Raw genomic sequence first — 140,654 nt, 5'->3', positions numbered from 1 at the left:
AAACGAAGCCATCTTGGTGCGTAGGAGGAGCAATCGGGAAACCATGTCACTTCGTGCCAGAGCCAGGTCGGGAGGTCTGGTCAGACCGGGCCACCATAACCTAGAACATGCAAGCATGAAACTCATAACGACACCACACATCTTATACACGAGACCTCACACGATATGAACAAGCAACCGACCACAATTTCATTCATTAGTTATCACTTCATTTCGGAAAACTTCAAATAAGGGCCCAAAATCCTCTCGTTTTCTCAAATAAGGGCCTCAAGTGAACCTTATTTCAAATAAGAGCTTAAAATAGCATAGTATGTTTCCAATAAGGGCTTGAAGTGGCCATAGTGTTTCAAAAAAGGGTTTGGCCTAAAGGACATTTTCGTCATTTCCCATTTTGATTTTTTGTTGATTTTTTCTCTATTTTTTCTGTTTTTTAAAAGTAAAAAAAAAAAAGCCACACAGGCGGGGGGGTTGCCCCTCCTACCCGTAGCCATCGTCCCATCGCGGGGGTCGAGGGGGTCGCCAACACCTCGGTGAGTGCCGGCAACCCCTTGACCAAATGCGAGGGCCTCTGACCCTCGCGAAAATTGGCACAAAGTCAGATCCTCCCCTGGTTAAGGCGAGGGCTAGCAATCCCGGAGAGGGCCCGACCCTCTCCTGATTTTGGCGAGGCCTTATTGGCCCTCGCCTTTGGTCGGCTGGGTCGCCTATCCTCGCCGAAGCACCGGCGACCCCGCCGGCTTTTGCCGCCCCCCCCTCCCCCTCCCACCCACGGCGGTGGGGCGGCGGCTACGGGGGGGAGGGCCGCCTTTCTGCCTGTGCATGTTGTCTTTTCGTTTTTTTTTTTAAATTTTTTTGTTAATTTTTGAGAAAACCGAAAAAAGAAAAGTCTAATAAAAAAGAAACAAAATAAAAAAGTAAAAGGACAAAAATGCCCTTGAAATCATGCCCTTTTTTGAGATTTTATAGCCATTTTAGGTCCTTATTTGAAATAATATTCACTTCATACCCTTGTTTGAGAAAATGCAAGCTCTTTGGGCCCTTATTTGAAACGGGGTTTACTTGGGACTCTTATTTGAAAAAATGAGAGGACTTTGGGCCCTTTTTTGAAATTTTCCCCTTCATTTCTGAGTTCATGAGGGACACAGGCTCATTTTCGTTTCGAGAGACATAGGCCTCGATTATGAGGGATTAACACCTTAGTTTTTCGTCCATGGGACACCGACCATGGGAATCATGAGGGACACATGCCTCAATTTCTCCCCAATTCCGAGGCTTCTGAGGAACACGGACCTTATGCATTCCATTCCAATAAGACACAGGTCATGGACTTCCCGATTTCCACTTAGGCTCCCATGGGGTAATTATTCAGACATAGGCAGATGTCAAACATCCTCGTCGGGACACAGGCCAACGAGACCCTTGGATTACATTACTTAGATTCAAATGCAACCTAAACCATTCATGACTCATCAAACAAAACAATCATCCCACACCGGCTCAACCACACAATTTTTCACATCAGGATACAACTCATGCCTTGATTCTTAAATGCAATGCAACTTGACACTGCAACAAGACAAGTCGACAACAATCCAACACCATACACTCCACGCACATCCTCATCGAGACACAGGCCGACGAGACCCTTGGATTGCATTACTTAGATTCAAATGCAACCTAAACCATTCATGACTCATCAAACAAAACAATCATCCCACACCGGCTCAACCACACAATTTTTCACATCAGGATACAACTCATGCCTTGATTCTTAAATGCAATGCAACTCGACACTGCAACAAGACAAGTCGACAACAATCCAACACCATACACTCCACGCACAACCAAGAACAAGACTAAAAGCCACCACCCACACTTCTCACGCTCATCCCACAAGCATGGCCAAACACCCACACATGTCAGGCAACTCAATTTCGACTCATTGAACAAAATTCACACGATCAGACCATGCATTCAACGTATCCAAGACTCACAGTTGACAATTCAAGCAATGTATCATCAAATCATACTTGTTTCCTAACTCATGCAAGACTATCTTCAGTTTCAGATACCAATTTCCAAAATACCGTTTCGCAGCCAATTAAGTGATAAACCAACAAGTAAGCAGAAAAGTTAGAAGTTTCACTTGCCTAAGAATTGAACCGAGCAAAGACGATGAAGAAATGAGCTTGAATCAGCTTTCCTCACTTCACGGCATCGCAAGTTTAAGGCGAAATGGAGAGGCTTCGAGCAGCGTTGAGGCGGGGGAAGCTAGAGCTGACATCTAGGAGGTGTTGTTGAGGGATGGAGGGTCGCCGCTGTCGCCGTGGATGGCAAGCTCGAACGAGTAGCCGAGGCGCGGCGTGGGTCTCTTGGCTCGGGCGGAAGTAATGAGGGAGGGGGGCGTCGCACGAAGAGAAGAGAGGGAGAGAATGAGGGAAGAGAGAGAGAGAGAGAGAGAGAGAGGGGAAGGGGTATCCATAGGGTGGTTTTAAGTGGGTTGGACACGTAGGATCCATTTTGCGCTCAATTATCAAAACAAATTCAACTGGATCAAAACATAACCTCGTAATGTCATCCACAACTCATAATATCACATCGCCACCAATTACTCAATGCATTACACCAAGTCTCAAAGCTAAACTTTATTTAGCATCATATAACCTTATAATCACAATATAAATTTCATTACGTAATCCATTTTGTACGTTAAACAAATTGACAAAAATTCGGGCTATCACATAACAACCTTCTCTTGTGGCCGAAAGATAGAAATGTTTAGAATGTATCTTCTCAATTTAACATTCCCGACGTGTGCCATCCTCGTAATTTTTCTGCCGCTGTGGGTTTTCAACGAGCTTGGCAAAACGACAGGCTCAATATAGATGATTAAATTAAGAATTGTCTACTCGAGTTTGTCCGCCGCCAGTCCAATGAAAGTGCAATGCATGATCGACAAAAATTAAATATGGATGATGAATTAATTATTTTTGGTAGGAATTAAAGTTAATCTCTGATTTTTTTATGGAAAAATAAATGACTGAAAAGGCTAATTCAAATTTAGGTGTCAACCATCTTTCAACGCAAAAGTAACAAATACGCTTACAATTTGTCCTCTTGCTCTTTGAAAGCTTCAATTATAAAACTTTTGATAAGTTCACAGGGGGCTGTCTATCAGTAATTCTCATTTCCGCAATTCGTGGATTTGCCCATTTCAGTTTCACTGGTGATACCGATTGCAGCAAAGAGCCAACTTTTCAATCAAGACACCTTACCTAGCTAGTGTTGCTAAATGGTCAAGTTGATCACTTGAATGACAAGCTGTTGCCTTCTTGGATTACCTCCTACCGGTACTTTCGTATCCGCTCAGATTCTATCTTAGTCTGATCGCCTATGTTGACAACAAATGCATCAGGAACTATTGGAACTCTGAACCGTTGATCATCTTTGAAGATCTGAAGTCCTTCCGCTTCTTCGTCTTGCAAAAGAACTGTGATTCCTGAACCATCAGAGCGAGCCTTTGCACCAAGTACTAAATCAGGTCTGGAGCATGGAGGGTTATGGTTAAATCTCGCTGCCATGAATGCTCGGTTTCCATACTTTTTCGTGAAGCAATTCTCTTCCAACTCTAAGGACCTGGCCATGGCCTTCTGGAGAAGATCTATTACTGATTTCACTTCTTTGAAATATTATGGCAAGAACTTCTCTGCAAGATAAAAAGAAGGCAAGCTAATCAAACTATGCATCTAGAAGTCCAAAGTTTGCTGCAAACAATATTTTAAACTTCAATATTCTACAAGAACAACACATTTTGGTTATGAAACTCTTTTTCTTCTTGTCTTAGGTTGGTGAAAGCCCTCATACCTGGAATCAACCCCATTCACTAAGAGCAGACTTCAGTTTTTATAGCTCGTCCTGCTGTTCTTTTTCGGAACACGTCAAGGACAGTGAGCGCAGTAGACTCAGATCGACAACTGGTATTCGGGCTACCGGAAAAGATTCGACCGGACCATGGCCGCCTCCTTTGACCAGATATCTAGGAGATGGTTCCTTGGCATCAATGGACAACTTTTGAACATTTTGGGACAAGCATGACAAACTTGTGGGGTTCTTTGACTCTAGCCATGGTACAAATGGAACGAGTATGCAGATTAGGAGGTGCGAGCGATGCAGATCACATGGTTGGTATTTACAATCAGGAAATGGACTCGAGATGGATTATATTTTCCCTTTCTATGCCTTGGGAAGAAAACTATGAAAGGGAGCTAAGTGAGTAATTTGGACACCTCCGCTTATCTTGATTTATTTTCGACAAATACGTAAATCAACATATGATGCAAAAGCATTGTTATATACTCTCTCTCCCTCTTTCTCTCTCTCTCTCTCTCTGCGTATCTTGTTGTTTATATGAAAACACCAAACACGTTTAAATTTCATCCCTCATTTCTCAATTTTACGAGTAAATGAATACATTTTTCTGCTTCAATGTGTCCGGCTCTATTTCTGGCCAAAAATAAATTTTTCTATTTCTATTCCTTGAACGAATTTATGAGTAGAGACACCTGTTTGACAATGACACAATTTCTATTTCCTGAAAAGAAATTCGTATAATAGCATTTTACGATTGGGTGACCAGAAAACAGCAAATCGGAGATTGGCGGCCCATGATTGTCAGATCGCAATGGGTAGACAGAGATCGGTGGTGGACGAACGACAACCTGGGATCGGAGATCGGCGGTCGGCGAACAACGGCCAACCAATGACAACCGACCGTTGGCTGGCGATGGATGATGGTCGGTGGCGGGCAAATGGCAAATAGTGGCCAACGGCATGGATGCAAGAGAGGTGATTGACGGCCAGCGATTGGGGACCGAAGACCGGTGGCCGATGAATGACAACCGACGATCGGCGAATGGAAATTGGCGGTGGATGGTCAACGATTGGCAATTAGCGATGGGTGGATGGCGAACGGTGGCCGATGGCATGGATCAGAGAGAGACAATTGGGGATGGGAGACTAGCGACCAAAGATCGGCGACTAAGGATCGAAGATCGGCGGTAGAGACGAGAGAGAGAGAGAGAGAGAGAGAGAGAGAGAGAGAGAGAGAGAGAGAGAGAGAGAGAGAGTAATGAGAAGAATTCTTATTCATGTTTTTGTTTCAAAAATAGAAAAGTAGAAAATTTCTGTTTCTCATTTCTATTCCAAACCTGTTTCTAAGCCAAAAATTTGTCCCCGAAATAAAAAAATGAAGTTATGCTGCCAAACGAATTTTTGTTCCAAACTTTCAATTAAGCCATACAAAATTCGAGATCTTAGAATATGAGAATGGAAAACCGATGGGATTTATCTCTAGTTCGCATTTAGAAACTTACTGTCCTCATGAGTTTTCTTGTAGTTGGTACATTCATAGGTCGTTCCTCGATTCATCCTTAGGCAAACATATTGATGTATTATTACTTAGGTTGTAGACAAAACGAGAGATCCTGGGGAGCATCTATCGAGCCTTGTTCTATCCCGCCTGCCTGTTGCGACTTGCACATACCAGATTTCTGATAAAGTTAAATCGTTAAATTAATCAATCAAATTCAATATAAAAAAACGAGAATGTACACATGATTAGCAGCGACTAATCCATTTTATTTTTAAGATTGCATGTAAGTAAATAATAATCGATTATTTTGAAGCTTAGTTACAAATTATTGCACATGTTCTGCAACAAATGAATGATGTAAGAAGATTTAGAAACACAAAAGAAATAATTGAATATTCTGAAGCTTCCGAGTTAATCAGAGCCACAATCTTGATCTTCCGTGGCCACCTCAAACTCCTCTCGAAAGTCCCAGGCAAAAATGCCACGCCCTCTGCTCGTCTCTCCTCCTTCTCCTGCTTTCCTGACCAATTCCCAAGCACAGACGTGAACGGGAAAGAGGAAAGCCCGATACTTTCCGATTCTTCTGCCTTGTGGAGTTCAGTTTGGACTAGCCATTGTTCGCGTTTTTTTCCTTGAAGTAAGGTATACCATCCATGGCAAGATGTTCGCTCAGAGCTGATAACCTCTGCTTCGGCCCGCGGTACGCGAGCACCCGAAGCTCAATCTCGCCCAATTTGTTTAGACCCCGGCGACTGAGTCGCTTCGCGTCGAGAAACAATGCCAAAGGCAGAGTCTTTTCCAGCATCAAAGAGAGGGAGGACGTGAAAGAGAGCGAGAGGTCCAATGGGGTCGTCGCCGGCGGCGGACTTCGGGTCGATGGGTTGGAAAAGACTAAGCTGGTTTCTGGTTTCGATGGCACGTTGGGAGATGAAAGGGCGGAAGGAGAAGTGGGTTTTGATTGGAGATGGCCTCCGTGGAAGAATATGCCGCAGAGATATAAGCTCGTGGGCACTACTTCTCTCGCTTTCGTCATTTGTAACATGGATAAGGTCAGTGTTTGATCATCCGCTCTTACTTGGGTCATGATATTGAAGTTTCCTTTTGAGACAAAAGTTCACTCTTTTTGTTTGAATGCTGTGGCAGGTGAATTTGAGCATTGCTATAATTCCAATGTCGCACCAGTTCGGGTGGAATTCTTCGGTCGCTGGGTTGGTGCAGTCATCATTCTTTTGGGGGTACGCATTGAGCCAGTTGCCAGGAGGTTGGCTTGCGAAGATATTTGGTGGGCGGTTAGTTCTTGATGCCTTGCTTGAATCGCGTTAATTTTGATCAAGTCATGTTCATTTCATCACCGAATCATTGGGCGTGTTTTCATCCGGGAAATAGAAAAAAAGAATAGATTAGCTTACAAATGAATGGTAACTCCCTAAAGACTTGTGCTATTTTAAAATACATCCAATCCAGGGGAGCATTGCAATTCAATTATCGTTGAAGTTGGCTGAGGCAGTTGATTGGGCCTTCCCTGCTCCCCCATCAAGTAATAGACCTGACTAAATCTCCTTATGGAAGAGAAGGATGGATTGCAATGGTGCCGTAAGTGTCAACTAAAGTTTACTTCTGCTAGCTCTGCGTGCTCATACCCTGATCAACTTTACCTTCTAATTGGTGCATTTTGAGTGAACAACTGTTCATTTTTCATTTAACTAGTTTTACCAATAGATTGATTACTAATGAAAGTAAGTGCAGACATGAGCTCATGTCTAACTGAGACATATTTTCGACTTCTTTTCCTTATGGCTGCTGCCTTCCCACCTTTTGTTTTTTAGGCTCTCTTTGGCTGACTTGCTTACTGGGTCGAACTTTGTTCTCATATTTTGAAACATGTTTCCTCAAGCCCTATCAGCATAATTAACTTCATCGGCTTTTGTATGCAAGTGATAGTGAAGCATTTTTTTTTTTTTTTGGGTCGGGAGTGATAGTGAAGCATTGATAGAGGCTATTTTGTAGATCCACAATGAGTGAGATGGCGGAATTCTATTCTTGTCGGTTCCAACTTACGCAACGATGTACCATCCTTACCTGTTAATAGTGTTTAACTTTTTCTTTAATTGTGCAGTAAAGTTCTTGAGATTGGGGTATTGGCTTGGTCATTGTCAACAGCACTTGTTCCTGTTCTTGCAGGATTCATGCCTGGATTAGTCTTATCTAGAATTTTGGTATGTAAGTTATAATGATCTTACTTTCAGTTTTGGCTTCTGGGGTAAGGCTTTCACAAGCTTAGTTATTTACTTGCATTTTAATTGCTGTGCTTAATATGATTCTTTGAAAACTAGTTCTGCTCTCATAGGTGGCATCTTCATTTGATTTTGTATGCAATGACTTTTGTTATGTTTTCAGTATATACTGTTTGTTTGTTGGTATGTTTTCAATTACAATGATGACCATCTTCCACTTTTCACCTGTAGGTCGGAATTGGCGAAGGTGTTTCCCCATCTGCAGCGACTGATCTTATTGCCAGGCATGTATAACCCTGTTTTTTTAGTTGCATGAGGTCAGTTGATCCTTAGAACATGAAAACGGACAGAAAATGTGTGAAAGTAAATATCTCCTCACTTCTAACCAAACACTGCTCAATGGAGACACCTGCATGTAAACCCGAACCTACCTGTCTCCTAATTAGATGGAACAGACTAATTTGATGGGAATATATTGGAAATAAAAAGAGACTATAATTGAAAAGATGCGCTTCTAAGAGATTAGATCCATAGACCTATCTAAAAATATTAGTGAATTCACTTAGTGGAAAGTCATCATACATTTTTTGCATTTTGGTTCTTTGCACTGAAGCTTTTCCGGCTGGATGACCCATTCAGTTTCATTGCTCTGTTTATAAGAATTGATTCATGGTTCTTAATCATTGGCTTTAGTTGGCCAAAAAAAAGTAGTCGCTTTATGTCCAGTTTTTCTTTGGACTGATCCAATTATATTCATCAGGTAGAATGCAGGGTTTGCGGATTTGGTGTTTTGATGAAGCGATTTTTGAGTGTCCTTGTATTTTGATCTAGTTAAAATATCATTTGATAAGGGAGGTACATTTCTCTTAATGAATGCTCTTCTTGTTCTTTAACATCTTTACTTTTTAAATTACTTTGCAGGTCAATACCATTGGAAGAGCGCTCTCGAGCAGTAGCATTTGTTTTCGGTGGTCTAAGTGTAGGCAGTGTTACAGGGTATGTAATTGGAGGGTGATGCTTGGCTGAGTTTCTTATCTTTGCAATGACGTGATTGCTAAGCTAATCAGTTCCTACATCGGACTCATACCGTTGAAGGAGTAGGAGCGCCAAAATACTTTTTTTCCAGCTCTTTCTAGTTATTAAATCAAGGGTTAATTGTTGATTAGATGACGCAAAGTCATGGTGGTGTTTCATTTCCCATCACACTGAAGGAATCATAGATCCTGCTAACTCATCATTTGTAACCTCATGGCAGCATGTCATTGATTTCTCTAATTTGTGTTGATTCTGGCAACGCGCAAATTTTTTTACCTTCATATATCTATGGCTGTCTAATCATCTCGTGGGCCTAAGAGATGAAGAAAAGCAAGAGACAATCTTGCAATGCTTATACAGATGACTTGACCTGGAAGCCCTAATTTATTGAAAGATTAGGGCTTTGGCATCCTATTTTGTTTTTTCATCAATTATTTCAAGTTCAAGCTGGTTTACTCTCTTGAGTTATATGAATGATTTTTGTTGTTCTTGTAGATTACCACTTTGAGCAATAGCATCACTTGCAACCAATAAATGGTCGGTTGTGGAGCCAAAGTCTGTCAATAGCACATATATCTTCAAGTAGTACAATAAATTGAATTGTAAATGAAGTTTTGAACTAAAGCTGCCAATTCGTATTTGTACCATATTAATGTTCAAGATCAATGTTTCAGTCTGCATGTAAGTGTAACAAGAAGTCTAGGTTATATCATTTTGTGTGGATTATGAGAAACTCATTATTGTGGTGAGTTTTGTCTATCCTAAATGAGATACTTTGATTATTGAAACTTATGCTTGAACAATTTTGCAGGCTTCTTTTGGCTCCTCCCCTGATCCAAAACTTTGGTTGGGAATCCGTTTTCTACATTTTTAGTCTTTTGGGGATAGGTTGGTAAGTAGCTATTGAAACTTACTCCAACTCTTCTGCTTTCTACTTTGAGAAATTTATTTTGCCCTTTCTTCCCCAATTTTAACAGGTTTGAACGCTGAAAGAACATTTTGGTAGTTTTGATTGGCCTCCTTATTCATGCTAATTAGGACGTCGTATGCTAGTCTAGAAGTATTTTTATGTTACGTCCTTTCTTCTTGAAGATCTGACAGAGTTGTGCCTTTTTACTTTTGGTTATATGGAATTTGAAGGTTCGTAGTTTTTCGGCTAATTAAAGAAGAGAAAGAAGATTCGACTGCATCCACATCAATATCACGTGAGTTCAGTTTCTTTTCATGTTGCTTGACTACTTTGTGAGAGTAAACTTGTTGTAGGTTCTATAATACTGAAAAAGCTGGAATATGCTTTATGCATTGTTGATAACTACTTTAATTTGTCTGGTCATCTAAATATTTGATGGAATAACAGGCATGGCACGATATATTAAAATCCCTTTGCTTAATCTCTTTCCTCCCCTTTATCTTACTATCACACCTTACCTGCTCCGGTCCTTTTCTTCCTTCTGTTGATAGAGATCAGCAACTCAAAAATTATTTAGATAGCAGCTGACAAAGCAAGACTGCAAATTGTGCAAGATGAATCACAAGTCACATCAATGTGATTTGCAATGCCTCTTCACTTAGGCAAATCGGGCTAGGCACTTTCCATTGTCTTATATGCGCCCTGTGATACACCCTGTCCTTCTTCCTAGTGACACGGCAGGTTTTTGTTAGTCATAAACTTTCCAGAGAATTTCCTCATTTTGCTTGACTTCACAGTGATGGATATTTTGCTATTATTAGCTCCTCGAGGATGATGAGTTAAGATTTCATCATTCTTTGGACTGTCTTGCTGGGAGAATTTTTCATTCTCCACTTATATTTAAAAAAATTGGGGATATGATTCCCTTCCATGTGTCATGGTTGCTATTCTTCTGAGCATTACAATTAGATGATTCGTAGTTTTAAGTCAGTGTGGCTGCTGACTTTGGAGCTTTATATTTGGTTTAGCATGTGAGCATGTTTCTTCTATTTGACAGGGTCAGAGGATATCTCTACAAATAATTCAATGACAACTTCTCTAAGTAATTTGGCTGAGAATTTGAAGGTAATCTTTTTTAAAAACTCAGTTGAATGGCACTGAAGATCCATTTGCTTTTATGAGGACTATAGAAATAAAACAGATGAGGAACTTGAAGAGCGCTCTAAAGGCCACATCAAATAGAAAAAGTCGCATCTATCAAATGCACAGGAAAACCAAAACAATAAAGCCATCCTAGATGCATATAGCCGGCATCATCTGCTCACGATAACATTGATAATGCGAACAATAGCCTCATTTTTATTTCAATCTTCTAATAATGAGCATTAAAGTTTTTTTTACTCTCTCATGTCATATATTTCCATTATGTAATGATCAAAACTATCATATTTTCTATCTTCTTTATCTGACGGAACTGGCTACTTATGATTGTTCTTGTATAGGATGTGCCCTGGAAGGCATTTTTTGAGAATCAAGCTGTTTGGGCAATGATATATGTTCATTTTTGTGGAAGTTGGGGACACTATGCCTGCCTCTCTTGGCTTCCTACGTATTTTAGGTATAGCATTGTCAATCTTGTACTATTGACTTTCATGCAGGCTTCAAGTTCGGGTAGCATGTACCCACATTACTCTTCTCAGCCTGAATCTGCGAATGAATTACCAATGATTTGAAGAGTCTGTAGAAATATGCAATGCGTTCACTGGGTATCATTGAGAATTGTATGCTATCTTCTTAATAGCAGCTAAGTAACTTAGTGATTAGCCAAGGTTAACATGATCTAACTTGGAATAAACCTAGTTGCTTCCTGCAAATTTCTCAGGGTCTGAGAAAAACACCATGTAGACTCTCAATTAAAGTAGGTGTTCCAGCTCTTGCATCAAGTTCTTTCATTTGTTGGATCTGCTGAATTGAGAAAACATACTTGTTAAGTTTCTAATTGCTGTCTGAAAAGTTTTTATCAAATTATTGATCACCTCTAGGATGATGATTATATGCTTTCATGCAACATTCTATTCTGGTTACACTGGTCGAACTAAATGTATATTTACGTTGCAGCGAGGAGCTGAACCTAAATTTAACAGAAGCTGCATGGGTAAGTCAGAATATTCATGTCTCAATACCATTGACTAAGTCTTTCAGGGGAAAGTATCGACCGCCCTGACTATTTCGTTTTGATGTCTTCAACAATTTCTCTTCGGTTGATGTTGCTTTCAGTTGTGAAAATTGGATTATCACCCACTCATATAGTCTGCACAATCTAATTTAGGTCTCAATTCTTCCTCCACTGGCTTCCGTTCTCGTGACTGGCGTTGCATCACAATTTGCAGACAATTTAATTGCCAATGGAATGGAAATAACTAAGGTATTTGTCGTTCTACTATGCCGATACTTATATGAAATAATTGGAAATGGTACAACTTAACAAAATGCACACCGGTTTTCTTGGATGGACATGCTACAGATATAATCTTCGATGTTGATCGCTTTGGGTGTTCAGGTGCGAAAGATTTGCCAAACAATTGCCTTTTTATCTCCAGCAGTTTGTATGACCCTTTCATCAATAGATCTAGGATTGGAACCTTGGGAAGTTGTAGGAATTCTCACTGGAGGATTAGCACTCTCAAGCTTTGCCTTGTCAGGTACCAAATTCTGCACAGTACTTCAGCTATAGTGAATCATTATTTGCCATCAATATGAGAGAGAATCATTATTTCATTCTCTCTGTTGTTTTCAGAATTATGATAAGTTGATTTTGTTTGTCAGGTCTTTATTGTACACATCAAGATATGTCGCCAAAATACGCAAGTATACTCTTGGTAAGCTCCTAGAGAATGCTTTTCATATGAACTTCGAGTCCAAAGCTCCTATTAAGCGTGGGCATCAAATGTTGCTCAGAACAAGCTGTATTTCAGTTAGTGCGGGTTCCATGTGATAAATTTTGGGAGCTTACAAAACTTAGTCAACTTCTTATTGGAGGCCTATCATTTCTTGTTCTGCTTCTAGGCGCCTGAACCTGCTATCTTATTTAGATCCGTTGCTCTAAAATCAAATGACTCGGTATTCAACAGATATACTTCTACAATATCAAAATGGGTTTGAAAATGTCCACTTAAACCATACTGTATTGTCTGACGAATGGTCTGCAAACCTTTGTCAGGGTATAACAAATACTGTAGGGGCCATACCGGGCATCATAGGGGTTGCCCTCACTGGCTACCTCCTTGATTTAACTCACTCTTGGAGCGTAAGTTCACTGTCATTCACCGCAAATATTATAGTTCTACATCTTCTTCTTCTTCTCCTTTTTTTTTTTTTTTTTTGAGTGCAGCTTTCTAATTAGGGATTGCATTACGCAGATCTCATTATTTGCTCCATCAATCTTCTTTTACTTGACTGGCACTGCCGTCTGGTTGGCTTTCGCAAGCAGTACGCCACAGAACTTCTCCAAGAAAGATTGACATTGTATTCGGTAAGTTAACCTGCCAATGCTTCTAGATTCTGCCTGTCGGTTTTTCTTTTCTACAGAATCATCCATGACTTTTGCATTGTATTTTTTCTACAGATAAAGGGTGTTCATTACTTCGTTGCAATTAGCCATGGTTGTTTAACAAGATAATGAGCAAGATCACATTTTTCCTCACCCCCGTTCATTTTGTTGGTGGAGATGAGAGAAAAATGAAAATAGTCTAGCAGTATACGATAGAGTGCTGCCCTCGACTGCTTCCTGACAAAGTTAATTCCAGCCGTGCAAACCCTTCAATGGAAGTGTCGACATACTTAGCGGTGCTACGTATTTCTATGTTAGACCTTGTGTATATTCGAAACACTCTACTATTTGTATGTACTTGCATTCTTTCTGTGTCAATTTCTGTGTAATTGTTGAGAGAGAGAGAGAGAGAGAGAGAGAGAGAGAGAGATTTCCTCCTGAATGCTGGGAATAAAACGCAACTTATTACACAAATCTTAGCAAACCGCAGAACCGCACGAGGAGTTCGAGGTAAGAAAGGATCCAAGGGAAACATTCCAGGCAGCAACTTATTTCTGTGTAATTGGTGGTTGGTTTGACCCTTAGACTAGGTGGTGCAAGAGGGGTTAACCACATATTTACTAGCGTTGGTGGACATTAGGGATGATCGGTTTTGAGGTGAACCCCGGTTCCGATACCAGTTGCGAACCGTCGGTTCATAAATCAACCGGTTTCGGTCTGATTCGATCTGGCCCGCACCAAATTCTAATATAGTGATTGCTTATTTACTTTTCCAGTAACGTCGTCCTTTTGCTTTCTTTTTGGTTATCGTACTTGTTAACAGAATTGGATCGCAATACAATTAACACCAAGTAGCCCATTATCCTTTTTGGCTAGCGCTGATGATTTCTGGATTTTTGTAACTGATTGGAGATGTGTATAATCTGCTTTAGGTCATGCCTAATATCAATTTATCTTTTCCTATAAAGATCTCGCTTATCGGGTTTGCTCTGATTCAATTGATTAATCTTTCCTGAGGTAGGACAGCTATCCGTTCATCTAATATTTCTCAAAATACGCAAAAGCAATCGCGTGCGCTAGATCTAGTTTTCATAATAAAGGAGGGCGCATGCCGTATGGCGGCAGCAGCGGCATTGCTACTCCTGGCTCGACCATGGCCGTTAACCATGTCAAGGCGAGAAGAAGAAGCGATGTAGCTCGAGTTGTCATGGCCACGCTTAGGAGATAAATAATGATGTTGTTTCTCGGTGCAAATGGAGGCTTTCATGGAGGGTACGTGAAGGTTTGTGTTCTTGAACGGTTGCTTAAAGCTCTTCCGGTAGCGACGGTGTGCAACGGAATTTCATTAATTAGATGAAATAATGGAGCTTATGATTGAGTAAACATGAAACTTAGCAAAGTCGCATTGATGAGATGCCTCGTCATTGTGGCTCCCCTGTGGATCCCCCTTCGATCACAACATCTTGTCAAATGATGCCCGATCCAACTAATGTTGCAACTAAAATCTGACGCGTAGACCGGTCAAACGGGTGGATTAAATTGGGTTATAAATTGTCCGACCCAAATAGTCCTATTGATTGCAATGCAAATCTACGGACCTTGTCCAACCCGATCCATACCCAACACATATTCGACCCGATCCATGTTCCTAAAGCATTTGCATATTTAATCCTCAATTTAGAAAAACTCATATAGATTAGTATTGATATTTTAGTGTTTGAAGGTCCGTGATGAAGAGAAACTTTTATACACCATGGAAACTCAGCAAGAAGACACCATGCTCGCTCCCATACAGCATCGGTCTCCACTTTCCCTTGCATCACCTCCCGAGTTACGAAAATCAACTGCTTCCAAAATCGACTATCTCTACGAGGTAGCCTTTTACGAAGACAAGAAGATCTCCCAAACACATCTTCCTCTCATCAACCCATATTCGGCCTTTGCCAAACCCACCTCTTTTTCTCCAATCCGTTCCATCAAACACCTTATCCGACACACTCCCCGCTCTGTCAAAGAGTATGTTCGATCCTCTAAGTTTGACCAGCATCATATTCTAGCTACGCAACAAGAACAGTTTGTCACGCTCCAAATTCCACCTGAATTTCCACTCCAGTGGATCCAACAAGGGTTCACCCATCTTCATTTCGGAGCCATCAGACTTGCTCTCTCATTCCATGGCCGAAAAGGCCTTCCGATTGTAGCCAGAATTGCTCTTTTGGATACACGGTTTTTAGACTACCAGCACGCCCGTATTGGCACAATCCAGACCACTTTAAATGCTGGGGCAGTCTTTGTTACTCTGTTTCCAAATTTCAACATGGCACTTGCGGACCCGGGACTACCGTCGGCCTTGAAAGTACAATTGCGGTTATTCGGAGCTCCTCGGACTCCAAACTCTTTGGCTGCTACACTCCATTACCGGATGGTTTATCGGGTCCCGAATCATGTCATTGATCTTAACCATCCTACCTCGGATGATGCCCTTATCATCTCAATAGACCATGACCAGGCGTCCCGTGTTCATGTTCCCAGGCAAATACCCAGAGACCGGCTTATCAAACTTCTCCCCGATAGCTGGGTCACCAATTATGAAAAACTTCACCAGAACACAAGGCTGGTCCGGTCACCTGAACCTCGGTTTGCAAAAAAGAAAGATGGTAATGTGACCATCAAGTTTGCAAAGGAAAAGGAGGATTCTTCATCCCTTTTCCCTTCTTTCCCTACTATTCTCTGTTTTACCCCATGTCCATCCGAAACAGTGAGTATGGAAGACCCAGATCCGAAAAAGTTTGTCCAATCGTTTGATTCTGATGGACAACCGATTCATGCCTTTAAGGACCCTTCAGGTCATTGCTTTTGGGATCCAGAATGCTCCTGTCCTTCTTGTACTTCTCCTGCTGAAGAAGACGACAGGCCTGCTTCAAAGAAAAAGAAAAAGAAGAAAGATCCCTTGTATCAACGGTACCTTGACGGTGATCCCACCGTAGGTCCTCTTGGCGAAGACGGCGGAAATTGGCAATACCTTGTTCAATATGGTGCCCCTCCCGTATCTCAAATTCCTTCTCCATCCTCTTGTAAACCGGACCCCCCAAAATATCCACCAACACCACCTCAGAAACCTGTTACCGGTCCCTTTTATAAACCCATCCAAAAATGGATCAAGAAAAATCCAACTTGCTCCATTGATCTCCCAAAGCCATACATATGTGCCCCTATCCCCGAACCACTTCCAAGCATTTGCATGTTCCAACCTGGTGATTTTCCTCCCCTTCAGCCCAGAGATGAATCTCACTCATCCACTTTAAATTTTCCACCACTTAGAAAATTTTCTGACCCTCAACAACGATATTACCATGCTCCTAAAATACCCGCACCAACCGAGATCGACCCACATGGGAAAAAGAAAGGTCCAGCTCCATCCGAAACTGTTCTCAATTGGCAAACAGAAAATGCCTTAGCCTAGAATGTCGCTCTTGAGAAAGTTTCCACTCAAGTAGATCGAGTTGATCAAGCTTCCACACACATCTGCAAGATGCTTGCAGATTTTCAAAAGAGAGTCTACATGATGGAAAATCAGCAGCTCCATCATCATTACCTAGAAGACCGGACTCCTCAAATAGAGAAGCTGAAGAGACAGATCCTCATTCTTGAAAATCAGAAAGCTCAACTTGAGTATCGACCACATTTCCCCTCATTCACTCCTCCTGTTCATTCATTTCCATCCTATATACGATCTGCTACTCGTTTGTCACAAGCCTCTAGCCAAACTTCTTCATCCCCTTTCCAAGAAGTTCTTGAGACAAGATTTTCGGACTCGAGTCTAAATGTTCTTGCCCTTCGTGCTCGTCTCAAAGCAATCAAGAAAGCTGAAGCTGATGCCGAAAGAACAAAATTCTCTAACATTTCATCATCGGTTCCTACTTTTCCAATTCCTCCCCCAGCACCACCAGAACCTCCCGACTCACCTCCACATTCCCCTTCACAGAAGCTACCTTCATTCATGGTTTCTAATCCCATTGAAAGTTTTTTGAGGAAACAAATTCCATCCATTTCCACAATCCAAGCCACCGAGCAAGATGATTCCTCTTCGACATCATCTATACCACCATCAGAAACATCTCCTTCTTCAGAATCCGAAAATGATCCTGAACACATTTCAAGCCAAATCCCAGCCATAATGATGGCTGCGGCGATCCCAAAAGAAGAAGATGAAGAAGTGGAATTTGTCAATCTTAAAACCCCTTGAGATCCAAGCCCATCATCTCGTCCGGCCCATTCCTCATCAAGCACATACTTCACCTTTGATGATGTTCCTTACCATCGTTGGCCTATGAAAATCCAGGAGTTCCATACATGGCTTATTGCCAGAAATCTAGCTGAACAAAGCACTTATGAGGTTCTCTTAGAATTCACTAGCAAGTTCATTGGAACCCCGAAAGACCGGTGGACCTCCATCTCGGAACGGGATCAAATTGCTTTTCTCCCGATGAACTTTAATCGGGCTATGCAGGTCATCCACCTGTATTTTGTTGGTCAACCCACCGGTGAAAAAGAACTCAAGCGAAAGGAGTTCTTTGAAAGAAAATGCTGCTCCACTTCTCGAAAGGATCTTGACAGACATTTCAAAGAGATGATTCGACTCTTTTACCATCTCGGAGCGGACATCAATCTTAAACCAATCTTTTTAGCCTCTATCCCTAAAGAGATTGCAGATGAAGTTGATAAACATCTTCAAAGGCCTCTCCTCGAATCTACACTTGGAGAAATATAGCAAGCATTTCATATTGCCATTGAAGAAAAATGCAGAAGAAAAAAGACAGTTCGAACAGTTCTTAAAAGAAAACCGCAAATATGACAAGAACTGTGAAAGGCCGAAATGGAAGATCAAGTGCACCAGAGACCGCAATGATCCGTCTTGTTCGGGTCACAAGAAGAAAGTTCATTTCAAGAAATTTTCATTTGCGAAGCCACGCAGAAGCAAGTGGAAATTCCTCAGAAAGAAATCACGAAGTCATTCCGCAAAGCACCGCAAAAAACCCAAGTCTGACGGATGCTATATTTGCAACAAGAAGGGTCACTTTGCAAAGAAATGCCCCCAAGCAAAAAAAACAGGCGATTACATGATCCGGAAGATCTCTCAAAACACTGGGATTTCTCTCGGTGATGAAGACGTTGAATCCATCTTCTCCATTGAAGAAGAACCGTTTCCAGACACCTTGTGTGCCATTGAAACTTACTCTTCTGATTCAGACTCAGCCCCCGGAGATATTCTCTCCTTTTTTCCTCTTGCTTGATTCTTTCGAATCCACTCCCCAACATTCCATCCCCCACATTTTCCAGTCCAGCTCCACCTTCCGGAAAACACCAAATCCATCCAAGTCATTGCCTTAATTGATACTGGCGCAATTGCATCCCCGCTAGATACCAAAATCCTCCCAGAAGAATACTGGACACCATATACCGGATATTTCCAGGCAGCTTCAGGAGAAACTTTTACTACCAAACTGCGTAGTAAACCTCTCACCATTCATATTTTCCTGGCTGTGAAATCACCACCCAAATCCTTGGATGTCCATCTCATGATAAAGATCTCATCATTGGTTGGGATATTCTCTCTAAACTTCCACAGCTTAAGATTAACCCTAAGGGGTTAAAATTTCAAAAGAAGTTCCAGGAGTTTGTTGAAATCCAGAGACTCTTTCTCATTCAACCGGAAATCCTTGATCCCATTTATCAATCTCTTCTTTCTCATTGTTCAGAATCTCATCAGCGGTTTGCTCAGATTTGCTCCAACCCTCTTTGGCAAAATTCTGACTTTTTTGTCAAAATTCCCTTTAAGAAAAATGGAGAAATCAATCCCACCAAAGCAAGTCATTCGGGCATGAACCCGGACCACCTTGCTTTAGCACAAGTAGAATGCGCTCGGCTTCTTTCTCGGGGACTCATTGAGCCCTCTGATTCCCCCTGGGCATGTGAAGCCTTCTATGTCAACAAAAGAGCAGAACAAAATCGTGGAAAGCTGCGATTAGTCATAAATTACCAGCCTCTCAATCTGTTCATCCAAGATGACAAATTCCCTTTGCCCCATAAGAACTCTTTGTTCTCTAGCCTCGCCCAGGCCAAGATCTATTCCAAATTTGATCTTAAGGCAGGCTTCTGGCAATTAGGAATTCATCCTTCGAATGCATTCAAAACTGGTTTCTGCATTCCTAACCAGCACTTCCAATGGAAAGTCCTTCCCTTTGGACTTAAAACTGCTCCGTCCTTATTCCAAAAAGCCATGTGCAAAATTTTCCAACCCATCCTTGCCAATGCCCGGATCTACATTGATGATATCCTCTTGTTTTCCCATGATGAACATTCTCATGCCAAACTCCTTCAGCAATTTGCTGAAATTGTGCATACTCATGGCATCATGTTGTCACGAAAGAAGATGATCATAGCTCAACGAGAAATTGAATTTCTCGGCATGCGTTTGAAAAATGGAACCTATTGCCCAGGTCCACATATTGCGGAAGATCTCCAGAAATTCCCGGATGAAAACCTCTCAATTCACCAGATTCAATCCAGTGCTTTGTTCACCTAGATTTCTGGCAATAAGCCATGTATGGAACTCCTGGATTTTCATAGGCCAACGATGGTAAGGAACATCATCAAAGGTGAAGTATGTGCTTGATGAGGAATGGGCTGGACGAGATGATGGACTTGGATCCGAAGGGGTTTTAAGATTGACAAATTCCACTTCTTCATCTTCTTCTTTTGGGACTGCCGGAGCCATCATTATGGCTGGGATTTGGCCTGAAATGTGTTCGGGATCATTTTCGGATTCCCAAGAAGGAGATGTTTCTGATGGTGGTATAGATGATGTCGAAGAGGAATCATCTTGCTCGGTGGCTTGGATTGTGGAAATGGATGGAATTTGTTTCCTCAAAAAACTTTCAATGGGATTAGAAACCATGAATGAAGGTAGCTTCTGTGAAGGGGAATGTGGAGGTGAGTCGGGAGGTTCTGGTGGTGCTGGGGGAGGAATTGGAAAAGTAGGAACCGATGATGAAATGTCAGAGAATTTTGTTCTTTCGGCATCGCCTTCAGCTTTCTTGATTGCTTTGAGACGAGCACGAAGGGCAAGAACATTTAGACTCGAGTCCGAAGGTACTGTCTCAAGAACTTCTTGGAAAGGGGATGAAGAAGTTTGGCTAGAGGCTTGTGACAAACGAGTAGCGGATCGTATATAGGATGGAAATGAATGAACAGGAGGAGTGAATGAGGGGAAAGGTGGTCGATACTCAAGTTGAGCTTTCTGATTTTCAAGAATGAGGATCTGTCTCTTCAGCTTCTCTATTTGAGGAGTCCGGTCTTCTAGGTAATGATGATGGAGCTGCTGATTTTCCATCATGTAGACTCTCTTTTGAAAATCCGCAAGCATCTTGCGGATGTGTGTGGAAGCTTGATCAACGCGATCTACTTGAGTGGAAACTTTCTCAAGAGCGACATTCCGGGCTAAGGCATTTTCTGTTTGCCAATTGAGAACAGTTTCGGATGGAGCTGGACCTTTCTTTTTCCCATGTGGGTCGATCTCGGTTAGTGCAGGTATTTTAGGAGCATGGTAATACTGTTGTTGAGGGTCAGAAAATTTTCTAAGTGGTGGAAAATTTAAAGTGGATGAGTGAGATTCATCTCCGGGCTCAAGGGGAGGAAAATCACCAGGTTGGAACATGCAAATGCTTGGAAGTGGTTCGGGGATAGGGGCACATATGTATGGCTTTGGGAGATCAATGGAGCAAGTTGGATTTTTCTTGATCCATTTTTGGATGGGTTTATAAAAGGGACTGGTAATGGGTTTCTAAGGTGGTGTTGGTGGATATTTTGGGGGGTCCGGTTTACAAGAGGATGGAGAAGGAATTTGAGATACGGGAGGGGCACCATATTGAACAAGGTATTGCCAATTTCCGCCGTCTTCGCCAAGAGGACCTACGGTGGGATCACCGTCAAGGTACCGTTGATACAAGGGATCTTTCTTCTTTTTCTTTTTCTTTGAAGCGGGCCTGTCGTCTTCTTCAACAGGAGAAGTACAAGAAGGACAGGAGCATTCTGGATCCCAAAAGCAATGACCTGAAGGGTCCTTAAAGGCACGAATCGGTTGTCCATCAGAATCAAACGATCGGACAAACTTTTTCGGATCCGGGTCCAGAATCATGCCATTGATCTTAACCATCCTACCTCGGATGATGCCCTTATCATCTCAATAGACCATGACCAGGCGTCCCGTGTTCATGTTCCCAGGCAAATACCCGCAGACCAGCTTATCAAACTTCTCCCTGATAGTTGGGTCACCAATTATGAAAATTTCACCAGAACACAAGGCCGGTCCAGTCACCTGAACCTCGGTTTGCAAAAAAGAAAGATGGTACTGTGACCATCAAGTTTGCAAAGGAAAAGGAGGATTCTTCATCCCTTTTCCCTTCTTTCCCTACTATTCTCTGTTTTACCCCATGTCCATCCGAAACAGTGAGTATGGAAGACCACCCGATAAACCATCCGGTAATGGAGTGTAGCGACCAAAGAGTTTGGAGTCCGAGAAGCTCCGATGATCTGCAATTGTACTTTCAAGGCCGACGGTAGTCCCGGGTCTGCAAGTGCCATGTTGAAATTTGGAAACAGAGTAACAAAGATCGTCCCAGCATTTAAAGTGGTCTGGATTATGCCAATACAGTCTTGCTGGTAGTCTAAAAACCGTGTATCCAAAAGAGCAATTCTGGCTACAACCGGAAGGCCTTTTCGGCCATGGAATGAGAGAGCAAGTCTGATGGCTCCGAAATGAAGATGGGTGAACCCTTGTTGGATCCATTGGAGTGGAAATTTAGGTGGAATTTGGAGCGTGACAAACTGTTCTTGTTGTAGCTAGAATATGATGCTGGTCAAACTTAGAGGATCGAACATACTCTTTGACAGAGCGGGGAGTGTGTCGGATAAGGTGTTTGATGGAACGGATTGGAGAAAAAGAGGTGGGTTTGGCAAAGGCCGAATATGGGTTGATGAGAGGAAGATGTGTTTCAGAGATCTTACTGTCTTCGAAAAAGGCTACTTCGTAGAGATAGTCGATTTTGGAAGTAGTTGATTTTCGTAACTCTGGAGGTGATGCAAGGGAAAGTGGAGACCGATGCTGTATGGGAGCGAGCATGGTGTCTTCTTGCTGAGTTTCCATGGTGTATAAAAGTTTCTCTTCATCACGGACCTTCAAACACTAAAATATCAATACTAATCTATCTTCAATGGCATATGGCTCTGATACCAAAAAGGAGCGGAAGCAAGAACTTGATCTAAGACAGGTATGCTATTCCACACGGCCTCTCTGGCCACTCAAGGGACTGCCTGTTAGTCTCTAGATCTTGCTCTTGGAACTAATCCTTTAAGACATCGATTTCTGATCCACAGGATCCACTATCCATTACCACCATAGGTTTATCCCGATCAAACATTGGATAGATCCAACGCTCACTTGCGAAGTTAATCAACAAGTGGAGAGAGGCCCCGCCGGACTCTACGCGCGCTTTAATCCAATATTGGATCTAACAAACTTTCTGGATGATTACAGAATTTGTGGCAAGTGGAGAGCATACTAAACCAACCATCATAATAGAGAAGTAGAGACATTTTAGCACGTAAGTATCTGCTCGAAGAGAAAAGAGGAAGTCTTTAGAAACTCATTATGAAGCAAATTCTTACTTGGATTTCACAAAGGAAGTCCTCCCCTAATACAGAGGTAAACACGCCTTTTATAGGCGAACACACAAAGGAACCTCTATAATTGAGGTTCGATAATCACGCGCAACCAACATTGACTTCGGTGGAAGCCATTATTACAGACAAACACAAACAAACAAACTCTGCTGCCTTGTTTGACCATTTTTACAAAGTGGAGCAGGAGAGTAGGTAAACACACGACGTCTTCTTCTTAGATTTCTGATGGAGCACATGGCCTTGTCTGGAGGAGCAGGTGGTGTCGGATGGAGAAAATGGATGGGCGGTGGCCATGTCCGATGGAGCGGTGGCATTATCGTCTCCGTGCCGGGGTCGGGATGATAATTGGCGTCGTCCGAGTCGGAGGCTGTCAGGTCCATCATAGTCGGAAGGGCCATCTTTCTGACTTCTGTAGGCTCGCAATAATCGCTCTTTTTCATAGTCCGAGATGATCCGGTCCAAGTGCGGATCATGTGGAACGCCCGAGGTGCTTCCGGATGAGGACGGGACGTCCGGCATGACGGGTTGTGGGTAGCTGTATGGATCTTGTGACAGCTGTCCGCCCCATGGGTCAAAAGACTGAGTATCTGTGTCCATGAAGAGCTTGGTTGATTGCTGTTGTACTCTTGAAGGGCTTCGAATACATGAGGATGGGTCCCGGGTGTATCCCAAGAGTAACTTGCTGAGCAGTAAGGCCATATCTCGGGTGGTATAACCTTATTCTCTTGACATAGTATTCGCTGGAGTTCTCTGTATTCATGGGGAATATCAAATACGGTTCCGGAGTACGTCTTGTGGATCTTGAAGACTTGATCTTGGAGGACAGGCTTGAAGGTGGTAGTGCCTGTTTCTGCAGCATTGGATCTTTTATCTCCCGAAGGTCCGATGAATGACCAGGGATGGTGAAAAAGGACAACCGTGTGTCTGCAAGGTTACGGTCGACCAACTTGTCTTTGAAGAATGAACAAGTGTTTCCATGCTTGAAGGGGTTGGAACCAAGTGAGAATATCAAGGAAGAACTTCTGGGGATGGTTCCGATAATTTCCAAAAAGAGAATCAGACAAAACCTTAATGATTTCGTCTAAAGGGAACTCTATGGCAACTTGGTAGAGATGAAACATGAACCAAAACATCCATTTTAAATCAGAAGGGAAAGGGATGGTAGAAGACCATCTTAGTGGATGTATGAACGGATAATCACAATTGAGACCTGGTTTGAGGAACAATCCGCCATAATCTTTAAAGATGACATAGTGATAATTCCAAAATAATCTGTGAAAATTATCAGAGAGGGAATTCTGTTTGAGGAGTAGAGGAATATCGTGTGGATACTGGTGTGATGGCCACTGGTGTTCACGCATATTCTGGGTTTTGAAGGATCCCGAAAACTCTTTTCGGATAAACATGTTTATGGATTCGAACGGTTCTTTTGGCCTAGAAAAGAAATCAGACAAAATATTTTTCTTTCCGTAAATGTGTTTTGAATCGAAAGAGTATTTAGAAAACCATTACGCCCAACGCAAGAGTTGAGGATGAGGAACTTGCTTCTGCTTGAATTTGAGCATCCGAGGAAAAGAGGACATGTCCATTTTGACTAGAAAATGATGACCAATGAGATGAAATTCAAATTTTTTGATTCCATTTTTGACTGCAAGAATTTCTTTGAAAGTGGAGTGATAGTGCATTTCTGCTGCTGAAAACTTTCCACTTTTGTATGCACAAATTCTTCGCTTACCTTGATTTTCTTCAAGGAGGATGGCTGCCCAATGTTTGTCACCGGCATCCGTCTGAAGGATTCCGGTTCCAGTGGAAGGGATTTGGAGAGGGGGCAAATTTTGCAGTATTTCCTTCAAAGTTTTAATGGAAGTGGTTTGTTTTTGTGACCAAGGAGGAGGATTCTTTTTCAACATCTTTTGCAGAGGAGAAGAGAGAATAAAGAGCGAATCATAAGGATGGCTTGGATATAAGTAAGTTATAAACATACTTACGATCCAGTTATGACCCATGTAATGTTCATATTATATTTAACCCCATTTATAACCAATTTTTTCCAAAAAACTAACCCATATAACAACTTCTCAATATAGGTTAAAAAACAGGTTTATGACCTGTTTTGACAAGCCTACTAATGGAGACGATGAAATTTTCACGGAAATTGTTGTATATCTCCTTGACCCCGCATATACGGGTTATCACTTTCTTTCTTTGATTGTACATATGATTGATTGATCTCCTTTGGCTCACATATTAGGATTGTACATTATTTTCCATTGAATATACATATCATTTATTGATCCTAATTGATTGTAATTAATGGTATAATATCAAAGTACTTTAGATACTTATCATGTAAAGCCTATAGGCTTGTGTACTTTTCGTTATCTAATATGCACACATTATGGGAAAAGTGTCAAAAAGTCCTAAACTTATTGCATTTCTGTCAATTCAATTCTAAGTCTTTTATTGGTGCCAATTCAGTCATAAGCCTTTTATTAGTACCAATTTAGTCCTAAACCTTTTACCGGTATCAATTCAGTCTTAAACCTTTTGCATTAGTGTCAATTCAATCCTAAATCTTTTATTGGTGCCGATTCAATCTTCAATTTTTTGCATTTATGCCAATTGAGTCCTAAACCATTTGTATTTATGTCAATTGAGTCAATCAGGCAAATTTTGGTCATAAATCACTAACATGGATATCAATCGTCTTAGGTGGCAAGGCTGGCGCTGACGTGGATATTTTTAATATTATTTTGATTTTTTCTTCTTTTTCTTGCACTTTCATTTTTTTTTTTTTCGATTAGCGGCTAGCAAGGGTCGTTGTCCGACCCCTGTAGGCTCTAGGCGAGGCGTCACGGCCCTCAATGGCACCGGGCGAGAGTTGCCAACCCTCTCATGGGATTGGTCGGCGACCCTCGCTGGCCCCAATCAACAAAAAAGAAATGGAAGAAAAAAGAAGGAAAGAAGGAAAATAAAATCAAAGAATTTAATTATTTTAAAAATACTCATGTCAACCCCAGCCGTGTCACGTAAGACCATCGACGGCCATGTCAGCGATTTTCGAGTAAAATTGGCCGGATTGACTCAATTATCACAAATGCAAAAGGTTTAGGATTGAATTAGCACCAATAAAATGTTTAGGATTGAATTGGCATCGATGCAAATGTTTATGATTGAATTAGCACTAATACAATAGGTGTAGGTATTTTTGTTGACACTTTTGCCCGCACATTAGAATTCTCTCTTCCGCTTTACTAAAATCCTCTTCTTGGTTATCGTACTTCTCAACAGAATTTGTATTAATAATAAAAGAATTATTTAATTTTTGCTAGCTGTAATGATTTCTCGATTTTCTTAATGATTGAAAATGTTCTTAATTCTTTAACTAAAAACATTGGAGATGTGTAGTATCTGCTTTGAGAATTGATACATACCAAAAGTTTTATCCATTTTTCCAATTAAGAGGTCGCTCATCATGTTTCCTCTGATGCCATCGATTAATTAATCTTTCATGTGGTAGGATAACTATCGATTTATCTAATAATTTTCCAAATACACAAAAAGCAAATGCGTGCCCGAGGGATATTTTTTTTCAGCCGACTTTCAAATTTTGGTATCAACCCCAAAATAAATTTACACTATCACATCTAGACTTTAGTATAATTAAGCGAGGTGGTTAAGAGAAAATGACGACATTTGCAATTTTATGATCTCTATGGATCAAAGGGCCATTACGGAATTTGAAAAGCACTGACTCATCCATTTCACACAGTAACCACCCTTATTTATTCGTGCATATTGGCCTTCCTCCGAGCACGGTCGTAACATGTGACTCGCCTCTAGTATAAACACCGACGAGAAAGAAACTTCATTTTCCTATGGTTGATTTATGTCCTAATGTCAAATGTCTAAATTTTTAGACAGCTTGGTGTCATCTGTGGTGAGTTCAGAGATCACGAACTACCCGCACCTGAAAACAGAAAAAGAAAAAAGAGAGAGTGGAAAATCGAATTTTATATTAGGGCGTCAATTACCGACATGAATTGAACCTACTTGGCACGTATATGAAAGTGGATATTGATAGACTTAAAAGTGAACTAACTCTCAGGAATTTCAAATATGTTATTTCTTTACCATACTATATAAAGTTATCGAGTTCTTAATAACACAGCATGACCCAACTATTAAGACCTAAGGTCTTCAATGAAAATAAGTACATTTATGAGAGAGCTGATGGAGGGAGTAAGTCATGCAATCTTCTTTAATTGAATTAATGGCGTCACAACATTTCCAAGCCTCATCGTCAAATTCGTGCATCCAATAGGCCCCAACTATTACTGGACCGCATTCTTCATTAAACTTCTGAGCTGACTTGCATCGGTCCGGCGCCGGCGAGGGTTGGTGGTCATGGTAGGGTGGGCCCGGAGAGGGGTGGCCGCCTGCCAAACTGTGGTGCGAGGGCCGGGCTGTTCCTGGCTCGACCGCGAGGCAAATCAACGTCAGGGGAACAAGGAGGAGTGTTGTGGCTCTTTTCATTGTCATTCTCAGGAGCCAAACGATGACATTGCTTTGGCGCAATTCGAGGCTTTATGGAGGTGAAGGTTGTTGTTCTTGGAACAGTTACTAAAGCTTTTCATTCATTGCTTCCGTTATATCGGATGATTTTTTTTTTTTTCTCTTTTTGGTCGAAAGATATATTGGATGATGGACAGCAATACGATTGCGTCAACTCGAGAAATAGTGCAAGACGTTATTGATCTCGGGAAGATACATTGAAGGGGGACAGTCGTGCTTGGGAAAAATAATCCAAAAAGTGCTAAATTTATTGCACTTTACCAGTTTAATAAAAAAAAAAATAGCTAATTGAGCTAGCTAATTTCACATTTTATCAATTGAGTCTATCAGAATAATTTTGGCCGAAAATCGTGGACATGAACGCTAGCTGTCTGTATGATATGGTGAGAGCTCGCATGAAGAATTTCTAATAGTATGTTAATAATTTTTTTTCAATTGTTTAGTTTCTCATCTCTTCTTTTCTTCTCTTTTTCTTCTTTACTTTTCATTTCCTGTGGCGTAGAGGGTCGTAGGCTTTTCCGCTGACCACCGAGCAAGGGTCATCGGGTCCTCGCCGATCGCGGGCTTGACCCTTGCTCGCAGCCGCGATAGCCTAGCCCAGATTTGAGCGAGGCCACGACCCTCACCTTGGCTGGCGAGGGCTTTGTTGGTGGTCGGCCAGGGTCGCCGCCATAAATATAAAAAAAAGAGAAAGGAAAAGAGAAGAGAAGAAATGAAATAAAGTAAAAACAAAAAGGCAAGTGCCACATAGAACGGCTAACGTCCAAATCAGTAATTTCTAGTTAAAATTGGCCGAATATACTCAATTGGCAAAACGTAAAAATGTTTATGACTTAATTGACGCAATTATAAGGTTTGGAAATGAATTGACAAAAATATAATAAATTTAAAATTTTCTAGACTATTTTCCCATATCGATTTGCCTCGCATGCTAAGTTAGACAGTGATTCACCCCTATGAGATCGGATGGCAGTGCTGTTTGATTCGGGAAAATTCTTCACAAATTTCTTCTTTCAATTTAAATTTGAACATGACAATTAACCAGTTGGAAAAGGCCATTGTCAAAATCTTTGACCTTTCTTCCGAAACGAAAAGATGAGTAGTTGCTCCATTTACATGCCTTGGAAAATATGTTCTTGAAGCACCCATCGGCAAAAAATTCTTTGGGGCTCTAGATGTTAGGATTTGGCAGACAATCATAACGGAGTAAAGCATAACGAGAAAGAGAAAATCAAAACACAAAATTTTATCTTAATTCATCCTTAAACTAGGGCTACGTCTAACAGAGAGTTCCACTATAATTAGCACATCGCACCCTTCGTAACATCCCTCAATCGCAAGAGAAAAAGAATATATATAATAGCAATTATTTATGAGCCCAAAACCAAACCACTAATGAAAAAATATGGGCTTAAATCGTAAAAGCTATCTAGTGTCTAGGAGGCACTGCCTCACATGCTTTCCTGTTATTGGAGAGTATTTATCATATTCCAAACACTGGGTACATGATAGCCAACACGTCACGGCTATTGTCGATGAGTCTCACGTGATGACGGGCCCGGGGCGCATCCGGTGCACCCAAGAAGGTATCCTCAGGGGCCGAGAGAAAATTACTGAGTCATTGAGTAGCACTGCTTTTAGATGGTTGCAACATTTCTTGGGATAAAGACTCAAAGTATAATTTCAAGTTCGAATCATAGTATTTGTGCATTCTCTTGGGGCCTCTCCAGGAGCGCAAGCGGTGTGCTCAGGTGATTACCCGTATGCGCGACATGAGAACTGCCACGTTCTGTCACCATTAGTCTCGGAACTCCGTTAGCATAAAAGAAAACTCATGATTCCAAGTTTTGTCGTTCTACAAATTCCTTAAACTTTTCAAATTGGAGTAGATCTGTTGGATGATGGGAAAAGTATTAAAAAAATGCCTTCAGCCTATTGCATTTATACAAATTCAGTCATAAACTTTTCAATTGGATCGATTTAGTCCTAAATATTTTTGTCTTGGAATCAATCTAGTTTATCCAGCTAATTTTAATAGGAAATCGCTGACGTGGGCGCTGGAGATGCCACGTCGTACGACCAGCGCGGACGTAGACATTATTTAATAACATCTTTTTTAAATTGTTATCATTTTTTAAATTATTTTCCCTTTTTTTCCCTCAAACTTAGGGTTTGGCCGGTGAGGGTGGTCGCTGGCCCTGGGCGACGGCCTTCGCGATCACAAACCACCATTACGGGGAAAAAGAAAAATGAAGAAGGGAGAGAGAGAAATCAGGTTTCGCCTAAGGATGTCAATTGTTGACACGTACATGAGAATGGATATTGTCAAATTCAGAAGTGAACGAATTGCCAGGAATCTCAAATAGGTCTATTTTTTAACCTCGCTCAACGTACGGAAAAGTACGAAGTTTTATAGCAGGCCCCAAATATAAGAACTGTCGTGCGGAACAACGTGATGACATTTGTACGAGAGCTCGTTGAGGTGACTAGTCATGCACTCTTCCTTAATCGATCCAAGTGCCTGACAACAACCAGGAGACCTCTCGTCAAAATCATACTCTTGAGTAGCGTAAGCCACGGATATTGGTCCACTGCATTCTTCGGCGAAGCTTCGAGCTGACTTGCATCGGTCCGTCACCGGTGGGGTTGGCCCCAGGAGGTGGTGGTCGGGGTGGCTGCCCGCCGAAAGGCGGCGGGAGCGCAGGGCTGCTCCTGGCTCGATCGAGATGGTCATCAAAGTGGAGGTAAAAAGAAGAAGCGTTATAGCTCTTTCCATTGCCATTCTCACGAGCCAAATCATGACAATGCTTTGCTGCAATTCGAGGCTTTATGGAGTGAAGGTTGTCATTTGATCAGTTACTAAAGCTTTTCCATTAATGATCGTTAGTAGCATTAAACGCATTATATCGCATGATGGAGTTTTATTATTGGGTCTACTCATGAAATTAATTACTGAAGTCAAGTTAAATATTCCGTTCCCATGATTCTATTATATGTGGTGGTTCCTATAGTCCAACTCTGACTATCCTACGTGGATCGCTCAGTTTGCCAATGATTCTAATTCAAAAAATAAACTCTCATCATAATTAGCTTTTTTTCTGATTCTGTTCCCTAAACAAGTTTTAGAGAATCGAACGCGTTCGAAGAATCGCACAAAATTTATGAGTTTGGTAATTGCATAAAATTTTTGTTCTCAAGAACAATTTCTCTTCCTAATTTTTCTCATTTAAGTCACATGGTTACGTCTTGTCACTACAAAATCAACCTATATAGCATCATTAATGAAATAAATGCAGATCGTGCATAATTTATAATTAGTTTATTTATTTCAAGGAGCATAAAGACATATGCAAGATCCTTAAAGAAGAACATAAGCTCAATAAGCAATTTGCACTTGAATTTTTGCCACGAATTTGCACTTAGACACTTCTATATTTAACTAAACTCATACCCGACCCGACCCATATTACTTAAACACTTTTATATTTAATCAAATCATGGCATATTTTTTTCTTATAATTTGTCAAGAATGTAATACAAATCTACCGAACTTTTTTAATTGTTTTAAAAAAAATAAAAATTATTTGTTTTTTTTTTGTAAAACACATATATTTTTAAAAAATGATTTTAAATTATATTATTTATTATTCTCAGAAACTTATTTTTTTATTACAAAGAAATTATTTTAAAAAAAATTATTTTATTTTTATTTCCTATTTGCTTTTCCTTTTTCCTTGATGGTTGGAGGTGGTTGACGGAGGAGGACGGCAATCGGCGATGAATAACGATAGGAGATGGCGGACGGAATAGAGTGAGAGCCTTTTTTTTTTTTTTTTGTCTTGTTTCTCAAAAGTGAATCTGAAACAAAGAATCAATTTTTTTTCTATTCTTGTTTCTGCTCCAAATGTGTTCCTAGGAACAGAATCAGAAAATTTTAGGATCAGAGTCATTTACGTTACCAAATAGTTTTCTCATACTTTTTTATTTTAAGGAACAGAATCGGAGAATCAGAATCATTGTCAAACATGCCCTTAAGTTGTAAAAAAATCGTCCATTTTTTTTTAACTATGTGTGTCGGTCGCGTGAGCCCATCACTCATACATTTTCGATGACGACATTAAGCTCTGTTAGCTCCTCCGTGTTGGATAATTTTCCGACCATCTTATTGTGAATAGAAGGTTCAATTGATTTGCAAAGATTGGCTATCTTGATTTCGTGAAGGTCAACTCGAGAGTAGTGAAAGATGTTATTGACCTGAGGGAGATACATTGTAGGGAAAAAATTCTGCAAAAAGTCGTAAATTTTTTATACTTTTACCAATTTAATTCTAAACATTTTAATTCTACCAATTGAATACATCACGGCCAATCTCGATCGGAAACCACTGGCATGGATAATTTTTAAAAAAAAATTCAATTTTTTGTGCTATTTATTTGTTTATATTTATTTTCTTCTCTTTTCCTTCTTTTCTTTTCTTTTTACTCCGGCTATTGCGGGACCTCATTTTGGCCGAATGGATGCAATTGGCAACAGGTGAAAATGTTTAGCACTCAATTGGCACAACTAAAAGGTTTAGGACTGAATCGGCACAAATACAATAAATTATAATTTTTTTTTGTATTTGTCCAAAAGAAATAAAGAAAAGCAAGATGCAAAGGCATATTTGAAAATACATGGAATACCCACATTTACTCGTAAATTCTCATTTTTTTTTGTATTTTCCAGTTTGACAATACGGGAGCACATTGAGTGTTTCATCGACTTTAATCTTTTACTCGATAGATAAAAGTGGAAGAATTGTCTTATTTTTCGTATTGATAAATGTTAATAAGCATTGGTCTATGTCCAAAAGCCATTGGTAAAGAAGAAGAAGAGGAGGAGATCCCCTTGAGAAGAAACTGACTATTCGGCCCCGGCGGAAAAAGGCAGCACCACCAGGACCCAGCAGAGATTCGGAGTGGTTTGCACCTCCACTTAGTTTCACCTAAGCTTCATCCATCGTGGATAGATCACCTTCGGGTCCATAAGCAGTGAACGGTTGCTTAAAGCTCTTCCAGTCACGACGATGCGTAACTGAATTTCATTAATTAGATGAAATAATGGAGGTTATGATTGAGTAAACATGAAACTTAGCAAAGTCAGCATTCATGAGGTGCCTCGTCATTTGTGGCTCCCATGTGGATCGCCCTTTGATCACTAAGTCTTGTCAAGTGACGTGCAATCGAGCAAATCTGCAATTAAAATCTAACGTGTTGACCCGTCAAATGGGAATTGGGTCGAGTCATAAATTATACTACCCAAATAGACCAATGTATGATCCAATTATTGGAATACCCAAATCGATTCATACACAACTCATATCTGATCAATATTCCAAAAATATTTTCATATTCTAGTCCAATCTAGTAAAACTCAAACCAAACTGAGGTGAGAGTACGGAGTAAGTGAACGTGAGATCGAGTTAGGGCGAGAGAGAATGAATTGAGAGTCATAGATGCCGGTTGTTCCAAATAAGTTGTAAATCTATTTACGACCTATTTATACTCATATTATGTTTAAACCCATTTACGATCCATTTCTTTAATATAACTAACTAGAGGTGACCATGTTTCTAGATAAACATAGGAACCAAAGCGATTCCCACTAGCCCAATTCTAATTTACAAGATATGCAGGATAAGTTCTAGGTTTCAAATATTGGGGAACATGTACCGACGGGTAGATTTCATGTAAATGAAACTTGGAACCTGAATTTTTTTTTTTTTTTGTGTTTTTTTTAGTATACGTGTTCGCGTGATCCTACAATATTTTTGTTGTTCTATGATGAGTATATAATATGAAACCACTAGTCTAAGCTTCTATTTCTAGTGATATTTATGATCGAAACTTTTACTTTATTAATCCTTCATATTTTTCGAGTATCTAATAAAGAGTTGTGGTCACCAGATTGTAACAGCAAGTAATGGTTATAAATGTAATGATTTATTGCAATCGTTCAGTTAAAAATACAAGTAAAATCTAGGTAGAAATTGAAATCTATGACATGATATTTTCTAAGTTCTATGGTATGTAGAGTAGGTTTCATGTTTCAAAAAGAGTTAATATCACGGAAAACTCCAAACTAGTACACTTGTGACAAATTTACCTCGAAACATTTTTTTACCACTAAAAACCCCGAACCGGTACGTTTGTGATAAATTTATCCCAAACTGGTACATTTATGATAACTTTACCATCTGTTAGCTTTCGTTAAATCTAACCGTCAAATTGCTAATTTGGATGACATGTGGCGCTTTCCGGCCAAAATTGGCTAGATTGACTTAATTGACAAAATTAAAAAGTTTAGGATTGAATTGGCAAAAGTACAATTAATTTAAGACTTTGAATAATTTTGCCCAACTGTTAGTATAGGCCCTAAATAAATAAATATTTTCACATCCAAAATTAAGTATAATATAGCGAAGTGGTTAAGAGAAAATGATGACATTTCCAATTTTAGGATCTCATTCTCTGTGTGCCAAGGGGCCATTACGGAATTCATAGCCACCCGCTCATCCATTTCTTATTGTAAACACCCATTATTTTGAAAAAATTGTAAAAAAAAAGCCATAAACTTATTGCATTTTTATTAATTTAGTTCCAAACCTTTTAATTTTGTCAATTCGGTCATAAATATTACATTTGTGTAAATTCAGCCCATTCGGCCAAGTTTGATTGGCCAACCTGATGTGGATGGCGGCACAACGCTAATGTGGATAATTTTTATTAATATTTACTATTTTTTGAATTATTTTTTTCTTTCTCTTTTATTTTTCTTCCTCTAACCGGTCACTGCCGATGACCTATCTTAGGCGAAGGTCACCCCCGCCTCCTCCGGCTAGGTCAGCCTCTCCCAACCCGTGGTGAGGTGCTCGTTCTCGGGCAAAATAGATCGGTTTGAAGATTGTGCGGCCCTCAACCACTTGAATTCGTCGACCTTGGACCATTTCTCTGTTTCTGCACCGAGTGCGGCGTCCTCGAGATCCTAGTCGATTCCACGATAGTTCGGACGAAACGAAGTGAACCTCACTCCCCGAGCAAATCCTCGATGATGGGAGCTGCTCCTCACGCTCAAGTAGAAGTCTCTCGCCTTAGCGTTGTGGATCCTTTTCTGGTGCGACGCCATCGGGAACACGCAACTCTCCGCCTCCTTGATTAGAACCGATCCGGTGACGGGCCCTGCGGAGACCCCTCGATTCCTCAATTTGTGCACGAATAGCGCTCGCGTTCACCCAATGAACCTTACTTCAGGTGACTCCACTAGCGAGAGCGAACCTCACCGCCGCCGAGTGGGGTTGGCATCGCTCGGCCATGGTGGGGAGACCTCGCCCTCGCCCCGCCAGCCCCGGCCTCTGCAACAACTGGAGGAAGGAGAAAGAAAAATAAAAAGAGAGAAAGAAAAAAATAATTCAAAAAAATATTAAATATTATTAAAAATCATTCACGTCGACGTCGATCGACGTCCATATCACTGTCGCTTAGTCAAAGTTGGCCGAATGTATTGAATTGGCACAAATGCAAAAGATTTAAAATTGAATTGTCATGAAAAAAAAAATTTATAACTAAATTGGCACGCATGCAAAATGTTTAGGACTGAATTGACAAAATTAAAAGGTTTAAGACTGAATTAGAAAAAGTGCAATAAATTTATAATTTTTTTTTCCTTTTAGGGACATGGTTGAATTATGTTCTAATGTCAAGAAATGTCCAAATTTTTACACAACTTAATGCTAGTCTAGAAACCACCGACACTCTCCAAAGGCCGATATGTCATGTTAGACAATCTCTGTTACTCCAACACTCTCCCCACTCTCTGACATATGACCGACACGTGGTCGGCGCTCTAGACACGCCGGTGACACTACATCCCAACACGCCGTTTTGACACGCGTAAGGTAAATTTTAAGTATTTTCAATAAATTATGGGTTAAAATGTAAATCTATCAAAACAATATATACTTAATCATATACCATGTCGCCACAAAATTAATATATCCAGTCAGCAAAAAAAAAACAAAAAACTAATCGTGAATACCTAATAGAAAAAGAAGAAACTCACTACTGATATTTTTATATTTATCGTGTATACATGAAAATGTATATTTAATATACCACGTGTTTCAACGTGTCGGAATTATCTATTTTTTTTACAAGAGACGTGTCGGCGTGTCATGTCGCCCGTCAATATTGGTGTCGGTGTTACTTAGGTGCCAGCAATGATGAGTTCAGAACTCGATAGCATGCATTTCAAAATGGATTTAATTCTTCATTCGACTTGATACAAAAGTGTAAAACTTTTGACATAGTTTGAATATGGATAAATTCAGAAGGTAACGAATTGCCAGGAATATCAGGTTTGCTATTCTAGGAATCAGTGCTTAATGACACAGCATGACCCAAATGTAAGACCTAACGTCTTTCATGATAATGAGTACATTTTTATAAGAGGGCTGACGGAGGAAGTCAGTCATGCAATCTTCTTTAATAGATTTAATTGCGTCACGGCAATTCCAAGGCTCATCGAAATAAGCCCCGAATATCTCCCGACCGCATGCTTCGGCGAACTTCCAAGCTGACTCACACTGCCCCGGCGCCGGTGGGGGGTGGCGGCAGCCGTGGTGGGGTAGGCCCAGAGAGAGGGATGGCCGCTTCCAAAATCGTGGTGGGAGAGCCGGGCTGTTCCTGGCTCGACCGCAGCAGTCATCGGGGCAAATAGGAGGAGCGTTATAGTTCTTTTCGTTGCCATTCTCAGAAGCCAAACGATGATATCGCTTTTGACGCAATTCGAGGCTTTATGGAGGTGAAGGGTTGTTCTTGGAACAGTTATTAAAGCTTTACGTTCAAGATCATGTGTACAGTTTTCAGACAATTTTTCCGGCTCCGTGCTTTCCGAACTATGTTTCGCGAAGATTGCCCATGCTTTCCGAACCATGTGTGTCTGCTTGTGCGAGCCCATTGCTCATGCGTATCCGAAAGACGGCATTAGGCTCGGTTAACTCTTCGACGGTTGTTTCACTCTCCAACCATCCAATCGACGACAGAAAGGCTCAACTCATTTGCAGAGACTAGTTCGCGTGAAACTTTTTAAAAAAGTCTTAAATCAATTATACGAATGTCAACTTAATCCTGAACTTTTTGAATTTATCAATGTAATTCTAAACATTTTGACAATTTATCAATGTAATCCTTCTGGACAATTTTGGCCGGAGATCGCTGATATAAACGCTGATCGTTCTGCAGAGCATGACCCGACCAATTCTAACGTGAATTATTATTACAATTTTTTTAAATCTTTTTTTTTTTTTACATTTTAGCCGATGAGGGTTGCTGATGACCCTTGCTAGTCTCTAGCGAGGGTCGTGCCCCTTTCCCAAGCCCTCACCGATCATGAGCAAGGGTGTGAAGGCGAAGGCCACCTCGCATGCGGGCCACAATAGCAAAAAAAAAAGTAAAACTATTTTTTTACAGAAAATTCATAATTTTTTTTGGAAAAATAAAAAAAGTCCACATTAGTGCTAATTGTGCCACGTGGGACAATCAGCATCCATGTTAATGATTTTCAATCAAAATTAACTGGAAGGACTGCATTGACAAAAGATTTAAGACTAAATTGATATTATTGCAATAGATTTAAGATTTTTTTAATTTTTCTCGGCTCTCATGATCGGTCAAGGTCAACCAAGAGTAGTGTAAGATATTATTGACATCGGGGAGATACGTTGGGGGAGATAGTTGGATGGAGAAGTACGTACTTGTCAATTTTGCCTCACATTTTTTCTTGCGAAAATTTTAAATAAGATTTGAAGTGCTTTCATTTTCTTAAATAAGGGCCTAAAATGCCCTCATTATTTAAAAGAAAGGTCCGACCAATGGTATTTTCGTCAAATGACAAATTTTGATTTTTTCTTTCTCTTTTCATTTTGTCCCCTTTCCTTTATGCCTGTGGCCGGTCTCAGGCGATGGCCAAGAACCAGTGAAAAGTTGCGATTCTTGGCATTGCACGTGAATATGCGGCCTATGGGACTTGCAACTTCGATGGCTAGGATGTCAAACCTGACGAGATGAGCAGGCGGAGGGAGATCGGTAAAGGTTCTCGTTTTGAGCTTTTCCGGACTTCATCCGAACGAGAGCTCGAAGCAACCAGCACAAGGGACTGGTCCTGGCCAGAACAGTCTGTGGCCTCAGCCTTAGCAATTTGTGGTCTCAGCTTCGAAAGAGAACGTAAGAGTATGAGCTTTCCTTGGATTTCCCGTTACGTCGCGATGAACTAAATTTAATTCAGAGTGTGAAATTGCTAGACTTGTGCACTTAGGATGGCAAGAACGAATGCTGAATCCTAATCAAAACGTCGAAAGTTTACTTTCGTATCAGTTGGCGGTCCACATCTTTACTCGCAGCAGGCACGAATTTGGCCGGAGAGGCCGACAGAATATCCGAGAAAGGCAGAGGAGAATAGAAGAATGAGTCGCTTAGGCAAATCGAACGAGGCCATAAGAGCATCTGCAATACAATTACAGTAAGGAATGGAAACTTTAATTTAATTCCCAGCCCACATGAGCAATCTTGCCTTATGTTTTGGCAGAAACAACATGAAGACTTCAATCGCAATGCTTCAAGCCAAAGCAAAAGATTGAAGTACATCTGCAATTATGCATGAGCTTTGGAACGAAGAAATGGATCAACCGCCGAAGGGTTTACAAAGAGCGCTAACCACCTGGAACCCCAGATTTTTCCGTAAAAACGGGTCCAACGCCCAACATTTCTCGCTGATTTCGTTCACGGAGCGGCAGCAAGCGGTCGACACCGACGTGGTTTTGAAAAGGAAGTCCAAAACTTTTTTCAGCACCGAGGCGGCTCTGATGGCGGCGCCGAAGAACAGCTCGTGGGGAGGTCCGAGCATGTCCTCATGGCGGTCGCGGGGATCCGCCTTGGGTGGGGGACGCTTGCCCGAGCGGCCGGGCATGAGCTCGGCGGCGCACTCTGTCAAGGTCGTTACTGCACCGATGCATTCTTCGGGTCCCAATATCTTCTGGTCGCGCAGGGCGCTCGGTGGCAAGAAGTCCAGCCCGTGGCCGAGCCCCGTCCGGACCAACAAGGCCAAGCACAACCCGACGGAGAGGGTGAGCACAAAGGTCCATCTTGATGTTGTAGCTGCCATGGCTTGAATGCTAAATCCAGAGAGATCGTTGCAGAGATGGTGCGGATCTTTATGCTGGTCCATTGAAGGCAATGTCTGAGCGGCTGCAGTAATCAATCCTGTTGAAACGCTTTCTGGCTCTTAATAAATCCGATCTTCGGTTGGATGAACGAACGGTTTAATATGTAAATGAGAGGAGTTTAGCTGCTAATTAACTGCTATTGAATATGCTTCCGACCAGAAACATGTTACCCGACATTTACAAAAGATGCACTCTAAATTTCTGTTGAAATCAAAATAACAACTTTGGATAAAGATGAAAGTGAAAAATCGTCAGGAATAGGATTAAATGCTTTCTAGGGAAAGTTCCAAAACACCCTTTGGAGGGTTGCTTGTGTCTTAAAGGTCACTTCAATTTTTAACTTTATCTCTTTGCCTCCGTTAATTTCCATTAAATTGGATTAATATTACTAAAAATTTCAAATCGATAAACATGTATCAAATGAGTGGGTTGGGTTGAGTTTGAATCGGGTCGAATATGATCTAATTCATATTCACTCATTTTAACCCGTATTCATGCAAGAAAAATTCAAAAAAAAAAAATTGTCAAAAAAGCCCTAAACCTATTGCATTTTTGCTAATTCAATCTTAAACCTTTTAATTTTGTCAATTTAGTTCTAAAAATTTTTGCATTCATGCCAATTCGATCCTAAACTTTTTTTTTGTATCATTTCGATCCTAAACCTTTTGCATTTATACCAATTCGGTCTATCCGACCAACTTTGGCCAATCGACACTAATGTGGATACATGTCGGCGATGACGTGGACGCCGGCGCTGACTAAGATAATTTTTTAATAATATTAAAAAATGTAGAAAAGCAAATTCATGAGTTATCTAAAATAAGGAAAAGACAGGAGGAGCAAATTGAAAGTCGGGAGGCGGCGACCGTGGCGCCGAAGAGCGGTGGCAGCCCATGCGGACAAGCGAGCGGCGGCGGCGGCAGGAGGCTTGGAAAGCTATAACCCATGGGTCAAAAATGGTTTGAAAATGGGTCGAGCTAAAACCCATTAAAACCCATATTTAAATAGACTTTATAAGTTTAGATTCACATTTGATCCATTTTTTAAATTTAGTGAACCTATATATGACTCAAGTATATAAAAGTGAGTTAATGACCCATATTGATATCCCTACTTATGATAAACAAATGGTAAATACCCTTAACGTATACATCCGGCAATTGCCATATGTTATCAAATTTAACAATTTGATTATAAAATTTAACGAAAACTAGCGGATGGTAGATTTGTCATAGTGTATCAATTATATATATATATATATATCAGTTTGAGATTTTTCATAGTGTTAATCCCAAAAGAATAAAAGAGGTTATTGAATATAAAAATTTGATTAAAACTGTTTTGGAATAAAATCAAATCTAGGAATTTCCCGTTTTGGGATTTTCTCGTGCTTTTTTAAGTCTCTTCGCGTCCCTCGGCTCTATTCCGAACGCAGAGTAACAGCGTCGGCGCAACGCAAAATGCTGCGGAGAAAACCCAGCAAGATCGAAGTCAAGATCGAAGACAAAGACGAGCTCGAAGAGGCCCGTAAACGCTCCGCCGCCGCCGCCGCCGCTGCTGCCACCTCCTCCGCCGCCCCCGGCGCCTCCTCTATCCTCCAACAACTCGACCGCTCCTCCAACCTCCCCCCCAAGTCCCACCGCATCGGCCTCTCCCCCTCTCAATCCCGCCCGAATCCCTAGAGATGGAAGTCGAAGTGAAGCTCCGCCTCCCCGACGCCGAAGCTCACCGCCGCGTCACCTCCCTGCTTTTCCCTCACCTGCTCCGCACTGACCGCCAGGAGAACCTCTTCTTCGACGGCGCCGGCGGGGAGCTCTCCTCGCGGCGCGCCGTCCTCCGCCTCCGGTTCTACAACGGCGACTCTCGCTGCATCGCCTCGCTCAAGGCCAGGGCCGTCCTGGTCGACGGCATCAGCCGCGTCGAGGAGGACGAGGAGGAGCTGGACCCGGTGAAATGTCGGGAGTGCGTCGCTGATCCGGGGAAGATGGGATCGATGGACTCTAGGGTTTTGAGGAGATGCAGAGAGGAATTTGGGGTGGGGGAGTTCGTGGGGCTGGGAGGGTTTGGGAATGTGAGGGATGTGCATGAGTGGAAAGGGTTGACGCTGGAGGTCGACGAGACAAAGTACGAGTTTGGGACATGTTATGAGATCGAGTGCGAGAGTAGTGATCCTGAGGCCGTGAAGAAGGTGATTGAAGAGTTCCTGAAGGACAATGGGATTGACTATAAGTATTCGGAAAAGTCCAAGTTTGCGACTTTTCGGTCCGGGAAGTTGCCAGAGTGAGTTTTTGAGTCTTCAGCATTCTATTTTCAGCTTTCAATATACCTGCAAAGAGTGTTTTATCTTTCCTTTGATAAGCAAGCTGAGTTTACATTCTTGATTGGATTGCCTGAGGAATTGTAGATCATGCTAGAGCCATGTATTGGATGTGATTTGAGTGAAAGGAAGTATTGCATTGATGAAATTGTTAAGTGAATCATCGGATTTCTTCATTTACGAGTTAGCTGAATAGGGTCTTGTTTCTATAGTTTGCCATTGGGAAGTGAAGTCATTAGTTTTGTTTTCATGTCAAGCTTTTACCGAGCCATGAAGGAAATGAGAGTTTTCTTCACATTGTTTCTGCAAGATCATTTTCCTTGTGAGTCAGTAGAGTATATGCAACACGGACTTCCATTTGTCTGCTATGTTATTTGATATTCATCTCAATAGCCATCTGCTGCTGATCTTCTCTCTTTTTCTGTGGCTCAAGCAAGGACAGTATCAGCTTCATATAATTGGCCGGGCTTTCTTGACATTATAATGCCAGTTTTGATCATTTTCCTATCTTTGGATTGGCAAAAGACAGTAGCATGTCAAAATGTCTTTTAGCTGGATTGCTCACCAATGATTTTTCCTGGTCATTCCTTTGGATTTGCATCTCTTACCATTTGTCAAGTATGCCGTATCCTTTACATGTGGAAAGATAGTAAATTTATCAGAATGCGTGGAATCGCAAGAGGGAGTAGATTCAGTATGTTGTTTTCCTTGATTACCTCATATACTTCTTTGATGGTTGGATTGCTAGCAATTTGGTTCACTTTTTTTCTGCTGAGTGTGCTCTGCGCTACAAATGGAAAAATTGATCAGAGAATGTTTAACCATCACATTCAAATTTTTGTTACTTGAATCAATAGTATTCATGGATCTCATAGCAAGAATCATCTGCTTTTGCAGGTAGTCGTTATGGACAGGCAGCGGACGACCTTTATCACTGCGAATGTCCCTTTTTTCGTGGCCATCGGCTCAAGTATTCATATCAACGAGTAAATAATTTGAAGTCTGACGAACGTGGTGAACTTGCAATTGGATGAGTTGCATTCTACTCCAACTACTCGCATATTTGTTAAGTGCTTGGAGCACTGTATCTCATCAGTATTTTTCCCCGGGACCAAGTAGTTAGTGAAATCTATGAACTACAATAATACATATGGAGGATTTCATCTATCTGCAAGAACCAAAATTTGTAGTCAGATTGTGTTTTCTAGCTCATCATCCAGAGTGGTTCGGGAACTTTGATGATGTGTTCATTTTCAGCTTTGTTTTTCCCGACATTTGCTCTGACAGCTTCATCTCTCTCCAATGCGTGTATTCCTTTCATGCTACTCCAAGCGGATTGCCGTTAAAAGATCGTCTCTCTCTCTCTCTCTCTCTGCAGTGATCTTTTTGTTAGCTTGAATACTTAGCTTATCCTAATAACGAAAAGGAACTTGAAGCGCCAAAGATCCTTGATTCATAAGGGTTACAAACAAATGTGTGAATACCAATCAGATTGAAATGGCGTCCTAATCTGGTTGGGTTTTATCGTGAGCTATCGAGAATTGCAGTGAATCGATGTGTGAAAACGCGACAACGTTCTTCCTTTTTTTACCCCCAGATGATGACCGATTTTCATGACCGGGGAATTCCGGTTCTTTTTCTTTGCGACATGGAAGAAATACTTCGAATATACAATGAAATCGCCAGAACATGTCGATTTGCAATGACCCTCTCAAGTTCTCTTTTGTCCTTTTTGTCAGAACCCTCTCAAGTTCTTTAACACGAAGAATTCGGAACCCCGTTATATGAATCAGCCAGTACTTTTGGACGTGTAATGGAAAAGTCGGCTGAGATAACTACACTATTAATACCATAATTTTTTTTACGATGTTCATTTGATGTTCATTTGAGTATCATAACTTTCAAAACATTCATTAAAGTATCATAATTTTTAAAAATCGTTCACTTGCATGCCATCGCCGATGTGGCACGTCGGAAAAGGCGACGTGGAACGCCGAAAAAGCTAACATAAACGTCGTAAAAGTTGACGTGCCACTCAAGTGAATAATTTTTTAAAGTTATAACATTCAAATAAACGATTTTTGAAAGTTATAAAGACTCAGTGAAAGTTTTGAAAATTATGATATTCAAGTGAACGCCGTACATAAATTATGATATCCGAAAGTCGGCTAGTATAACATGCCAAACTCCTTACAATTGTATATAGTCGGCCAAAAAGTCAAACTTTCCCCTGAACCTTCCAGTTCCAAATATTCTACGAACAAGAAACCGCTTTGTCTGATTCCTTCCTTCCGTGCGCGAACGAAAAACTGCTTACTCCTCTGGCCTCCCCGAGCGAAAAAACTCTCAACGGCCTTCGGGACATATACGATGTCAACGGAGATCGAGGTCGTCGAGGAATTCCTGCCGGCCGCCGTCGAGTCCTACTGCAGCGGCGGAGCTGGCAAGGACAGGTCGAGGAACGATGTGTATGCTGCGGCCGCGTACGGCGACATGGAGAAGCTCAGGAGGCTCGTGGAGATGGAGGGATGTTCAGTGTGCGAGCCAGATGGGCTTGGTTATCATGCCCTGCAATGGGCTGCTCTGAACAACAGATGTGTCGCTGGTCAATACATCATCCAGGTTCTTCTCTCCCTTTTTTTAATTTTTCCCTTTGACAAGGAACGAGAAGGATTGCTTTTTTGATGGGGTTGTCCAGATGATTTTTACTCTGTCCAGATGATTTATTTGTTTGAAAATTGGGTTTCTCTGTTTTCTTGGTTTTAAGCACTTTTCCTGTATGTTTCCCATGTTTATTCTTATTCCGGGGGCTATGGGTTGGCTTTGTTGTGCTTGGCTTCTCTGAAGTGCGTGCCTTTATGTGTGTTTATGCGGTTGAATACTGTTTAGAGTAAGGGGTTTCCCTAGCAGAGAGTTTAGGATCTTCAATCACTCTCCTTGATTCTGAGAATATATGTGAAAAAGGAAATCTGAGTTTTTCGTTTTTGGTGATAAGAATATTGGTCGAATCATTGAGAGCGGGACGTCACTCACAGGCCTTAACAAGTAACTCATGAGTTTTCAAAAAATTAACTTGATGTGAACCGTGTTAAGCTCAGAAGTTTTTGCAGGAGACTGAATGAGTAGAATTTGATTGTGTACCAAGGATAATTGGTGTCTAATTCTTCTCTGTTCTTTTCCAGCATGGTGGAGATGTAAACGCAGTCGATCACACTGGGCAGACAGCATTGCACTGGAGTGCAGCACGAGGTGCTATCAAGGTAGCAGATCTTTTACTTCAAGAGGGTGCTCGGGTTAATACTGCTGACAAGTGCGGGTATCAGGTTTGTTCAAGTCTGTGTACTGTTTGATATAATACTCTCCTTATCTATCGTGGCACATGGCCTTTCAGTTGTTGGCTCCTCGATCTAAGAGACATAATAACTCAATGTCATATAACTATACATGTGCTCGAGAAACCATACTGAAGGAAGAAGTGAGTTATTTACTGTTAGGAGAAACCTCATAGAAAGTTGGTAGCTAGAGATTTCATTCATCTTAGTAGTTCAGAAACAGCTCTGTATTTACTGCTAAACATCCACATTCACATGATTGCAGGCAACACATGTTGCAGCTCAGCATGGTCATACTGCTTTCCTTTATCATATTATCTCAAAATGGAATGCAGACGCTGATGTTCCTGATAATGATGGAAGAAGTCCTTTGCACTGGTACCTGAGACCTGCAGTATAATGCCTTTTTGACATCGTATATATTTCGACTCTTACAGTTACCTCTATTTGGCTTGTGGTCAAGCTGCATAATTTGACATTCTTGAAGATATTATCCTTTCACAACTCACAAATGCATGATTGTCTTGAGGATGCAAATGTGCCGCCCGCCTAGTATTAAGGAATCGTTGTTAAGATGTATCCCCTAGGATAGCTTTTTGGTCGTGTTACTTGGCCTACATGCTGGCTGTTTCCATGTGACACCATTAATGTGCTCAATTTGATGCTTTAATGGCCTGAAAGGGACACATGGACTCATTTTCATGAAAATGATAGATTGAAATTTGCAATTGTAAGTTCCGAGACATTTGAAAAAGACACGGAGACCAAAAGTTGATTAAGTTGATTTTTTTTTTTTAATTCTTTTGAGATTTTAAAGGATGAACTTCAATAGCCAGATTCTTATAGAAATCGGAGGGTTGCTTCTCTCCAAGTATTTTCTTTTGAACGCACGTATTGGAGTCATTCTATTTGCCTTCTGCATTTATGTGAAGTGATGCTTTCAAAAAACTTCCTTCTATTGTAGCGCTTGATTTCTCCCTGGTTGGACATTATTATTTGTCATTGAATTTCAGGGCTGCTTATAAAGGTTTTGCCGATTGTATACGTCTTCTCCTATTTCTAGATGGTTATGTTGGACGCAAGGACAAAGAGGGTGAGTTTACATGCTCCATTCTTGCAGAGCTGGCCAGATGAATGTAATGAAAAGAAAATCATAGTTGTCTCTAGCTGATCACTTATCATTCTGTTGGTTTAGGGTGCACTCCTTTGCATTGGGCCGCTATTCAGGGGAACTTGGAGGCGTGTGAGGAATTAGTAAGGGTTGGCAAGGAGGAATTGATGGTGACTGATAATACTGGCCTTACACCAGTTCAGCTTGCATCTGATAGGAATTACCAACAAGTTGTGCATTTCCTTGTAGGTGCTTCACTGACTATGTGATTCTAATAGGCCATGATGATGAATTTTTGCACTTCAGATGTCATCGCTGCACATTCTCCTGTCTCACCGTGCATGTGATGACATACTCATTGCATTCCTGGCTTCCTGTGAAAGCGAAGCTGCCTGTAACATCTTTCCATGATAGGAAACTTTGTAGATATAAGATATAGAAGCAACGTTGCGGTATGTTACCCTGTCTATATTCTGGTTACATCTTACGCATAAGAGATAAAGTATGCCTAGTCTAAAGCTATCTTTACCTAAAAAAGGAAATTCTAAAGTTTTGATTAGTGCCAAAAAACATAATCAAACCCATGAGCTTTCCCTCTAACGTGATATGACTATTGCACTACCATAAACACGCAATTTTTAATGCGATTCATCTTTTGGAGGCTGGTTTGGGAAGCTGTTTCCTTTATCTTATGATATGACTATCTTCACCTGGTGGCGTACTGTAATTTCTGTGATGTGCTACTTCTGACCTTAAAGATCAGGCCATGTGTCCATTGTCAATCCCTGTCAAAGGCACTTGACTAATCTACTGCTTAGTTCCCCAACATCATGCAACCTTGAAATACTGAGAAATCTGTTGTGCAGGAAAATGCCCGAAAGCAGCTTGATCAGAAGATTTATAGGAATAGTGGCTTTGGGAAGTTTTTCAATCTTGGGTTCGCGCCCCTTCTGTGGGTCATAATTCTCTTGCTACTGGCAACCTACACAAACTCCATCATAATGGGTATCTTCAGTTCAACCCCTCCCACCCCTTCTCTCTCTCTCTCTCTCTCTCTCTCTCTTATACCCGTGCACGCACATCATTAATTTTCATTAGATTGGTGGTTCAACCAAAAAATCTTTATATAAATTGTATTATGTTGTGCAGGATCAGATCTGCCAAAGTTAAGATCTGGTTTTGGCTTTCTTGCGTGGCTGGGTGCTGTCCTAGCAAGTACTGGACTTGTCACGCTTTACAGGTGCAGCAGGTAAACAGTTGTGAGGTGTATAGACTTTTACATGGCACCAACCTCTCAAGAAGAAAAGAAACATATTTTGTTGTTTCTACAGGTCATTGTATTTACGTCCTGTTATTTTACTTTTTATACTGTCCTTAAGGTTTTGCATGTGTAGTAGATCATGATATTTGACTTTTCTTTTGGTCGAAATGATATTTGACTTCAGCAACGCATATTATCCTGTTATTGTTTCTCAATAAGTTTGTTGTCAACAGTTTTGTTCGTTGTCCTTCTTTACTTGCTAGAATATCTAAGGACTGATTTATTGAGTAGGTGGTCGAGAACATTTTGAATCACGTGTAGGATAATTCCTTATGACTTAGTTATTGTGCTGGAAGCAAAGTTGGTTTTTTGCTCACAGTTACGTATGCTACATCTGCATTTATGATTATATAAGAATACGTTGTACTTTCTATGAGTGGTTTATTGTTCTTACCAGGGTGCCAAAATCATATTTATTTCGCCTATTTTGTGCCTTTCTTCGATTGCAGCAAGGATCCAGGATACATCAGAGTGAGCGCGCATGATCAAAAGATTATGACAGACAATGTGCGCTTTGACCCAAATTGCTACTTCCATCGTAATCTTTAGTATCGTACTCTGTTTCTCCACAGCCAATCAAATTTCTAGCCCAGTGGATTTTACTCTTTTATTAACATCGGCTGACATGATTAAGTGGAGATTTTGCTTGATATAAGCTCTAAGCAGTTTGATAATTCTTCTCTTTTTGATTATATGGGATCATCAGGAACCACTGTTGAAGATTGAGATAAATAATCCTGCTTTGCTTGCTGGCAACTGGTCTCAGCTCTGCACAACATGCAAGGTGGCATCGGTTAACCTTTATATTTAGCTTATACATTGTTCCTTCTTTATTGTTTTCCTGATCTTTCTTTTATAGTGTTAGATTGTGAGGCCTCTCCGTGCAAAACATTGCTCCATTTGTGACCGCTGTGTTGAACAATTCGACCATCATTGCCCTTTGGTATCCAACTGCATTGGCAAGGTACTCTTACATGATGCTGAAAGCCAATACTTGACCTTGCTTTTTGCCTCTACATGTATTAGTTTCTCCATGTAATTTTGAGAAATTGAATACGTTTTAAAAAGAAAACGTACCTGTCGGTCTTAATTGTTTCCCAAAATGTGATTGATAATCAAGTTTTGAGATCAATGCTATCATGAAGTTCATATTAGCTCTACTTTAAAAAACTACTTTTCCTTTTATCTCCCTTCTTGTTAATATATTTTAATTCACAGTTTTCCAATTATGATGCAGAAGAACAAGTGGGATTTCTTTGTATTCCTAGTTTTAGAAGTTTTGGCTATGTCAATTACTGGTGCAGTTGCTCTTACAAGTAGGTTTTTTTTAATCAGTTTTCATAAGTTATCTAATTCTGCTTATCGCATTTTTCCCCCTCATAACATTAGAATCTTTGCATACAGGAGTTCTGGGTGATTCAGCTGCACCATCCTCTTTTGGTGCTTGGTTGAAACATGCTTGTAGCCATCACACCGGTGCTATGTCATTTCTCATCGCCGAGCTTTTCCTCTTTTCAGGTGTTGCAGCATTTACAGCTTTGCAAGCATATCAGGTAACATCCATCGTTCGTTATTTCACATCTTTATGTCGCAATGAAAAACTACAATTTTTTTTTCTTCTTGTTTTATTGTAGTGACACTCCTATTACTTGTCTAGTTGGACTCTTCGCACTTTTTCTTCCATTGACCTTTCATGAAAGTGGAAAAATTCCTTATGTTCTCGCTTTCAATTGTGGCAGATTTCTCGTAATATTACCACGAACGAGAGGGAGAACTCTATGCGCTATAGCTACCTCAGGGACCTTGGTGGCAGATTCCGGAACCCCTATGACCATGGTTTTAGGAAGAATTGTTTGGATTTTTTGCTCAACGGATGCAATGGAGATGCGGAATATATTGCAGACTGGGCTGGTTCTGAGGGCATTGGCATGACGGTTATGGCAAGGAGATCAGATCAAGAATATGATCAGTAGATGTGAATCTGAAAGAAGCAGAAGAAAGAAAAACAATGGTCACTGCGAGACTTCTCGAGACATCTTATGGCAGCTGCACTGGTGAAATCTCAGTTTCGACAGATTGGTCCGCTCTATGGAATCATCATGGTGCTGAGTTCAAAGCTGGAAGAAGCTGAAGCTGCGTCACGGTTGCATCAGAAATACATCTGCTAAGCTCATAGAATTCAATAGCTATTGGCTTACTGAGTGATATCAAAGTTGTGGGTTGCGCATACGTAGGTCCTGTATGATTGTTGTGTTCTGCGGTGGAAGGTGGGTCATACTGTTCATGAAGCTTTCTGTGTGAAGCAGATGAAACTGATGCGGGCCATGAAAATCACAAGATGAATACCCAGAGGTTGCTTAGCGAAAATCTAGGTGTCAACAACAGGACCTGTAAATACCCGCTTAAGAAAAAAGTAGGCTTGTTTCACACCAGCATCCGGAATTCATTACGCACTACTGAGGGGAACTCACAGATGATAAACCTTTCTGGCCATTCTCTTTTATACTAATCGGAAGTGATTCTCTTCCAAATTAATCTGAGAACCCACTTCGCCAGTACCTGTTCATGTGGAGTTGGCCTACCGAAGCTGATAATTTAACGATAAGAAATGTTTGTGGAAACGAGCAGACTAATATTCACAAGAGTATATGACGTATGAGATTATGCACACAAGAAATCTCGCACGCTTACGTCCCATCATCCTGGCAAATTCACTCTGGCGGAAAATTCTGCTCTTAAAAACATCAAAATTCATCCAGCACAGAGATAGAAGCTTCAAGTTAACTAAAGCTCATGTAACTCCACAAGTTGAACAAAGGATGAAGTTGACACTAAATTAGAAATACAATCCAAGATGACCCACTATGATTAACACGGTACATGAATCAACCAAAGAAACCCCTACAATTCAATCAATACCCACAAATGAACCTCTTTGAGAATGACTGAAATTAAATCAAAATACAGTACTAAACACGATACTATTGTTTTTTTTTTTTTCCCTTTTAAACCAGTGTACACATTCTATCCTGAGGAAAAATACAATGCAATGATGGTGACGAAGCCAACATCCTAAATGGAGATCCCTGCTTCTCTTCCCCACTAAATATGCGGGAAGTCATTGCGTTGACTGGTTGAAAACCCGAACTCCAACTCCGGCACAACCAATATAACAACACTTTTATGGACAAAAGGCAATGAATGGACCCCGAGCAAGAATATCCTGCCAACCAAAAATCCAAAGTCAAAAGATAGAAAAGATATTTCCGCCAAGGGAAATAAGCAGCTAACAGGTTAAGTGCAAGAGGGGGTAAAACGTCACTTTCGTATATACAAGACAAACCATTAGCTAATAATTTATCATCATTAACCATGTTGATAAATCACCAGTAGAATAATCTTCACATAAACAAAACACAAAGCTCACTGGAGCTAATCTGGCCCAAGACTGATCGAAAAGGAAACAAACACCACCAAAAGACAACTCACATCGAGGGGACTCGACAAAGAGGAGGTTGAACATGCACATGACACAGTAACACTATCATGCAATATAATTATTTTCGCGATATTTGCATCACATTAACAACTCTCAGCAGAAGAAAAAATTTCAGATACTTGCTCCGTTTCAAAAAAACTATTTTTAGTCATTGACAATTCCGATATCTGCACCAAACAGACCGAGATATTGCTCTAGAGGTCAATGCAATATACTAAATATAATACAGTCAATCCCATCCATCGTCAAAATCCTCAAATGACGACTTTTGCAGGTTCCCAACCAGGTACAACAATGCTATCCATTCCCCCTTATTTTTCCCAAGAAGCATGACCGCATGCTATGGATATCATTATCGGCCGTTAAGGTGAGAACTAAATCCAAGTCCTACTAGCTAAAAATCTCTAACAAGCTCTTAATAAAAGGTTTCTTCGAAGATGTTTTATCTCAAAACTTCACACGAACTAACATTGTTAACTTCCACACAAAGGTTTTTTCTCCCTTACTTGAACAAATCATCAAGTGAAGAAAGCACAAGAAAGGGCAATCAAGGAGATTCCTACAGCAAATTAAAAAGACCACACCCAGAACTGGCTGCTCCTAAATTCTTAAGTGGTATAATAGTACTAGAGAGTTAGAGAGAAAGCAATACAGGGGACAACTAATAACTAGTCAAAAATTTCTAGAGTCTAGGCAGCAATCATTTATTCTGGCCAGAACTGTAGTAGGAACCAGCATTGTTTTGACGTAAAAAGACATCACCACATACCTCGACACACAGCATTACGTAACCCAAAAGGTGGAGAAAAACAAGAGTGACGTCTGTCTTGGAAAGCCTGTCCAAGGGCATGGTACCTAATGTTGTTCAAGAGCATGATGAAGTCTGGATGTTCGCCTCCGGAACAATGGCTCCAACCGGAATGATGGAACATCACTCTGCCACTTTTTAGCTTCATACATCTCATTCCATGCTTGTACTATCTCATCAATCTTAAATCCTAAACCTGTCACATAGGAGAGGATCAGCTTCTTCTCAACATTTAATAAGTTCACCAAACACAACACGACAAAGAGTACATAGCTGTTACCTTCAACTGCACCATCATTTGAACAATGGTTCTTCACCATAACCGCTATATCCGTCGGAGAAGCTCCAGCAAGTTCAAACTTCTCGACCCCAACTTCCAAACATTCATGCCAGACAGGTAATCCTAATTTGAATTCTACAATGGAACGCTCATACAGCATACTACCCCACAAAAGATTTATCTGTGATCTCATGTTTGCAGCCTGATCAGCAGCTTCATTTGCCGTCATTTCATTGAACGATCCATCCAACCCTAATTGTTGCAACTGAACTTTACTATTATTTGGATTTGAGAGATCCTTCAAGCGTTGCTCTTCCCACTCTTCCCACATCTGCATGCCTTTTTCCATGTTGTCCTCAGCGTAGTTATAGAGTTGGAGCATCTCAGAAGAAGGCCATGTTTCCAAGTCAGCTTTGCTCCCTAGTGCATAATACCAAGAAAGTTTAGCCTGCTCAAATTGTTGCTGCCCTAGGGCTAGATATCCTTCATAGAAATCTGGTTTAATCTTCAACGCTTCTTCAAATCTCTTCCCCGCACTTCTATACTCTTTTAATGCCCGATCATATGCAATTTTTATCTGCTCAAGTAAGGAATCCTCTGAAGCATCCTCTGGTAAGTGCACACCTTTTCTTGCCCTTGACATGTGGACATTACCCCAGTTGAACAAAGCTAGAGCTGCCATCTCTTGAAACTTCTCAGCAGCTATTGTGAAAATGTTTTGAGCCTCATCACTAGTGATAGTCTCCTCCATTGCTTCAGAATAAAGCTTCATACCAAGTTCATGAAGATCCAAGTATTCATCAGAGTCTAAGCCAACATAATTCTTGAAAAGTTGAGCAAAATTAATTATCCAGTCATCAATGCAAGTTGGCTTCTTTCCTGCTTCAGCGGCTTTGACCACGTGCCCATTCTCCTGAAGTACATCGTTCTTGATGGTAACATCATCAATGTCCTCCTTGTCTGAAAGTCTCCCATGAAATGGATCCTGGTCAGGATTCACTGGGACAACGTACAATCTGATAGAACCCTGTGGCTCTGTGGATGCCTCAGCCCATCTCAGTTCTTCATCTGTAGTAATTGTGACCAAGTCACCTTCTTGGTCTCTGTACTTTACAAGAACAGCTCTGGAGCTCGGGAAGCGATCGCGTATCACTTCCCTCACCTGCAAGAGACTACAATTAACTGGCAACTGAGCCCATCTTATGTCCTCTCCAAAAACCAACTTTACAGTCTTCTTAGGCAATTCGTCCTCTATGCTCATGATTTTCTCCTCCACTACTGCCTTATCCTCTGGCTTCTTCTCATCAGCTCCTTCCTCATCCTTACTTCTCTCAAATATCTGCCTGGCCTTATTTTCCTCAACTTTATCAACGTTCTCAATCTCCTTAGGCTTTTCGAGAGGTTTCTTCCCCTCGACTCGGCTACCTTTCTTTTTCCGAGCTTTCTCTTTCACTCGTTTTGCCAATGATGAAGAGCTAGGAGGTTCAACGTAGTCAGGCGGCAACTCAATCGATTCATTGTTCACAGTCAATCCTTTCTCTGCGATTGTAGCTTTCACCCTATCTGCTATCTCCAATGCCATTACATTATTTGGTTCCATGTTCAGAACTGATGAAGTGTCCCTCAATGCTAAATCCAACCGATTCAATGCCTCGTAACATCTTGCCCTCTTCAAAAGTGCTTTAGAATACTTGGGCGTGACTTCTAGGGCCAAATTGCACTCATGGATCGCCCGCGGGTACTCACTGAGACCCATTTGCATATAGCACGCAGCCATATTGCTGCGGAGATACGACACATCTATGTGAACCCTAGGGAGCAATTTGAGGGCTTTTTCATATTTCAGCATAGCCCCTTCATAGTCTCTCTTTTGAAACAACCTATTCCCTTCATCCTTCAGTTCCTGGGACATTGCAATGAAAACCGCCGTGTCCTTATCAAATGCTTTTGGAGCGTTCTCCCCAGCTTTGTGTTGCTTTCCAACACTATCACCAGATTTTCCTCCCTTCCTCCCACTCTGCTTCCCCATCGTAAAAACTATTCTTGGAGTAGAAGCGCTCCAATCAAGAAATTCAAAGAAGATATACTTTGGTTATACACAACACCGCACCTTGTCACTGCCCGATTCAGACAAACACATCCAAATCCGGTGAACACATGCACATCGACCTGAACACTGCCAGTTGGATCAAACCATACACCACATAACGATCTACACAAATCCGACCCAATTAGCACCAACACAGGCCACACCACACGCAATAGTATTCTGCACTCCTCAAGCACTTGATAGAACAGGAACCAGGGAAACAAACATGCTACTAAACCCCCAATACAGCCTCGAATATTCCTAAATAACTTCGACACGCCAAGTATCCTCCCAGAAAAAGGCTCGGCTTCGCAACTTTATCTAACAAAGCTCGAGACCAAGATCGAAACACGAATTCTGGTCTCTCCAAATGGGATTTGGGCATATGAGCCCTACAACACCAAACCCAATTCAGAGAGACGCAGAAAAAAAAAAACAAAGGAAAGGGGTCACCTTTACACAGCCAAGAAACAACTAACGGGAATCGCAGCGTGGAAAATTCCTCGAAATTCCAATCCAAAGGCACTTATCTGGGAAGCGATTCCGCCAAGAAAGCTGCCGACTTTCTCGGGAAAGCCCAAGAAGATGAAAACTTGCGAGATTTGGGAGAGAAAAAAACGTGTTGAACTTTCAGAGAGGGGAGTGGGGAATGCCAAGAAAAAGAAAGGTAGCGATGCGTGGCTGGCTGGGTCGTTCTTGCGTGATGTTGAAGATTCTTACTGCTTAACGTAAGCGCCACAAGATCCGACCAAAAAAAAAAACACAAACGTAAGCGCCACAAAAAAAAAAAAAAGGCATAACAAAATGAAATTCTCTTATTGTGCTATTATTATTTTGTCCGAAAATTGTTTTGTTATTTCAATTTTTTTTATTTCGAGTATTTGATAAATCCGGGCTTTGGACAAGAATGAAAAAACAGAGGGGGCCGGCATTTCGTTATTTCCAAGCTCCTTGGGGACCCTTGTTTTTTTTTTTTTTTTTTGTGCCCTTGTATTTTGTCCTTTTTAAGTGAAAAGTGCCAAAAAAAAAAAAAATACAATGATAGATATCATGCTTGGGTGGAATTAGAAAGAAATATTATGGGTGCTTTAATCGAATTGTGCTTTTTATGCCATGATAAAATTTCTAGTTTGGTGGAGAAAGATGTCGTTTATGTTTTCGATATTTTTGTGTGAATTTGAGAGACGTGCGGTTATGTGTAATAAAGCTCGCTTTTAATTTTACAAATTGTGTCGAATTAGTCAAGTAGAGATATCGATTTTATTTCTCATAATGCGTCGTGGATCTATGAAATTCAATTCGAATTGAGGGTGCGTTTGGTGGAGGGAAAACTCAATGGTAAAAGAAAATGCTTTCTGAAAAAAAAAAAAAAAAACACACAATGATGGATATCATGCTCGGATGGAATTAGTTTTCTTATGTTTGATGATATGTGACCGAAAAAGTTATTAGATATTTGGATCTCATTCGAAAAATGATTTTAATATCATGATTTTATATGAGAAAAAAATTAATTTTTATTCTTTTCTTTTTTTAAGTTTCTTTCTCTTTAGCTTTTTTTTTCTCTTTCGGTCACTGGTCATTGTCCACCATTAGAGGAAGAAGCAAAAAAATAAAAATAAAAAATATATTAATATATCAAAAATTAGAAATAAGCAATTTCGAAAAGTATTTTTACCTCTTTATATTTAGAAATTTACTTTTCTAATTTTATGCCTGAATTTTTTGTAACTCATTTTCGGAGAATCATATGGATGAAAGTCAAAAAACTAATTTTCAAAAAATACTTTCACCCAAATAAAGGCCTCAAAGTTCTCCTTCATAATATGGCATTGCCTGTTGCTATCTCATCATGCTTGAGTAAACTTGCCACCACGAGAACAGTTAAATCCTCGAAAGTCGCTTATCAATTCGATGACAATCTCGGGACGAGACAAGTTCTTGAAATTATCTGTACATTTTTGCGTGATAGAGAGAAACAAAAAAGAAGTACAAAGGCGGCGATCGTTATTCATTCTTTCTGACAACAGGAAACGCACAGGGCGGAAAGATTCCGGTCAAAGGACAACTTCATCTGAGCAAATTAATTTAATCATACGCCATGCGTAGAGAGAGAGAGAGCGAGAGAGAGAGAGAGAGAGAGAGAGAGAGAGAGAGATGATGAAGGTAATATGCAGTTCTTGCCAAGAACTTCTTGGTGGGGCGACAGATGATGACAATCACAAGTCACAGCCTTAAAGGCGGAACCTTTTCATCTGTCTTCCACTCATCCTTTTGCAGGACCATGTGGTTTTGCGGGACAGAACCGAAAGCAACCCCAGCTAGAAATTGGGTTTTTTTGGGAAAGTTGACGTTGAGATTTGACTTTGGAAACTTTAGGACGTTCCTCCTAGTGCTGCTGTGATTTCGTCGTCGCAAGAGATTTTTTCTTGGCTTGACGGAATGGACAACAACGACCGCCTTGGAGTAAATCCAAAGTCCGAAGACAGTGATGGGGAATATGTTGATGGTTCTCTAAGAGGGAACTTGGCTTTGACTTTGGGTTTCCGAAATGATGGTAATGATGTGCTGATGGAGATCCCCTCCGGGTGGGTATATCAGGCAAAGCTTCCATGGTGATGATGAACCTTTAACCAGAGATCATTGTCTTATGGATAGAGCATCGCAAACACATTGATCACACAGAGCGAAAAATAGATATTCTTGGAGACCCGAAAGCCCCTTTCGAGAAACAAGTGAAATTCGTACGCTTTTTAGTCCGTTCGATGGCTGCAAACATAGTTAAGTTAGCCAGTAGGGTTGGCGGCAAAGCTAATTGGAGTTCAAAGAAATGGCCCTAGATTTGCACTCCGGATATTCATTTCTAAGCATGTGGTCCAAATTTGGGGAAATAGTGAAATCCTCTCTGATTAATTAAGTAATCGTGTGGGAAACAATTGAGCAAGTTAGATCTGAACCAATCTAGGTAAGTTGGCAGGCCTAGCGTAGGCCCTCAAAGAGAGCTATTCAAGCGAATCCGGCGGGCCTTCTTCTTTGACTTGTTATAAGAATTACTAATGGGGGAAAGTCGTGACGTCTATCAACATAAGTTATAGGGGTGCGATAGTTCCTATGCATGTGATATTTTATTAAGCATGTGAGATATTTGCCAAATTTGCCAAATGCAACGAAATCAGATTCATGCTACCTGTACGAAAAGCTAAGAACGGGTAGTAGAAAGATATGCTTATTAGAATGATAGAGATGTAATTAGGAACATTAGTAGCTTTTCAATGAGGTTGGTGTATTTAACTTCAAGTTAAGGTTCATATTATTAGAAAAAAAATGTCTTCCACCAACAAAATAATTTAAAAGATTGCTTTCAATCAGATCAAGACTAATCAAACAATTGTTGTACCCTTGATAAGTGCAATAAGAGTTTTCAAAGTTGACAAACTCATTTTATCTTTCTTTGTATAGAGGATTTGATCTTTCCGTGCACAAAGACTGTAGCTCAGGAATATTATTCTATTGTGTATATTCTAGCTAATATCTTTGTATAAACCATTAGCTAACTTCTATTTTAAATATATGTAAGAAATAACAGTAAAGTGTGTCTTGTCCAATTCTTTATGGCATGAGAGCCTGAAGCTTACAAGTGTATCGTTCATTTTTTTTAATGTAAAAAAAAATCCTCAAACACCAATGCTTCTATGATTGTCACTATTCCCTCCTCAAACAAGCCACCAACCATGCTTGTGCCAATCAATGCGGATGTGCAACTGCCCCTCAAGTTAACATCAATTAATTATCCCTTGTGGTTGGCTCATTTTAATTCTCTGGTCCTGGGCTACGATTTAATGGGGTATGTAGATGGAACCATAATTGGAACCATATTTTGTTCGTTTGACACCGTCATTATCGATGGCAAAACAACTACCAATCTATTTTATTCTTATTGAGTACACCAAGATCAACTATTGCTTCTCGGAGTCATTGTTTTCACTTCGGACTCAATTATGCCTCTTATTACTTCTGCCAAACAAACATACGAGGCTTGGAATAACTTTCACATCTCTTTGCAAGACATGTTAGCGCATCATGAGTCTCAAAAAGCGTCAAATCCTCACAAAACGAGACACTCGATCAGTAGTTGAGTAATTACAAGTCATCAAAAGAATCGTTGACAAAGTTGACATAGTCAATTCTCCTGTTAATGATGATGATTTGATAATACATGGTTCTAAATGGACTCAGCTCCGAACTCAAGGAAATTTATGTCATCATAAGAGCACGTGAATCATCCATTTCCTTTGAGAAACTCCACGATAACGAAGCACTCAATTCATTTGTCATCTCATTTGGATCCATCCAACTCAATTTAGATTCCTTGCGCTTTTATATACAGACATGATAGCATAATTTCTTATTTCTTGATTTTATGGAGATGATTTGATTATGAGATGAAGTGACATGGAATTTTGCAAAAGATTGTGAGAGCTCTTGCAGGTAAGTTTTCACTATAGGATTTAGAGTATCAACATTACCTCTTGAGTATTAGGGTGATACACACAAAGTCTAGGCTCTTTCTGACACAACAAACGTATAAGGGATATTTTTTTTTATCAAGCAACCATGTTAGGAGCCAAGGATATTGCCACCCCCATAGCTACTAGCAACTCTCTTACTCTTGTTGGTGGGTCGCCTCATGGTAATGAAACTAAATGTAGGAAGATTTTTTGTGCTCTTCAATGCCTTGCATTCACAAGGTATGATATTGTTTTTGTCGTAAAAAAACTCTCAGCTTATTAAATGTGTTTTACGTTATCTCAAAGAGACTATCAATCTTGGCCTGCACCTGTAAAGTAGTCCTTCTCTATTGCTTCATGAATTCTTTTATGCTAATTGGGCAGGTAATCTGAATGGCCGTAAGTCTGCAATTGCCTACATAATTTATATGGATCAAAATCCTATAACATGGTGCTCTCGAAAGCAACGATATGTTGTTCATTCATTAATGGAAACCCACTATTGTTGCAACAACTTCTAAGCTCACATGGATTGAATCTCTCCTACATGAACTCGGAATATCTTCTTCGATCACACGTAGCAATTGTTATGACAATATTGGTGCTACTTATGTGTGCGCTAATCCTATTTTTCACTCCAACATGAAACGTGGTGCCATTAATTATCACTTTATTCGTGACATGGTTATCAGATGTCTATTACAAGTGTGTCACATTCCACTCATGATCAACTCGCGATGCACTAACAAGCCCTCTTGCATGACAACGATTTATTCATTTACTATAGAAGATGGGCATTCCCTATAAAACGCTTCTCTTGTAGTAACGTATTGGAGAAAAACATCTTTCAACAGCAAAGCAATTCCAAAAATTGCTTTCAATCAAATCAAGATCAGTCAAGCTATTCTTGTACTCTTGACAAGCACAGCAAGAGTTGTCAAAGTTGACAAAATCATGTTATATTTCTTTGTATAGGATTTGATCTCTCCACCTATAAAGGTCACAATTCTTTTTTTTTTTTTGTCATTTTATAAAGGCCATAGTTCAAGAAAGGTATTCTATTGCATATATTCTAGCTAATGTCTTTATATAAAACATCAGCTAATTTGTACTTTAAATATATCTAAGAATTTATAGTAAAGTGTAACTTGCCCGATTCTTCAGATTTATTGCCATTGGTAATAAGTCCTCAATCTACATTGCTCTAATAAGTTGGGGTCTCACTAAATTACGCTTTTGAAATTGAATGAATCGAAAAATATAGAGCTAAACAAACGCACATTACTAAATAATGTTTTTATAAAGAGGGTTGGTGAGTTTTTCAAGAGGTTGATGGATTCTCCATAAGCGAGTGTATTATGAATATGAAATTGCAGAGTAAACAAACAATCGATTGCTATAGTAATCGCATACGAAACATCAGTAAATATCCAACAATAAAATTAGTAAATTTTCGAAAATATAAACAATTTGATGAACATATCAGTAATCCTTGAAATCTGCTGGCTTGGGTTAGCGGTAGCTTTGTGGTAGATTATCCTTTTGGGCTACGTTTGGTCGTCCGTATAAAACTCGGGATAGGATATGTTTTATCCTATCCCATGTTTGGTAGGTGTCTCGGATAGTATAATGTCGGATATAAGGGGGATATAATCCGGATAAAAAAATCCTAGGGGAGGGGGTAGGATAAGGTCGGATAGGATTTCTTTTATCCGTCATATAAAAGCTAACTTTCTTGTCTCATTTGTTTCTATTTTCATTTTATTTATTTATTTTGCAAAGAGGGTTGAAAATCTAATAAAATGTGTACATTTTCAAGTTTTTTTTTTGTATGAGAACATTATTTTTATAGTAATAAGATTGGAATATTTCATAGCATCACATAGGGCATATATGTCATTTACATTGATATACGGTTTCTACCAAATGCAGGATATAATAGGATATGAGAATATCCGACTTTAAATCCATAGTTCACCAAATGATGGATAGTATATAGCCAAATCCCTAGATTTCTTATCCTATCCTATCCAATCCTATCACGACCAGAAATCACGACGGCCAAACGCAGCCTTGGAGTTCATAAATTTCGAGAATTAGTGTCGCGTTACTAACGGCAGCACGTGACCAGTCACGCGACCACCAGGACTTGCGGCTAGATGACGTGGCGGCAAGTGATTGGGTAGTCCACGTCGGGGATACGTCTTTCGTTCACCGCCACCACGACCCCCACACCACCACCGGAGTCGTCGCAGACTCGCGGACACTGCGCTTTGCAGAGAGCTTCTTCTTCGTCTTTCGCCGATAGAGAGAGAACAGAATTCGCTTTCAGGTCGACATTCTGATTTTGCTGAAAAAGCTCCTGATTCCGAGTTGGGCCCTCGTAGAGTTCGATCTATCGATCGAGAGATCGAGAGAGAGAGAGAGAGAGAGAGAGAGAGAGAGAGGGGGCGAGAGAGATGAGGGTGTTGTTGTTGATCCTTCTCCAATCCGTCCTCTGCGCGCATGTGCTCGCCGATAAGATCTTGACGGCTCATGTTGGTAATTGATCTCGCTATTATCTTCAATTGGCTCGCTGGGGCATATTCTCTGAATCAGCAATAGCCCAATTTCACGATTTTTTATTTCCTTCATGTATCGTATCTGCTTCAAATTACATTCTTTATGTTTTTTTCTTTCTGGGTTTCTTTGTTAGCGTGAAGGATTTGTTTAGAATGCTTGGAGAGATTAGCTTCAAGTCTTTTCTGGACTATTTCGATTAAATCGAAGATAGTTGTTTGTGTGCTTCACTACAGCCTGCGCGATCAGTACTTGTTGATATTTTATTCCAGACATTCTTACTCTTGATTTGGGGGCTATAAACAACATGTGCAGATGATGTGATTTGATCGACCTCAATGTGTGTGTGTGTTTTCTTGTGACTGGGACTCAGGTCTCCATTTAGTTTGCTAGTAGTTGTATAGCCCTATTGTATCGCCCGAGCATTGCTTAGCAAAGCATAATGCATCTATATGCGAGTGGTGCATTGCAAATGATAAGCACGGGATTGCTCTAGTGTTCTGGTGCTTAAGTATGATTTTTGAATCCTTCTTTCAGTCGGGTCGAGTCCCTACTGAAGTGTTTCCCTCTGGGGAGGTAATGATGAGGGGATGTAGGAAATGCGATCAGGAGTGAACAGTGGAAAGAAGCATGGATCTTTGGTGGTTTTGTCATTTGTCAGAGTTTTCACTTCCCAGATGGAAGGGCCATGTAACTGATTTCTCAGCTGTCCATAAAAGCCATTAATTTATTTTCTCCCGAGGGTACAAGGAAGAAGTCTATCTTCCTTCTTCTTACATCTAGATCCATTCAGCAATTTTCTGAATCCTAGATACATTTTAGCAAGTGCAAGTACTCCTGAGGTTAATGATCAAGGTAATTAGATATCATATGTGTAGTCAGGAAGGAGAAATTGTTTATTTTCTGGTTCTGAATTTGATTTACTTTGAAAAATGGACCTTGCGGGACTCCTCTTTTTGCCAAACATTTGGCATGTTTGTGAGTTCACTCCTAATAATTTGATTTCTAGCCAACACCTTGCTTTCCACTAGTCAAGCTGACATTTTCCAAAAGGTGAGATGACAGGTTCTTCTACTTAATTACAAAATCATGCACCTGAGGTTTGAAAGTAGGAGAGATTCATCTAGAAATAATGATTTAATGACTCAATGAGATATAAATCTGAACACTTGGTCACATCTCTTTGGTAAGGACAGCAACAATCTTTGGGAGCAGGAAATCTATGATTGACCTGTCTAAGCAAACTTCCTTGTTGTGATGCTGATAATCTGGCTTGACTTTCTCGTGCAGTTTATTTCAAGAATGTTTATGTGCTCTGTGTAGGTCTTCATTTGTGATTAATGTAGAAATAAGTTAACCATACTGTAGTAACCGCAGAAGACTTGAAAGTATACGAGTATAACCTCCAGGAGTGCCTTATTTTCATGACACTGTCTTGGCAGGTGGTACTTTGGGACGTAGTTCTCGTGAACCAAAGTATAATATCGAGTTCCATCCAGAAGGCTCTCCCTTTCATCCAGTAAGTGCAAGATTAGGAGTTTCCTACCTCTGTTTGGACTTGCATGGTGTAGTCACTGTCTTTAGTTGTCTAATAAGACTAAATTGGAGATGCTGCATTACTTTGCATGATTCAGGCAAGTAATGACACTTTTCAAGTTGATTCTGTGCTTACTGCAGTCTAATAAGTTTGGATGGATCAGTTGTTATTTATTGGTGTGTGCATGTTTTGAACTCTCTTCTGCTTTTGCCTGTAGGATCATTAGCCTTTGTTGTATGTGTGATGTTCTTTCTAATTCTAGGGTTAGTCGGATATCTCTGTATTATGACCTTTCGTGTGGCTTCTGCATTTGCTTTGTAGGAATATTATGTTGAACTAAATATTTTAGCTGGAATTTTTCAGGATGATGATCAGGAATCAGTAGTAATGCCTGGTAAAGATGGACAGAAGTACTTATGTTTCTTACCCAAGGTTGAGAAAGCCAAGAGTGAAACACCTGTTATTCAGCAGAATGTGACCAGTATGATTGTGGAAACGGAGAACCGCGTCAAATTGAAGACACCTGATGAGCTGCTTGAAGTACTAAAGGACAAGTGCCTCCTAAGTGTTAGTACCTATTGCCCCACCTCTAATTGGTGTTCCCTTCTAGTATAGAGAGGGGAAAAAAAGGACAAAGCTGGTTTCTAGTTGATAGAGCCATTAAGGATGCGTTATATCTAGGTTTTCTGGTAGATGCTTAGGTTGCCAGGACATATAGAATTTATTGATAACTTATTTTGCTTATGACCATTTCTAATCTTTATGCAGCAAGAAGGTTGGTGGTCATATGAGTTCTGTTATCACGAGAAGATACGGCAATTTCACGTGGAGGATGAAAAGGTAATTATAATTGCATGAGAAGTGCTTGTGTTTTTGCATGGCTCTGGACAGATTTGGCAACCTTGAAAAGAATTTGCATGCAATACTTGTCCTCCTTTCATGAACTAATCCATGTCGCAGTTTTCAGACAAAAATAAAGTCCATTTTGTCGTTACTTGTTACTCGTCGTACTTCATGCTTCATGCTAATTCAAGCCATTATTTGCTTGTTACAGGTGGTCCAGGAATTTATCTTAGGTAACTATGATTCAGAGGCCACATCTGCTTTCAACCAGAATCTCTCTGATGTATCAACATTGAAGGATCCCCGATCAAAAGATGCTTCACAAAGGTTTGTCCAGTGGCCTTTTTTTCACTATTTCGGAATATAGAGGACTGGGTTGAGGAGACTTTCTTTTTGGCGCCAGAGTTAGAGCATATTTTGATACATATATATTGGTTTACATAGGTATCATGCTCATCAGTACACAAACGGGACTACCTGCGATCTTACAAATCAGCCTCGTGAGACTGAGGTGGAATGACTTGCTATTGTTAACATCTCAGTCACAATCCCCCCCCTTTTTTTTTGTCTTTTCATGTCCAAGTTTTTGTGCAAGTACAGGTGAGATTTGTCTGCTCAGAGCCTAGAGCTATGATTACTTCCATCACAGAGTTGTCCACGTGTAAATACGCTCTCACAATTCAAATCCCAATGCTATGCAAGCATCCGTATGTGGTTTTTTCCTTTTCTTGTCACTGGTTAATTTATGTACTGCCATACTAAGTGTGACCACCCCACCAATTCTCAATTCAAAAGCACATGCTGGTTTCTTCTATCTGAATGTTTGCCTTAAACCTTTCAGATTGTTCCAAGAAGAGAGACCAGTATGGCACACCATCAATTGTAATGTGCTTCACAAAGATCAGATGGGAAAGAGACCAGAAGAGGAAAAATTTGAAGATAAACAGATTATCATGGTTACAGAGGACGAAGGTTCAGTAGCTGATGATACAGAAGGGTAAGCAACAGAATATCCACACACAAAGTAAATATATTGTGGGAAGGAGCTTCTCTACTTCGCCTCTGGTGTGAGGATTTTCCTGGTAGTGCTTCAAATTTTCCATTACCTTGTAACCAGTGTTTGTCCTTGTCGAAAGCTTCTTCAAACAGATGGATTTTCTGTTTTCCTTTGAAATACCGGCATTCGAGATGCTTATCTCCATTTAAGGAATAGTAGGAGTAGGTATGCAGGAAGCTCCAAGCTAACATTTCGGAGTTGCGTTTGTAGAACTGATCCTTATCATGAAGTGTTCCTCTAGCTAAATTCAGTTTACTCAACTTTAAGCTGAAGCATGCTTAAGTAAATTTAATACCGCCAGTACTAGGTTAGTTGGCCTTCCAATGTAAAACCCTGACGCCTCATCTTAGCATGTGTGAAAATTGGAAGCTCTATATCTACTGAAGCTTGCCAGGAAGTTCGTTTACTTCTCTGATCTTGAGTTGTTGGTGTGTTGTACTGATCTTGCCATCATGTTTTCGGCACGCTCCATGTTTTATTTTTCCCCTTGTGATTTAAACACGATGGAGGATGTTACAGAGAATAAACTCGGTGTAAATAATTTTAAAGCTACACCAATTTGGTGAGTCAAAACAAATTTTCGAACCTGAAGTGGAAAGATCACTTCAAATATATGCGTTATAACCAGAACAAGAGGTAGAATTCTTTGGTTTTAGGAACCTAGGCTTTCAGCAAAGCTGATGATCGCATCTTTGAACTGCGAGTGATGGCGAAGGAGAGCAAACATCTGTCCAGCTCATACCGTAGTAAAGCCATAGCTTTGTAAACCCGAGTACTGATCGGTATCGGTCACAAAAGAAGCTTTGAGGAAGTACAACCAGTTGTGCAATTGCTCCAGCAAGAAATAAGACCCTTGACACCGGCCTCTCTTGTGCATCCTTCATTGCTCTTGCGTCTTTGTACTACTCGAACAAACTCCTTCGAGCTCAAATTTCCGTCACGGTTAGCATCGAACAAGTGGAATATTATGTCCACCACATTGTTTGTAATGGAAATGCCACACACCTTGTGAAGGCCAAGAAACGATCAAACATAAGTTTCTTCAGGGAATGCATAGCTCGGAAATGAAGATTGTTCATATGGGTAAGTAGAAAAAATCCTCATGCGGAGCAAGTACCTGGGAGGCGGCCCTCTGGAAGTCCCTTTTCGTGAGCAGGCCATTCACTTTCCCGTAGCTGAAAATGGCTAGCGAAAACGACTGCAGCACTTTACGCAGCTCTGCAAAATCCTTGAATTCCTGGAACGAGATCCTCAAGTCTCTGAGTAACGGTTCGCCATCTATTTCGTCGACCCGGTCAAGCAACTTGTTTATGTGGCTCATGTCAGCAGATGCAACCAAGGACAAGGCGAAATCTTTCGCTGATATCGTCCCCGCTGATCTAGTGTCGTAATGCGAAAACTCTAAATGCAAGATCTGATTATACAAAAAACGAAAAGTCCTTGAATTTGTTACGAGAGAACTTGGTCTGTATGGTATCTGAATGAGCAGTCTAGTCATATCAGATAGCTACAGACATAGATAGTGAATAAAAAGAAGTAGCACAGAAGTTCAATTATCAAGCAGAAAATTTGGGGAGAGCACCTACTTCGTCATGCAAATCTTTCAGAAATTGGACGAATCGTCCATGTTGGAGCTTTTCCTGACCATCCTTGCCAAAGAAGTACTCCACCAGACCAGCTTCCTCCACTGATTCTGTGACTTTTAGTCCCACTCGCCTGCCGTCCCTGTGCCGAGCCCCTTGTCTGTTTTGGGATCGCATCAGAGCCATCACCTTCCTGAATTCTTCCTGGTCTATCTCGCTGTCGGCGAATGTGTACTTGTTTCAGCACAGCGTTGAATTTAGAAGGTTCATTAAGTATTATCAGACCGTCGATGACTATCTCCTAAGTAAAAAAAGTTCCTTACTGTCTCTTCTAAGTAGCACTTCCCATAATATTTTCTGTATCTCAAGCACAATAAGCATTGGATAAAGAGAGCATATTGAACACGGCAAACATATGTATCTTCCATTATGAAAGTGGGGAGAGTAAAATGAGAATCTACAAAGCTAATGAGAACTTTTTGGATGAACCGCAATTACCCATTGTTGTCCAGATCAAACATTTTAAATGCCACCTCGAAACTCGACTCGGGGATACTGAGCAGCGTGACGAAAAAGATGTACCTGTTAAAAATGAATGAAATCCACCTTAGTAATACAGTACAGTCAATGTTGATTCTAGTATGTTGAAATTATGATAGAGATTTTTCATGGCCAATCCAGAAGAGTGCTAATGACAGTCCTCTCACTCTGGAAATGAAATAAGTCCATCATTGTTGGTGTCGAAGAGCATAAAGAATTTCGAAGGAGGGCAATATAAGTCTCCAGGAATCCTCTCTCCTCTCAAATATCCCTCTCTAACACGATCCGATTCGGATGGAGAAAACACCGGTACAACTGCTCGCATCAAGTCCGCCGGTGTCATGAGAACTTCTCCTGAAGGCCTCCGGACTGACGCAAAGTAATCGAAAACCTTGAACATCATCACAAATTTAACAGACATGTGAATTCTCATAGCTACATTTGGTCGAAAAGAATGCTGCGAATAGGCCAAAGACAACAATCATCTTGGAAGGTAAAACTATACAAGTGAGTTGTCGAACTCCGCCAGGTGATTTTTAGCTCGACGACCGATATGAGCAAAAGCGTACCTTTTCAGGGGGACTCTGCAACCGGATCCGCTTCTCATAATTAAAGAAGATTCGTCTTCTGTATGCATCTGAAATAGATTATCAAACTAATTAGGAATAGTGGATATTTAATGACAAGGTGGCTTTCGACCAGATTTTGCATATCCCGTCAGCTAATGCCACGGTGTACGATGATTCTTTGATAAACATATGTATGCTTACCTCCGACGAGGAAGCTGCGTTTCTTTCCGTTCATTGAAGCTTGGAGATCGTCGCTGGAAGGCCATGTCTCTTTAGGACAATCCGCGAACGACAAGAAAGGGCTAGTCCCTGAGGAACTCGAAACCCAATAGCAAACTCCAAAGCAAGACCCAGCAATCAAAACTCCGGAAGAAACTAATGACCCTGCATAATTACCCAGCAATGTCTCTCCATTTCTTGCATCACCAGATCGCCATTTCCTGTAGGAAGAACCACTTCTCAGCCGTTGGTTTTCTAGGACTTGACGAATGAACCACAATGAGTTCCTCAACGGTGCCCGAGAAAACATAGTATAGCGACAAGATCCTCAGTAGCGAAAACTCAACAACAGCATATGCATCAAACTGAAAAAACCAGAAGGATAATGGATTCCTAGAGAGACTTTCATGGTTTTTACTTTTGACCGAGCGAAAGGAGGGTGGTTTGTGACCATTATTGTGGTGATCAGTTCAGTTGTTTACGAGATCCTACTTTATAGGACTTCAATTAAAAATCTCCAGCTTCAATCACCAATCTCAATGTCCTGATTCCTAGACAGATCTAGTCTCATCAGTTTGTTGCTTTAGTTATACTAATTTACCGTCGCCGACACATGATGTCCTTTCCTAGATACTTGTAAAAAAGGCTCGTTCTATGCACAAGATTTGCAATTCGTTTTTATAATTTTTATGTATTAAAGAATTTCACAATAATTCCTGTGTTCAATTTGGTTAACATTAGACTTTTTTTTAAGTCAACGTACTGCTTTGTCTATCAAGATATATGCCTTTTCGAACTTTTTCAGGTTTTTTGGCGTATCGATCAACTATAATACAAAAAAGAAGTCAATATCCATTAATTTCCTAAGTTCACTTTTAATTTACCCTAATGAAAGTTATGAATGTTGCACTGCACATTTATTCCTCTAATTGCATCCACATTTCGACCCAAAAAAAAAAAAAATTTGCATCCACACGTAAGTAATGTCTTAAAGCTAACAAAAAGTTTTCTTTCAACAATCTTTGAATTTGCAAATATAAGTTCTGTCTGCCTTGCAAGTTTACATAACAGGAAGAGTGCTTCCTCACAGTGTTAAACTCTCACTTTTTCGTAAAGACTATCATGGAAGCTTGTCAAATGATATATCGCTCAGGAAAGGAGTCTTTGCCCTGATTCACATCTTTCGACAGAAGATTGGATTGATTCCTCCCGGAACCATGCTTATTAGGATTAAGCACACAAACACAAGGAAATAGAGAGTAAAGGCGAGAAAGACAAATCAAGACATAAGATTTATCTGGGTTCACCCTTAAATTAGGGTTATATCCAGCAGAGAATTCCACTATAATTAGCATCTCCCACCTACAAAAAAAATATATTATATATAGGTCACTTATTAACTATTCATTGGCTCAAGCCCAAACTATCGCTGAAATACGGATCCAGACTATAAAAGCTCTCTAGCGATCCGAGGACACTACCCCCGCAATCTTCGTCGGGACAGCCTCTCGAAACCCTGCCTGGTTGAAGCGAGATTTCCGTGCCTTTCTGTCGATAAGAAGTATGAACCACACCTCAATAATGATCATAAGGAAAATCCAAGTTGTCCTTATAGCCGTCAGTCAAAAAATGCGACCAATTCTTCCAGAAACCATGATCGTAGGGGTTTCTGAATTCACCATTCTGGTCCTTGAGGTAGCTATAACTATAGCCTTCGAAGTTCATGTACTCATTGGTGGTAAATCTGCAGCAATTACAGAAAAAGAGCCTAAGGTATCACTACTCTTCTGTAGCAACAGAAGATCTACAATGTGAAACAAAGGTATTACCAGCAGTGCTTGGTAGAAGACCCGCCAAATGAAAAATAGTAGCACCTGCAACATGATTCCTTCCAACATGTTTCAACCGAGCTCAAGAAGAAGGGGGCGTAGCCGGGTCTCCAAAGACTCCAGCAGGCAAAGGGGCTTTCCTTTCTGCCACGTATCACAAAACAAAGGAAAACTAACCATTTTCCTGAAAAATGATTTCCTGAAAGTATTTTTCTTTAATACGAATTTTTTCATGAAACAAACACATGTTAAGAAGAAAGATGATCCAAGGACAGAGGTTTTCTTGTTGAAAAGATCCAGTTCTTGTCAAAGTAGAGCTGGTCGTTACCTCGAGGCCACGACACTGTCTAGCAATTATTTCAGTTTCACTAGTCTTTTGTCTCACCCAAAGAATCACTGTATGCAGGTTTCTTTCAACACCAATTTCTTGCATTCTTAAACCCTTCAAATTATTTTTGAAAATTTTCAGAATAAAAGGGAAACAAATCATGTGTCAGGAAGGTTACAAATTGTTGGATGGTGGCGATGTGGCTTTCAAGAACAGCTAAGGGCCACAGCTTGCAACTTCATACTTGCGTGGTTTATGCTCAGGTCTGTCCACTTCTGCAATAAATTTGGAGGGGAGATAATCCCCGTTGATTTTCTCAGTCCCACGTCATGGGCTCAAACCGAATCAATCATGAACGCCCGGGGGGGGGTGGGGGGTGAGGGAGAAGACAAAATGAGTAAAAATAGAAAGAAAAGGAATTTATACATGCAAAGAGGTCAGAAGAAACTAAAGAAACCTTAATGATTCAGTGATCTCAGCTTATGACACAAGTCATCTGCGCGATTGAGATTTACTCCATCCATGGTTGAATGCCCGCCAATAACATAACCCAAACAGATAAAGTATATTCCATAGTCCGTTTTTAGGGAGACCGTGTCGGGATAAGAACTTTTCATTGTTTAAAGCGATTTCGATCCCTTTGACAGAACGTGCACTAACTTTAATTTTTCTATAGTCTTTTAGAGAGTCCGGTTAATATAGAAGTTGATGCATGTGTATTTGCAAAGATTGGTAATCATAAGATTACATTTTCATCCATTGTTTTTGCCAAGTCGAATCCCCAAAAGATATTTTGGCCTAGAAAAACATGATTGAATTTCTCTCTTTTTGGTTCTTGGAAGCAGTTTTTCCAAGAACGTAATTTTGAAAGAACACTTGCAAGAACGACCAAAGCCACATCTTTTCCATCTCATTTCCCCCCCTTAAAAACTCCCCAGTGGCTCGTGAACCCATTCCATTCTTCACCCACCACCTAACCTTATCATAGTCTCAAACCCAAGATGACAAAAAGAGACCGAGTCAATGCTCTGGAGGGAAGAAAAAAATAGTATTTAATTCGGTTCTTGCCTATTATGGTAGTAGGTTTATATGATTTAACATCTTTAAATGGCCATATTTCCTCCCACCATTTTGGCCTCAACGACTTTTTCAGCCTACTTTTTATTAGAGCTCACCTGCCCCCTCTTTACAATAATTAAGAACCCAATTGAAGAAAAAGAAGACCTCCCACCCAACAACATGTAAAATATTTCCATATGATGGTTGGCCTAACGTGACTCTCACTAATTACTCAGTCTGGCTTCTCCAGTGCAACTATTGAATTTCCCATCAGTAGTCGCTGTGTGTGTGTGTGTCCCGGGGGGCGGCGGTGGTGGTGTTGGGGGGGCTGGTGGGTGTGGATCATCAAGGCTTGCCATGTCCTAGACTAGAGGGAGTCCATCTACAGCAGTTTGTTCCAAGGATAAGGATAGTGAGCTAACCATAGAGAGAGAGAGAGAAGGTTTAATGAAAATTTCAACAACTAGATGTTTTGCGGTGACATTGATTAGCCTACTTAGCACATCTGATTTAGCGGCGAAATGATTAGGATGATGGTGTTCTAACACGTCTTTAATTGACGAAAAACCATGATGGTCCTCTAGCCCGCGATGCATGACCACGACTCAAATCTACGATCCTGTATTAGAATGGACCAAAAAAAAGGTTCAAATCGACATCGATCAGACTCAAAAGGAGAGAAGCGAGTGACATTCGAGCATCAACCGGTACGTAAATGAATCGCTCAAAAGTTTAAGTTGAAGCCACGGGGGAGAATGGGAATGTTCATCCATCCGTGACTGGAAGACTGGTCATGCATGCCATTGGGTTTTAGGCATGTGGGAAGGGATTCAACTGCCGGTCCCTTCAACGAACTCTTGGTCCCGATTGATGCTTCAAGCTGATCTTTTTTGGGGTTCAGCGAAGTGCTAAAAGTAACTTGCACATGCACTATTCTTACCCCCCCCCAATTACTCTCTAACTCCCACATGGGCATAAAGAAGATGATGCAGTCATGACCATTTCACCCAGAAACAGCAGTAAATTTCCTGGTTTAATTTGGCACACCTCATTGCTTTTTGTCTCTTTCAATCCCTCAACTACCTTCCAAACTCTCATGGAAAGATATATACCCACAAACCTCCAAATTGCATTACCCCAAAACCAGAACTTGCTTAGCCCCTTCCTCTCTTATCTCTCCCACTCTCACCTCTCTTCTTCCTCTCTCACACCCATGAACATCACATAACCACATTCAAGAACCCAAGAAGCACCAGCCAAGCCCCCCTCCTCAGAATATGGACTGGTTCTCCTGGCTATCCAAGGGCAGCCTCGACCCGTCCCTCGTCTATGAGTACGGCCGGGCGTTCGGGCTCAACGAGCTCCAGGAGGAGGATATCAGCTACTTCGACCATGAGTTCCTCCAGAGCATGGGCATATCTGTGGCCAAGCACAGGCTGGAGATCCTCAAGCTTGCCAAGAAGGAGCGTGGGGGTCCTAGGCCAATCTCCGGCCTCGTTATGGCGCTCAACAGGACCAAGACGTCCGTTGGTAAGTACATTAGCAAGCTTGTTTTCCATGATCAAGAGAGGGATGTGAGGGCCTCACCAGAGCCCAACAGGTACAGAGACCAGTGGAGAGGTGCACTGTTGTCAAAGAAGCACAAGAGTGAGAAGGAGGAGGTGAAAGAAAAGACAATTGTGCACCAGGACAGGAGGAACATGGCACTGTCTGGGCCTTTGGTGGATGGAAGGGTGCAGGACAAGTATCTGCTGGCCCACAAGAGCCAGAAGTTTTCTGGGCCCTTGGACAACAGGGCCCACCAGAAGCCAGTGTTCGCGCCGCCGAGGTGCCCGAGCCCGAAGTTCTCGTCCGGGCCTCTGGACAGAAGGGTCCATGAGAAGGCATACCCGATGAGGAGCCCGAAATTGACCGGGCCTCTCGATGGCAGGGTTCAAGAGAGGTTCACAGTCCCGAGGAGCCCGAAACTGTCCGGGCCTCTCGAGAGGACAGCTCATAGCCCAAAGCGGTTATGGAGTGATCCCAACAAGGTGAAGATGGATGCATACGAGTACGATGAGCAATCACTGTGGACGAAGCTGTTCAATGACATGAAACCTACTTGAGAGAGAGCGTTGTGAGAGAGTTTCTGCGGTATTTGTGTTGGGTTCTTGCTTAGAGCATGGGGATGATGAGGAGTAGAATTTCTTCGGGGAAGTTCCTTTCTTCGGGAGGAGGAGCCATCAGCCATGTGCGTCTGTTCCAATCTTCTTGTTCTGAGTTTTGAGAGGTAACATGTGCTAAACAGGGTGGTTTGGAGGAAATTTCCTCATTTCTATTATCACAGCACATGCATTACGCTTGTGTTAATACCTGTATTTTCGGGTCATCACTGGGCCAATTCTATGCGGTGCAAGATTCTAAGTGGTATGCCGTCTTCAGTCATTTCAGGCTACATCATCGAAAAGTATCTTCATCTAAAAATAAATGCTGAAATGTGCTGGAACAGTCGGTTCTAACTGCCGGGTTGGCTGAAAAGATTGATCAGAAGCGACTCAATTATCAGCACTGCCGGCTAATGAAAGAGTACGGAATCCCGTGCCGCAGAAGATCCTCAATTTGAAACTTTCGGCACCAAAAATACTCTCTTAAATGGAGGTATGCATTCGTTTTTGTTGGATAATTCGAGTCTCGAGTAGCTGAAATGTGATCAACAGTATGAGTTCATAACTAAGCCGATACAATATGAGTTCATACATTCATATCCCCAAGCAGTACTCGCAAATGACCAAAAAATCACATCAAAGCAGCCAACCCTGCAATGCGATCAACAGCAAAAAATGCAGATCTTAGCTTCAATGCGAAGGACACTCTCCATAATAGGACCAACCTTATAACTGGTGGTTTGCTGTTCTGTGTGAAGTACATAACCGCATGCCGTCCTATGAGTTGAAAGCCCATGTGTATGCTCGGTCCTTCGAGTCTATCAGTGACTAGAACTGTTTGGCAACCTAAACGAACCTCCAGAATAAAGCATCTCATAAACGGGCTTTATTCTGATAGTCAGGATTATGCTCAATATCACGCCAAAACCGCAGACACCAGCAAGAACAAGGAAAGTGACCCGAAAGCAGTTCGCGCCGAGGCAGGACACGCTCGATTTTAGAAGCATGAGTCCATGCTGTTTGGCCGCCTCGTTGTCATAGATATACCCGGCTAGGAGGCCTGAGAAGAGGAACGCACCAATTGGGTTCCCCAACGACATGAAATTGTAGAATATCCCGAAATGCTTCAGTCCGAAAAGTTCGGAGACGGTCGGGACCATTATAGAGAATTGGACGCCGTAGCAGATACCAAGTAATGCAGTCGCCGCATAAAGCGTGCCGTCGATAGCAGAAGCAAACAGAAGGTATATGGCAATCATAAAAACTTGAGTCCATGTCATCCAAACTGTACGCGGCATAGTTTTTGACCTGCACAAGTAGCGCATTTTCAAAATGTAAGTTCTGAACAGGGGGTATTTCTGTGATGTTTTGCGACAAAATTATAAGATGGCTCACCAAAAGCTATCAACGACATACAATAGAACAAGAGAGAAGAAGTCTTCCCAGATATCAACCAGTGGTAGATAAGAAAGAAAACTTTGGTTGAATGAAGGATTTGGAAAGCAACCAAAACGACGGAAAATCTGATTACAGGCAAAATCTGACCGACACAGTTTATATAAGAGATGCTCCACATCTTTTACTGGAAACTAGGGGGACTGACCCACATGATATTTATGCACTTTAGATCTTGTGCCAAGTACTTTCCAAGGTCTTTTTGTGTCCATACCTTGACCAGATGCATTCACTAACTAAAGAACAATGCCAGACTTGTTAAAATGGAAAGCGGAGAACAATATCCTGTAGTACACCAACCTGACAAAATGTTCAGATACAATACCCCCGCCAAGACGGCCCACGAAGTTGCCGAAACTGAAGAGAGACAACAAGATGGTTGTGTCATGGACACCCTGAGCAATCCCTATTTGGGCCAGATTATTGAGCACAGTCACACCAGTACCAACTCCGACAAAATACACCAAGAACAGAAGCCAAAAATCTGCCTTGACAAGAGCCTCAAAAAACTTGAAATCCTCCCCTCTCTTGGGCCTCCTCTTCTTCTTCACTGCTCCCTCACCCTCTGCCAAAAGCAAGTCAATCTCTGATGGCCCATCACTGTCACGGAAACTTCCTACATGTGTCGCAGATGATATGCGCGTCAAAAGTGGCTCAGTTTTCTCATCAACATTCTCATTTATTGAACCAACTGAAGACGTAGGTGATTGGTTAGAAGTCTCCGGTCTGTTTGTCCTGCTGCGAAACAATGTCATCTTGACAGGTATTGCCAGAGGAGCCATGAGAAGGAGAATCATAATGATAATGAAACTAAAGGATATGGGAGGCGTCAAAGAAAGCACATCATCCAATATCGTCGTCGTTAGGAGATATAAGCCAAGCACAACGCTTGCAGCTTGTATGAAAAGAAAATGGCCACGTTCTGAAGCATCTTCACCAGAAGCAGGAGTACAAGCCCTAACAAAGTACATCAGGGCGATACAGAGGAGAGGGATCCCAATGGAGAGGAATGCGAGTAACTTGGAAGAGGAATGTCGAAGCAAGACACTGTAAATTTCAGTAAATACAGCAGCACTTAGGCCTCCATAACCTTTGAGAATCCCGGCGACCGTGCCTCGGCTTACAGGGAAGTTTCTCATGTTTGTTACCAGAATGGCTGTGCTGAACCAGGCACTGCTATTGGTGGCAATACATAGGGCTAGCCACAACTGCACCACCGAAAGACGCACATTGATAAACAGGTACAAACTTGTTAAGTATTCATACCTTGGTAAGTAAGATAAGCAACATCTCAAGAAGAAAATGACAGAACGACCTTGTTGGGCATGGAAGTTTAATTTGGAGTCTGCCACTCACTTGGGTTTCTTAGCTTGAGAAAGACATCGGTTAGCAGTTAATGGATCAATGGAAACATTACAATGAAGACTGACTCCTATTTTTTGTAAACAAGCCCTTACCATTGGACCATCACAGATAGGAAAAGTCCAAAACCAATCTCTTTTCCACGACCATATGATAATAACAGTCAAAACCTATCCCCGTTTTCATCCTTAATTCTAGCTCCCGGATATAAGGTAACCCATGATCTACTCCAACTACCAACTCAGCCAATCCAATACTCAATCCACTAACCGGGGTACTCGCCATTTCAACAAAATAAATCGACCGCACATACGCTCTTCTTTAAACTAGAAATTTTTCGCCTAGGCCAAATTCAAATAAGTCACGGATGTACACTTGTGACTTCGAGAGTATGCTTATAACAGCTATAGTAGATTAATTTCAGAAATATCTGCAACTTCTTTCTCTCTCTACTTCTCTTTCTAATTTTGCTATGAGCATCTCAATCAAGAAAAATCATGAGAGCCCAATCTCAAGAAGCCCCAAAATCAGATACTTCATAAACAAAAGACCCATTTAGAAAAGGGAAACAGTTACACTTATCGGTAGAACAAGACTAAACAGCTCAAGTAGATAGCTCGAACTAGAACAGAGAGCTAGAAACTTGCGTAACTCACCAACCAGTAAGGCAGAGACTCAACGGTCCGGCTCACGGCGAGATAAAGCACGCCAAACCCAGAGAAGCACGCGAGAGCGCCGATCAGGAGGACGGCCCAAGGAGGGAACTTGTTGCAGAAGTAGCCGGGGAGGAGACCGACGTTCTCGCCGATGTCGTTGGCGACGCCGAGCATGGTGAGCTGGTGCTGGTTGAACCCGAGGACGGACTTGAGAGAGTGGGAGTAAAGAGGGAAGTTGTAGGCGTTGCCGGAGGCTATCTGGAGCCAAACGGCAGCTCCGAGGCCCACCCACGGCGGCCTCGTCCCTCCTTTCAGATTCGCCATTGATGAAAACAAGAAAGCTTCACCTTTTCCGGGTCGCGACTGCTCTTCTTCTTTAAATGCTAGAGAGAAAAGGATGAAATATGTTCAGTGCATGCTTAGAGAGAGAGAGAGAGAGAGAGAGAGAGAGAGATGGTCTGTATAAACGCCAAACCATCTCCCGTACATCCCCCCATCAGCACGACCAGACAAATGTAAAATGCCACTCTCTCTCTCTCTCTCTGTGCGAGCAAGAAAGGAGGACTAGGACGGTTAAATTGCTTCCATGTCCAGTTGTTTCTGGAATGGGATCCGCCTTTTTCTTTTTCTTTTTTTTTCTGTTTTTTCCTTTGTGAAGTAGTGATTTTCCGGCAGCGATTTTATTTTTCGGGTCTATAGTGCCGATTTAAAATTGATGATTTAAGCACGTTAATTTGATGAAATTTTTAGGGTCGATCGAATCGGGAACTGCCCGAAACAAACCGAACCGGCTATTTGGGTCCGATTTTCTAAAGCCCCGGTCCGACTTTCGATTCCATAAAATCTAAACTGGTTACGGGTGTTCCCGTTCTCAATCTCGGGGGGAACCGAACCGAATGATACTTATTTTTAAAAAACAATTTCTAAATGTAAACCTAAACCTAAAGTTAAGATGTTTCGGATGCTTAGTATTACTTTGAGGTTTAATGATAAGGCAACGCAATTAATAAGATGTGGTTAGATGAATATGTCGCTGATGAGAAAAATTTAATGATAAATTATAATAATAATAAAATGCGACCAGCCTAGTGAATGGACCGCCTGAGAATCGGATCGGTCAAATCCCAGTTTTAGCATAAGACTGGACCCGACCAAGAACCGATCTCCCCTAGTAATTTTGGATGTTTGTTTAGCCAAAAAAAAAAGGTGTCCTAATATATATCACAGCTCTGTTTTTGTTTTGGATCCTCGTCAAGAACTTGTAAGGCTCCAAAAACTGACCCAAATTTTCGAATCTGACTTTCCACCGACCACGTTTCATGATCTCGATTCAACCTACCGAAAATTCCAACGCCTCCAATGGAAAAACTACCTCCAAACTTCATCTAGGAATCAATAGTGATGCCTATGCAAACTCCATTTGAGGGATGCGAATGCTTAGATACTTTCAAAGCTTGAGCCCTTTTTTTATGCCCAATGATGCTGTACTCGATCGCCTAAACAGAAGCTAGTTTTTGAGTTCCTAATCTACGTCTTTTGAATGAATTTCAACAGACATAGGGGACTGTTTCTAAAGAAATAACGTGTATTAATTTGATTTTTCAGAGGTGGGGAGGCCCCTAAACAACCCTATTGTTGAAGGGAAAACTAGTGAAAGGAATATTCAAAATTTATTGCATTATACCGATTTAGTTTTAAACATTTCTATTGTACCAATTGAGTCTTAAAAATTTTGATGATTTGCCAATACAGATCCATCCGGTTAATTTTAATCGAAAATCTTTGATGTAGACGTTGGTTGTCTTATGTGGCCCGATTGGCCCCGACATGGACAAATTTTGTAACTTTTTTAACTTTTCTATTTTCTTTTTTCCCTTTGGCCAGCGAGGGCGGCCCTTTCCCCGCCAATGGGTCTAGCACTCGCCAAATCCATCGACAGCGACCCTTGCCTAGGTGAGGGTTGCCTTTGCTAGCCACAATGGAAAAAAAATAAAATAAAAAAGAGTTTATAAAAAAATAAACAATTGAAAAATTTATCCACATCAAGATCAATCATGCCACATAGGATGGGCGACATTCATGTCGGCGATTTTCGATCATAATTAGTCGGATGGACTACTTGGTAAATCGTAAAAAAAAGTTCAAGACTTAATTGATACAATTGAAAGATTTAGGATTGTATCGGTGCATGTGCAACAAATTTAATGATTTTTTTGTGCTTTTTTTCTATTTTTTTTAAAGGTATAAAAGATTTCAAGTTCAATGGGAAGGGGGTGGGGCATATCACATATGGTTTCATGTGACCCCAACCCAAACCATGTCTTGGAGTAGCATCTACGCAAGTTGCACCTCTAGTACGTCTCTTTTCGTTTGTGACTCGGACATTTGTGCTGGGGTGGGGCCCGAACAAGAACACACTAAAACGGGTCGGGTCGGGTCGGGTCGGGTCCCACTCCGAAGCATCCCTAGATCCATCCCAGGAAGAGAGAATCCCATCAGGCGATTGTTGTTGGGTGGTGCGTGTGGTGGTGGCGGACAAATTGATTTCCGAGCCCCCTCCGTCTTCTCGAAACTTTCAACGTAAGTATGGATAAACAATTTGAAAAGCACCACGGTATCTTGCCGCGCACCAAAAGAGATGATCCCCATCCATGTGGGGAGCAGCAGTTCTTTTAATCAACTAGGGTTTTTGTTGCTAATGACTGCTTCATGGGGCAGTAATTAAGCCACGTGTCTTCGAAACAAGATTTTATGATCACCGATTGGGCTTATTAGGGTATCGTTCATACTTCTCATCGACGGGAAAGTACAAAGATCACACTCTTCACTGAGCAAATGGGAGTCCGGAGAAATCGTCCCATCGAGGGTCTCCAGGGAGCAACGCCCTTTAGACACCATATGACTTTTATAATTTGAGCCCCATATTTTTTAATTGGTACTTTGAGCTTGGGTACATGAATATTTATCACTTTATAATACTATTTCTCTTATAATTGAAGGATGTGGCAGAGAGCCGTGAGGTGCTAATTATAGTGAAATACTCTTCTAGACATAGCCTAATTTAATAGTGAATCGGGATAAAATCTTGTATATCGATTTCTCTTTCACGTATTTTTTATGTATTACTTTATTGTGATTATGCGCCGAATCCCAACAGAACTCTCGATTTCAAAAAATAAAAATAAAACCAATACTATGCGGTTCGGTTCCCAAGTTTTTAGGTAAGAACCGAATCGGGGAAGCAAGAATCGAAGAACTAGATAAGGAACCGGAACCTTTTTTACGTTATGTGATTTGAACTTTTTTCTTTTGGTTTATGTTATTTTACGTGTTCATTATCATGGATTGTTGCTATTGACAAATGATTGTTTTGTTTATTGCGTTTACTTCCATTTTGCTTAACCAAAAATGAAATAACTAAAGGAAGAAAAAAATGAAACAAAGACAAAAAGAAATTGGTCGTTCCCTTGTAATCCCTTGAACCAATGGATAGGATATGTTTCGAGGTATACAAGATAGGTTCCAGATTCCAAAAATCATGGAACCGATACCGACATGATAGATTTGAGGTGAGACTTGAAATCACTCACTTCTAAGTTCAATCACTCGCGTGAACTGTGGTGAATGTGAGTCCATTTTCTTCTAGTTCAATCTCTCTCATTCTCCCTATCTGTTTCCATATCTTCATACCCTCCTTTTTTTGTCTAAGTTTTCTTCCTTGATTTTGCGGATGATCCCGTCCACTTTCTCCACCTAGAGAGTTTTTTCCGGTAAGCTTAGAAGTTCGAAGAGTGAGCATTGCGGAAGAATCTGCTATTCCGGATCTGCTCATTCTTTGCGGTTCGATGCTTGCTCTATATAGTCCAGTTCGACTTTACTACTGCTTTTGCAGTTGGCTTATCTAAAAGTCATTTCATGGTCATTTGGTTTCGTTTTTACTGGTCTTGTTAGATTTAGATTTTGGTGCTCTTCTATTCCGATCTAGAAATATGTCCGGGATTTACAAAGCGTTATCCGTTCATTTTCAACCTAGTATTGTTGTTGTCATCTCAATACGGTGATGGCGCTGGGAACACGTAACCTAGACACGCACCGCCTTTTAGCAAAGTCGTAGTTACTGGAGATAGGAATTTTGATGTGTGCTCATCACCGATGTTAACACGAGATTCGGTGATTGGTCACCGATTGTGCTTTGATACGTCTTTGTGAAATGAGCGAGTTTCTACAAGCTAAGTTGGACCAAATTGATTTATCTTTCAGATATACTTGCTTTATTTGATTTGTATTTTTATCTTGAAGTTATGAACTCCTCTTTCGAATGAAATGAAAATGTTCTTTCAAACCATAAAAAAAAAAAAAAAAAAAAAAAAAAAAAAAAACACCATTCTTGATCTCTGAAACATGTCGACTTATGAAAAGGAAAGAGAGGCAAACATAGTCAAGGCATTTATTATTCGTAAATTACATTGATTCATTTAAATATCAAAGATTGAAAACATAAGTAGGATTTTCGATTTATCGATACGTTTCCCTTGATTTACGCTTTGAGTATGATTTGTTCCTGTCATATTTTGAACGTGAGGCAGTATACCAGCAACGTTGCACTTGAATGAGGAAAAAAAAAAATTGTTGGAGGAGACACCGTATGTCGGCATGTCCCACCTCATTCGCTTGGAACTAGGAATCGTGGTGCTGGGCCCGGTGAACACGACACAAAGCCCAACAAGTAGGGCCCACCTCCAAGATTCACTCCATCATTGGTCAAAGCTTGACCTCTCGAACGCCCAAGGCTTTGCAAATATGAGGCCCATAATAACAAGTCAAAACGACTAAAAGATGCGAACCTGCTTGAGGTGGTAGCCTCCGAATGACGCTAGGCGGATGCATTTTGATTGCATGTTGCAACCTCTTTGGGTTTTAGGTGGTTGGTCTATTTCACAAGTTCGAGAGGACGCATTCATTGGACTGGCTTTGGGTCCTTTCTTTTTTCCTCGGGTGGGTACACGTGTGCGACGGATAGAGAATGTGTCGGATTGAACGCTCCGATTGTACGACCCGGTCAACTCGGTTCCTTTTATGGCGATTCGAGGGTGGAAGTATTTGTGAAAATTTTAAGTATCATAGAAGAAATGAGAATTTATTTTCCGTACCCGTGACTAAAAAACTAAGCTTGCAATGCACAAAATTTTGGCCATTCATCAAGATCGGCCCACAAAACAAGAGAAACTTGGTAAGCCCATAGTTTCTTAGTCATACGATGGTGGGTGATGGTTGGGACATTTGCTTGAGAATGGCCCATTTTTCAAGCCCATCAAAGAAGATCGCTCTTCATCCCACTTCGGAATCTCTTTTAACGAGTTGAGTTTCTTAATCCAAAACAGTTTTTGAGGTTTGTTGTAACAAATGCAAAAAGCAAATACAGAACACAAGGATTTACGTGGTTCGATCAAGGTGATTTACGTCCACGGGCAAGGCAAAACATGATTCCACTATAATCAAAGAGAGTACAGATTATAGAAATCGGTTTTATTGATCGAACAAAAGCACACAGCTCACAAGTCTCTCATATAAGGAAAATCCTCAATCTAAACGAAAAAACCCTAGTCGCAATACAAATAGAGCCCAAAAAAATTTTCTCAAGGGCGTTGCCCTCAAACCCCCATAGATATATGTTCGTAGCGCTATGGATATTCGTTCGCTTGCTCTAAGTTAGGCCTATTGCTCCAAGTTAGGCCTATCGGCCCAACTCTCCGTGTCATGAACTAAATCTCAATTTTTTCTCCACTTTTAGGCCGCACAAAAAAAATATGTCAAGTCGGGTGATGAAGCAAACCGAATACATAAAATTCAAGACATATTTAACAAGGTTAGTGTAGGGATTAGATATGAGTCGAGTTATACTCTTCACCCTGAGCTATTTGAGCTTGCTTTCGTATAGATCACTTGAAGACTAGCTCAATCTTTTGTTCGGTTTGATTCGAATTCAAGTAGCTCGAACTTGAATTATTTGATTAGAGCAGCTCTCGAATATAGTCGAGTAATTAATTCTATATGTATTACTGGCGATCAGTTCAGGTTGAGCTGCTTTTTTTTTTTTTTTTCTGATTTGTGTAAGAAAAAAGAAAAATAAACAGCCCAATTCAACCTCTAATTTAATATTGTGTATGTACAGATATTGAGATCTACTCTAAGTTCAATGGGTGCCCAAGTTCAAAGTATCGTAATTATTACATGTAAAAATATACTAAGTGCTTTGGACGAGCCGACACAAGGTGGGATTTAATTACTATTGTGGATCGAACTTGGACTGGAATTCATTTTGTTAGGATAATGATGTCGTGTCATCCCGAACTATGTTCATTCATTTGTTTGAACTGCCTATTTCAACTTTGACTTGCGCATTACTAGATTCATGAGATTAATCTGGTATCTCGCAAGCTCGGAGCAATAAATTCCTAAAGCGATCTTCTTCGGCGCCATAAGGATATAATATATGCACTTGTTATATAAGTCATGACAAATTGGACTAAGTCCACCAGATCTCATAGGGAAATTTGCCGTCGTCAGCTGGGTACCTGCTTCGATGCAGTTAAGAATTTCTCCATGAAAGTCAAGGAAGAAGATCGACTAAAAATTTCGAAAAGGCCAGGTTGAACGAATATCAATATAAAGAAAAAAAAATGATATGAAGATAGATTTGTTAAAACCCAGCTTCGAAAGGGGCACGCAAGTTATGATCAATGATAATTCATGGCGATTATCTCGTTTATATTCGTTGCTAAGACTATTCACCTCTAAACATGCTTAAAACAGACCAACCGAGTGGATTGGTTGAGGGGAGAATTACCAAAAAAAAATTTAAATCTATTACAATTGTGCCATTTCAATCCTAAACTTTTTTTTTTTTGCCCAATTTAGTTCGAAACATTTTACAATTGAGCCAATTAAGTCCATTTGGCCAACTGGTGCTGACATGGCGCCACCGGCACTGACTGGGCAAAATTTTAATAATATTTTAATATTTCGAATTATAAATATATTTTTATCTTTTTAATAATTTTTTCTGTTTTTTCATTTTTTTTTTTTGGGGGCCAATAGTCGAGCTATCGCCCAATGGCTGGCAAGGGCCGCAACCCTAAGCGCAATTGCAAAAGATTTAGGATTAAATTTACAAAAAAAAAATTAGAATTGAATCGACACAATTGGATTGAGTGGTCCTTGGCAAGTCGAAAATTACGGGTTTGGTTCCTCAGTCTCCCATCCTTGGTCTCGTGAAACCTTGATTAGTCTATCGCCAGTCGTCAACTTCCCTACTCGCCCTTGACAGGTTTGAGGTGATTGGCTCGCCCAATAAAAATGGTGTTTCATTGACATCTTAAAATGAACATTTTAAGGTACGTCCCGATTTCCTCCAAACTCTTGTTGAAGGGCAAAAGAAACACACTCGAAAGGGAAATTTTTTCTTTAAAAGAAATAATAGTCGACTCCAATTAACATAATCTGACCAATGTTTAGAAAAGATAAAGTTGCATAATAAACGAAAAAAAAAACAACAAATATTTCTAATCATATAGCGGACAAGGGGCCGTACAAGAATCAAAATTCTTAAAGATGGGCAAGCACCAAGACACAAGCGTCATAAATAGAAAAGCAAACTCTCGACTTCCATAAAATACATAAATGTTTAATTATATATATTGATTCTTAGCTGGTGTGATTGTCCTTTTAATTCTTTATAATCATGATTGTCTTTTAATATATATATATATATATATATATATATAAGAGATTGGCGCTGTTATTGCACTTAAATAATTTTTATGTTTTTTAAAATACGGAACCATATGAATAATGGAGAAATTTTATGAAAAAAAATGAATGATATATATATATATATATATATATATATATATATATATATATATATAAGAGACTGAAGAAAAACCTAAAACTTATGTTATTAACATGAGGTAGAAATAGTAGTGAAAACAATAATATAGAAAATTGGCTGAAGATATCTTATGTTGGCGCGCCGCAATCGAATAAACAGCCGCCAAAACCACTTTTTTTTTTTTTTATTGGGTCGAACCCAAAACCACTTTAAAAGCCGAACTTTTTAGGGTTGCAACGCGAGCTCAATGGCCTTCGACATTTCGACGCGTGGGTAGTAGAGCAAATGATTAGGACAATGTTTTGGATTGTGTTGACGGGGCGCGTTCTAGTTAATGCAGTTATAATCCTTTTGATCGCGATGCCGCACGGACCCTTATTTTTCAGATTGCACCTTCTGAATTCTTCTTTGTAAGCACTCCAAAAGGCAGATACGATCAAATTATGGCTATCGTTAGGGTTTTGGACGAGGACAATAAGAAAGAGAGGATGTGGTCATCTCAGCTCCACTTGAATGTAGAATAACCCTAGACAGTACACAAGGATGCAAGATAGATGCATGGAAGTCATGATCAACTTGGGATCTCAGATTGTCATGTTAATGTTTTTCTTTGATACAACGAAAGATGTGAAGCATTTAAATCTCAAACCTACCAGTGAAGTACATAAACACTTGCTTTAATTTTTGTTTTAACTCAGTACTGACCGACGTTGTTTGCTAGCGAAACAAGAAGAGAGAGAGAGAGAGAGAGAGAGAGAGAGAGAGAGAGAGACGTCAACTTCACTGCCTTTCGCTTGCCAACTCAATGAAAATTGGAAAGAAGAGTTCATCCTTATCCACTTTGGAAAAGAGAAAGAGGAACAGAGAATTTGATTTTTGAATTGGATGTGAATTGTACATGTTGCGATCCACATCATCGTCTTCGTTCGACCCAACATCCCTCGTGGCTGGTACATGCACATGGCGCTCTCTCTGTATCTCTCTCTCTCTTAAAGCTATTATGAAACCAGTGGAGCCACCTGATCCCACAACCAGACAATCCCAGTTTTCCTCATTCTTACTATTTCTGCCCACCTCTTGTTTGTTTTTATGCACAAAGTGGAGATGCTCTCTCTCTCTCTCTGACGTGTTCTCTTATTAATATATCAGACGAAGAGGTTGGGTCCGTTTTACCCTGCGACGTGGTGAGGAGGGTGATGACAATTGATCCTCCATTAAATTATAAGTAACCTCTTTTCTTTTCTCTTTGCTGCAGTATCCTGTTTGAGTTCCTTTCAGCCCATGAAGATGATGATTGATCTTTGCCTTTTCAATCATACTGCGGAAGACGGTGGCGAATCCCAACCCAAAGCGGACGATATCGAGAAACCAACCGGGGCCCATGCTCTTTTTCGACGAGGAGGGGGCGGAGGAGGGCCGGGACAAAGCGCGATCCTTGACAGGCTTGTAGCATGGCGAAGGAGGAGGGGTTTCTTGTTGGGTAGGCTAACACTCAGCATCCAAAATGATCACTACATTGTGCGGTTATTCGGACTAGTCACGATAGGTGGCGGAACGGATCGTCCCACCACTGAACAGTACAGCGGACATCCAACCAACCGGGGACCAGAAAGATGGAGAAGGTCCTACAAAACGTCGTTTGTCCGATCGAACGCCATGCTCCATCACCTGCTAGCATTAGCAAGTGGGGTTACGCACTTGGAAACGCCTTTTTGTTTTCTCTTTTGGAAAAGCAGGTTCTTGTGGGTCACCACACGCACGCAAGTCCCTCCCTTCCCAAGCTAAAGCTTGGGTGAAGAAAGAGAAAGGCGTGACAAAAAGTCTCCGACTCTTTCTTTCTTTATTCACTTTCGCTCTCATCAAAATTCGTCTCACCTTTGACTAAATGTAACAATCTTTACCCGACAAAAAGAAAAACGTTAAAATGCCACCTCATAGAAGCCCACTAAATTTAATCTCTATCTGTTTCATCTAAAACATTGCAGAACCGGAATCTACGTCCCCGAAGCACATTAAGAGATTCACGAGGTCGCGTCGATGGCGCCTGCCCGATCCTTTGCGGTCCTCGAACCGCGACGGTTTCGGTTTAGCAGAAGGAGTCTAAGCGAGGAATGCCGTCTCGCTTCCCCCCCTTCCCTTCCTCTTTCGCTTAGGACGGGGACGGGACTACGCGCAAAGGTCGTCTTGTTTTTGTTTCCGTAACGTTAGAAGGTCCGACTCTGCAACCCCGCCTTTCACTTTCGGCAAACCTTATCCTTGAGGCCGAGGTGGTTGTCCAAGTGCCCCACTCTCAGCTTCGCTATTAACCACTTTTTTTTTTCCCTTTTTGTTTTTTTTGGGGGGGGGGGAGCATCTAGATTGTGGGGTCACTCTGAAGGTGCAAGATAAGATAGAGAGAAAGAGAGACCTCAGACCAATAAATTGGCACTACCTACACATCGCTGTTTGCCTGACCGATGAAGAATGTGACGCACCCTGAATTTTTCTGAAAAGAAGGGAATCACTTTCCTGTAGGTTTCTACACCGTGACAAGGAGAGCAGAGGAGGAGCTGATTAGGATCATCGAGGTGAGATATTATGAGATCAATATTAATTATTTTCAAAATATAAACTATTATATAAATATGCAATTTAATATTTTATTATTCTATTATTTTTCTCACACTAAATTGATTTTTTTACCTAGTGTTAAGTGTGAAATTTTAATCAAAGAAGTATATGGGTTCCAAAAAGATTTACATTCAAGACCTTCCACTCTAATACCATATGAGATTTTAGTGAGACTAGTACTAAATATTTTAAAAGGTTAAGCTTTGGAATGAATGTGGATCTAATTGCATACGTTGACGGACTCGAATTTGAACTCTCTCTTGACGATCTCAATAGGTGAAGATATCGAACTTCTATTACGCGCTCCTAACAAATAGAATCTCCGATACCATATGAAATTTGATAAGATCGCTGCTAATTATTCTAAAAGCTTAAATTATTTGACGAAAGAATGATTTAAAATCTTACATATCATTCGCGCTAACATTTAGTCTAGTTTTTTTTCACCTAATACTAAATGTTGAAATATTTTATTAAAAAAGGCAAATGAGTATGAAAATATTTAAACTCGGAATCTTCTACTCTAATGCCATATAAGATTTCGTAAGATTACTATAACTAACAATTCTAAAAGCTTAACCGATGAGACAAGATGGGAAGTCTCTGCTTGCCCACTCACTCAGTCTAACTCAATATTTAAACTCGGAATCCCCTAGGCGGAATTTTCCTTGTTTGTCATTTGTGACTTCTCCTTTCTTCATCCGAACCCGAGTAAAGATCCGAAGGTTGGGGGGGGCTACGTGGAATTTTCCTTGTTTGTCCTTTTGCCTTTTGTTCTTGGTGTTTTGGAGAGGTCCGGGAGGAAGGAAGGAGATGTCTCACATCTTTGGCTTTGTGAAATGGGGGGCAAACCCTAAAGAAAGCCTTTAGCTTATGTATAGCCTTTGTTTGTTTTGCCTTATCCTCTCCAGTCGGATTCCATCGCCCCGCAAGAACTCTCAAGGTTCACAACAACGTCTCCTAGGGGGCGCCCACAATACTACCAAGTACAAATACAGCAATAGTCTTCTTTTATCCTTTTACTTGCACAAGTTGCGACCCCCCACCACTGCTCCATCCACATCACTACACTCTCTCTCTCTCTCTTCAAAGTCTCAACTTTTTCGTCTATCCTATCTTCTAACTCTTTTTTTTTTTTTTTTTTACTTTTGCTCTGTCTTTTCAATCGTGCGAGAATCGACCCTTGTATCAATAATACTAGCCTCTTCGCCTCCACTTCCTTCGCCTTGCCAAAATCTCAACTTCGAAAGGACATTTTTTTCCAGGTGGGGGGCTCAGAGAGGACGTGTTGGAGAACCTTCTCTTTTTCTCCACCTTTGACTTGTTATATGGTTGTCATTATTCCCTCCCCCTCCTTAATTCGACACCTGTGAAACCTCCCACAAATCCTCTGTACTTCAAATCTCTTTCCATGAACAATTCCTCACGTAATCTATGTATTTTTTAATTTCTAAAATTCCAGATTACAGCCGTCTTGTTGTAGTTCCACCAAGTGGGCACTTTTGCTAACGAATTCATCTAGACAAATCAGTGCCGCAAATTCTAAACCCGGGGGGATTTTTTAATCACTTAGGATATTATCTAAGATATTTATGTCATTGTTGGGTGACCAACTTGAAGCGAGCAAGATTTGAATTTCACCTCCAATTCATTATGTTCTCTTGTCTAAGTTCGCCCTTCGGTGGGTGGTCCTTACTCATCGAGTCTACGGTCCCCAAAGTCATGGTCCCCGCAGTTGTATTGGTACCTGCAAATTAAACCAAACAAAACAAAAGGCATAGATAAACGAGTCAGATAAATCATATAATAAAAGGAATAAAAGGTCATAAATTGAAGGGGGCCAAGAAAAAAGTAAAGTATAAAAGGAAAAGAACGGAAAATCCAAAAAAAAAAAAAAGAATATTGAAAGAAAAAGGGGAATTTTTTTTAATTAGAAAAGGGGAAATTCACTCGCAGATGAGCGGAAGAAAAAAGTAGAAGGGCAAAATCGGGAAAAAAAGGAGAAAGAATGTTGAATGAAACGGTGAATCGAGAACGCTCGCACCAGACGCAGCGAAGCTGAAATTTGGGTAAAAGCGTCGACGATGACGACGACTGATTTGGAGTTTTGGACTCGTCGGAATCGGAAAGACGCAGAGACTTGAGGAATGGAATTGTTCAGTTAAGGCCTCGTTTTTAGGTCCCGATTGATTCAGGCGGTGATTAATCAGAGATTCGGCTTCCAAAATCTGATAGAATTAGTAGAGAAGTATTGATTGATAAATTTCCCTTATATACACAATCGTATATTCAGTTTTTAAATCTCCTGCGTCGGATCTGCAGCGGTCACGGTCACCGGAGTACATAAAAACCTCCGTCCGCCGCCGGATCTGCCGAGGAGCTCAGATCTGCGCCGCCGCGTGCCGCCGTTGGAATCTCCTTCCTCCGATGTGCTGAGTCACGAGCTCTACTGAGTCGTGGATCCGGAGTCAAATCGGACAAAACCAGCTCAAAAAATCACCGCGGGCTTTTACGAGTGCTCCTCCGCCTTGGACATGACCGATAGCCGGCTCGGACGCGGCTGGAAAGCGGCCCTCCGCCTCTGCTGGTGCGACGACGGCCTGATCAGAGCGGCCAGCGCTCTCCTCACCAGGTCGCCCTCGACGCCGCCGATCCTCACCAGCGAGTTCGTCATCGCTGACCTCCTCGCGTTCAGCCGGTTCGGCGCGTAGCCGACGCTCGCGCTCGGGGATCCGCAGCTCTTGTGCAGGCTGCAGCGGAACGAGCCGGGATGCGTGGTCGGCGAGCACATGCAGGTCCTCCGCGGCGCCGGCTTCTGGCTGCTCGACCTGACGAACTGGCCCCCGCTGCCGCGCTGCGAGACGGAGATCGACCGGCTCGGCGAGGTCGGGCGGTCGAGGGCGAAGCGGATGGAAGGAGAGGGCTGCCCGGAGGAGTGGAGGTTGACACGCGTCGGGGAGGCGGATCTGTGGAAGAAGGAGTTGGCGGTGGCGGCGGAGGAGCGGGATGCGAAGGTGGAGGAGGAGGAGGAGGCGAAGGAGGACGGCGGCGCGTGGAAGCGGCCGGAGGGGGAGAGGGAGCGGAGCACCGGCCCGCTCGGCCCAGGGCAGGTCCTTCTTCTGGTGGTCGCCGCCATTTTAGTGTTGCAGTAGAGAGAGAGAGAGAGAGAGGGAGTGGAATTTTTCTTTGTTCAAAGAGAGAGAAGGAGAAGACTTTTTTTTTTTCCAAAATATTTTTTTCAAAGAAGGGGGTTTGGGTGGTGAGTTTGGCAAACTTCGCTTTACTCGAGCTATGTATTTATAGGGACGTCGGGACGGGAGGGGCGAGAAGATGTTGCGGATATATCGCGATATTTTCGCGCAACAGTTGTGGTATTTTGGCTTTTGCAGAGCGGTTTTTTGCAGCAGAGGCCCCTGGGGTTTCATCTATTTGCGAGCCCATCGTGCAAAAGATATTATCTGTTGGGTCCTATGAGCATTTAGTTCTGAGATATCTTTTCGGCCTGATGGGGAGATTTGACGCTGGGCTTTTAATATCAAGTGGGTCGACGATAAATAACTTGCTGAAGTAGAACGAAAAATGATTTGGGCACGAATTTTACTTTTCCGTATTGCACTCGGAATTAGGCGTTCTTTCGTTTTCGCAATATCGAACCAATATCAACGAGTCAAAACAACATTTCTGTACCATCTAAGTCAGACAATTATTTGGGCGAGACGCGCGTAATTTTTCTCGAATGGAATTTTCTCCACGGAGGACCAAAATCGAGGAGCAAAGCTTTTCAAGTGGTTGACTGGCGCAAAGAACTTTTTGAAATTCGACAAGAACTAATTAATACAGTTCTTTTTCTTTAAATAGATATTCATTTGCAAACGCTAATTAATGGAGGAAGAACGTGGTCCATTCACGATTAGTGGGGAAACCCTCCTCCAATCTTAGTAAACATCATTAAACCTTTGGTGACGGTGAAATACATACTCGTCCAAATCAGCTGCATCTGTCCATGCCGTTGGGGTGCGGGGGGGTTCACGCATGGGAATCTAACGCATTAAAAAGACGACCAAAAGAGAGAAAATCCAGATGCAAAGAAGGAAGAGGAGGGGGGCGATTGGGGGAAAAAGGGGGAGTGGAGGGGCATGGCTGCAAAAAGAGAGCGGTTGGAGAATGTAAGTGAGGAGGAGGGGTAGGCTCGTAACCTAACCGTGACCCCGAAAAAGATGGCGAAGATCGCAAATTGGTGGAGGGGAGGTGGAGGTGGGGAATCCAATCCAAGTGCCCCCCACGGAATTTGAAAAATCCAGGGGCTGCGTACCAAATTTTTTTTTATTTTATTTAAAGAAACTGTAAATTACAAAATAAAAAAGAAAAAGAAAATTGGGGCGCGTGGCCACGAGATTCTTCAGGGATGACCCGCCACGTACGCTGTCTGTCACGCAAAGGCCAAAACCCCCCCACCCGCACGCTCTCTTCACACGGGGATAGAGCCGTTCCATTTGAGCCGTTACGCTGGTCCGAATCACCCGTCGCCTGTCCGATTTCACGACACTTGATGATGCTTCACGGCCGACTTCGATCGTACTGGGGGGAGTTACGAATGTTGTGCTCCTTCGAGCGTTTCAAATTTACTCTTTCGTCCCTCCAAGACAATCGATTTGGATCGATCGCCTCCATTCGATTCGCCGTGAGACGTTAGATCGATTGCGGGTTGCTGACAAGGGCATGCAACCCCCGTACGCGTCCCATAAACTCAGATGAATTTTTCGACTTCCGCCTTGGACTAGGGTTGTTGCACGAGAGATTCGTGCCATGAGGGCATTTCCTTTTTGGTGGTGGCGGTGATGGCGATCGATCGTTGTGCAAGTCCCATCGATTGATTGCACCTCGTGTACTTTCGATCTGTTTAAATTTGTTGAGTTTGATTGAACTCGTGCTTAATTTGAAAGATCATTGCTAGGCCATCTTATTGAATGACCCGAATATGTTACGTGTAGGTAGTATGTATGTCGTGACATCAGTCAAAATTGAGAAATTAATATGATAACATGCCTTTTGTCTTAAAGGGAATTATATAGGAAATTAACGTAATTTTCCTCATGTGAAAAGAGTACCGACTCGTGAAAAGTCCGATATTCTTAACATCTAGACCATTCATTTTGAAAGGAACATTCTCCGCAAAAGCTTGCCATATATTACCTTTACGCAAATGCAAGTATCGTTTTACACGGCCAACTTAGGCACATTTGCTTGTTTAGAATCTCTCTCTCTCTCTTGTCGATGGTGGATGATAGGCCCTATAACATTCGACTCGAGGCGCACAACGTGAAAAACTAGACAAGTAGATAACCAGACCGATCTTTTTTTTTTTTTTTCCAAACTTGAGAGTCAAGTGGAGGGCAAATTCCAAATTACGTTCCTCATCGAGAGAAATGGGGTAAATTAGTAACCTTTCCCACGATTTTACTTAAAGTTTTAACCTAGTCACCATCAAAGAAGTCGCGCACAACCTTACATCGGTCGACAAGAGAGGACACATCCAAGGTTGTCTACGAGGGGCAATTACGGAAGGGAGATGGGATTGGGAACACGATGTTTCTTCTAGAATCTAGACACGGTTGAAAGCAAGAAGTCAAGCGATGCTTCGTCAGAAACCAGTCGGATGGCTACGAACTTGGGAAGATTCTTCCTTTTCCTTCCCAACCATGTTGGTCAATTGGTCAAAATGAGACATAGCCCGCCAATTTTAGGGGCGCCTTCTAGTGGCAAGGACGCTGGACCCCCTCGCCTACCCAATTTAATAGGAAGAGAGGAAGAAAAAATCAAGATTGGAATCAACCCTAAAACGCGTGTATGCATAATCTTTATCACCCTGTGTAGCTTTATCTTCCCTTTTTCTTTCGTGGGTATCAATAATTTTCTTTCTTTGAGATGTTCATGGTACCACATGAGAGTTGGAAAGGGTGGCAAAAGAGATCTCAATTGCCCTTTGGAGATCTTCTCCTCTTCTTCTTTTTGATGAAGATTCTTGTGCTAGAAGGTTTTGATGTGCACCGCATTTATCACTACCAATAATTTGAATTCGATTTTTCGTGTTGTCGTTATCCACCTCGATAGTTTTGCTGACCGGAACAGCGCACCGTCCCCGCCGTAGAGAATGCCGCTCGATTTAGAGCAATGTGCAAACTATCTCGAATTCCCTCTTAATTCTAGAAGACTTCAAATAACTTCTAGAAAACAACTTGCTTCCCCAAAAGTCAAGAGAGTTTTTGGGTCCAAATCCTCATTCCACCTGAGCGAATCATTTATGCCGTCGAGTTTCACTAACTTAAAAAAGAAAGTACAGAGGTGCAATACTTCACCGGTTGGCAGCTAACTACCAAACTTACAAGAACTCGCGAGCCTTATTAACAAGAGTAAATTCAATTATATCGATCGTTATGGTCGAGTCCAAGACGTTCTATGTTCTTACGCGAAGAGACCCAATTTTCGACGGTCCAAAAGACTGCTCGCTTTACTTTGTGACTACGAAAGGAACTTTCACCGAGTTCGGACTCAAAGGCCTTGTTGATTTATAATTTGACCATCGGTCACCTTACGAAATAGAAATATCGGTATGTACCAAATTATGTTGCTTCCCAAGCCATCTTGAGCATTGCAATGCATGCCTCGGTGAAAATATCTTGCCTAGGAAGACACTAGTGTGCTTTGATCTTGGCGTAGTTTATTATATAATTTAGGTGACAATTTGGTGATTAGCACGACTACCATTTTGCTTGTGACTGAAGATTCCAGCCAATCGAATCAGGTTTAATCATTTCCAAATCTCTAACTTTGGAGAGCGCATGCTAAAGCACACACCAGAATCCACCAAACTGTGTGATGTACCCACCAAAATCCCCGGATTAGAGGAGATGATGGGTGTTGAATGAATCGAGATCGCGATAAATTCCATGATTAATTGTGAATTCCTAAGTTTTCACATGCTACGACACTTTGCATGAGTGCACGTTACTACAAAGAGTCCCCAAGTCGACAGTGGAAGGCTTCTCCGTAACAAACATGAAAGCATCAACTGAGCCGGCATGAAAAAATTATTCAAAAAGTCATAAACCTATTGTATAATGGTTAGTTCAATTCTAAACTTTTCAATTGTACCATTTTAGTCATAAACCTTTTGACGATTTGCCGATTCGATCTTCAACCCTTTAACGAATTACTAACATAGTCTATCCGGCTAATTTTGATAAAAAATCGCTGACATGATAGTCCAGTTAGCCCTCACCGTCCCATATGGCGCAACTAGTTTCTTTGTAAAAATTTTCAAATTGTTTATTAATTTTTTTTATTTTCGTCTTCTCTTTTCTTTCTTTCTTCACAATGGCTAGCGAGCCTAGCCATCGACCGCGCCACGTCGACGGTTGCCAACAAAAATTAGCTGAAAAAACTACATTGGTAATTCGTTAAAAGGTCTACTCTCTAATTCCTAACAAATTCTTGGAATTATTCTTGTATTAGGTCAAACAAAGAGGGCGTTCGTAAAAGCAAATTTTGAAGAGTGTCTTCACGCTCGATTCCTGCTCTTAAAAAGCGAAAATGTGGGATGCTAAAGGGGGAAAAAAAGTGCAAAAAAATGGTTTTTTTTTTTCCATGGACAATGGGGTGAGGTGTTGCCACATAATGAGAGAATTCTTTTAGAGAGAAAAAAGGACAAAATTAGGTACAAATCCTAGTTACATCCATGTCATATACCACACTTTATTCTCGTCAGTGAAATTAAAAAAAAAAAAAAGAAGAAGCATTCTGAATATTTGGAAATAAAAATGAAAAAAGAGAAGAAAATACCTGAAATGCAAAAGCATCTATGGTCTATTATAATGTTTCGAGGGTACTTCTTTAATGCTACCAAGATGTGCAATTGATGTCATCAGACGTATGACATTTGAAGATAAAGAATGTACCATATTTTATGTCATACTTCCGGCCGGCCCCCGAATTAAGCCTTTTAATTAAAACTCGCACGTGCGAAAAAAGCACGATGTAAAGAAGTGGAGAGAACAAAATTTTTCAAAGAAAACCTAGTAATGATCGGTTTGGTAATACTTTGAAGGCCCATAAATAGACTAGATGGGGGGAATTCTTCTTATTATATAAATATCTTGTGCGAGATTCAGAGCACAAGCCAAGAGACTAATATGAATATGAATATGAATATTTGATCGAATACCAAAATCAATAAACACAAAAAGAAAGGCCGAATTTTTTCAAATCATAGGATAGGATACTAATAAAGATGTTATAGTTACCTATACCAACTAATAAAGAGTAATTCTAGCATATACCGTCAGTGCAAATATAATAATATTCTACAAACGGCCATATCACGCCACTTTCTTTGATGGTTAATAGTGAGAGATTTGATAGTTAATGTACTGAAATCATCGGTTGAACAAGATCTCTTGGGTAAAGCTTTCTTTACCGCGATGTGTGCTGTAATTTTTCGTTAATCAACGGTAATTTTTTTTAAGGAAAAACAGAAGAGAAAAGAGTTATCCATGACAAAGCGGCTCATCTAGTTGTGTTGCAAAGGGAGTTGGGGATGGGCCTACGACAGCCCATACGGTTGCAAATGGGCCAGCAGCCACCCACATCAGGCATTTGTTGTTCTCATTCAAATCGATTTAATTCAGGCACATTTGAGAGAATTAAGGGTGCATTTATTTTGAAGAAAAAAATAATGATAAAAGAAAATGCTTTCCGAGAAATCATTTTTATAAAAAAAAAAAAATATCTCCTTTTTAGGTTAGAGAATTCATTTTCCTTATTTTAAGCATTCATATTTATTTCGATCGTAAATTGTTTTCCGTTGACCGATCGTTTTCAGCAAACCAAACGCGTGGAAGTCAAGAAAAACCATTTCGAGAAAAATTATTCCACTCAAACAAACACACGTAAAAGTTGTTTTCATAGCCATTGCTTTGTTCAAGACAAACTTGTCTGCCAAAGTTGAATTGAGACCGGAACACAACTAAAGGGTCGGCAAGAATCTTCCTAATTTTCAGGCAAGCCAAACGCGTTTTTAGAATATTCGCCAGTGGACAAGGTTTTATTTCTCCATTGCAAAAATGATTCTAAATATTTAAATCATCGTTTTAATAGTTTAAGGCTTAAAGTGCAAATGGACCACCACCACAAAGCTTTGGCTTAGATTAGAACAGCTAGACACATTACAAATCCATGGTCGGCACAACTATTTGAGTCCGCTATGATGTAGTACTAAGGATGGTCGATAATTGACACCTCGAAGTTAGATGAGTTCCTAGATATTTTAAGCACTTCATCGACGGAAATATATATGCATATCGAAATGTAGGAACATAAAAGTAAGAGATCTATCTTGATCTCTGTTAATACCACTGAAAATCCTAAACTACAATAAGATACCCTAAGCATTTTATTCTATCGCCAAAATTAGCAAACTTGTACCAACGTTACAGATAAAAAAGAAAACAATACAAGTTTGAGGGTATTGGGTCACAACGGGGAAAGTTTATGATTTTTTGTTGTGACAAACATATGGAATTTTTGTCACACCGATACAAGTTCGGTTTGGCGACATAAAAAATAATTATGGGGAATTGGTGTTACAACGGGGCATAAATTCAGGTTCTTAGCGGTATTTTTCCATTTTGACCCTGAAAAGAGAGAGATCAGAGTAAAGAAATGCATAATAATAATAATAATAATTTATTATTATTATTATTAGGGGCTTTCATCGGTCAAGAAATCAGTTGTAGTCCATATGATTCTTGGTCAACTAGCGTATTGGAATCCGACATGAAACCTGCACTGATGTCGAACTTTCAAATCTTCATCCACGTCACAGGTCAAAGTCAGGCCGGCTCTGTTCATTCTTGTCCCCACTTAAATAATCAAAACCAAGTAACTTTTTTCCCCTTATTACAAGCAATAATATTCTATTTTCATGTCTGGATTTGCTAGATGTTCATTTAATTATTCCAAAAAAGTCTCTCAAATTTGTGTTTCATTACTGAAGTTTTAGGAAATCAATGGACAGAGAGTTTCAGAATTTATTTTGCTTGCAGACATTTGAAGTGCACGTCGATTACGCACTCACATGTAGATCTAGCGGCATTAAAATCAATGTCTTGCCCCCAACTGAACGTCTTTCTTTAGTTTTAAATAATAGGTGAAAATCGATTGATTACTTTATTTATTTATTTTGTACTTTCTTTGTGATTATTATCCTATTTGAATTATGTCACTTTTAAACATAAACATGTGTTTTTATCAGTAGTTGAGCATGAAAAAGAAAAAAAAATGTGTTTAGTAAAAAATTGAGAGAATTTTTTTGAATAATTAACATAGTGACATTACATCTATTTATGGTGAATTTAACTCTGCGAGAACGGGAAATTACTTATATCCGCAATTTCACGTAAAATTAACTTTACTATGGATGATATGCAATGTGTATATATTTATAGAAAAAATCTACTCATTTACCTATAGAACAATACGGAGAGAGAGGTTGACTTTATCGCGTGCAATAAAGATATATCATCGAAAGTATAATTGGTTCGATTCCATCCAATATCACGTGTAGGAGAAATTCAATATTAGAGCTAATGTCACTTGAAGGATATTGATTAAGATCAAACGATAGAGCCGAATTCAAGTAGTTCTTGAAATCTCATGCGGAGCGCGAAAAAATTCGAAGAAAAAACTAGATAGAGGTCGATCGAAATCCTCACTAATCCTATTGTAAATCTGTGGACATGTATCAAAACGTACACCCGCATATTCCTAGCTATAAAAGAGAGACAAATTGATGAAGCTTTAATGAAATGATCAAGAAACCGCAACCCCATTCATCATGCAGAACCGGCTTGGTCTGGGCTCGAAGCTCCGCTTCCTATTAGGGTCGTGCCTCGACGGATTGATAATCTGGAGCAGCAACGCCTTGATCCCATCATCTCTGGACACCATCCCCAGTTCCCGGCGCTCCGGCGAGGGCGCTTGGCAGGGGCCTACCCTCCGACCCGCCGCTTCCCTTGCGGAGGAGGAGTTCTTGTGGCGGCTGCAGCGGAAAGAGCCCGGGTGGTTGGTGGGGGAGCACGAGCATGTTCTTGATGACGATGCTTCAGCTCTTGATGGCATGAAGATGGGAGATGCAAGACGGATTTGCTCCGGAGAGCCAAGAACGATTGATGGGTGATCCTCCCTTTGTCTTTTTCTTCGGATGGCGAGCAAGAGGGAGCTCCAAGTTTGTGGGAAACTTGAAGGCTCCTCCTTTGCCCCTGATTTGTGGGAATCCCTCTTATTGACTTTTCTCAATTGGCGAGAATGACGCGGGTATTATAATCACTGTTGCGCACGCAATTGCTGAAAAATCGTGACCCCCACAATTAAAAAATTTGTGATTCAAGTCAATTTCCAAGTTAAATTAGCAACTTTTATGTGCGTATAATTTTCAATGACAGATCGCGCTTTTCTTTCATTAACGGGTTAGAAAGTGTTTGGATCAACTTTTGTGCATCTCGATCAGTTCATCGTTTTGAGGGAAAAAATTATCCAAAAAATCTTAAAGCTATTGTATGGTGGCCAATTTAATCCTAAACTTTTTGGTTGTGCCAATTTAGTCATAAACGCTTTGATAAATTATCAATTCAATCATAAAATTTTCAATTATGGCAATTTAGTACTAAATACTTTGAGCATTTGCCAATTTAGTCCTAATTTCAATGTAGTCCTTTTGGTTAATTTTGATCGAAAATCGATGAAGTGGCGATCTAGCACCATACTACGTGGCGCGGCCGTCGCCGAAGTTGATAATTTTTTATTAATTTGTAATGATTTCTTATTATTGATTTTTTTCTTTTTGTTCATTATTTTCTTAAAAAATCAATAAAAAAATTTAAAAAATATCCATACTAGTGTTGATCGCATCAAATAAGATAGCTAGTGCTAATTAGGCCTCTACGTCACTAGTTTCAAGCTAAAATCCATCGACTGTCGCCTATCACCGCCCGTGACCTGCCGCCGACCAACCCCCACTACCGACCTCCGCTAGCCACCGCCAATTGCCCCCCATGGCCAATCACCGCCTGCCCGCCCCTCGCCTCCACCGGCCGCTGCCCATCCCCGCCCGCAACCACCACCACCGACCACCGCTGCAGCCGCTTACCGCCCCTCGTCGATCTCCATCGATCGTCCCCTTTTGCCGCCAACCATCGATTGCTGCCTACCATCACCACCCGCCGCCATTGCCGAATCGCCATCTCTCGCAGTAGGAGTAAAAAATAAGTATTAATTGTTTATTTTTAAAAAGTAAATAATATTTTTTATAATAAAAACTATTTTTTAAAGAAATTTAAAAAGTACAAAAATGAAGTAAAAATTTTTCGATCGCTGATAATAATTTTCGTAGAAAAATTTTGTGTCAATAATGTTTCAGAAGTAGAAATTTTCAATTATTACCAAACGATTTTCTCTTATCACAAATCAACTTCTGAAGTACAAGTAGAAAAATCAATTTTACTTTTGAGTAGAAATAGAAAAATCAACTTATAGTCAGAAGTTGATTTTTGAAGCAAAAGTATTGCTATGCACGCCCTTTCCAGTCCTCACCGATTAGGATGGCTTTCCAATCTTTCTTTCGTGGATTGAAATGCGACATACATCGGTCTTTCAACACATCTTAATTTGGACGGTGGTGATTTTTTCTGTCGATTTTCGGCCCGACGGTGAAGATCTACGGAGTCACGGTATCCATGCGAGGTCATGGGCTCAGCGGCGAGGAGTAAAGTTCGAAGGTAACTTTTTGCTTTGCCCCCCAACGATGAGAATGATCCAAGTCGGCAAGAAATGAGGACAAATTCTCGCATCGAAATGATGGAGACGTGCAACCAAGATTTTCAACTAGATTATTCTTTCTTTTAAGAAAGGAAATTGCAGGAACATTATCTCGAAACGCCACGAAGAGTTGTCTCCGAAAAACAGGGGCATCTGGCAAATCCAGACATCGAATCTCTGCTCCGCCATGATGCTGTTGATGACTTTTGTCCTCAAAGTTGATCTACTTTTCACCTTTCACTGAGAGAGATACATGTGTCGTGCAAAGTTGGAGATGGTGATTTTTGGGTGCGGCACAGAGTATTTTCTGATGTTGATCGATTGATGATGGCCAGACATTTCATCTGCCAGTCCAAGGATCAATGTACCACAACTTAGGGACTTTTTGTGTTCCTAACACTGTTTCACGCCATGCACCAAGCTTAAAACATATGCTTTGATAGGAGTAATCAATTTTAAAATCGATCCAGATTTAACACAAAGCATATCCTTTCAAAGATTTCAAGATCGATTACAGGATCTACCCACATTCCTACCTATATCATTAATTGAACGATTGAAGTAAATCGTTACCTTTAATGATCATCATTTGCTACTATAATTCACTAATCACAATTCATATTTAGCGATTTCAAAATTATACACTCTTCGTCGGATAAAACCAGGTTTAGCTTTCTTCTTTATCTGTAATTCCCTTCAGCTTCTTTTCCCATGGACCGTGCCCCCGACGGCAGAGCATCGTCCCATCATCCCTAACGTGAAGCGTCCCCTGTTCTGTTCCAAGACCTGCTCGGATCTGGGAAAGTAAGCGAGGACTGAACGGCTTGCGTAACTTAAGCAGTCACCAGCCTTCGAAACTATGCTGTCGCAGGTTTCCCCGGTAGCATCAAAATGAACGAAGAAGGAACACAGAAATCTACTTGTTGAAAAGAAAAAAGCATAGGGAAAAGGCACTCATTCCTTAATCTTGGTTCTCAAACATCAGCACCAAGTCAATATACTAAAAAGCACATCCATCGTGCCGAACGATTTTCATGCCTAATGCTACCCAAGTATACTTTGCAAAACAAAGGGAAACATGGTGGATACAGAGATATACATTAAGGAAATTAATATCCCTACAAACGTTAAAAAGTCCTACCGCGCCTTGTCTTGGTCTTCAAGAGATCTGGCCATGAACTGCTTAGTATATACACGATGGCGTCGTTCTCTTGCATATATCACCCAGAAGATCAAAGACAGCATCACGGCAGCGGATACTAACACCAGGCCGATATAGATCCATTGGCTGTATCTACGGAGGCCAGGACAGTGGTTGCCACTTATAGCTGTGAAGGTATCGCGAACAAAAGTGCAATCCTGAAGGCCAACGAGGAATGGACCGTAGTGGTATAAGCCATAGCTCACATTTACCGCATTTACCATCTGGTTGTAAAATGACGGGGTCAACCGTCCTGGTGTAGTACAGATTCCTGATGAGGAAACCTGACAAGTGTAATTCTTCCACACCTGCAAGATAAAAAGAACTTCACGTTTGAGTATCCTTGCTGACATCGTTCCCAACAAGAGATAAATGCCGCTGAGAGCAGTTTATTAGAAATGTTCCGCATAAGCCGTTCTTACAGTTTGTTTGGGGAAATAAGAAATTGTTTTAGCATGTAAATAGAGTTTTTAGTTTTTTCAGATAGTAGTACTTTCAGAAGAAATAGGAAGAGCAATAGCAACTTCCATGCTGAACAGTTCAGAATTAAAGTAGGATGCATAGAAAGGTGCTGCATTTGTTTCATTTCATACTAGATAAACAAAAGTGGAAAATATTGAAAAGATGTGTTTGGTGTTCCAGAAATATTCTCAAGAAAATTTTGAAGAAAATATCTCGAAAGGTATTTCACAAACGGGTCTTTGAGCAGATTATTTTCTATCCTTAAAGACAGGAATCAGTTTGCAGAAATATTTTCCAAACAATTCCTAATTTCTTCAGGCATTAAGTGAAGTCTGGAGAAGAAAGAAGGCATGGAGTGTCTCCTAAGTCTGAGACACAGTTCTCTATCATAATAGCGGAGCTTCATCAACGAGGGGATGTCTAGGATTGTACCCGTGAGGCGTTCATGAAATCAACTTCGCCAGAAGCACATTGTCGATTAGTAAGATCGGCATGATACGGGTTGCAAAGGGTGGGCACTAATGGTCCAGACTGGTTGATATATAAAGGTCCAGCTCCTGGTGGGTAGTTGCGGTTCGATACATTGGTAATGACCATATCAACCACATTTGCAAGCTGGTAGGTCACATCTTTGGTGCGTAGCAACGTCTCCTGGGCAGTCGCGTTGTCGACACATGGGATAATATCGTCTAAAGCTGTATGAGCTGTGGGGTTCTGCACCCACTCATCCATTGCAACACATGTATCTGCAACAACACTGGCAAACAACAACAGGTAATTGCGCACGAACTTTTCCTCTCTTTTAGCAACATAATACCATGACTAACGTAAGACTAATTCAATAGTGTAAAAGCACAACTCGAATGCTTAGACGAAAATTGCAAGACCTTCTCCTCCATACCCCATCCAGGGAAAATGAGAACCATGAATTTGGTGACTATAACTACAAAAGACAGGTGGTATTAGGACAATCCAATCATCTGCTGAACTCTCATAATTTCACCAGGGAAAGCTGTAAATACTCCATAAGCACAACGAAGATAGCATTTGAAAATTTGTCGTGTTCAGATATTATCCACAGACCGGCTCTAGAGATACTCAAATTGGTTCACAGAGTTGATCGACAAGAAAGTGCTTAACTGATGAGTGGGAGAACAGATTGACCGGTTAACAAATGTGACTGGCAGAAGTTGTGAAAACTGAAGGAGAAAAAGGTCCATATATAACTAAGTCGATCAAAATTAGGTCCCCTGGGAAAAAAAAAACAGCTTCTTTCGAGTTTTCAACGAAGGGTAGAGAAATCCAAGCTTGAACCTCTCAGGAGAATCATTATAAAGAGAAGCAGTACAGTATGAAAGGTCAAACATACGATTAAGAATTTAGAGCATGTGGTGACAGTTGCCTAACAAATTACTTTCAATGGAAAGAAAACTTAATTATCAAGGGGAAGGTAAATAAATTGTATAACTTACTTATGGAGGAGCAGAAACACGCCACAGAGGATAAATGTGCCAGTGACAAGAATCCATCCCAGTATGACCAGGCTACAAGTGTTTATAAAGCAAGTTTCAATCAGCATAACCAAAATTAATGAAAAGGGTTAAATCTTATTATACTCACAAGTACACAAGACACTGCAATCCAAGAACGGAGAACACTGCAAAAATATTTATATCAACGGTATTAGAATAATATAAATTATTGTCTCCATTGCTGACTTAAAGATCAAGGAAAGTCAGATAACTTACGGAATCCAAGAAATGCCAAGAATAGCATGACAGCAGCAAGAACAATAAGGGACAACCTCCTGGCATAGGGAGGGAAATGTTGGTGATCAAGGTCTCCTGAAGAAGTACAGAGATGAATATAAAATGTATATATGCCTTTAACTTACATGCTGTCCAAGCCATCTTGAATATCTTTGGAATTCTTCGTTGTTTTAGCAGAAAGAGTAGCTGCGGAGGAGTTGATCTTCCCTTGCACAGCGTCAATATTGTTCTGAACGCTAGCAGGCAGAAAAGTGGAATCCACTCCAATCTGCTTAGCTGTGGCAAGATAATCTGACACGTTCCTGAGGTTTTCAGAGGTGGTATCTGCCTGATACACCACATAATTAAGAGTATCTGAGGTACTGCCATGAAACTTCCCTTGACCGGTGTACAAAATGATGCAGCCAACTCTGCAGTCACATAAATGAGAGACAAACTCAATTCAGAATCCACCGACCAAACAGTTTAAACATCTGCCTAAATGAGAGGAGGCAGGGGATTACAGCGCCGCAATTGTGAAGAGTATAAGAAAAATGAGAGACAGAGCATAACAAGCCCGGGAGTATCCGTAAGGTTCTCTTCGGCAGCAGCAGTAGCAGAGACAGATGAAAGACAAGCACAGCCCGAAGATTACAAACCAAGCTGCTGCTATGACAAAGAATGGAGCGGCGGTGAATCCCACAGACTGCATTACGTTACAAAATTAAGAAATCAGTCCCTACCCAAGAAACTGATCAACCAAAAAGTACAGATCATGTAATCCAAAAACATAAACCAACACAAATTATCAAAATCATAGACAACACAACTAATCCCCCATCGACAAAGTAAATCCTGCGCATCCCCAATTAAGAAAGAGTAGTCCAACGCTCATTTCTAAGCTTAAATTATAATTCACTCCAGAATGGCCTCTCCTAGATTAAGAACCTTTTTTGTACAATTGAGAAGCCGATGGCTATCAGGCAAAGATAGCTTTCACAAACACACCAAAAACTTTCATCATGAGATGAACAACAAATGCACCATCTGCAAATATCATAATCAGGAGGCTAATAGAAGAACGTGGGGTGGGGACATGTCGAAGCCACACAAGAAACCTTCACGACCCATGGTAAAAACGAAAATCTTGTGGACAGCAAAAGCAAGAGAAACCAACAAGAAGGTGATCGACCCAAAACTTCTCATATCAACTAATGATAACACCAAATAAATTTGACGAAACAACTCCAAAGTATGGAACTTTTAGGAAAGGGGGAAAAAAAAAACAAGAAGAAAAATCACTCACGGCCCAGTAGTGCGAATTGCTAATGTTCCATCCACCAGTGTAACGTTTGAAATCGTTCGTGGGGTCTCTTCTGCGAGTCCTTTGAGCTGCTAATATCAGCGAGGAATTCGCCGTCGTATCGTCGGCAAGGTGCCTCCTTGCCTCCAACGGAGCCACCCAAACAGACCCTTTCTCATACCCACCATCATCTGAGAAACAAACAGAAACCCAAAAGGCAAAACGCACGTCATTGCACAAAAAAGGGCCAAAAAAAGGCAAACTCCATCAAAGAGAACCCCCCGGAAGCAGGAGAAACAAACCCGGAACGCGTAAATCACTGAGAGGACGGAAGCGAAAGCTGGAGTGGGAAGAGACTGAGGAGAAGCAGAGGAAGAGAGCGGGGAGGAGGAGGAGGATGCAACGAGAGAACAGTGGGATTGATCTGAGGCACAACATTGATGCGATGCTCTTCGCGTTTGCTCCTATTTCTCGATGAGAGAGAGAGAGAGAGAATAGTGCTGTTGAGTGTGAAGCTGAGATCTCTGTACAAGCGGCTAATGTTGCATTTTGGCAGGGGGGAGAGAAAGAGAGAGGGAGAGAGATGGCTTTCGTGTCGGCAAATGCAATGGCTTTTAAAGCTAAAAATGTCATTTTTCTTCTTCTTCTTCTTCTCCCATCTTCCTCTGCATTTGGTGAAGAATCGTTACGTATGAAATTAATTGGAAGATGAGTGGTCCCTTTTTTTCCTCCCCTAGCAAAGGAATTTGACCCCTCAGAATTTTTCATTACTATTGCTGACGTCATATTAACGATGTATATGCATGTGTATATATATGTATTTATCTATGTCGAGGATCTCAAGATTACAACTTGCCGCCAACGTTATTCGCACCAAGATCTCGACTATACGTGTTATTTCCTCAACCTGTGTAGATGAGCTTCTGAGTTTACACGTTTATAAAAAAAAAAAAAAGATCACCTTCTCCCTCTCTCTGTCTCTCTCTCACACGTATGAAGTTGAGGGGTGGTTGGAGTAGTGCTGAAAACGTGGCACGATGTTCCTGCAAAATTGCATTTTTTATTTGAGCCCACATTTGGAACTTGATGATGAATACACACGCTTTTTAGCCCCCAGCAAGCAAACAAACGAGAGAGAGAGAGATTGCTTTGGACTTAAATAAAATGGTTAATACCGCGAAAATCTTCAAGTGCACCTCTCACAAGTTTACCCCAATCTAATCCTAAATTGAAATATTTGTGATAAATTTATCCTCCGTTAATTTTTATTAAATTTGGTAGCGACTTACTGATGGCTTTTACCCTCCGTTTGTAACAAGTACATTGGTTTGAGATTTTTCGTGATATTAATCCAATTTAACGGAAACCGATATATAATAAATTTGTCACATGTGTGTATCGGTTTGGAATTTCTGATAATAAAAACTTAATTTGAGGTAAATTTATTATAAATATATCAGTTTAGAGTTTTTTACGATAAAAAAAATAATTTGAATAAATTTATTATAGATATATCGATTTGAGATTTTTCATCGTATTAATTATTTTATTTAAGTCCAAAGTAATCCCTCTCTTCTTCTTCTTTGGTTGCTTGTTGGGGCTAAAAGCGTGTATATTCGTCATCAAGTTCCAGATGTCACTCTCTCTCTCTCTCTGTCTCTCTCTCTACGCGTACTTCATATTGCCATCTGGTGTCTTGCTGAAGCTAAGGTTTTGCTGTCTTTGTTTATCTACGGTCTCCCTCCATGATTTGATTTGAGACATTACGTGGTTATGGTTACTGCCAGTCAAATGAGCATTGACTTTTACACCCACAAAAAAAAAAAAAAGAGAAAAAAAGAGCATTGACCTGGCCGGCCCTACCTACTACCCCTTACATGTTTCATTTTTCTTTCCCTTCATACAAAAGAAAAAGCACTTGAGAGGTATTGCTTTACTTGTTAACTACTTCAAATTTTCTGGACAATCTCTTGCTAACCAAGTTAAACATAAACATCATGTATGAAGAGGTCTTGTGAAGTTGCGGTTATATTAGTTAACCGATAGGGTCCGCATGTCCAGAAGTAATCGGGCTAGAGTCTAACTCCAATATTACATGAGAAAATCCAATCCAAAAATTTGAATTTATAAATGTTTTTGAGCTTTCATCGCCATGTGATGGAAAGCGATGAGATATATCTATCAGGCCGACTTTAACAGTTGAAGCTTCCACCATATCGATTCACGATAATATTGATTGTGACTATGTTATGATCCGTGCAGGACATGGAACTAGAATGCCACGTCAAACGAAACGTGGCACGACCTTTAGAGAAATTTCGGTATTCGTTCCTAATTCGCTCTCCCATGAAATATATGTGCAAGGGAAAGCAATACTATTTTTTTTTTTTGGTCGGAAGCAATACTATTGATATGGTCGTCATATGTGGCATGAAAGTGATAGTATGTGCCATACATATATTTTTTTTTATGGCTAGAGAATACGATGTTACTATGGCTCCGTTTGGTTCACTAAAAATGAATAATTTGAAAAGTATTTTTTAAAAGTAATTGCTTATATCACTTATAAAAAAATGAATGATTGATAAATATTTTCATGCATGAAAATATTTATACATAAATTATTATCAATAATAAAAATATTTTCATTAACTAATTATTTATTAAAAAAAAGGCCCTTCAAATTATTTATTTTTCATGAAGCAAACGAAGTTTATATTCATACAGTCTAATTTAAAATGATTTTTTTTTTAAATATATCTCAACCTATCTGTATGGAATGCAGGTCAGTCCATATATGGACCCGACCCACATTTCATTGCCCCCAGGTAGTACTAAGGTACTGAATGATTGGCCCTTTTGCCAATCAATTTGCTGCCCATGTCTCAAGATCTGGTGGTCCAGTTCCAATGCATTTACATATCGACATCTTGATGGAATGGCGTGTGTGGATCGGTTTTACAGGTGGATCGGATCGGGCCAAACCCTCTAAAAAAAAGACAAATCTTCGTGTCTCTTCGACTCATCAGAGTTGATTTCCGCCAGTCGAGTCCCAATCGGCTGAAAAGTCGTTTGTATCCTCTCGATGGACGCACACCTTGAGCCCCTTCGACAAATTTCGAGATAATTGTCCAAAAAAATTTTGACCCGTTTTATTTTTGTCAATTCAATTTTAAGTTTTTCAATTTTATAAATTCAATCGTAAACGTTTTCACTTTTTTATAATTGGATCCATCCATTCAATATTGGCCGGAAATCATCGATGTGGACGTCATTTGTTGACTAACGCTGATGTGAATAACGGCCAGTACCGCGACGCTGTTGTCAGACTCAACGAGGGTCCGCGGCCCCTTGCCCATGGCCGACGAGGGCTTCGTGGCCCCCGCCGGTCCTTAGACAGTAGCTGACGGCCATTCGATCCAAAAAGGAAAAAACATAAAAATAAATTATGTGAAAATAGATTAAAGTTTTATTAAAAATTATCCACGTCGGCGTCAAATATGCCACATAGGACGGTCGGCGTTAATGCTAACGATTTTCGCTGATGGACTCAATTGATAAAAGATGAACAAAGTTTAGGATTCAATTAATAAAATTAAAAGGTTTATGACGGTAAAAATGTAATAAGTTTTAAGACTTTTTTTTTTTACAATTTTCCTACGGTTTTCACGACATAATCATATGAAGACCGCAGGTATATCAAGAGCTGCTCATGCCAGATTATTGAAAGCCAACTTTGACCTAACTTGCCCAGGTGCATTGTGTGATAATGAGTGGCGACTTCTGTGCCGGCTTAGCTCCCAGACGCGGCTTAATGCACATGGCTTAGGTCTTATTTAAAATAGCAAAGAGCCTAATTCCAAGACAGTACATAGGGGGAAGTTTCTTAACTACATGCATGCGGATGCAGACAAATCTAATATGAGGAAGACGTCCACGACATTCCCTCCTGTTGTCTTATGGACTTATAGTTGGCACTGGAATGATTTTCAGACCATTTAGAATACGAGAATCATTCTAACCATATTACGCGAAGAACACATTGCATCCCTTTTACTTTAAAACCCTAGATTCATATCTCAGGACAAAAATAATCGGCATAAGATTGAGAGTCCGGCTAGCCTAACGGTAGGGCCTTTGTGACGGTAGGAATGGTTCAACATCAGTCACACTATTTTTATGGAGGAAATAGGGAGACCGGTTCCAGCGGTTTCATTTTTTTTTTAAATTCCCATTTTATTCACTTCATTTAGGATTAGCTTAGAGACTTTTGAAAAGGAAAATAATCAGCTAACATTACCGGAATCACAATTGGGAAATCCCAGTAAGTGGAAAAGAGTGGAGAAGCAATTTAAATACCAAAATACAAGATAATGTACAAGTAAAAAAAATATTACCACTAAAATTTGGGAAGGGCATCCCCCAAATCTTTTCTTTGGTGGAGAATGATATTCAATCCTTTAAAAATTGCAATTAAATTTTTTGAGTCCACTTAAATCTTTTACTTACTGGGATTTTTCTATTTGTGATTTCAGTATTGTTAGCTAATTATTTTTCTTTTAAAAAAAATCGAGGCAAATAGTGGCCTAAAAAGATTTGAAATCAGGATTTTATGCTCTAATACCATGTTAGATTTTATGGAACCATTGCTAACTATCTTAAAAGTTTAAGTTAGTAGATGAATGCGTGATTTATTATTTAGTTACTCTAACATTGTGAATCATCAAACTCGGCTCAATTCTTGAAGTATTTAAATGTTATCGACAGATCGGACGTTCGTTTAGTGTATTTGATTTAAACTCATTTGCGGCATGTAGGTTAGCTTAAACTAATTTTGGGTTGAGCTTGGAATGATGGCCGCCTCACCGTTGATAGATTCAAAAAAGAGTTTTGCCCCTGGGATTCCAAGAAACGAAATTTAAAGAACTTATATCTTAAGGGACAAATATGAAGTGTCTTTAAAATATGATGAAGTGGTTGAGGATGGGAGCTGCAAGAGCACAATCATGAAGATGGGGGCCGCCATTTGCTAAAATGCCAATGCACAGCATTTGTGGGAGGTGATTGATACCGACAATTATATAAGTAGTATCATAAAAAGAAAAGCAACCGAACATTATAATAACACGCACTAATAAATAAATTGAATATCAAATTTACGTGATTCGATTGATATGGCTCACTTTACGGTGAGAGCGGCATATGATTCGACTACAAATACACACTTCATTCAAGTCCAATTTTTGTTTAATGGATTCGGGCACAAAATATAATTTCAATGGCCTTCCCTGTTAATTCTCTAGTTGAAAGTAGGAGTAAACATGGTCCGGATTGATTCGATTTTTGGACTAGACCGACTGACTCGGTCCGGTTCTTGGATGATCCAATAGAACCAATACACGGCAGCCCTTTTGGAGCACCTTCACCGTCGACATCATTTTTTATTGTACAATCAATAGGCACTTGGTCCCGTGAGCGAAACATAGCAGCATCAAGCTAATATACAAGAAATCACAATAAACAACGAAAAATCCACCCACGGACACCCACAGAATCACGGATTCTGCGTATGATTTTTATACAGCATTGGAAACTTTTCCTTACCATTAACTTAACAAACCAATGTCTGCGCTCAAACCACGGCATCTCCGACAATCCAACCTCTCTTACTAAAATTGGAAAAATCCTAGCACTGGACATGCCACCATAAAAAAAAACGAAAAAAAAAAAAAAACAATTCGACGGATGGCGGTGGCCTATTTTGGAATAGATTTAATTTTATATTTAAAAAACAAGAAGAAATGGTTGGTTTGAGCAAGCGATCCATCGATCCCGTTCCCTCTTGTAACCAGTAATTGAACAGCCTAGGTGCCGTTTCCATTTTTAGTAGTCGGGATCCGGACCGGAGGTCTCCGAAACTGGACCAACTTGGTCAATTTGGTCTGGTCCGGGCGATTCCCAATCCGATCGGTTTATTATGCTCAGCTTTACTTTTTTTTTTTTTTTGGGTTGAAAAAAAAAATATTGGCTCAACCCCAATTGAAAGTGATAATTCCACGTGCCCAAACATGTGGAGGATGTTATTTGGCACTCAACGATATTGATAGTGCAAAAAGAAGATAGTTTTGGCTTTGTCCGATGGCTAAGTTGCATTTTTCGTACTATATGTAGGGTCAAGATGAAAAGGAGGCCGAAGATTTGGATTTCGGGTGATCATCATTGTGGAGATTCGCAATTATTGTATGTCGTGGCAGGGTCTTAATTCATCTGTAGATTGGCCTTTAGGTTTGGAGGAATATAAAATGCTTTGGTTTCACGCAAACTTCTCAAATTACAGTCCTAGTAGCTAATGAAGATTGCCGTTTTATATAGATCTATTTTGATTTTTCATTACGGAGCGGGACGCGAACTTAGAGGTCTGGCTACTTGAAGGTCCATGAAACACCCTACAAGCTCTATGGGCCAATTAAATTCAGGCAATTATCTCAAATAGGAAGCTTTAAATTAGAGTAGTTTACACACAGTTGATGAAATTTGAATATGTGATTTGTAACTTCTAAATTGGAAATAACTTTATCTGTGCCATATTTTTTCGAAATAATGATGGTATATATCTTGTTTCCTCAAGGTTTCCCCTCTTACAATGCAAAATTAAGACAAAATACAAATTAGTGAGCTCGAGCGATACAATGTGGCTCGTCGAATCATCACCCTTGTTTAATATTTCAAATAAGTGCATTGAAAGTTCTAAAACTTGTCACGAAAGTGCAATCAAGTCCTAAAACCTGTCAAATTAGTGCAATTGAGTTATTCCATTGACTTCATCCAATTTAACCGATGAAAAATGCTAATGTGATTTTTTTTATATATAATTTTCTTTGTTCTACGTAGCGATGACATGGTTAAAATAACGTCATTTTGGCGTTATGTTTCAAGTATTAACCACGCTATTACCACGCAGGAGAGAGAAAACATTAAAGAAAAATTATCTCAATATTTTTTATTGGACAAGTTGGACGGAGTTTACAAAAGGACTCGATGATACAAATTTGGCAAGTTTTAGGATTTAATTGCAGTCTTTGCAAGATTTAAAACTCATGTTGCATTTGGTTGTGGGAAAACTCTATGATAAAGGAAAATATTTCACTCATTTGGTTCACCAAAAATGACCTAGTCGACGGACATGCTTTTGGATTTCTAATGCACTTATTACTTAATATTTTTGTTTTGGGGCCAGTTAATACTCTCTGTTATCTCCGTTTTTGCGAACCACTTGTGTTTGTAATCTGAAATTTGTACCTCCCCTATTTCCCTTCCTCTAGAGAAGACGTCGCGAATCCGAAACTCGAACGTAGAGAAGCTTCATCCCTTATTATGAATTCGCCGATGATTGATTTCCCTAGGAAGACAACCTAGCCACAAGTATCGGATATCACCACAGAAAAGTTAACTAATGTAGCTCTCTCTCTCTCTCTCTCTCTCTCTCTCTCTCTCTCTCTCTCTGTAGTGAGTATGATTAGAGAATATGTTATGTTGGTATGTCATGCATGTTTAATTCCGCTGAACTCACAGAGCTTCGCTTTATGTGCAGATGGAATCGAATCATCTGGGAAAGTGTCTTTTCTAATGCAAAAGACGTGAAAGAAAGAACCCTAAGCACTAGAATTGTACATTCTAAATGGCAGTGCGATTGAAAGATGCCGAGAATACATCTTTAGCAAAAAGCTCACACCTTACATTAAGATATATTCTTACTTACTTGGTGCAGTTTATAAAATGAGAACAAAAATGGCTGCGCAATCAGCTAAAATATTGTTTTTTTCGCTCTATTTATTATTGCATTGTCCATTATAATCATTCGCTTTCCAGTTTTGGATGTGATCTAATGTGTATGCTCAATCACTATAGTCACTTTCACCACCCAATTAGCTAAACTATGCACGGGTCTTCAACCTTTTGATGCTGAGCTCCACCTTTTTATGGTGTATCTAAGAAGGTGGCGAGAGATAATGCAAGGCATCATAATCAGAGCAAAAAGTCATGCAACTAATGAGCCGAACAGAGTTGATTAGAGATCTCTAGTCACCTTTTCATTGCTGAGTCATGAAATGAGCGAATGGATTACCCATAATTTTAAAGTAATCGTAATCTCATCTACCAAATGATTGCTTGGGGTGGGCGAGGTCTAGTGCTGGATAAGAGGCTTAATAAGCTTAAAATGAGTTTCATTAAGAAAGAATGGAAGAAAAAAAAAAAAAGAAAGAGAAAGAAAAGAAATAAATAAAATACAAATTATAAAATCTAAATAAATAAAATATTATTAAAAATTATCCATACCACGTTGGACGGCTGGCTTATATATTAGTAATTTCCGGCCAAAATGAGCTGAATGAACTGAATTGACATATATATAAAATATGTTTAGGACTTAATTGATAAAAAAAAAATTTAGGATTGAATTGACACAATTATAACAGGTTTTCAACTTTTTTGATTATCGCCCGAGAAAAAAAGTCATGCAACCAATAAATCCAACAGAGGTGATTAGAGATCTTTAGGTCACCTTTTCCTTGTTGAGTCGTGAAATCAGTGAATGGGTTTCCCTTAATTTCAAAGGAATCATAATCCGGTTGACCAAATGATCTTTGTCCTGTCCCACCATCACCATGGTACTTATCAATGCCGCAGTGAAAGGAATCAGCAATTAGTAGGTAGTGACCGTGTCAATAACGTGTCAAGGTATAAATTATAATTCACACCAAACCACAAGAAAAATTCGACCGGGGTCATTCTCCAGCTGACACTTTGGAGCTAGTTGTTTAGCAGAAAAAATAATGGGCCTATTGAAAAGTTACACATTATCGAAAAAAATTTGGGTTATCTAGAAGTTTGGAAAAGAGACCCTAAATATATTTTGCAACATTGTGGACACATGAACGGGCAATAAATTATGAGATTAAAGAAAGCCCTCTCGCAGCAGAAGGGCGATGTTTTTCGGTGAATAGGTTTAAGTGGGACGTATTGAAAAGGGATAATGACATTACGAGTATTTGAATTTTTGTCCGTTTTAAGGTTGAGTACATAAACATTCTTTCTTCCTTTTGTTTTGTTTTTTTTCAATTGAGTACCTCGACTCTTTTGGCTAATCGAGATGCCTCCGTTAAGTAAATCACCACGTCGTGTTAATTAGTGATGAGAGAGAGAGAATCCAAACTCGAACGATTTTGGTCGTCCAATATATTTCTGCTCACGTAAAATCGTCTCTAGAGGTTACATGGAATGCCAATGTGGATAACTTAATGGCTATTAGACTACGTGGATATCTAAGTTGGCATTTCCCGTCCACGATTTTAGGGAAGAGTTCACATTGACCCATATTTGAAAGTTGAGGTACTTGATTGCACAAAATAAGTTGAGATACTCAGATTATGACAAGGGATATGTATATCTAATGTCATTATTCCTCATTTCGTTCTTGAATCTGGACTGCATCTTCTCCTCTTCAAAGTATAATTCACAATATTTCTACTACTAGGGGTGAGCAAAAGAATCAGATCAAACCAGGAACCGGCCGAACCGAGCTCTTATGGGTAGTTCCTGATTCCAATGAATTGAAGCCAGTGAATATCGATCCGGTTCCTGTTGGCGAGCTACCTGGCATTAATGGCATTCAGTCCTATCTCTTTCATTTTTAATTTTTTTCTTTGCTTTTTTATTAAGATGATGAGACAAGAGACTGTCCCAACCCGACAGCGAATTCAATAGGCCATGAAGTACACACAGAAACAAAAGAAAAATCGCACTGGAAATTCTCGTTTGGGCTGGTTAAGTGTCGGGGCATGGGCCTGTGGTGTCCATTACACCTTCTCATAGAAAGTGGGCCTGTGAAGATCCATTTCACTCGTTTCTCCATCTTTCTAAGTTACTTAGGGTCCATTTGTTTCGCGAAAAATAAGTCATTTCTGAAATATATTTTCCCGAAAGTCAATTTCCAAGAAAATGACTATATTTTCCGGTGTTTGGTTAAAATATGAAAAAGATTGAGAAAATATTTTCTATTGTTTGGGATAGGAAATTGGATTTAATTTTCCTCCATGCACTTCATTTAATAATTTATTTCGCTCAAGGTGGGCGATGCCTGGCCTCACCTGGCCGGCCACCGGCTGCGGCCGTGGCCGGCGATAGGTGAAGAAGGAATACTAAAAAAATATAAAGAATAAAAGACGAAAAAAGGAAAATAAATAAATAAAATAATTAAAAAATAAATTTCATCCAAAAAATAAAAAATAAATTTTTTGAATTTTGAAAAATAAATAAAAATGAAAATAAAGCAAAAAAATAATTAAAAATAAAAAATAGTTGAAAGAGAGGAGGAATGAAAAGTGTGGAAAATGTTTTCCTCTTCTCAAAATGAGGAAATCATTTTCCTTAATTTTAGAACTTTTTTTTTTTAAACCGGAAAATATTTTCCGTTGACCGCTCATTTTCAGCCTACCAAACACCAGAAATTGGGGAAAATGTTTTCCGGAAAAATATTTTCCGTGAAATAAATGGAGCCTTAAGCTCCAAATAATTAAACAATATTGCTATTTTCAAAAGCTCATCCCAATTTTAGAGAGCATATGCTTTTAAGTGGGCCAAAATCGAAAAGAAGAAATATTTGTATGAGTAATCGTCCGTGAAAACTCAATCAAGTATTGAAAACTAGGACATTCGATGACGATTAGGATTTGGCGACATTTATTAGTTTTGGATCGAAAGATTAAGGCGTACGCCGAATGATTTGAGTTAGAAGCCACTTAAATGTTTCTGCTTCTATTGTTAAGACCTCCCAACTACAACACCAATTAGGGACCACCTTGCCAACTAAAGCTTAGCTCTGAGAATCGCCCTGTAATAGATAATTTGGGTTAAGACGTCCGGATTGACGACTCGGATCCTTAAGTAAACGATTGGGAGAAATTAGGTTTCTATAAAGTCAGGAAAATTGTCTAAAAATTCATAAACTTATTGTATTTTTGCCAATTCAATCGTAAATCTTTTGAATTTGTGTTAATTAAGTACTGTACTTTTTTGTGTGTGCCAATTCAGTCATAAACCTCTTGTTAATTCAGTCCATCCGGCCAATTTTGACTGGCCAATACCGACGTTGAAGCTGGTCAAGACCGACGGGGAAATTTTGAATAATATTTTAATATTTTTTCAAATTCTTAATTTTTTTGGTTTTTCCTCTTCTTTCCTTTTCTAATTCATGTTCTTCCTTCGGATCTTCTTCCTCCGTCGAGGCCTCGCCCACCACCGGGGCCGCCGTCACTGGATGAGGTTGGTCTTGCCCCGATCTGGCGAGGCCGAGCCCCTCCATAGCTGCACGAGGATTGACATCGCGTAGCCATGCGTCGCGCTGTCGTCATTCGGTGCGCCATTGCCTAGCTGGGCGCCATGGCTGGGCGATGGCGAGGCCGAACGATTAGAATACTGGACCTGAGTTTGTGCAATCAGTTGTTCGTCCATGATAAGCTTCAACATAGGCCAATATTGACTTCACTGTTCGTTGAAATCGAGTCTGAATCCATATTTCTCTTGTGGTCTTATGGCATGTCTTTGGAATCTCACTGCCGGCCATGGATGTTAATTTGAGTCGAAGCCACTGTTTGCTTTCCGATGATGCCTACGATGGCATTCCTGTCGCGTTAGCTTTCTTTCCTTGCTTTATGTGTATATGATCATTGGAGCTCTAGTTCTGGTTTTGGTCGAGGTTTAAGTGTTGGAGAATAATATTTGGTCGCCGTGTTGAGAGATTTGGCCACCAGCGGAAGTGTGGTGGTAGACGTAATTGGTCGATGGCGAGACTGTTGACGGTTCTAAAGAGTCCAACCCGTTACCCTTTTTTTTTTCCCCTGGTCAGCAACCTGTCACCTAAATGAGCCATTTACTTACATAGACAGTTTTTCTCCATAGTGGGTTGTCAAGTGTCGGATGATGGTTGGTGACTTTGGGTCACAATTGGCGATAAGCATGGACAAACTTGCTTCGTTAAGGACAGTTGGCACTCCGATAATGTGAAGTGATCTACACTGGCCTTGCAATTTACGGCGGTCAAAACAATCTAAAGACCAATTTATGCATATGCTCTTTAGATTAGATAGTGGTTAAGTGCTGTCTAATCTCAACGTAGGCATGCACGATCTCCCGACAACTTGATCTTATTGGGTTAGTCGTGTCACTTTGCCACGTGGAGTTATCTAATAGGATACTTCAAACACTCTTTCATCGTCTAAATAGAGATAGACGAGAGTGACCGACTCACGTTGACTGACGATGGGACGGTCTGCTCACAGCCACAAATTTTTATATGCAAATTTCTTTTTAGCCTCATTTTTGTTTTTGTTGAGCATAACACTTTTTGTGGATGTGTGCAGACCGTCCCACCGTCGACCAACATGGAACGATCAACACAACATTTCCCATCTAGATATCATAAACACGGCACATTCCAGGTTCATTTTTCCAGCTACGACGAAACGATCCTGTATGTTCATTTTCAGGGAGTTTCCACATTTAGAACTTCGTATTCGAATCTCTGGCTCCATTCTTGATCGAGCGCAGACTTAGCACGAATACACTAATTGATCTCATTTGCAAGGCCGAGTTCTCACCCTCCAATTCCTGTCTCCGTTCTCTTCTTCCTATCTCGTATACCAAAGGAAAATTATTCATCCCATTCATTGAAATATCCAAAGGGTTGATTCTCCTGGCTCAACTAAATTGATAGGCTTTACTATGGTCTACATTAGACCTCTACTGAAATTTGATTCAAAGAATACGTCGAGATTTGATAAGATAGTTGAAACTCGCTCCTGTATTGCCCTTGCAGCACGACGATTTGAATCAAAAAAGAAATGGCTTAAATGCAATCATAATAGTACGTGTATTCTAGACTTTATTTCGTGGGCATAAAAGTTGGAAAAAGAAGAAGGAAAACTTATGGAGGAGAACTTTTGCTCAAGAAGTGCTTTTGTAGCAGAAATATTTGGTAACGCAACTTTTAGAGCAGAAATCCGTTTGATTACGCAATTTCATTTTTCTACTTTTGGAGTATTTTTTTGCTCTAAAATTAGTATTGGAGCCATTTGAAGAAGTAAAAAAAATTATTTCTAAAATTAATTTTTGGTCGGAAGTTGATTTCTAGAGCAAAAGTGTAGGAAAATTGTCAAAAAAGTCCTAAACTTTTCACACTTTTCCCAATTCGGTCCTAAATCGTTTCACTTTGTCTTGATTCAATTCTATTCGCCGAAAATTGCTGGAATGGAGCAAGTCGTCCTACATGGTATCGCCAACGCTAATGTTGATAAGTTTTAAATATTTTTATTCGATAAAATTTAATTTTTTTGTTTTCATTTTTTCCTTTTCTAGCTTCAAGGCCAACGACCCCAACCGGATTAGGGCCGAAAAGGGTCACGGATTAGGGCCGAAAAGGGTCACCGACCCCCGGGTAAGGAGTGAGTCGGGTCACCGGGCCTTGGGTAAGAACCGGCGAGGACCGGCGAACCCCACGGGACCCCGGGCAAGGGCTGCGAGGGCTAGGGGTCGCGATGCTCACCCTCGCGGGCCATGGCAAGGGAGTCGCAGCCCTCGCCCTCCTTCTCCGTGGCTAGATTTGACCATAGCAACCCCTGCCGGACCGGATCTAGCCACGGCGAGGGTGGACGAGGGCCATGACGCCCTCGCCTTAGCCTGCGAGGGCGAGGGCCGCAACCCTTCTCCATTGGCCGTGAGGGATTTGCAGCCCTCACCCAAGGGCCAACGACGCCCGCCTTTCCCAGGGACCGACGACCCCTCCTGGCCTTAATCCGACGGGGGTCACGGACCTTCAAGCCAAAAAAAAAAATAATAATAATAATAATAATCGATTTTTTTAAGTAAAAAATTTAAAAAGTTATTAAAATTGTCATTGGCGGTGCCATGTAGGACAACCGGTATCCACGTCGGCGATTTTCGACGAATATGACTGAATCGGCATAAAGTGAAAAGGTTTAGGACAAAATCAGCAAACTTAGAAGGTTTGTAACTGAATTGGTAAAAAAGTGGAATGTTTACAACTTTTGTGATAATTCCCCGCAAAAGTATTGCCGTGCGCGCCCTTAAATGCCTCTAGCATTGTTCAATATCTTGAATGAAGTGGGTTGGACTGGACGATAGTGTAAATCTCGATAGCTACCACCATATCCCCGAGCCATTGATTGTTTTCATGTGCTCTCCATTTGTGTCTCGAGTGAAGCTTATTAGCATGCACATTGGCGTATCGCTTTCATTATATTTCTTCTGTCGAACTATTCTAGATTCCCCCTTTTTGTTTTCTAAAATCACATGCTATGACTAGCCTTTACACCTCTTTTCAAACAGCGAACTATTTTTGTACATGCAAACTCACAGTTCATAGCAGAACACCTCCACTTTTCTTATTGAGTATGCGAGGCGGAACTTTGACCGGTCAAACCCTCTTTTGAACTTTTCTCCCTCTCTCTCTCTCTTGGACCGTTAAAGCATGTCAATCGGTAATGGGGCATGTTTAGATGAGTTTATGTCAGGTTAAAATCATTGAATAGTTCGACCAAAAAAAAATATTTGAATAGAAAAGTATAATCGGTACATGCGATATGTTGTAAATCGAAAAAGGGTTTTGGTTATTCACCAAATTAAAGTCATGTAACCTTCAATTTAAGTAATCCGACCAAAAAAGAAAAAAAACTTCGATTTAAGTAGTTAGCTCTTAAGAATCTGTCATGGACAAAAGCTGATAATCCTCCATAACACGGAGACCTATAAGGAAGATCGCGAGAGAGGTCATTCATCGATGGAAACTCTTTTGGGTCCATACTGAGCGAACTTAATCAGCTCATGACTCGCTTTTATAATAATAGCATTAAGCAATTACAACGTAAAACCCTAGAAAATCGTCCTGCCGATAACTTGGAACTGGGAATCACGTGATGCCATTAAGACAAACTCCCCGACCAACCCATTATTTTAATCCAAACGAGACCCGAAGAGAGAGAGAGAGAGAGAGAGAGAGAGAGAGAGAGAGAGTCGGTCAAAAGTAAGGAAATCAAATTTTTGGTGGAATTTGTTAAAAAGGGACTAGGAAGTTAATATTATTCTTTTCCCTCTCTTCTAACATAGAGGAGATCTATGGGGGATGCCTTTTCTTCTAGTACTACTGATGGTTGAGGCCATAATTATGTCCTCATGCGACACTTTGTTTGCTGATCTTCCACACACGTTGTAGTGTCCACTCGATCTCTTCTTGCGCACGATCTCTCCACTGCATGCGATGTTGTTGCTCATCATCATCATGTTGTTGTTGATCTCCGACCCGGACGAGCCCGAGGAGTCGCTCATTGGCTCGTCGCTGCAGTCGACGATGGTCGAGTGCTGCGTCTCGTTGGTCATCATGTCGTCTTCGGCCATGTCTTGTGGGAACAGGAAGTCGGGGCTCAGTTGTAGGGTCTTGCATGTCCTTAGATAGGGAGTGAGGCCCTTCTTGTGTTTCAGAAGATAATCCACCTTCGAGTAGATAAACATACCACTTTATGAAGCGTGCGATGGTGATTATTCTCGTTGAATAAGCAAGCCCTTATTGATGTTTGATACTCTAAGTTGACATGGTTTCACACTTTCAATTACAGTGACAGATATACTACTGCATTTTTATCTCCGAAATCTTCAAAAAGGCGTGATGTTGTCTTAAGTTATAGATTTTGTGAAAGAGGGATGTTAAGAGAATTTTAGGATGAAAAACAGTTATGTGTGTATGTGCATATACAGTTTAAGAAATAAGATGAGATCATATCATATCTAGCAAATTGATAGAAAGATAACATCAATCAAAAGCCACCTTTTCATGTTTTTAGGGTTTGAATGAGCAAGAATTCTTATACTTGAGGGTATTACAGTGCAATTAGCCCCTTTTTTTTTCCCCTCTCTGGGGGAACTTTGAATGATCATTTCCTGGTCTTCTCATAATTACGCATCAAAAGAAAATCAAACAACATGATTAAATTCTTGATAAATAAATAAAGTTACCTTGCACCCTAGAGAGCAATGAATGAAGGGTTCTTGGAGGCTTCTGTCACAGGAAGTGCAATAATTCCCGGCCCCTTTGAATTGCCTATTCTGTGGTCTTTTCTTGATGAACACCACCTTAGCACTGTTAATTGTGTATGCCTAGATTTCAAGAAATCAAGATAATCGATAAGATTAGCTACAAATTATCTCACACATGGCTAACAAAGTTATTAGGAAAGTTCTTTATTTCTGTTCCGTATATATATCGCCGATCGATCATTACTTGGACGTTGGAGCAGTCGATGAGCTTCTGGAGATCCTCCAGCCGGACGACGTCGTGGTACACATAGCGTCGAACCTGGAGGAGTCTATGGAAGCGATGGATCGGAATACAGTGAGGGCATATGCTAACGCAGCAATCCAAGCAGCATACATTCTTTTCATTCTTCTTTGCATTCTCATGGTAAGAGCACCCTACAAAGAATTTCTCTGTGTATAGAGCATCCAACCATGCAGGCTTTTGAACACCCTAAAAGCACCATCCAAAACCCAAAATTCTCATCGGATCATAAGAAAACTCAAAGCAGAAGAGAGAGAGAGAGAGAGAGAGAGAGAGAGTTACTCACCATGGGATACTGATTAACACAAACTACACAGTAGCCAACAAAGATGAGGATGTGAGCAAGTGGGATTGAGACACCAGCAATCAAAAGATAGGGAAGGAAGGGGAGGAGAGAGAGAGAATGGTGTGTGGAAAGAAGACTATTTATGAAGAATCACAAGAGAGGGAAGGGTATATATTTATTGTCCCTTTGATTTTTGAGAGAACCAACATTTTTGTCAATTGGGAAGAGGGTTTCTATTTTTTCTCAAAAAATAGTTTCTATTTATCTTTTTTTTTTGGGGGGTTTTTATAGAGAGAGAGAGCATTAAAGTAAGCGAGTAAGATATGAGAGAGAACGTGGGCGCTGTTTCCGTGTCTCCCATTCACTTCAAAGTCTCATATAAACTAATGTTTATCATCACCTTGGCTTGAGAGCTATTACTTGCTAAATTTTTTAAAATATAATTTGAAGAAAAACCTAACTTGACCAACCCGGAAAAAAAAGAAAATATTACACTTACCTTGGAGGAGGTGCCTTTAGCTCATATATATTGCCTTTTGTTTCTTTTTGATTCTCTGATCTCGGGTTTAGCCAAGCAACTTGTTGTTTGTTTGTGGACTTTGAAATTAGAGATACATACACGTACGGTATTAATTTTTTTTTTATTTTTTGGGTGTGTGTGTTCAAATTACAGTTTGTGTAGTGGAAGCCATCCAGTCCACATGCAATGTAATAATTTATGGAAGGTAAAGTTCGGCTTGGGACAGCCCCTTTTGATGATACACTGTTCTTCATATGAAAATGATCGGCAAATTGAAACAAACTCTTCTGTTTCTGGTATGACAGCTTGATTTGATGTGATTAATTGTGTTTCATGGTGAAAATGGAATTTGGCTGCTACTTTACTTGCTATCCAGCGAGATGGGCTGGTCCACCAAGATTTTCTACGAATATGCTGGCGTAATTTTTTTACATCGACACAACAGATACGATTAATCATATCTCATGGAGAATTATGGAGACATGTACCATATCATTATACTAATTAACTCTGCTCTTTTCACGCCAACAATATTACTATTTCGTTTAGAATTTTGCAAGATCCGCGGCGGAAGTCAAGAAAAGCGACCAGAAAAGCATATATAACCTTTCTCTTGTTTGTCAATACATTATTTTGCTTTACTTCTTCATAAAGGGATAATCTTTTTCAATAGGGTCAAAGGGTAAATCAATTTTGACAAAGATTTCGTTCCTATTGTTCCAAAACTTACGCTACTTACATTCTCTGATATTCTACACGTACGTGTTTACGTAAAGGTCAACTCTACATTCCTTACTTCGAAATGAAGTAATTATCAAGCATAAAGCAAGGCTAGACTCTGAGTAACAGTTAGAACACTTTCGCGAAAAGAATGGTATCGTAAAGGAAAAAGCGTATTTGGAAATATATGGGCTTGTAAATTAGTTTATAATAACTTGTCAAAACAGAAATAGTATATAATAAAAAGGGAACTTTTATGGAAAGAAAATTGTTGATCCAAAAATAGTTGCCGACTGTAACATGCCAATGATTGACGCTATTTAAATGCAAAATTTTGCGAGATTGCTGTCACTTTTTAACATTCAAAAAATGTAAGTGAATATTTCAATAGTTCCAAAAAAAAAAAAATAAATAAATATTTGAATAGTTCAAATGTCTACAGATTGAAATTTAGAGAATTGAAATCCGAGAATATTTTTTGACCATACCATGTTAGTAATTGATATTACTGCCCTGAGAAATCTTTTTACCAAATAATAGATCGGGCGATAATGACTGTGTCAAAAAATTGTTGAGTCCCGATGGAAAGAAATTTCAAGCACTAGCGCATGCCTTTTTACGGGGTAAGTAGTCACGGATAAATGCATCCGGGATCATTAGTTATTTTAACGTGTCGGTCTAAGTTCGCCTCCCTAATATATGGTCAAAGACCATTCACTCCTGAGTAAGGTTGCTTATGATCGATGAGTTACTTGCTCGATGTCAGGTGCAAAAGTTTTTCAAGTAAAAACTAAATTCGAGATCTCAGGCTTCTTAAGGATAAGAATTGCGAATATTTATCGTTCAACTCAACCGTTTGAATATAATTATTGACTTAAATAGGGTAAAGTATATGTGTATAATTTACAAAGGAGGCAGCATCCCACAACTTTCACTGTTCACACTACCAGTGAATTGAACCTATTCAAGCAGCAGGGGATTCTCTGTGTTTTTAGGGATCCAAGAATTCAAAACTCTACTAAAGATCCCTTTTAACTTGCAGCTCAGCCAGTTAGTGTGATCGCATCAAAAAGAAAAAAAAAAGTTAGTGTGTTCATATGACCGCAAATTCAGTCCATTTGATGATCCAAATTTAGTATTCATGTCCAAAAAACCCTCCAAGATACTCTTATTCAGTACCCTCCAATCATCAAACAAATTTCTTATTTCCCCTCCAAAGAGAGTGCAAATAAAATACATGCAACAATAATCATTATTATTGTCATTATGGGAAAATTTATCTAAGCATAAGGTAGATGCAATAATAATCTCAAGAAAAAATGCTTTAGTGCTTGCTCCATATAGTCAACCGCAGCTCCTTCACTGCTTTAGCAGCCGACTTATCTAGAAAGTATTTTATGATCAATTGGTATCTTTGCAGGTCTTCTTTCCTAATTTAGAGTTAGATTTATACTCGTGTGCTCTTTTATTCCGATCTAAAAATAGATATGTGATTTATAAGGTGTTTTATGTGCTTTTTCAACTTGTTGGTGCTGTTGTTGTCTTCATACGTTGATGATGTTAAGGGTGGCGAACCTAGGCGCACATCGCCTTTTGGGAAAGTCGTAGCTATTTAAGAGGGAAATCTTAACGTATGCTAATCATTGATATTGATGTAAGATTTGGTGATCGGCCGTCTATTACGTTTCGATATTATGACAGATCCATCTTTGTGAAATGAACGAGTCTCTGTAGACTGTACCAAGTTGATTTGTCTTTTAAATTTTACTTGCTTTGTTTGATTACATCTTTATCTTGAAGTTATGTACCTCTCTTTCAAGTGAAATGGCAAATTTCTTTCAAACACACACACACACATATATATTATATTATATTATATTATATTATATGAAGCTTGTGAACATTAATCACCGATATTTAGGTGTGAAAAACAGAATTTTGTAAACTCTGGTGATTTTGACCCCAAAAAAAAAAAAAAAAAACTCTGTTGATGGGTCTTTCTTCTCTCTCTAACCTTTTTTCCCTAATTGTGGTGGTGGGTTTTCCATCAAAGACATGCCAAAGCAAAAGGAGAGACATGTACGAGGAAATTCACCCGGTTTTCGGGGAATTAAACATGGCAACATTGGACCGACCAACCACTCCACTCACTCGAATAAAGAGAGAGAAGATCTTTTTGTGTTTGCGAGTTCAAATAATTATGTGCTGTGTCGTCTTGTATGGATTTGTAGCGAACATGCAATCAAGAACACAACTCACTAAGCACAAGAAAGGCCAAATTAATGACCTAATTAATTAGATTTCCGGTTGCTAATTTTGAGGGTGCGTTGTTCGTTGCGCCTCTATGCTCCAACCAAGGGCTAATCTTGGGGTTTGATAAGTACTTATTATTAAATACTCTATTATTGGGAGACCAATTCCTAATTCGTCTTCCTTTTGTCTAACATTTGGTTCTTACTTGAACTGGGGTTTGCCATTGGAAAGTTAAGCATGCATTTTCACAATCTTTTTTCAATGGAAAAGCTTCATATGCCGATTGCAATCACGTCCCAAACTTTTGGATTAATGTAATCAAGTCCTACACTTTTGTTGAAAAATGCCACTAACACCCGATAATTTAAATTAGTGCAATCAAGTCTTCAAAATTTACCCAAAAGTATAATTGATTCGTAACTTTATATTGAAACTGAAATATTTTAGGATATCGCATGGGTGAATTTTGGTCCTATTCATTAAAAAAAAGGGACTTGATCTGTACTTTTTAAGAAAGGTTCACGATCGGATCGTACCGGTCAAAGGGTTTTGAACTCAATTTCTTCCTTATAAAATATATAATCTTCCAAGACATAAATGGCCAATAATTATAATAACTTCGTTTCCATATAATTAATTCTCGACGTCAAGTATTTAATTCGAATGTTACGGTCCATTTCTTCTACCTTAAGAACTAGAGGAAAAGGCATGAATAAGTGAATGATTGTTAACGTGTACCTTTAGATAATCTATCAAGTTACATCCAATGTACACCTCTCTACCATATGTTGTCACTTTCCCTTTTGATACTAAATTTTCTTTAAAAAAAAAATCTGAACTTTGCATATTATAATATTTTTGTGGCGTTGTGAAATTACTGCATCTCGTGATATTTCTTCTCTCTAAAATTATGAACGCGCTCCATATAATTGCAATAACCATGTTTAAAAGAGCACTTGTTAACGATAGTCATTAGCAATATCAAGCCATCTAATAGTGCATTAATAGAACATATTATTCTAATCTTCTCTAGAGATTTTCGTGTCCTTTTTTAGCCTAGAAGTCCTGACGAAGCTGGCTTACAGGCTCAGGTCTAGTTGTCCTCTGAACCTTCTTATAATTGGGCATTTATTGAAATTTAATATTTACATGTAAGTGTTGTTGAAGGAAGAGATCCACTTGTTTACTCTTAATAGGAAAGAAAGTCTTCAATTCACCAATATATTTTTCATACATTAGTTTAACACCGCCGTTGGCAAATTATGTTAATGTATTACTATGATGACACAATACATCTAAACATGAATTGAAGTGAGATGTTAATCTCGATTATTATTTCTCGTTGAATTTAAAGTATGGTTCATATTGTTCACTATGGTTTCTTGGAAATAGTTTATTGCTAGGTTAATCTTTAGGTCTCTTATCGTTTTGGATATGCTTGTGTACTTGAGATTATATAGGACATTGTGGTAGATAAAATCGATACATCACTAATAGATATGCGGCTCTACTGGTAAAGAGATTGTGGGGATGGGGACACTAGGATCATAGCTGCGGGGGTCGACTCCCGCGCTCGTAAAGATGCGAGAGCAAAAGTTAGAGAGAGAAGAGTTAGATATAGGACAGAAAACAAAAAAAAAATCGGCATACTCTTTATTTACTGGCGTTACGGTTAAAAATAATTGAAGTTAAAGAGTGTTTTGCTTCAATCTCTCAATTTTATTTTTATGAGGATTTATTTGTGAATCATTTACTTAATGTAGTTGTTAATTTTTTCACAAGCATGTAGATTTGTCCTTTTTTGAGCTCTTATACTTTGTTTTTGTTGATTATCCGCATTTTTTTCTCACTAGTATATATAGAATGAAGAAAACTGAAACCCTTCTGTTTTAGTTTCACATTACGATCCACACTCTTATGCCTACAATAGATGAAATAGAAATTTATGTATCCCTTGCCATTGATACAAGGAGAAATAAGCCAATTAAGGCTTAGAATTTAAAAAATTTAAACCCTATTAGTTTCCATGTATGATACACATCACTTTATTCTAAAGTAAATAATTTATTTTCCGTGACACTGATGCAATGGATGCATAAAAAATGGTATATATATATATATATATATATATATATATATAATTGAGAAGGCGAGTACGATAAAGATAAAGGGAGAAGAGCAAATATTGTCCACACATTACAGGACATCATCGAAATGATTTTGTAACGAGCATGTACAATAAGCTTTCGGTTAATGGGTGCGTCTTGATTTATCAGAACCGACCATTGGAATTAGAAACTACTCACGTGCAACCTCCACTTATCTAACTTGAAAATCAAGTCACTCTGTAGAAAAAGAACAACATTCAAAACAAAAACTTCGAACAAAGGGGCGAAAGAAAGGAAAAAACAAGGGCAAAACAAATGAAAAGTATTTAGCAAAAGTTTTCAAAGAATGGGCAGCCCCCACGTGCCATGAAAAGGTGCATGGTGATATAGTGAAGAAGTACCTCACGTGCAAAGGATCCAATGATAAAGACGACACTAAGAGAAAAATTTCTTATTGCATTAGATATATAAATTGAGTACTTTAAAATAAAATAAAAAAATTCTTGTTCATAGCACTTTATCAATAGACAAAAAGCGTGTCAATAATATCCAGTCATGCTGGTAAAAGAATTTGGAGGGGGGATTATGACGCTAGTTTCATAGATGTGAGATTCGACTCCCGCGTTACGTAAAGAGACACAGTAAAAGTTAGAAATAAGACAGAAAAAAAAAAAAATATATACAGAAAAGTGCTCAACAAAAAGGGAAATTTTTTTTCGATATGTTGAAAATTGACTAACCCCCCTTATTTTGGCTCGATCACGCTATTAATGTAATGGTTACACAAAATACTTTTCAATGATTTATTTGTGCAGACTCGTAAGAAAAAAATCTGGAGCTTTGTACTGAAAAAAATTGTTCTTTTCTATGTTTCTTTTTCTAATTTTGTTTGAGTGGGTGATTGTGGTTATTTCTTTTATTTTTGATTTTTTTTTTTTGAATTTTTCGAAGGTGGTCAATGGTCAAAGGAGAAGAAGCAAGGAGAACAAACAAGAGTTTTGGGTCGGCGGGCGTGCCGCACGAGGGGATCTCTTTGCCCCCTGTCCAAATGCCTTTCTATTTATAACTCCAACCCTCCTCCACATGCACCCTTCTCTTTTTTTATATTCATTCACTCCCAAGTTTAATATATTCCTAACATATATTGCTCAATATCATATGAAGGAGCTCACATTGTAGAGCCCTTTCTCTAAAAGAAAGATCCAAAGTGATGATGCTAGTGTTGCTCTCATGCACAAATTATCAACATGATGGACAGAATCAATTACAGTATATATATATCTGCAGAGCCTACACACCAAAAGAATATCACAATAGTTAATGTGTATAAGTCTCTATATATCCATCTGAATATAGACAAGTTTGAAAGGATCGGGAGGCGTTGATGTCTTTACTAAACATATATTTTTTGTTATATGTCATATAATGTGAAAGGACACTAAAGTTAAAAGTCACATTATATTACTTTTCATTCCTTTCTCTTCCTTTTGTGTAATGAGGTACATGATAAGAGTCAATTCGACTTAAATTCTTTGGTGTACATGTTAACCTTATTATGTGCAGCTCCAAGAACTTGGCCTTTTCTCAGAGAAGAATAACAGAGAAAACTCTTGGGGAGTTGTTTGTTTTGGTCACCCAAACACTGCAAACAAATTGGATCAGTTTGCCCACAGACTAACACCATGTTTTTTCAGCAACTTGACCATCTGGGACCAGCAAACATTGGATTCAAAGCATGATTTACAAAAAAAAAAAATCGATAGTGGCGTCAGCCATTGCACTGTCATTTCGGCCCCTCTCGAAGCTCTTGGAGGAGGCCCAAAAATATTATCATTCTGACACCAAAATGCATATCTTTCTTATTGGTAAGTATACAATACTTTACACCTCCCCAGAACTCAGGCTCACGATGTCATATGTCCTCAGAAACCATGTACTGACCCACTTCATTGGTAAGGAAGAAACTCTGAAACTAATCATGGGGCAAATAATATCTTAATTTTGGACACTACTTGGTGTCAAGGCTTCTGAGCAGAGAACATGATGAAGGATCGCTGAATTTTGCTTGTGTAATTGGTTAGACCACATGATGTGCACAAATCTTCGATCTCTTCGGCAGTCAGATAGCTGTAATTCTGCACAGTTCTCTGCCACACAACCAAACATTGTCATAAACAAGCTTGACGCACATTATGAGAATAACAGTGTCTTTTAGACTACCTTACGGAAATCAGTGCGTACAGAAAAAAAGTTCTGTGGAAATCACCTAAAGACGGAGATGCCAAGAACATGAAAGATGAAACCTTACGGTCTATGGTGTTGTCTGAGTGCATTTCATTTTCGCTTCACAAAATAATCTACGAGGCATTTCAGCATGGGATGAGATCGTCCACCAAACATCAGAAAGTTAGAGTACAAGGTATGTGGCAAACAGAAGCTGCCCTAGGATCACAAAATATAGTAGTTGCACTATGCAGTTATACAGTTTAAGGCATACGTGTAAGGATCAGACGAAACATTTGCTTAAGAAATTTCAACTTCAGAAAGGAGAGGGTCAGATACAGCCTAGGTAGAGTGGTTTAACAAAGACAAGGAAAAGGAGATCCAGACTAATACGCTCATTAGACTATCAACTACTGGAATATGTTTTGAATATTTGAAATAGATCTCACATGTGTTGTCGCAGTAATGTGAATTACTTACTCATGCTCCATGGTTTCAGTTGCTATAACTCAAGTTGACATGCTATATTTTCCAAGGCAAATATGATGCGGTTCTTGAAAATAGTCGCACAATAAATCACCGGTGGATGTATATACTACTCCAGGGCAACTGGGATCGCCACCAGTCCACAAAACGGATTTCTCGTCAATACACATGCATTAGATGTTCGGAATCTAAACCTCTATCACAGACCTTAATGAAACGGCAATCCACTTGTAAGTGATTTCTTCCTCTTCTTCTTCTTCTTTTTTTTTTTTCCATATTTTCATCTCTTTATGTTCCAAGTGGAGTAGCATTGTATGCAGGTTAAAGTGTAGAAAAGTGGTCCCTCGCTTATTTCACATGGTTCTAGACGTTAATTACAAGAATAGAAATAGGTCTAATGTGCCAAGTAGATGTACCTGTCTGAAAAGCCGTATCATCCAGGGAGTGGATGGAGTGTACTGGAGGAAAGTGGTTCCCACAAAAACTCCGCCGCTTCTTAATACTCGAGTAATTTCTGCAATCTGCCGACACACGGCAGAGGGGTCAAGAATTTTGTATCAGCCATTTGACAGGGATGAAGAAATTGTGTGTGTATCAGGAACTCATTCCACAGCTAAAGCTTGTTAAATTTTAATCTGCGATCACCAAAATTTCTTTTCCATATCTTTTTTCACATCAATGTACTGTAATTAGACAAACTGAATCATTATTGAGTTAAGCCACATTTGGCCATGATGGAATTTGATTTGAGCACTTTAGGGAGGAGTTGTAGAACAATGCAAACAAGATTCATGAACTATCATTATTTTCCCATTCAGATATCAAATGACTAGCTTCTAAAATTACCAGAAAGAAGTTCTTTGAAACAGTACACCCAGCTTCTAGAATTATTGTAGTAACCATGTAAAGCTTTAAAGATTTCAAACTCCCCAAGCACACCCGAACGCCTCTTCGACAGCAGTATCCCGATACTGTGTCAATATGGCCCGGAGAGGTATATATGTGAAATACTCCATGAGTTTACTAAAGGCCTCTCATGGATCAATCTGCTAACTTCTCCCAAACCATCAGCTTCACTAATACACTTGTAACCGTTTGCATAACTGCATGATGGTACTAAGCACCTCATATAATTTGGCTGTTCAAGCTTCATTCCTAATTAATTTCTGGGGCATAGCTGTTGGCACTGTTCAAGTTGTCCCAACCTCCACTGCTTCTTTAGCATTACCTCATAAATAACCTCTCTGCTCAGGGGGAATTGTTGCTTGACTTCTTTACAGCAGAGAGAATACCGGCTCTTGTTGCCTGACCCTACATCACTCATACTATAAGAAAACATAGCACTAGCATTTCATTACTTGTCTGAATTCTCAACCTTCTTCCATAAGCAGGTTTTCAAACTCACTTAAGCTCCCTGTGACATTACCATCATGTTCAAGGGGAGCTGCATTCAAGTCCTACATGTTGTGCCCCCATTCCCCTTCCCCCCCCGCCCCGGGCGATCCGGAAGAGTTCAAGCCTTTTAGTCTTAGTTGAGTCACTGACACCTGAGATTCCGTAATGAGTAGATACTTCCGCAGGAGCATAATCGATTAATGATGAACCCCATTATACAGATGATAGGACAGGGCTTAAGGCAGTAATCTAGCTTGGTTCGGAGAGCACTTGTTGGGTTAAAGATTTTTTTGTTGTCGAAAGCCCCAAAACTAGCTATCAACTAGCAGACAACTAAGAAGAGACTTTCTTTGTTTGCTTGTATTACTTGGGTTAGCTCTGCCTTTAAGTGATAGGAGGCTGAGGGTATTCTCCGCGGAGCAGTAGGCTGCATTAAACGAAGCTTAGTGACGCAGAGCGTCGATACACTGCCACGGAGGCAGCAATGCTCAAGGGACAATTAGCTCAATTGCAGAAAGATCAAAGTTCAGGTTGGTTGGTGAGCCTAGTGATACCCCTTGCTCTCTCCCAAGCCATGCTTCTGACATACTTCTGCCATCTGGAGGCAGACATATCACAGTGTCTGAAGTTGCCTCTAGCTGTAAGGCCCCTACAATCCTTCAACTTTCGGATATCTGTTGAAGGTAATTCCCCCGTTTATAATGGAAATTGTTGACAAATCAAATACTCATCTTTGTTAAGAGCGAGTAGCTCAATAACGATGTCTAGGGCCATAAGAAGTAGCTTGCCAGTTTCAGCTTTTATGTTGACAATAAGCTAAGCCATCCTTCCATGGAGTGACATTGCCAGCATAACCATTTAAAATAGGATGGATAGGCCATATTCAAAGTGATAGTGGCTGTGCAACAGTCAACTATCTTTTGCAATCAGTAAAATCTCTTGCATGTTTCAATACGAATCCCTGCGATGACCCAGTCAGAATTATCTTCAGCAGATCAAAATTAAAATACTAAGCTAAGCTGCTTGGAATGACATCCATCTGTGATACAACTACAAGCCTAACTTTCATTTGATGGCATGTGTCCTCATTCCTAATTTGAAATTCACTTTACTCATTCTGAATTCTGCAAAGCACTAAAATATAATTCCAGTATCTAGTCAATTTGCAGGACGCCTATGTGACTTATGAGACAGTATGGCTCAATAACATTGATCTAGATTAAATGAGAGAGACGAACATACAGCGTTAGAAGGGGAAGGCCAGCAGTGCAATGCTGCCCCGGCATGTACAGCGTCAACCGAGCCAGATGAGAATGGAAGCCTTGAAACATCAGCTCTAACAAGAGCCAGATTCCTGCAAATGTCCCAGAATGTCAAGCCATCTCCTCCCCAGTTTATTAATTTCACAAGCATACAAGAATAACATTTTAGTTGACAGCTTCCATATGTTCAAGTTCCTAATCGAATGAAAGAACTTACGCTTTTAAAACAGCATTGTCCTGTTTAATGAAATCATAGCATTGGCGTAGCATATTTTCGGAATAATCAAGAGCAATTACTCCAGAATAACTCCCCGATTTTGCGAATTTTCTGGAAAACAAACCACTTCCACAGCTAACATCAACTAGAAGGCCACCCTCTGCAGGTTTGAAGTACTCTTGAGCCATTTTAAACTGCATTCAAATAATAGATTACGCTATTAACAGCTTATCTTGGAAATCTAGCAAGAACAATAATCTCAAACAACTAGAATTGGTTTGCTCATGTATAACAGGTTTAGTGGAGGAAGCTCAAATTCTTTTTTAGCCCACAGTAAGAACACCGTGCACATTTTATAAGGTCTCAAAATGACCTTCTACAGATCCACATGGCTTATATATTAATGGATAAAATTAGCCAGAATCTGTACTTCTTCATCTTGACCAGGAAAGCCACTGCTGTTAAAATTCTGACGCCAGCCTCTCTCGTATAAGAATGAAACAAGGGGACTCCTAGCAAAGCAAGAACCCAAGGTGAGGAATCAGATACTTCACAGAAAATTTATTAAGTGAATCTTAAAGGCAATCCAGAGAAGATGAAGTAGTGCAGAAATCAAGCAAGAACGTACATTATGTACCTTGCAATCTAATAAGATGGTGGGTTAATTGAGAAGAAAAGTATGATCTGAAAAAGAGGAAATTGCAAAAAGACCAAGCATATGGGCACAAGAAAGCTAGCACATCTTTGGGAAAGGGCAATCTCCTATTTCTAATGTAAGTGTCCTTGCCAATAATTCCAGTTGAAACGGCATGACAAGCCACAAACCATAGAGGAATCTAAACGTGCTTCCTAGAAAAGGGAGGACTCGATCATTATGGTTCGACATATGATGTATGGATTGGTTCTCCGTTAACTTTTATCCACCCCAACCAACTGAACATAACTTCAGATATGGAGGTAAAGAGCAAGCAAGCTAATGGTTAAAGGTAAAAGATGGAGATAACCCTATACCAATAGTGCAAAAGGCAATAAACGATGACAATTCCATAATTCAAGTTGAATCGGCCAGGTCGTAGACCACAGTTAGCGATACCTGAACAGTTCTGTCCGCGCTGGCTTGACTTCGACGTAGTCCCTTAAACCAGCAGTAAGAGTGAGATCTAGAAAGTTGTCTTTGCTGGAATATGACTTATTGCATTTTTTACACTTAAAACCAGACCTATACACGGCTTCCCTGCACAATTTTGAAGTTATGAGTCAGAACTAATCCCATCAAAGCATTACATGATACCAGTTGTCTAAAACAGATAACGAGTTCCAGAACTTACAAGTTCAGACCAGATGGGCCTCTTCTTGTTAAGGGTTCATAGCATATTGGGCATGAAAATACCTCAACCTCCAAAGTTTGATCTTTCTGAGTTCCCGTGTCCTGAGATAGGATAATCTGATTCACTCACAAGCATACTAATGGAAGAAAGAAAGAAGCTGGCACAGAAGCATATATCCCAAAAAAATATGGCATTTCAAAAAAGTTCAGTTTGTTGGGCACATAGCTAAATGAAGAGATCTGTCCCTCAAATCACACTGCTTAGCCTGAACTCCATAACCGAGGGGGAAAAAAACAGAGACAGAGCAAAGAAAGACGTAACGTTTGGAAAGTGTACCGGCTCAACAGCAAGAGCAGAACTGGCTCGGACGCTGAACGAGGGGAAGCAAACGGACGAGAATTGGGGGCGAGGTTGGAGCCGGGAATCGCGAGGAAGAAGAGGGTGTCTGGCTAACGATAGCTGGTGCATCGAAGAGGAAGCCATGGCCATCAAGATCGTCGCAGAGCGTGGACTCTCTGTTTTCTGATCCGGGCTTCTTGTTCATTACTTCTTTATCGTAGTTCGGCAGTTGGGGGATGTTTGTTTGTTCTCGAGTGTCTGGTTTGTGTGGAAATACAGGCTCAAACGAATAACCTTGGGCCTCCTTACAAATTCTGCGATAATATCTCAAAACTCGCATCTTTGCTTCTTGTTTTCCCCCAACAAAAGGAAAAAGGACAAAAAGAGTCCTCTGCTCTCCCTCTTCTAGAAGCTTTTGCCTCCAGCAAGTTATACTAACTTCATGTGACTTTGTTCTGGATTTTTGCAATTCGATCAATGGTTATTCTCAGCTGCGATGCTTGTGTTCATCGACTCAATAAAAAAAATAATCTTTAATTCATCTTATATTTTCTTTATGAATTGTGGGCATCTTCCTCTCTGTTACAATCCCCTTTTTCTCTTTGGATTCTCTACAACCACTCGGCAGAGTCAGAGAAAAGCATGAGGGGGAGGCTCGGATTCTAGTTGAATTAAGGAATGCAGCAAGAGCACAAGAAGCCATTGAAAATTGGCTCATCTCCAATCACCGTATAAAAGATACGTTTTTCTCACCCTCAAATCTGTAGAGCATGGTATGAGGGGTGGGTTGTCTCAAGAATTTACATTCAAATCCAATACTTTTGCTAAAAAATCCAAGCATATGATATCATATCATGAACCAATTCCCTATTCTGCAATGAAAAAAATGTTACAAGCGACAAGTTGAATTCGTCAGTGATCATGAGAAGGATCGTGTTTGTTGTTCAGTGCTTCTGATCAGCGAGGCCTGCATAATCAGTTGGTCCATAAGGTTGGAACCACTCGGCCAAAAACCCCTTCTTTCTTCTGGGATTGCAGTTCATGTCCTTGCACAGCTGGTCATTGTACCAAATGTTGGTGGTTCCAATGCATGATCTCCAGAAGTTCCTCGCGCCATATCGCTTCATGTGAGTTTCCCACCTTGCTGCGTCCTTTTCCATTGCCCCGATGCTTGGCAACTTGATGATCCCGTCGAGGAAGTGCACTAGCCACTGGCATCTGATCTCAAAGGCCGGCAGGTTCGCAAGGCCCTCTGCGTATCCTATAACTGCGAGCTGCGGAATCCGAGGATGAATCACCTGCCTGAGTCGGGATATAAGACTGTTACGACAAAACCAGGATTGGGTGCAGCATCATTACAAAATCCTATGGGAAAAGAACGACTACATTTTGAATGCCCTGAAATTAGTACCACCCGTAAATGTTGTAATGATACACGAGACCTTAAGGTTAGCCAGATGCTGCAATGCATTCTCGTAGTTAGATAAGATCTTCTTGTCGGTCCTTGATAGTTAATCCTAACTTGGATAATAAGATATGCATTTTGAATATCAAGGTTCTTGAGTGGAAATTGATGCCACTTGGTGTTGCAACTGCAAGTATGAAATGGTACCTGTAAAGCGGAATGGTTGCAGTTGGTAAAGAGACGAGGTACTCTTGGAAGACTGAAGATCTAAAAATGTTCTTGAGCTTTTGATCGCCTTTATATCCGGTGGCAAGCATCACGAGATCGCTAGAGATCGGTTTGTCTTCTCCATCAACTATCAGACCTTCCTTGCAGAAGCGAAAGCTCTGCGACCTCTTGATTAGGATGCTTCCCTCCTCCACTTTATCATAGAACTTGTCAGGCAACATGCCGATTTGACATGAAGACATGTCCTCGAGAAAGCTGTGTCTCGGTACTAATCCGTACTTCTTCAACGGGAGTTTCCACTGGAGATAGATTTCCCAGAATTTCGAGATGCCCCAACTCTAGGAATTTTAGGGTTACCTCATGAGCAAACTTTTTGATTGACAAGCGGATGCATATGACAAAGAAAATCATGAAATGAAAAAATTGACGCATAAAAGAGTCATCCTTTTATGTTGATGACTGATAGACAAGCAACTTTTGTGGAACTAAACCAAAAAACTGGAAGTATGGGCATACCAATGGTGAAAAAACTGTGGCGAGAAGCCAGTACAGGATGTTTTGTCCTGGCTTATGAAGGAGCAGCTCGGCGAACCGATTGAAGTACAAGTAGCCAAGGAGAGACATTAAGAAGCCGTTGTCGGGCAGCAACCAATGAGGATTTCTCTGGATCATCACACAAGGGTACTTGATTCCTGATTCCGATCAAGAAATGAGGATGAGATAAGGAAAACGCCAATATCAGCTAAGGAGTTGCAGATAGAAATTCATTTATGCGTAGATACTTTAAGCATAATTGAACCCCACTGCATACGCTAGTTTACTCTTCTATAGAATGGATTTCGATGGAGTTCAACAAAATCGCAGAAGATTCAGATGAACTTTCAAGAAGATATTAGGAATTTCAAAGCTTTGATTGAATTTGTTCATGGCTCAGAGTGACAGTTCACCCAACAACAGTCTACCAGCAGATAAGGCTACCTGATGCTGCTCTTACCATTCGCTTCTGCACATTCGACAGCTAAATCCACTGCCGATTTCTGCGAACCTATGATTGTGATTCGCTTTCCTTTGATCAATTCAGCAGCTGCAGATTTCTCCATATCTGAATATTCCATGGAATGCATCACCTTGCCATCGAATACTTCAGAGCAATAATTCGGTGGGAGCTCCGGAATGTTAGGAAGCCCGCTGAACCGTCCGATGCAAAGAATAACAAATTCAGCTTGGTGAACCTGGCAAAAATGCACCATTCACTCAACATCGCATCAAGCAATTGCAGAAATTGAAACTAGACAATAAGCACGTGTGGATGATTCTCACATCTCAGGATCGAATTGGATCGAACTACCAAGAAATAGCTAATTTACCTCTGCGGCATTAGTCTCTGTGTCCAGGACAGTAATGTGCCACTTCCCTCTTGAGCTGAATGCCGTCCCTGTCCCGCCCCACAAATCCCACGTCTTCATCTCTCCGAACGACTCCCCAACATAATCGATACTAATCACTCTGGAATGGAGCTTGATGCAAGGATATAAATTGAAGTGCTGGGCATAGGACTCAACATAGTCCAGGACTTCAGAGTGGCTGGGGAACTTCTCCTGCAGAGAGGCCGGCCAATCGAAGTCTGAGAACCGGAAACCTTCCTTGGCATTCTGGAGCTTGGTCGATTGAATGGTGTGATTCCAGACTCCCCCGACGCGGTCGTCCGCCTCGAACACCACCGGGTCAAAGCCCTTCTCTACCAAATGCTTGCAGGCGAGAAGGCCACTTATTCCTGCTCCTACGACCACTACCCTTCTCTCCATTTCCACTTTCGAACTCCAGAGGGATTCAACTGTGATTTTTCAGGCAAGAGAGAACATATTTTATATATCCATCAGGATTGATCATGGATTCCATGTTGAAGGAAGTGTTAAAAAAGCAATCTTTGACCAGATATTGCCTCCCTTTGGACATTGTGCCTCATCTGATCTAGATGACAATTTGTTTAACATAGGTGGGACAGGTCTTGGTATGGACAGAAGGATTAGTTTAACATTATCTTGACTGAACCAGACATTTATTTTTCCTCATTCATTGTCAAATTGTTTGAACTTGACCAAGACAAATTTTTGAATAGAGGTCCACGAGATCGGGCTTGATAAGCACGTAAGAACAAAGAATTGTGGCGATTTGCCAAATGAAATAATGATAACCAGGACAATAATAATAATAGTTTTGAAAACATATATTAGATCGTTGCTCTTTTCATGATAAGGATCGATAGTCATTGAAATTTAATCGAGATATAGTGTGTGCTATTAGTTGTGATCTCAAAGAAAATAGATTAAAAAAAAAAAACCAATGAGTTTTGAAGTTCCAATACAAGCTATGGTTATGTAAAATACTATTTTTTAATCATTTTATTGCAACATCAAAAAATAACTGAGCTCAATTCAATTCGACTCAATCAAAGCCAACAAACAAATTTGCTTGAGCTCAGAGTTTAATATGCTTGATGCTACCTAGTATTGTGAAATTGTATGTATATGTTTAAGACTACTATATATATTTTTGAGAAAAATAATGATAGATGCTCATGTAACTCGAGCTCGAGCCCGAGCTCCACTGTGAAATCAGCCGACTTAATCACAATTAGCTTTATTGATCGGCCAAAACAAGAGCTAGTATCAAGCAGCTTGAGTTAGAGATCTACTTCTACTCACAAGCTTAAGTCGAATTCCAATTTCAATTAGTTGAGGAAAAAGAAGCTATTCTCATAGCCATGTGCTCCTCGCTCAGCCTTTATCCTACTATCCATCCTTGCCCTACACATGGTTTGGTCATTGCCGTTGAAATGATGATCACCCTCTTATGCCGATAGGACAAATGAAACCAAGCAAGATGTCAATAAAGCAATCTTTTCCTAAATTTAGCTTGATTAGATCCGATTGATTTGGAAGTCGAGTAGATTAGAAATTTCGAACCAAATTGGACCAATTTGATTTGGGAAACTTAGACGGCGTGGAACCGTACTAAACAAGACCTAGATGGGCCGGTTTCCTTTCAGTTGCAAATTGAACCAAATTATATATATGGATGATAGGTTCCAAGGTGGGTCAGTTCCCACCCTCGAACTAAAATTGGCCACCAAGGGCTGGTTTCACAAACTGGCAACCGGGAACGCCCACTGGTTCATGAACCCATCTGGAAACCAGGCTACCAGTTCTGGTACGGTTCCGAGTGGGTTTAACAGACTAGTGATCTAACACTAAGACCGTTCAGCTGCAGCAGATTTCAATTACATGGAAAAACTTCAGAGTCAAACTTGGATGGTTCCATTACAGTCATCATTGATAATCATAAACGGGATTGCCACACTACAGAGCTGTCTGTACTCGCCACTTAACCTTCGAACCCAAAAGGCAAGAAAAGACAAATTTGACTTCCTAGTTGGCTCACAAATTCAAGGGGCGGCTAAAAATCCTGCCTTTCTAAGTTGATGTTACAGCTCCTTTAAATTCCAAACATTTTGCGGTTACGTAGTATAGTTCTGGTGAAGTGACAAACCGAGATGGGTTCAATGTATTATTGTCAAATCACACTCGTTTGGACTGATAAGACTTGTACAATCATGTTGGATCTCAGAGGCGCAGCACTCTGATACCAAAAGGTTTGAAGAAGGAAATTTGGAAATGAAGTTTATTCACTCATACTCAAAATGATTACAATGCACAACTATTTATAAGCTTAAAATATGACTTTACGTCTACTCTAGACACACGAACAGACACGTCTAGATTCATAACATTTAAAGCTATATTGAAAGACTAGAAACAATAAATAGACATAATTTCTAGGTAACAACTCCCTAGATTCCAAGTATCAAGATGAACTTGGGTTACGAAGAGTCTCCTTGAGACCCGAAAAGTCTTTTGACGTTTCCAACAGCCTCCCTTAAACCGAGCTCATCTTGACCATGCCTATCATCCTCTTGAATTTAAGGAAGGAGTCTGTCTTCAACGGTTTCGTGAACATGTCGGCCACTTGGTCTTCCGACTTGCAATACTGTAGCACAATCTCCTCAGACTTCACTAGATCTCGAATGAAGTGATACTTTATATCGATGTGCTTGCTTCTTCCATGAAAGATCGGATTCTTTGCAAGGGCTATGGCTGACTTATTATCACAATTAATCACCGTCGCATGCTCCTGCTTATGACGTAGCTCGGCGAGCATCAAACGTAGCGGGATCGCTTGAGTTGCACAATAACTCGCTGCTATGTATTCCGCTTCTGCACCGGACAAAGCAACCACCTGTTTCTTCTTTGAGGACCAAGAAAAAATTCCATTTCCTAAAGAGAAAACATAACCGGAAGTACTTTTCCTTTCTCCAATATCGCCTCCCCAATCACCGTCTGTATATCCCACAAGCTGAAAATCATTAGAAGAATTGTAGAATATACCATCATCCATAGTACCTTTAATGTACCGAAGAATCCTTTTTGCCGCCTGCAAGTGTGATTGTCTAGGAGTCTCCATAAATCCGCTTATCATCCCAACACTATAAACAAGATCCGGCCGAGTAGAAGTCAAATATCGTAGACTCCCAACTAACCTCTTGAAATAAGTGGGATCAACTTCGGAACCACTTCCGTCTTTTGTCAACTTCAATCTTTCCTCCATTGGAGTGCTAATTGGTTTACAAGTAGCCATCTTGAAACGCTCAAGAATATCCTTGGCATACTTTTGTTGACAAACAAAGATACCATCCTCCGATTGTGTGACTTCAAGGCCAAGAAAATAATACATGAGACCCATGTCCGCCATCTCAAACTCACGAGTCATGGCCTCCCTGAAGTTACAAATCATCTCTTGACAATCTCCAAAAAATATGAGATCATCAACATATAAGCAAACAATGAGCAACTCACCATTCAAGCCAACCTTGACATATAAGGTATGCTCATATGGACAGCGAATAAAGTCATGATGCATGAAATAAGAATCTATTCCGGTATACCGGGCTCGTGGTGCTTGTTTGAGGCCGTAGAGAGCTTTCTTCAATTTATAGACTAAGCCCTCTTGTCCTTCCTTGACATAGCCCTCTGGTTGATCCACATACACCTCTTCTTCAAGTACGCCATTGAGAAATGCGGACTTGACATCCATTTGGTGTATTTTCCAACGCCTTTGAGCTGCCAAAGCAAAAATCATGCGGATAGTATCTATTCTTGCAACCGGAGCAAATACCTCAAAATAGTCAATCCCGGGTTTCTGTTTGTAACCCTTGACTACAAGACGAGCCTTCAACCGATCAACATCACCATTAGGCTTATACTTGGTCTTATAGACCCATTTCACGCCGATGGACTTCTTGCCTTCTGGAAGAGACGTGAGTTCCCATGTATCATTCGTCTCGATCGCATGTATCTCATCATCCATAGCAAGAACCCAACCATCATCTTGGGAAGCCTCCTTGAAGTGTGTCGGATCACAATTTGCAAAGAGAGCAAAATTGATAATTTCTTCATCGGAGGGATCATCATCTTTCGACAAAGCACAATCCCTCAAACGAGCAGGTAACACTCGTTCTCGCCGTGGACGTGAAGATGTTTCGACAAGATTGTCGACAGAATTTTCGACAAGATTGTCGACGCAATTCGATTGAGTCTCTGCTGTCGAATTAGGCCGGATCAAACCCACTTCTGGTTCGGATTGACTATCCGAATTGGGT

At 40.3% G+C, this 140,654-nt stretch overlaps 12 protein-coding genes and 1 pseudogene across 21 annotated transcripts; 5 read left to right on the top strand and 8 right to left on the bottom strand.

Moving 5' to 3' along the window:
* The first annotated feature begins 5,807 nt into the window (after positions 1–5,807).
* Positions 5,808–13,478, top strand: LOC115752614 (probable anion transporter 6, chloroplastic). The gene is made up of 16 exons (XM_030690887.2): positions 5,808–6,420; positions 6,515–6,660; positions 7,488–7,587; positions 7,837–7,889; positions 8,527–8,601; positions 9,452–9,532; positions 9,781–9,845; positions 10,608–10,675; positions 11,053–11,168; positions 11,669–11,705; positions 11,880–11,975; positions 12,111–12,252; positions 12,377–12,429; positions 12,771–12,857; positions 12,970–13,082; positions 13,176–13,478. The coding sequence occupies exons 1-15, from the start codon at positions 6,025–6,027 to the stop codon at positions 13,069–13,071; spliced, it is 1,617 nt and encodes a 538-aa protein (XP_030546747.1). The 5' UTR covers positions 5,808–6,024; the 3' UTR covers positions 13,072–13,082; positions 13,176–13,478.
* A 22,593-nt stretch (positions 13,479–36,071) lies between these two features.
* LOC115752617 (protein S-acyltransferase 24-like) lies at positions 36,072–49,181 on the top strand. 6 transcript variants are annotated; one of them, XM_048277438.1, is made up of 14 exons: positions 36,072–36,077; positions 43,197–43,612; positions 44,173–44,313; positions 44,588–44,700; positions 45,336–45,415; positions 45,518–45,678; positions 46,300–46,438; positions 46,583–46,682; positions 47,204–47,261; positions 47,461–47,538; positions 47,620–47,718; positions 47,992–48,070; positions 48,159–48,307; positions 48,494–49,181. In XM_048277438.1, the coding sequence occupies exons 2-14, from the start codon at positions 43,361–43,363 to the stop codon at positions 48,725–48,727; spliced, it is 1,683 nt and encodes a 560-aa protein (XP_048133395.1). In that variant the 5' UTR covers positions 36,072–36,077; positions 43,197–43,360; the 3' UTR covers positions 48,728–49,181. The 6 variants fall into 6 exon arrangements, with proteins under 6 accessions (XP_048133395.1, XP_048133397.1, XP_030546753.1 ...); XM_048277440.1 differs by lacking the exon at positions 36,072–36,077 and adding an exon at positions 42,640–42,811 and having other exon boundaries at positions 43,155–43,612; positions 47,973–48,070; positions 48,273–48,307; positions 48,494–48,708; XM_048277437.1 differs by lacking the exon at positions 36,072–36,077 and adding an exon at positions 42,643–42,811 and having other exon boundaries at positions 43,155–43,612; positions 48,273–48,307.
* Positions 40,223–42,258, top strand: LOC115752618 (triphosphate tunnel metalloenzyme 3). Its single transcript, XM_030690894.2, has 2 exons — positions 40,223–40,953; positions 41,888–42,258. Exons 1-2 carry the CDS (start codon positions 40,358–40,360, stop codon positions 41,889–41,891), a joined length of 600 nt encoding a protein of 199 aa, XP_030546754.2. The 5' UTR covers positions 40,223–40,357; the 3' UTR covers positions 41,892–42,258.
* A 254-nt stretch (positions 49,182–49,435) lies between the features above and the next one.
* Positions 49,436–54,120, bottom strand: LOC115752570 (protein PHOX1-like). Of its 2 annotated transcripts, none has more exons than XR_007198104.1 (3): positions 51,342–54,119; positions 51,023–51,257; positions 49,436–49,977 (listed from the first exon to the last, which is right to left on the bottom strand). XR_007198104.1 is itself a non-coding variant. In XM_048277435.1 (3 exons), exons 1-2 carry the CDS (start codon positions 53,368–53,370, stop codon positions 51,109–51,111), a joined length of 2,178 nt encoding a protein of 725 aa, XP_048133392.1. In that variant the 5' UTR covers positions 53,371–54,120; the 3' UTR covers positions 49,436–49,977. The 2 variants fall into 2 exon arrangements, 1 of the variants encoding a protein (XP_048133392.1); XM_048277435.1 differs by having other exon boundaries at positions 51,109–51,257; positions 51,342–54,120.
* Positions 54,121–60,197: 6,077 nt separating this feature from the next.
* Positions 60,198–64,387, top strand: LOC115752556 (protein OS-9 homolog). Of its 3 annotated transcripts, none has more exons than XM_048277457.1 (9): positions 60,198–60,339; positions 60,382–60,479; positions 61,940–62,016; positions 62,398–62,601; positions 62,803–62,874; positions 63,089–63,204; positions 63,322–63,388; positions 63,478–63,584; positions 63,719–64,387. In XM_048277457.1, the coding sequence occupies exons 2-9, from the start codon at positions 60,398–60,400 to the stop codon at positions 63,876–63,878; spliced, it is 885 nt and encodes a 294-aa protein (XP_048133414.1). In that variant the 5' UTR covers positions 60,198–60,339; positions 60,382–60,397; the 3' UTR covers positions 63,879–64,387. The 3 variants fall into 3 exon arrangements, with proteins under 3 accessions (XP_048133414.1, XP_048133412.1, XP_048133413.1); XM_048277455.1 differs by having other exon boundaries at positions 60,376–60,479; XM_048277456.1 differs by having other exon boundaries at positions 60,372–60,479.
* Positions 64,388–64,537: 150 nt separating this feature from the next.
* On the bottom strand, positions 64,538–67,384 carry LOC115752554 (annotated as a pseudogene).
* Positions 67,385–71,101: 3,717 nt separating this feature from the next.
* LOC115752557 lies at positions 71,102–72,166 on the top strand. The gene has a single exon (XM_030690801.2). It carries the CDS (start codon positions 71,339–71,341, stop codon positions 72,164–72,166), a length of 828 nt encoding a protein of 275 aa, XP_030546661.1. The 5' UTR covers positions 71,102–71,338.
* A 385-nt stretch (positions 72,167–72,551) lies between these two features.
* LOC115752553 (protein NUCLEAR FUSION DEFECTIVE 4-like) lies at positions 72,552–76,195 on the bottom strand. Its single transcript, XM_030690797.2, has 3 exons — positions 75,679–76,195; positions 73,961–74,868; positions 72,552–73,513 (listed from the first exon to the last, which is right to left on the bottom strand). The coding sequence occupies exons 1-3, from the start codon at positions 76,000–76,002 to the stop codon at positions 73,027–73,029; spliced, it is 1,719 nt and encodes a 572-aa protein (XP_030546657.2). The 5' UTR covers positions 76,003–76,195; the 3' UTR covers positions 72,552–73,026.
* A 12,203-nt stretch (positions 76,196–88,398) lies between these two features.
* On the bottom strand, positions 88,399–89,407 carry LOC115752629 (putative protein TPRXL). The gene has a single exon (XM_030690909.2). It carries the CDS (start codon positions 89,313–89,315, stop codon positions 88,689–88,691), a length of 627 nt encoding a protein of 208 aa, XP_030546769.1. The 5' UTR covers positions 89,316–89,407; the 3' UTR covers positions 88,399–88,688.
* Positions 89,408–99,989: 10,582 nt separating this feature from the next.
* LOC115752594 lies at positions 99,990–104,243 on the bottom strand. 2 transcript variants are annotated; one of them, XM_030690847.2, is made up of 9 exons: positions 104,066–104,243; positions 103,767–103,954; positions 102,985–103,166; positions 102,607–102,891; positions 102,461–102,519; positions 102,333–102,369; positions 102,185–102,256; positions 101,145–101,469; positions 99,990–100,558 (listed from the first exon to the last, which is right to left on the bottom strand). In XM_030690847.2, the coding sequence occupies exons 1-9, from the start codon at positions 104,199–104,201 to the stop codon at positions 100,187–100,189; spliced, it is 1,656 nt and encodes a 551-aa protein (XP_030546707.1). In that variant the 5' UTR covers positions 104,202–104,243; the 3' UTR covers positions 99,990–100,186. The 2 variants fall into 2 exon arrangements, with proteins under 2 accessions (XP_030546707.1, XP_048133398.1); XM_048277441.1 differs by having other exon boundaries at positions 99,990–100,562; positions 101,149–101,469; positions 104,066–104,241.
* A 14,435-nt stretch (positions 104,244–118,678) lies between these two features.
* Positions 118,679–120,632, bottom strand: LOC115752595 (protein RGF1 INDUCIBLE TRANSCRIPTION FACTOR 1). Its single transcript, XM_030690849.2, has 4 exons — positions 120,455–120,632; positions 120,112–120,357; positions 119,847–119,987; positions 118,679–119,327 (listed from the first exon to the last, which is right to left on the bottom strand). Exons 1-4 carry the CDS (start codon positions 120,455–120,457, stop codon positions 118,935–118,937), a joined length of 783 nt encoding a protein of 260 aa, XP_030546709.1. The 5' UTR covers positions 120,458–120,632; the 3' UTR covers positions 118,679–118,934.
* Positions 120,633–127,800: 7,168 nt separating this feature from the next.
* On the bottom strand, positions 127,801–133,576 carry LOC115752596 (uncharacterized methyltransferase At2g41040, chloroplastic). The gene is made up of 8 exons (XM_030690850.2): positions 133,303–133,576; positions 132,967–133,067; positions 132,732–132,872; positions 132,069–132,150; positions 131,639–131,832; positions 131,402–131,513; positions 129,181–129,285; positions 127,801–128,202 (listed from the first exon to the last, which is right to left on the bottom strand). The coding sequence occupies exons 1-8, from the start codon at positions 133,453–133,455 to the stop codon at positions 128,074–128,076; spliced, it is 1,017 nt and encodes a 338-aa protein (XP_030546710.1). The 5' UTR covers positions 133,456–133,576; the 3' UTR covers positions 127,801–128,073.
* A 418-nt stretch (positions 133,577–133,994) lies between these two features.
* Positions 133,995–136,886, bottom strand: LOC125312509 (probable flavin-containing monooxygenase 1). The gene is made up of 5 exons (XM_030690885.2): positions 136,306–136,886; positions 135,933–136,170; positions 135,455–135,630; positions 134,918–135,276; positions 133,995–134,607 (listed from the first exon to the last, which is right to left on the bottom strand). The coding sequence occupies exons 1-5, from the start codon at positions 136,741–136,743 to the stop codon at positions 134,250–134,252; spliced, it is 1,569 nt and encodes a 522-aa protein (XP_030546745.2). The 5' UTR covers positions 136,744–136,886; the 3' UTR covers positions 133,995–134,249.
* Positions 136,887–140,654: the final 3,768 nt, after the last annotated feature.

This window comes from Rhodamnia argentea, chromosome 4, assembly GCF_020921035.1.
Source record: "Rhodamnia argentea isolate NSW1041297 chromosome 4, ASM2092103v1, whole genome shotgun sequence".
Classification (NCBI taxonomy): Eukaryota; Viridiplantae; Streptophyta; class Magnoliopsida; order Myrtales; family Myrtaceae; genus Rhodamnia; species Rhodamnia argentea.
The sequence above is the reverse complement of the archived record's forward strand: the minus strand, read 5'-3'. Positions and strand labels throughout refer to the sequence as shown.

What these genes read in the sequence shown, in the direction of transcription:
- LOC115752594 (XM_030690847.2), bottom strand. Translation starts at nt 104,201, where the DNA reads ATGTTGTGCCTCAGATCAATCCCACTGTTCTCTCGTTGCATCCTCCTC. An exon ending in CTCTTCACAATTGCGGCGCT is followed by an intron (nt 102,892 to 102,984) that starts GTAATCCCCTGC and finishes ATGTGACTGCAG; the next exon opens with AGTTGGCTGCATCATTTTGT. An exon ending in GTGTTTCTGCTCCTCCATAA is followed by an intron (nt 101,470 to 102,184) that starts GTAAGTTATACA and finishes GTTGTTTGCCAG; the next exon opens with TGTTGTTGCAGATACATGTG.
- LOC115752629 (XM_030690909.2), bottom strand. Translation starts at nt 89,315, where the DNA reads ATGGCGGCGACCACCAGAAGAAGGACCTGCCCTGGGCCGAGCGGGCCG.
- LOC115752557 (XM_030690801.2), top strand. Translation starts at nt 71,339, where the DNA reads ATGGACTGGTTCTCCTGGCTATCCAAGGGCAGCCTCGACCCGTCCCTC.
- LOC115752553 (XM_030690797.2), bottom strand. Translation starts at nt 76,002, where the DNA reads ATGGCGAATCTGAAAGGAGGGACGAGGCCGCCGTGGGTGGGCCTCGGA. An exon ending in AGTCTCTGCCTTACTGGTTG is followed by an intron (nt 74,869 to 75,678) that starts GTGAGTTACGCA and finishes TCGGTGGTGCAG; the next exon opens with TTGTGGCTAGCCCTATGTAT. An exon ending in GTATCTGAACATTTTGTCAG is followed by an intron (nt 73,514 to 73,960) that starts GTTGGTGTACTA and finishes CTACTTGTGCAG; the next exon opens with GTCAAAAACTATGCCGCGTA.
- LOC115752614 (XM_030690887.2), top strand. Translation starts at nt 6,025, where the DNA reads ATGGCAAGATGTTCGCTCAGAGCTGATAACCTCTGCTTCGGCCCGCGG. An exon ending in ATTTAACAGAAGCTGCATGG is followed by an intron (nt 11,706 to 11,879) that starts GTAAGTCAGAAT and finishes AATCTAATTTAG; the next exon opens with GTCTCAATTCTTCCTCCACT. An exon ending in CTCAAGCTTTGCCTTGTCAG is followed by an intron (nt 12,253 to 12,376) that starts GTACCAAATTCT and finishes TTTGTTTGTCAG; the next exon opens with GTCTTTATTGTACACATCAA.
- LOC125312509 (XM_030690885.2), bottom strand. Translation starts at nt 136,743, where the DNA reads ATGGAGAGAAGGGTAGTGGTCGTAGGAGCAGGAATAAGTGGCCTTCTC. An exon ending in CAGAGACTAATGCCGCAGAG is followed by an intron (nt 136,171 to 136,305) that starts GTAAATTAGCTA and finishes CATTTTTGCCAG; the next exon opens with GTTCACCAAGCTGAATTTGT. An exon ending in GCAACCATTCCGCTTTACAG is followed by an intron (nt 134,608 to 134,917) that starts GTACCATTTCAT and finishes ATCCCGACTCAG; the next exon opens with GCAGGTGATTCATCCTCGGA.
- LOC115752596 (XM_030690850.2), bottom strand. Translation starts at nt 133,455, where the DNA reads ATGGCCATGGCTTCCTCTTCGATGCACCAGCTATCGTTAGCCAGACAC. An exon ending in GCGCGGACAGAACTGTTCAG is followed by an intron (nt 132,151 to 132,731) that starts GTATCGCTAACT and finishes TTGCTTTGCTAG; the next exon opens with GAGTCCCCTTGTTTCATTCT. An exon ending in GACAATGCTGTTTTAAAAGC is followed by an intron (nt 131,514 to 131,638) that starts GTAAGTTCTTTC and finishes GGACATTTGCAG; the next exon opens with GAATCTGGCTCTTGTTAGAG.
- LOC115752570 (XM_048277435.1), bottom strand. Translation starts at nt 53,370, where the DNA reads ATGGGGAAGCAGAGTGGGAGGAAGGGAGGAAAATCTGGTGATAGTGTT. An exon ending in AAATGATGGTGCAGTTGAAG is followed by an intron (nt 51,258 to 51,341) that starts GTAACAGCTATG and finishes CCTATGTGACAG; the next exon opens with GTTTAGGATTTAAGATTGAT.
- LOC115752556 (XM_048277457.1), top strand. Translation starts at nt 60,398, where the DNA reads ATGAGGGTGTTGTTGTTGATCCTTCTCCAATCCGTCCTCTGCGCGCAT. An exon ending in AGGACAAGTGCCTCCTAAGT is followed by an intron (nt 62,602 to 62,802) that starts GTTAGTACCTAT and finishes ATCTTTATGCAG; the next exon opens with CAAGAAGGTTGGTGGTCATA. An exon ending in TTCACGTGGAGGATGAAAAG is followed by an intron (nt 62,875 to 63,088) that starts GTAATTATAATT and finishes TGCTTGTTACAG; the next exon opens with GTGGTCCAGGAATTTATCTT.
- LOC115752618 (XM_030690894.2), top strand. Translation starts at nt 40,358, where the DNA reads ATGGAAGTCGAAGTGAAGCTCCGCCTCCCCGACGCCGAAGCTCACCGC.
- LOC115752595 (XM_030690849.2), bottom strand. An exon ending in TCGACTGCTCCAACGTCCAA is followed by an intron (nt 119,988 to 120,111) that starts GTAATGATCGAT and finishes CTTGAAATCTAG; the next exon opens with GCATACACAATTAACAGTGC. An exon ending in ATTGCTCTCTAGGGTGCAAG is followed by an intron (nt 119,328 to 119,846) that starts GTAACTTTATTT and finishes ATCTACTCGAAG; the next exon opens with GTGGATTATCTTCTGAAACA.
- LOC115752617 (XM_030690892.2), top strand. Translation starts at nt 43,169, where the DNA reads ATGCCAAACTCCTTACAATTGTATATAGTCGGCCAAAAAGTCAAACTT. An exon ending in AAAAGATTATGACAGACAAT is followed by an intron (nt 47,262 to 47,460) that starts GTGCGCTTTGAC and finishes TGGGATCATCAG; the next exon opens with GAACCACTGTTGAAGATTGA. An exon ending in AGCTCTGCACAACATGCAAG is followed by an intron (nt 47,539 to 47,619) that starts GTGGCATCGGTT and finishes TTATAGTGTTAG; the next exon opens with ATTGTGAGGCCTCTCCGTGC.